This window comes from Anolis carolinensis, chromosome 1, assembly GCF_035594765.1.
Source record: "Anolis carolinensis isolate JA03-04 chromosome 1, rAnoCar3.1.pri, whole genome shotgun sequence".
Lineage (NCBI taxonomy): Eukaryota > Metazoa > Chordata > Lepidosauria > Squamata > Dactyloidae > Anolis > Anolis carolinensis.
Window position 1 is genome coordinate 118,969,836 of NC_085841.1, and position 121,896 is coordinate 119,091,731.

The window sequence follows — 121,896 nt, forward strand, 5'->3', positions numbered from 1 at the left end:
TAGTTTAACTCGCTGCACCACCGGGGGCTCCTAGTTCATGTTTTTTTCAGAGAACATATTTTTAAAAGTTTTCTTTCTCTTTACACATTTGGCTGCACCTGAACCCATACACATATGCATGCACACACGTATGTCACTTTGATAGCAAAGTATGTATCTGTTTCAAATCTTTTCGGAATTCATTCTGAACTTTCTGGGTTCATAAATTTGAGGAAAATGAGCTTCAGGAGAAAGTTTGCTTTGTACACCAGGAAGGGGGCACACAACCCAGTTACTAATGTAGATTTGACATTTATATGGCATGGAGAGGAAATGATTATTTCTTTTCTTTCATTTGCCAAGTCTCTCTGATCTTGAGGAGAAGCCTATTAAAACTAGGCTTCTCTTTTCTTTTCCCCCAAAGCGCCTGTTATCATATAGATATGAGGGTTTTGAAGGTCATTTATATACTGTACATTATCATAAATACATAAAAGGTCAAGGCTGTCTGGAAGTAGTGATAAAATATGTAAAATTCAAGAGACATAAAACATAATTTGGCTAGTCTACACAGTTCTATTCCCTTTCCTCACACACATACCATTTAAAATACAGTTACTTCTAGAAATAGAAAAGTTTCCCCTTGTCAATTACGTTATATTAGTGGCTGGAGTTTTGGAAATTTTGCCATGCATTTTCCCCAAAATGAAAAATAAAATTATGTTTTGCATGAATCATCCATGTTATGGTCTTTGTAAAATTGACATCATTACCAAAATACGTTCCAAATTGCTGTGTAAATAGCAAGATTTGAAAACACTGGCTCCAACGAATGGGATATTATGTTATGTCAGAGCAGGAGTGATTCTAATATGATGGCACAGCACAATCATGCTGTCAGCAGATGAAATGTCTGTGGTGCTATACCAACTGGAAGACATCTGAATTTGATACAGAAACAGATGTGGAAATATTGAACTTTGTATACAATATTATGTTTGCATCAATTTGTGGTAAAGCAACCTCAGACCATAAAAACAAAACAAGACAGAACTTTACAACATTTTAAAAGTCTGCATTCTAGAGTTATGGTGATACTCCTTGGTGAAGCTTTAGCAGGGCTAATGATAATCTCTTTGGCAGAGAGGAATCCACATCCAAAATGAGAGAGACTTCTTTTAGAACCTTGCGCTGCCATTTTGCACATAGAATACCCCTTTTTATAGGTAAAAGGTAGATTATAAATTTTGATCTAAACAATAAAGTTGTCATGAATCTCCTACGCAAGCATTGGTGCCTCAGTATTTTCTTATTTGCTGTTTTTCTTCTCAAATGTGTTTTCTGCCTAACAGTTCTCTCTTGCTATTTTATCCATGCTGCCCACTCAGGAAAGGTTATCAATACTTTTGAAGACCTGTGACTTCTTCTTTTTTTTACTGTATATATTTTTATTGTAAATAGTGCTATGTAAAATTATACAAGCATTCAGAACATTTTCCATTGGTAACACATGTTTACATTCTTCCCCTTTTTTCTCCTTCCCTCCCCTCCCCTCCCCGGGGAACAGTTTGCAAGTATTTATTACGATTGTTCGATCATGAGGAAAATATTGTTTATTTTCTTATATTTGCCTTTCCCCTTTATTCTGTAAATTAAGTCTTTCCATTTTGCCTCCCATGACTTTCTGATTTGGCCCATTCTATAGTAACTTTTTCTTTCGCTAATGTAGTCTTGGAGGAGGTAGTCTGCTAAATATTTATACCATGTTTTAATGTCCCATTTCATTTGGTCCTTCCAGTCTAGGGTGACTGAAGCTTTAATTGCATCCAACATATAATTTATTAATTGTTCCCATTTTTTAGTTCCCCCCTCACCTTCAATTTTCTGGAGGAAAATTTGTCTCTTGTTCCAGTCTATTTTTATCCCTAATAACTCCCCCATTTCTGTCTTAATTGTTTTATGGAACTTTTGTATTTTTTTCACAATCCCACCACATGTGGATGTATGTTCCGGTTTTCCCTCAGTTGTGCCAGCATTGCTATGGGGAAGTTCTGGTTATATGAGTTAATTGCACAAGCGTTCTAACACATTTTGTCTGGATTTTGGTTGCATTTTCTTTATCTTTAAGAAGACCTGTGACTTCTCAGTAAACCCACAAAAGATTTCTTGTTGATGAAGGAAATATATCCAACAACCTATGTACTAAATGTAAAAAGAAGAATCTCACTGCCATTGCTTGAAAGAGCTGCTTATTTTATCGTGTCAGAAGCAAACCGAGGGTAAAAGTTGTAATGCATTTGAAAACACAAAGTTAAAAAAAAACTTTGACCAGCAGCTGGCCACTTGGAGTGCCTCTGGTGTTTCTATAAGAATGCCCTCCATTGTGCATGTGGCAGGGCTCAGACTGAATTGTAGTAGGTGGTCTGTGGTTTGCTCTTCTGCACACTCGCATGTTGTGGACTCCACTTTGTGGCCCGATTTCTTAAAGTTGGCTCTGCATCTCATGGTGCCTGAGCTCAGTCTGTTCAGTGCCTTCCAAGTTGCCCAGTCTTTTGTGTGCCCAGGAGGGAGTCTCTCATCTGGTGTCAGCCACTACTGAGGTTCCGAGTTTTAACCTGCCACCTTTGGACTCTCACTTGCTGAGGTGTTCCTGCAAGTATCTCTGTAGATCTTAGAAAGCTATTTCTTGGTTCAAGGTGTTGGCATGCTGGATCATACCCGAACAGGGGATGAACCAGAGATGCCAATGCCTTGGTCCTTTCATTGCTGGCTGCTATGCCAGCTAAACAGTATAATTTCTCCAATAGTGTGGGACGTAGACATCCCATGATAATGTGGCATGTCACATTAAGAGCCACATCAACTGTTTTAATGTGGTGAGATGTATTCCACACTGGGCATGACTATTCAGCAGCAGAGTAGCAAAGCACAAGGACAAATGTCTTCACTGTGTCTGGTTGTGAACTCCAGATTGTGCCAGTCAGCTTTCGTACACTGTTGTTTCTAGCACCCTCGTTTTGATTGATAGTCAAGCAGTGCTTCTTGTAAGTCAGAGCACAGTCCAGGGTAAAGCACACTGAAAGAGCTATAAATAATGTTCTAAGCAAGGCCAATATATCCTCCAACATTACATAGATGAAAACTAGGACATACGGTGAAGCAGTATTAGAATGTAGCCAGACAGCAAATGTTATTGATGAGGGAGAACGTAACAAGCTGGGAGAGACTGCAATAGTTTGCTTTTGCCTGAGGCCGTTGGGATGGGCAAAACTCTGGCTCCGTCTTTATTTTTCCTCTTGAAGAATCGAGTACCAACTACATTTGAGTTTGTAGCAATTTAAGTAAGTTTAGGGTAAAGTGGACAAATGCGTGGAAAAAAAGGAACTGGGAAATTTTTAAAATTGGCTGAAAAAGTGTGGCGACAGCATTACTCAGAACTGACCCTGCCAATTCAGGACAGTTGAAGAATATGGCCCAACCTGCATGACAGGATCTGGCAAAAGAAGTCTGAGTAATCCTCTGTCATGGCATGCAGATAATCTACAGCTCTATGTCTGGCATTTCTATATAAACCAGATATAAATTTGGAAGCACCACTGCCAGTCAGTGTAAACAATACTGAGCTGGGCAGATGATATGTTTTGATTAAAATGTTTCTTTTTAGAATGATGAACATGCTGGCAGAAGTAAAATAGGCTATTTAAGGAATCCCAAACTGGTTTCAATGAGCACATGATGAAGCAGGACACTAATCCCATTCCCTTCATTTTCAGTTTCCATCTCACTACTCATGGGAAGAGTTTCTAAAGAGAAGAGTCTTCTTTCTTCTGGAAACTTTCCATTTAGTTTGTAGGCCTGATTCCCATCCTCGCTGTCTTTCTTTCTTGGCCCTATATCCTGATGATATACCATATATACTGGAGTATAAGCCGACCCTGATATAAGCCGAGGCACCTAATTTTACCACAAAAAACTGGGGAAACTTATTAACTCGGGTATAAGCCGAGGATGGAAAATGTAGCAGCTACTGGTAAATTTCAAAATGAAAATAGATCCCAATGAAATTATATTGAGGCATCAGTAGGTTAAAGGTTTTTGAATATTTACCGTATTTCAAAGAAAACAGTAAACTTGATCTGTAGGGTCAACAAAAACAATATAGTATTAAGCATAATTTATTATTATTATTATTATTATTATTATTATTATTATTATTATTAATATTTTGCAAGCCCTATATATTTATGTTTATATATATCTAGAAATCTGTGTGTGTGTGTGTGTATGTGCATTTCCCCTGCAATATTTGCAAGTTCTATATTCATATATATCTATCTAGACATCTCTCTATATATAGATAATTATATCTGTATAGGATTTCCAAGGACTTGCAAACATGTGAGGTGAAAATTCATATATAAAATAATGTATACACATAGATATAGATATACAGGTACATGGAAATCTCTAGCTATCTATATGTATATAGGATTTGCAAAGAAATTCATATATAAAATTAATGTATATAGATAAATACAAATATAAAGGTACATAGGGATTGCAAAGGCTTGCAGGGGGAAATGCCTATATATCTGTAGCAGAGATTAACAAATATTTCAGGGGGAAATGCTATTATAAGATTAATGAGATATATATCCTTCTTCCTGACTCACAAGGGCTTCTTTCCCTTTTCAAAACATTCCCTTGGTTAAGAGCGAGGGAGGCTTTGGAAAAGTAAACACTGATAAGGGAGGGTAAGATGAGAGAGAAATATATCATATATTGCAAGCAATGGCCTCCAGGCTCCACTGCCGGCTTGACCTTGACCCAATTATAAGCCGGGGGAGGCTTTTTCAGCTCATAAAAAGGGCTGAAAAACTCAGCTTATCTTCGAGTATATACGGTAAGTCTCCCAGAATGTCTAGTTCCAACTTTAACCAGAGATACAGGATACAGTGCACGAGGAAAGACATCATGAAAATAATAAATACTGTAGGGTCTCGCTTATCCAACCTTTGCTTATCCAATGTTCTGTATTATCCAAAGCAGTCTGCCTCCCACCCAGGTCCACATCAGTTTCTCTAGGCAGCAATGTGCAGCGGGTCAACACGCCCAACAACAACACAAGTGCAGCCACGCTCCCAAACAAGTGGCAGACCTGTTGTAAAACATGATGTTTTGGTGCTTAATTTGTAAAATCATAACATAATTTGACATTTAACAGGCTTTTCCTTAATCCCTCCTTATTATCCAACATTTTTGCTTATCCAACGTTCTGCCAGCCCAAATAGCTAGAAGGAATACAAAGATTTTTAATATAGCAGTCAAGTTAGAATAATTCTGTTTTTCAAATGCCATTGGTAATTACTTCTGCAATATAAACATAAAGGCTGGAATTCTGCATATGGTCTATAAGTATGTGTAAGCGCTGCAGTTACAGTGCTATGGTTTCAGTCACCATTTACCAGACAGTAGCCATGTTCCCTTGTCCTCATGAATCAGCTTCTGCTGTTTCTGTCCACTCCTGAAAGCTGTTTCCCTTTGTGACAGGTAGAAACAGGGTCGCTGTCACAATTTTCAACAGAGAACAGGTCCCTGTCAATTCCAGCAGCTGCTTACTTTCACAGTTTTAATGTTGGCCCTAAAATAGGTGTCGGAAATAGGTAACAGCCAAAAGTGTGTAACTCCATATTACATATTTGTAAATGCCATATTGAATACCGGCCAACATCTCTGAAGTGCCTATTGTATCATTTACTCTTTAGTACTTCTTGTGCCCCAGTCGAAGAGGTTGGGATTGACTAGATATGCATTGCTCTGGAGAGCGTGAAATGAAAATCAAGGACTCCGGAGAAAATACACACAAGGAATCCCTGCTAAACATCTACGCCACTATTAATTGTAACATTGGTTGAACAATTATATCCCTTGCTCACACTTAACAAATTAAGGGGTAATAGGTTATTATTATTTTTTGTACAAATTTTATTGTGTTATGTGAAAATAGCATACAATCTATGAAATCCAACAATCAAAATTCAAATATTATTGCCCCAGTCCCACCCACTCCCATTCCCACCGTGAATCACTACCCGTGACTTCAAACACCACACAGTATGGAACTAGTATTTAACAAAGATCTATCCTTATCATTACAATAATAGATTCCCCATGTGGCTATTTCAAAATCTATTTTTGTCTTCTTTTTTAAATACTCAAAGGCAACTCTCAATTTTATAGTGAAGTCTTCATTGTTTCCTCCCTTTATGTCATTGGAGAGCTTAGCCACTTGACTATACTCAAGTAATTTTCTTCTTCAATCCTTAATGAGTAGTCCTTTTTTCCCCTTCCAAGATTTGGCTATTGTAATTTTCTCCACCACAATGCTATATTGGCAAATTTCTACATCTTCTTTATCAATTCTCCCCTGAAACAAACCCAGCAGGCACATTTCTGGGTTTTCTCTTAACTTTTTAAAAATAATTTTATTAGTTTATTTAGTCACCTTTTTACAAAAAAAATTCTCTCCAGGTCCACCAAACTTGGAAGAAGGTACCTTTCTGCATTTTTCATCTCCAGCATTCCCCCATTGGGTTTTATCAATTTTAGCCATTAATTCAGAAGTTAGATAACTTCTATTAAACATTTTGTATATATTATCTCTAATAGACCCAACTATTAATAATTTTGATCCTTTTTTTCATAAGTATTCTCAATTTTCCAAATTCTGTATTTCCTTAAGTTGCTGGCCCAGGAAATCATTACTGTCCCTCTTGGTGATGCTTTCCCAGTAACATGGGGAAAGTGACACCCTCCCGGTGAGGCCCTGTGCTGACTCCATTGGTGCCAGCACAACATAGGAAGGCACCAGTGTGGGATCAAAAGCATCCAGCGATGCTTTCATGTGACTGTCCCTCTGTGGGCCTCTGTCCCCCAGTGAAAGCATTCTAGGATGCTGATTTCACCCCCGTCTGATGAGGTCCTTAGAGACAGCTAGCTTCATGTAATGTTGTCATTGATTTTATTAGGACATGGGGGGGGGGGGGGACACACACTGCAAAAACACAACAGGGCTGATTTACTATACAGTATTTTCAAATAAGTGAACTAAATTAAATGTCACCTTCCTAACGACTGGTTTCTTTTATCATTGTAAACTCTATGAAGGCCATCATTTAAACTTAGCTATACCATTCAACACTTCTCTTATTCTACCCTAAACAATACAGGAGGTGAATGATAGCATGGAGCTTAACTTCATCATTTCAAGCAAATGGTTAATACTTCCAACCACTCCTGCTTTTCTTTCTTTTGGCTGGACTTTATTTTTTCCTTGAATGGGGAAAAAACTGAATGCCAAGAACAGTAAATTCAGATTAAATAAAAAAGCATTTCCCCAATATTTATCATAATGTTTTTGAGGTTGTTTCTGATTGTGGTCAAGATTCCTTTTATTAAAGTTGCTGTTACATAGTCTTAAAATGTCGTCCTGATTAAACCAATTTGATCTTTGAGATAAACAGCACAATGGCAATATCTTTTGTTGACAACCAGTCCACCTCAACATGCCACAGATTTTGATGTGCACTAAAGTGGATGAGAAACAATAATTTTCTGGCCTCGTTCCAATCTTAAACAAATAGCAAGGCCCTGTGTGTGTTGAAAAGGAGATGTTTGTGTTGGATGAATGTGATGAAAAGGATGCGGGACTTTCAAACACCAGAACAAAAGTAGGCTGGGTACATGGAAACAAATACGAACAGATCAGGGGAAAGGGTTTCACCCAAAATACAGATGTGGCAAATGGAAAAACCAAGAAAGGAAAGTAAGACTCCTTGGGTTTGAGACATGACAAAAAAATTAGGAGCCAGAGCCTGGTTCCCTAGTTCAAAGATCTGCCTCCTTAAGCAAAACGAACTCATCATGTGAGTGAGGGAGAGCACACAGACATGTGCAAAACACTCCAACTATGCTTTCAAAGCCTCCTCTTCTTATCCCCTTTACGAAAGTAATGTCTGCTGTGATCTCACTATCGTCCTTCTGACAATCATATGCAGAGCTCTACTGTACAACAGAATAAATTAGGAATAGCAGAACTGTAATAGAAAAGGAGAAAACAGCTGTCTTGTCCAAGGTAAGATGTGGTGTAAGTATGAGGCTTATGGATATCAAATGCATTTAGAGATCATGGGTTTAATATGCATCAGGTTGTCCACACAGACATGCCCCCTAATGTTGAAAGTTATGTCAATCTAAATTAACAAAATAGTTCCATCAGTCTTTATCTGCTGCAGAAGAAAGTCTTTTGAAAAGTTAATTCCATTGTCAGAATTAGCCTTCACCTAAATCTGTGTTCAGGGGAAACAGGGAATTGTGATGGGAATGGGAGATATTTTTGTCATTAAAATATCTAATCATTTCTTGTCCTGATGTCTTTATGTCACTATCTTAATAGCAGGAGAGCAGAAGGAAATGTAGATTTATTTATGCATTCTCTATCATGTAAATACAATCACAGATTTGGAAGCGTGAGGCTTATTGTCCTGTGTGGGGCAAAATACCAAAAGGATGTCTGTACAATCATGGCGTATATTATCCCTAAAGCCAGCCCAGCAATATTGGGAGTTGAGGGGGGGAGGGGAATCCCAAACAAGCAACTCACTCTAGAATCATACCATTGGTTTCTCATATTGCTCTATCTGCCTTGCAGTTAAAATACATTGACTGGTATCCTGTTGTACTATTCTAAATATGTAATCTAGGGTTATACACTCATGTATGTTTTGTATTAATTATTCAAATGTAGTGTCTGATTTAAAGACCACACAGTTTCCCCAATCCCCACAAACAACCTCATCACACAAGCAAAATTGCCCATCCTACAACAGTTTCACCTCACTTCAGACAAGGAGCCCACCACATCCCATGATCTAGATCTATATCTGGTGGAGCTCCGGGCCTGAAGTGAAGTGAAACAGTCATAAGAGGCAACAGTGAGAACACAGTCCACAAAGAATTGGGGAAAGTTGGGTAGCGACGCTTCCCCCATTGGGATGAAGGAAGGGGCAATGTAAACTGTCTGGGGCACAAAATACCCAGACCCATTCTCTGAAGTAAGTTAGAATTGATGACAGAAGTTTCAGGGGGAAACATCACTTCATTCAGCTAAATAAAGTCAGAGACCTTCCATGGCCTTAACCCATTCTACCAGCTGAATGTGGTACCGAGCCATCTCCAGACCTTCAAATTTAATACATCAAGGTCTAATTGAGGGGTGGACAAGACATATGCATGCAGCCCTTATATGCTATTTCTGTGGACTGTATACCCCTCCCACAAGTCCTCCAAACCCGCCCAACCCACAATTTTGATGCAATTTTAGGGTATTTTTGGATGTAATATTCAGGTATTGCGCCCCAAATTATCATACATTCTTTAATTTGGTTTTCTTTCTTATCAAATTTCAGCAAAATACTAATAATAATAATAATAATAATAATAATAATAATAATAATAATAATAAGGGGTGTGCAATTCAGAAAAATCCTTCCCAATTTCAGTGCCATTCCACAGCACCCAGTTCCATTTTCCAGGAACTTTCCGATATTGGGAGAGGCAAAATGCCAGCAGAAACTTCTGGTTGTGATGTGGCCATTGACTGCAATGGGGTGACTTCACAGGCTCTACTTTTCATCATTGAGGTGAACAAACAAACTACAAGGGATTTTTTTTAAAAAAAAATTTTTTAAAAAAAATTGGGTTGAGGAAGGCTGTTTAACTGGTGCAGGAGTACACACAAGCCAGAAAGTACACACACATACATACAAGTCAGGTAAACTGGGGCAGCGGTGCACACAAGCCTGAAGGTAGTGCAGAAGAAGGAAATAAATGAGAGTCAATCAAAGGGGTGAATGAAAAGAAGAAATGGCTTTTTGTAATTTTTAAAAGTTTTTTTCGGGGGGAAAGAAGGTGCAGGACTCACAAACAAGAAGAGAGGCCTGGGGAGTGATGGAAAAGAGATTGATATTCTCCCTATGGGGACTCAAGGGAGTCAGGCTGAGGCTATCCCCTCCCTTCCCTAAACCACCCCACCAAAAAAGGTAAGAAATACTTAAACACAAAAAAATACCTTTTAAAATTATCATAGCCCCCACCCAAAGCATATCCACCACACCCTAGTGAAATACGGAAAAAAGAACTGAAATATATTACACTACTAAGTAAATTTAATTAAATTGCCAAAGGAAAAAGAATTGAGACAAGAAGCAATCCAAATCAGCAATGGCACTGAGAGATACAATGAGCTAAGCTAGCTAGCACATGATATCTCTCTGTCTCTCTCAACATCCAGGACGCCACAGGAAAATGAAGGAGCTCACCCTGGTAGACCAGCTTGGCTAAAAGACACATGAGAGTCTTTCTTCGTCTGATTGGCTCAGGCAGCAGGGCTCACAGGGAAACTCTGTGTGCACATTAATGCCAATCCAAATGTAGCGAAAGAAAGCCAGTACGTGTTTTGCTGAGGCTGAAAAAAATAGAGTCGCACCACCAATGCTGTTTTGGGTGATTCAGTGCCCAAAAATGCTGAATCACCCGGAGCCTGTTTTGAAAAACAGAACAGTTCCCACCCCTAATAATAATTTCATTTGTTTTCTGCCTTTCCTAATGTTAGGGATTCCTCTTCTTCAGAAGAGGAAGGGGAGCAGGAAAGTGTTCATGAGTTAGAGGAGCAGTTGGAATCTGAGGAGGAGATTTTGCAAGTACTCACATTTCAGGAAAGGCGAAAGGAAACAGAGCAAAGACGTTGTTCAGCTAGAATAGCTGCCAGAAATGCAGCTAAGTAATTGGGAACTGCCCTAGCAGCTGTGGGGGAATTCAGGGCTATAAATCAGAAGCAGGTGTAGTCAGCTTTTGCTGGTAACAAACTGACTCTAATGCCTAAGCCTTCACTCCCCTTGTGCCTGCTTCGTCTGCATCTGGGAAACTGCTCCTAAGGATTTATTGCTGTTTCTTTGTCTGAAGTAAGACTGCTATTTGATTTGGGAATTTATCAGAGACTTAAGAACTCTGTTTGCCCTAAAACTTCCTTGCTTTCTTTTGCATTATACCACTGTGTGTGCTATTCTTTATGTTTTGCTGAAGTAAAGCAGTTTTCACTTACTTACCACATTGTTTTAAGGCTGTTCTTGAAAAACAAAACAGGACACCTAATGGTTTGCGGCAGGGTAAAACAAAGTTAAAACATATCAAAATAAAATGCATACAATAAAATACATATATCAAAACACATCTTTATAAAAATACACTAAACACAGGGCCCAAAAATCAACCTATAGTGGCAATAGAATGCTGTTCCAAAACTCATGAGTCAAAGTTGATTTAATAGACCTGCTGGAAGAGCTGGCTGTTTGGTGTTTCTTAAATTCTGATCACTCATTCAGTTGTCGAATCTCTTCCGGCAGATCCTTCCACAGTCTTGGGGTGGCTGATGAAAAAATCCTCTGGGTAATAATCAGGTTCTGGGTAGTTGGAGTAAGTATCCCCCAGAAGATCTCAGTGTCCAGGGCAGATTGCGCAGGAGCAGATCCTATAGGTAACCTAGATCCAAACATGTAGGGCTTTAAAAGTCAAAACTAACACTTTGTGTCTATGCATTTTACTAATCAAATGCTCATCATCTGTACATAGATGTAACCCAAATTCAGATTTATTTTGTTCAATCATATTTTTATCTATCTTGAATCTTTCAAATATTTGTAGATATGAAAACCATTGAAAACTACATCTCTCAGAGTAATATCTCACTTGATTTAATGTTATATTCAGTCTGATGATACTCCAAAATCTTGATAATGTTAAGTGGATAATGCACTGTTAGATAGGATTGCATTGACTGTAATGCCATTGTGTAATAATGTTGGAAAGCACTGTTCTTATGGACATGTGGTCACACACCTACTGAAGGATTAAGTGGGTGGTGATGTGGAAGTGAAGGGACAGGCAAAAGAAGCTCAGTCACGACCATGTGACAGGCATGTCGAGGGTTACATCATTCACTTTTGTCCCTGGTTGATGATGAGAAGCAATGGGCAGAAAGGGAGAAGCAAGGATGAGTTCTTTCTCTTGCCATGATTCTCTTGTTCCTCGCCATACATCTGTTGCTGATATCTGTCATGAGTATATCTCAGAATATGCCATTGACTGATGGTACATCAAGGGATCCTGGTGTGTGTATAATATAGCTGTACGTAAAGCAACGTTTCAAGATTGAAAGCCTCCACTGTAAGTTTGGATGAAAAATAAGTCAAAGAATTTTCTTAAACAGTGAGTGGTACAAAGTCAAGCTGTGCAGTAAAAAATCTGCTGACAACTGATAAAGAACTCTGATACGTTTTGGTTGATTTTTAAAGCTTGCCTCTGAGACAATTAGTCTGGTACATAGGGTATTTAGGGAGAGTGTAATCATGAAGGAGAAAACTATAAATCATGCACCTATGCTGCTGTTTCCAACAGATAAGTTATCAAATTTAGTTTTTGCTGTTGCTTCCTTTCTGCAAAATGTTTCTTGTGTTAAGATCAATGAAGGCATCTCTGAATATATTCTAGTTTTATACCTATTCCAGTGTCTCAGTAAGGAATGTCTCACAAAGTGATTATTAAAAACTATATTTTAACTTTGTCATACCATAAATATCCATGTCATTCTAGCATCAAGTCACGCCCTTGTATTTCTAATATCCTTTTATTATTCGGCACAATCCATTCTTTCAGTTAAACCAAACATGCAGCAAAATACTGTTTCAAATCCAGAATACCCAACCCTCCTCTTCATTTTGCATCTTGTAAGATTTTACATTTGGCTTTATTGTTATTGTTTCCATTGCCACGTGAACCTAGACAGGTCCTACTACATACAAATCATACCGTTATTGACATTGTAATAATTAGATGTCTAATCCTCATTTTAAAATTAATCAACTTTATTTGATCACCTTTTTATTTTTTCAAATTACAAAAGCTTTTTTATCATCTAAAAATGTCAACACTTGCTTCTCATTGTGTCATAGATATTCCAAAATGTCCAGAATATTTCTGATTTTGTTACATTCTAGTTTGTTGTTTAGGTAAAAACCCACACTGCTTTCCAGGAACAAAGCTCTGGATAAAGTTATTGTGCATATCTCATAGCCATGATTCAGCAATGGTATTGGCCTATTTTTTATTGTGTCAGAAGCAACTTGAAAACATACTGCAAGTCGCTTCTGGTATTGGAGAATTGGCCGTCTACAAAGACATTGCCCAGGGAATGCCTGGATGTGTTACTATCCTGCTGGGAGGCTTCTCTCATGTCTCTGAAAGCTAGAGCTGACAGACGGGAGCTCACCCTGTCTCGCAAATTTAAATTGGCAACCTTCAGGTCAGCACCCCAATCTTCATTGTGCCACTGCAGCTCCATATACCTATGGAGTATATACCTCCATATACGCAGCTCCATTGACCTATGATTCTTTGTCAATGTGAAATCTTGACCCTCTTCCAGTATTAATACAACATTTGCTTCTTTCCATCTGTAGTGCCATACCACTTCATCCTCAAATATTATAATCAATAAAGGAAGTTGTAAAAGGCAAAATGCTGAGTCCTACTACAGATGACAGATGTAAGAGCAGCACAATGTCCCTTAGTGGTGTATTCCATTTATATTACCAACTGGTGTTCAGGAGCACCATTTGAATTTTCTGGCTCAAACAACAAGATGATTCAGGCTGCTTTGTTTATTTGGTTTAACAGAACTGGAGTAGAGTAAGGGGTAACATTCAGCTTGTGAAAATAACATAAGATGAAATCATAATACTACAAATCAGCACAAGCTGTGCTTTATGGTACGTATGACCAAAGGATAGCAAAGTACTCCAAATATTTTGCCTCTTTCACTGTTTAGAACAAGTGACTTGTCGTTTCTGTGGTTCAAAATGGCACCTTCTGACGAGCAATGCCTGAGACAGTGAGTACTGCAGACATTCTGGAAGTGATGTTTCCCCAAAGTCACTGTTTTTGTCAAAATTAAACAGGATACGCATGTTAGGAAAATGCTTTCTTAGCTTCCCTTGGGTTTAATATTCATATTAGAGCATGCTTCCATAGTGCTGTCATAAAAGCAAAACAAAATAAAATGAAAACAAGTAGTGGCATGTAATTACGACATGGAAGGGTTATGAGTTAAGTAGATGTTTATATAAAGAATTTTAATTCCAAGCTACTCATAAAGTATAGCCTGAACACTTCTTTAGCACTACCCACACCCAAAATGGGCTGTTTTGGAGAAAAAGAAACAGAAACAACTTCATTTTACTTTATTTTTTCAAGAGAAGACTCTACCAGTGACTCCAAAAGATTTAATGCTCACTGTGGTGTGGACCACAAAAACTTTTTCTGCTAGTACTTTGGTCGGAAATGTTACCAAAATAACTAGTATAAACGCATTACAATTAAGAAAAACAATCTGGAAAAATGTCATAATATCATATGCCTGCATTTTTATGTAAGTGTATATTAACTAGTGTCATGAAAGGCTTATGGGATACAGAAAGCTAGACAGAAAGCTAGACCAAAACTTTATTGTTCACTCCTCCAACAAGGACAGCTACAGGAAACCTTTGACTCCACCCAAATACCATTAAGCTCAATGGCACCTAGGAACTATAAAACACTATAAAATCATTGACTTCCTTGTGAATATCTATGGGACATCAGACCTCTAGGCATTTAGACAGAAGAATGCTAGTATACATGTTTTGATTATTTCAATTTCATTTTTTAAAATTTGATTCAAACTCAACAAAATACCTCAAAGATATTCAGTAAATAAATGTAAAAATTGAATTAACCTGGAACTTATGTCTGAGTTCTATTGGTGCTTCCAGCAAGAGTAGACCAATTGAATCAATGGCATTTGTCACATGTTATCACACCATTCAACAGTAAGTAGAGTTCATGAATCTACATCAGTGGTTCTCAAACTTTAGGTCCCCAGGTGTTTTGGCCTACAACTCTCAGAAATCCCAGCCAGTTTACCAGATGTTAGGATTTCTGGGAGTTGAAGGTCAAAACATCTGGGGACCCACAGGTTGAGAACCACTGGTCTACATGCAGGATTTAAGCTTCAGTGTGCTATGCTTCCAAGGATCTTGCTTATGCCCTTGAACAAACACAACTCAAAGCCATTCTGAAAGTATAACACATGCCAATATACATGTTAGCACTTTTCTGAACTACACATGAGTACATGCGGTCTAGTGCATGTAATCTAATGTGACACTGACAAATCTAGCAGATTCAAACCGGACACTGGTTCAAGCCCACTTGGCAGCCCAAAAGAGAGTTTGTAAGGCACCTCAGTGGTGGCACAGAATACCAAATGCCCAACCATGCTGATTTCCCGTAAGTTAGTTCAACCAAGGTAAAACCATGTTAAACTGCTTTACCCCAGATTACTTCAGATCAGCCCTGTGCAGTATGATCCTGATCACTTTTTATACTGACCTATGTTATCTGGTCAGTGTTGATGTGCCCTACATTTGCAATGCAGATGTAATCTACAGCTCAGCTAAAATGATCAATTCACTTTGATTTTGCCATGACTTAAAATGGGTTTTGATATGATCTGTGCCTAAGTTAAGGGTCATTCCACAAAGAGTGAAAAGCACAAATGCCATCTCAAAGGGACACTGCCATTTCCCCACCCAGGCATTCAAAAGACCCAGAAACAGTGCCATGGCAGATAAAGTATATGGGTCAATTAAGTACAGTATTCACATTAACCCGTGCATAAGTTGCCCTAGGTCTTTTGGATTGACTGCCTCAGTCTTCTCACAAAAAGAAAGCCAGCCTCAACCTCAGCAACATGGAGTGGATGAAGGATTAGAGGAAATAGGGAAACAAGTTCTCCAAATAGGGAAACAAGTTGTCCAGGAACACCTGGCTGCTCTAAATGAATTAAAGTCTCCAGGGCCGGATCAACTACACCCAAAAGTATTGAAGGAAGTAGTGGAAGTTATTTCGGAACCACTAGCAATCATTTTTTAGCGTTCTTGGAGAACAGGAGAAGTCCCAGCAGATTGGAGGAGGGCAAATGTGGCCCCTATCTTCAAGAAAGGAAAAAAGGACGACCCAAACAATTACCATCCGGTTAGCCTCACTTCGATACCAGGCAAGATTCTGGAGAAAATCATTAAGGAAGTGGTCTACAAACACTTAGAAACAAATGCGGTCATTGCTAATAGTCAACATGGATGTACCAAAAACAAATCATGACAGACTAATCTGATCTCTTTTTTCAATAGAATTACAAACTGGGTAGCTGCGGGGAACGCCATAGATATAGCATATCTGGATTTCAGTAAGGCCTTCAACAAGGTCCCCCATGACCTTCTAGCAAACAAGCTAATCAAATGTGGGTTAGGCAAAACTACGGTTAGGTGGGTCTGTAATTGGCTAAGCGAATGAACCCAAAGGGTGCTCACCAATGCGTCGTCTTCATCATGGAAAGAAGTGACAAGTGGAGTGCCGCAGGGCTCCGTCCTGGGCCCGGTTCTGTTCAACATCTTTATTAACAACTTAGACGAAGGGTTAGAAGGCACGATCATCAAGTTTGCAGATGACACCAAACTGGGAGGGATAGTTAACACTCCAGAAGACAGGAGTAGAATTCAAAACGATCTTAACAGATTAGAGAGATGGGCCGAAACTAACAAAATGAAGTTCAACAGGGACAAATGCAAGATACTTCACTTGGGCAGAAAAAATGAAGTGCAAAGATACAGAATGGGGGACGATGCCTGGCTCGACAGCAGTACGTGTGAAAAAGACCGTGGAGTCCTTGTGGACAAGTTTAACATGAGCCTACAATGTGATACGGCAGTGAAAAAAAGCCAATGGGATTTTGGTCTGCATAAATAGGGGTATAGCATCTAGATCCAGGGAAGTCATGCTCCCCCTCTATTCTGCCTTGGTCAGACCACACCTGGAATACTGTGTCCAATTCTGGGCACCGCAGTTGAAGGGAGATGTTGATAAGCTGGAAAGCGTCCAGAGGAGGGCGACTGAAATGACTAAGGGTCTGGAGAACAAGCCCTATGAGGAGTGGCTTAAAGAGCTGGGCATGTTTAGCCTGCAGAAGAGAAGGCTGAGAGGAGACATGATAGCCATGTACAAATATGTGAGGGGAAGTCATAGGGAGGAGGGATCAAATTTGTTTGCTGCTGCCCTGGAGACTAGGACGTGGAACAATGACTTTAAACTACAGGAAAGGAGATTCCAACTAAACATCAGGAAGAACTTCCTTACTGTGAGAGCTGTTCGGCAGTGGAACTCTCTGCCCCGGACTGTGGTGGAGGCTCCTTCTTTGGAGGCTTTTAAGCAGAGGCTGGATGGCCATCTATCGGAGGTGCTTTGAATGTGACTTTCCTGCTTCTCAGCAGGGGGTTGGACTTGATGGCCCATGAGGTCTCTTCCAACCCTACTATTCTATGATTCTATGATTCTATCTATGACTTTTTTTTATTAAAAAGGCTTATACGTACATGAGTGTATTAGAGTGTTATCCAGGTAAGCGGAAAGAGGAATGTAGATTAGATTTGGGTCCCCAGACGTTGAGAGTGGAAGGGCTGGTTAAGAATCTCCCGAAGTGTCATAGAGGAGTGGGCTTACCTGTTCATAAAATACCTGCCATCAGCAATTCTTCTACAATCCCCTCCATTTTACTTTGGCAACCTGATATTAAGAAATACATATATTCAAATCCTTGTGACCTCAAAGCTTGTTCTCTGTGGCCATTATATGTTCTCCATCATCCTGACTTACTTCACACGCCATTACAAGGCTTTAAAACCTAAACAGGCATACAAAATCTATCACAAATGTTTCTCTGTTTTGCATGAAAAGCAAAATCTTTCTTTGAAAGTGCAAAGCATTTTTAAATGTATGCCCACATAAGCAAGGTATCCAGGATATCAGAAATACTTCGTTGTCATTATGGGTATTGCTTATATTTCAGCTTGATGCTCCCCACCTGTTCAGACCATAAACCCAGTCTACAGGTATAAAGAAAAACAAATCTTTTGCTTTTTGTCACATCATAAAATGAATGATCATAGCAACACCTGGAACAAATTAGAAAGATTTATCGGCTTTGCTGCCTGGAAGACATATGGGTGCTCTTTTCTTTTCTTTTTTAAAGTTAATAACTAAATGGATGGGGAAACACAACAACAAAGAAGCAACACTTCTGAAATAGCTTTTTAAGACAGAATTCAAATGAGGACAAAATATTTACATACGTAGCGACAGCAGCAAGAATAACCTTTGCGAAATACTGGAAACAAAGAGAATTACCAACAATCCAACACTGGTTGGAGAAACTGAATGAGATATATGATATGGACAAATTAACATATTTAATGAAAATAAATAGGGGTAATACAATAAAACCGACTAATTGGGAAAAATATGAAGAATACAAAGAAAAGGCAAAGAAAAAATAAGCAAAAGAAGAATCCGAGGACACTTACAATGACTAACTCTAGTCCAATTAATGTAAAAAAGAAAGAAATGGAACAAAACCCAGCACACAAAGAATAGAAAGCGGAAGGACTATTGCATCCCCTACTTCCCCGATCCCCATCTTTCCCCCCCTCTCATTTTTTTTCTTTTCTTTTCTCTCTCCTCTTTCCCTCTTTCCAACCCCTGTGAGTTACTTTTATTACTATCTTAATGTATGTAAGTGTAAGAAAATCTGAATAAAAATTTAAAAGAAAAAAAAGACAGACCACCTTGTAGCTGAGTTTCACATAACATTGACATCAATTGGGAAAGAAATGAAGCACAATTTCTTACATTCAGTCCATTTTTTCAATTGGATAAATAGGAATGTGAAGATGGTCTGGGACCAGCAGTGTCATACAAGGAAGAGCAATCTGGCTGAACGTTCAAAATATCCTCCCACTCCCATACAAATCCAATGGATGGAACCAGGGGAATTAAAGTGAAATCACAGCTCTAAAATGGTATAGCATGGAAGTGGTCTTAAATCCCATTGGTATACTTTGGGAGCTGTTGTTTCATGGAATTGCCCAGTTTGTGTTTGCATAAATACAATTCCACAAATTTAACTATTTTCACATGCACCTAAATCCTACTGCCACACCCAAATGGAATACAACCTAAAAAAAACCAACCCAAAAACTGTTCCAAAAATCCATGGATCCATGTAAGTACTGTAACTTTTAAGATGTTCTACATAGCCACTAAAACCGAGTTAGGGAGTGGATTTAGAGGAATGGATTCCATCATAGAGCCACTATTAAAAAAGCCCAAGAACTGGTTTGAGCCTGGGACAGTGGCCACAGTATCCACTCATTGAGAATAGGAAACAGACTGGGTGGGTTTTTTCTTATCCAGTCCATTGTGATGTGCTGATGTGCATCACCTTGACAATTTGGGATCAGCACTAAACCATGGCAAGGCACAGGAAATGGAGGCAGAGGGGTGAAAGTGAGAGTTCTCCTGGGAATGCTGTGGTTTTCTCTCAATACTTCTTTACCTTCCAGCTAACCCAGTCCTGAAAGTAATCTATATTTTTCAATTCTCAGATTCTAGCCCTGCATGGGATATACTTTGATTGGCTGCAGCAGATTTGTTCCAGAATTTCTTTCATGCACTATTTGCTTCTACACACATATGGATGTACATTTTGTGGACATCACAATCTTGAGTGCCAGTGCATTTCTTTCTCCATGAATGACCTTAGACATATCTACAGGTCATATCAGAATTCATACTTTTGGCCCCAAAACCTGTCCTCAACTTATAAATGAATATATATTGTATATATGATAACCATGTTGGCTTACAATTTAACTATTAATTAAATGTATGTACTCTATCTGGGACTAAACAACTGCATTCTAGCCAGGAAATCGGACACATTCTTGTGTCATCATTGTCTTCCAGTCATTATTGTATAACCACTGTGCAGTGTGGAAGAGCACTGACCAATTTATAGTTGGCTAAAAATGTCTGCAGAAAGACAGTGTAATGCAACCAATGCATAACTTACATGAGTGTAGATTGATACAACACCAGCATGATGTAGGATCTCAGGCTGTATTGGTTAACGTTAGTGTGCCATGCTATTAACTCAGGTTTGTATTTTCTGCTGCAGTCATATGAATTACATTTATTGATTCATGGATCCTCACAACAACCCCACCCCATGCAAGTTATACCAGTAAGTTGTTTTGTGAGATATATCCTTGATTAATTGTTCTGCATCGTAAAGTGGGTGTTCCAGGAGTTTCATCACTCTAGGAAAACTATCACGACAAGAGGAAAACCAGCTTTTCACTGTTCATTTACTATAAAAGCAAACAGGGAGATTGCTTTCCCTCTCCTAGCCAGAAACAAACTTTGTCACATTTCTGTAGAATTACAGCACGTCATCTGGCCCTATCCATGAGTCAAAGTGTTTCTATCTGTAAATAGCAGGGCAAGGTGAGTTATTTGGGCTGATTCTATGTAGACTACTTTGGCTGGTTCTACACTGCTACATAATTCACTTTGAACTGCATTATATGGTCAGTGTACAACCATAGAATGTAGTTTGAACTATATTGAACTGCATTATACTGACCATATAATGCAGTTCAAACTGTATCATTTGACAATGTAGAACCAGCCTTAGTTGAGCATAGTTAATTTAAGTTACATCTACACCATAGAATTAATGCAGCACATTACTACTTTAACTATCATGGCTTAAAGCTATGGAGTTCTGGGTTTAGTAGTTTGGTGAAGCAGCAGCACTTCTGGCAGAGAAGATCACAGATCCTGTAAAACTATGACTCCTGTGGTTCTATAGCATTGAGCTATGACAGCTAAAGTGGTGTCAAACTGCATTAATTCTGCTATAATACAGATGGCCAGTTAAATTTCCAGGGCTAATTATAATTGTGGCAATTGTGTCATGATAGAAATCATGCTCCTGGTGGCGCAGCGGATTAAACCGCTGAGCTGCTGAACTTTCTGGCCAAAAGGTTGGCAGTTCGAATCCGGGGAGCAGGATGAGCTCCTGCTATTAGCCCCAGCTCCTGCCAACCTAGAAGTTAGAAAATATGCAAATGTGAGTAGATCAATAGGTGCTGGCAGGAAGGTAACAACACTCCAGTCATGCTGGCCACATTACCTTGGAGGCGTCTACGGACAACACCAGCTCTTCGGCTTAGAAATGGCGATGAGCACCACCACCCCGCCCCCCAGAGTCAGACACAACTAGACTTAACATCAGGGGAAAACCTGGAGACCCCAGTGGCACAGTGGGTTAAACTCTTATGCCAGCAGGACTGATGACTTGAAGATTTGGTTGCTGACCTGAAGGTAACCTGTTCGAATCCAACCAACCCGGAAAGAGCATGGATGAGCTCCCTCTATCAGCTCCAGCTCCATGCGGGGACATGAGAGAAGCCTCAGGCAAGGATAGTAAAAACATCAAAACATCCAGGCATCCCCTGGGCAACATCCTTGCAGACGGCCAATTCTCTCACACCAGAAGCGACTTGCAGTTTCTCAAGTTGCTTCTGACATGGAAAAAAGGGGGAAAACCTTTACCTTTTTAGAAATCATGAATATGAAAGAGGTACCTGAATCTAAGTAATGACAAATATATTTATCACCTGTTGGAGTAGTTCTGACCACCTTTGCCAATAGTCAGGGATTCTGAGGGTTAACTTCTCAAAACTTGAATGACCAAATTTAGAGGACAATTGACCTATTGTGTGTGAACTGTTTCATTTTAAAAAATGACAGCATTGGAAATATTTTAAACAAGCAAACAGGGTTTGTTTGTTTTCAAGAAGACCAAACTATATACTATGTGCAAATTGGCATTTTAAAGCTGTGCTTTTCTTGTCCTAGCATTGTTTTAAATGGAAGAAAAACTGGAGCCGAAAAGCACAGTTCAAGTTTGATTCCTGGCATGTTGGAATACAATCCCTATCATGCCTAGCTTTACTTGTTCTCCTGCTGTGGCTTTCTGACTCAAAACCCTGCCTGCCTTGGGGAATTTGCATCATTTCTGAGTACGACATATCACATTTTGTGTTGGAGTGAGTAAGAGGCTGGATAACAAGAGAAATCCTATTCTGTCCAAATTGTTTCCAATTAAAACAGCAGCAAAAGTATGTGTGAAACATACCACGAGAGGCTTATATAAAAATGTGGGAATTGTTCCCAAGATGCTAAATGTCACCTTTTAAATCATGTAGTCCTCCAGATGTTGTTGGGTCATAACTCCCATTATCTTGCACCATCAGCTCTGTTGGCTAGGGCTACTGGGTGTTGCAGTCCAACAACATCTGGAGGGCCATTTATGCCACATCTCAGCTTTACACATAGCTATGATCAAACACAATACGTTATTTGGCTTGTGTCTGATAGTCTCTCACACACTTTTCCTTCTAAGTATACCTACCAATTATTATTTCTGAATACATTTTTAAGACTCCATCTGGTTTATTTAACAGTAACCTGCTTAATTTTCCTTTGCTTTATATAAACGTTTAGTCACTTTATTACCCTTTACGTATCCCTCTGCTTATAAATGCATTCCACTGATTACTGTTTATGAGGTCACATGAAAACAGACTCCTTTCTGCTGTGCCTGTGAAGTTACTTTACGGTAGCCTACTTTTTGTGCTCGGTCCCTGAAACTACCGTGCCTACTGCCTAGTGTATATATCAAACAATTGCAAGTGTTTGTGAAATTCCTCAGAAGCAATTTCAAAACCAGCCAGGGCAGTAAAACCTTAAATATATTTATAGGCCTTTTACTGTTGTCACAGCCTAGGTTTCAAATGTAAACTTCTTTCCTGATGACATCAGCGTGCCCACTGGAGCAGCCAAAACAGATTTTCCTCACTAGACAACGGGAGTGATTTTTCCAAAGGCACTTCTCAGTGAAAGCCAGGCAAAGCACTTTGCAAGACGGCTTTGCCACACACAGCTTCCACAGCAAGAAGCTGGTTGTACCTTCCCCGTGGTGTCACAAATGCAAGGCTGCTGCTCTGTGGGATGAATGGACTCCATTAACAGACCTGAGAGTCTTTACTCAGTCATTGCGGCATAACCCGCAATCAGCCCCTGAATGCTGAAAATCTAAGTAAATGTAAGGAATTTTAAAAGGAGACGAGAGAACGGGAACAGTGCTGGATGAGTCATCTAATCCACTGCTTCTTGAACTATGGGTCCTGACCCTAAATGGGGCCCCTTAGCTCAATGCCGGAGTCATGAAAAATGTGGCAATAGTGAAAAGTTTTGAATGCCACAAATGAACACAAATCTGTTAGCAACAATATGCAGTGTTTACAGTGGACTCTGCTGACAATGCTCCATTTGTACTCCACACAAAAAGGAAAACCAGCTGATTTATTATCAATAAATGTTTGGTATATATATATATATATATATTATATACCTATATATATGAGGTCATGTGAAAATTTCTCAAGAGGAAAGGGGTCATGAGTGGAAAAAGTAAGATGCCATGATCTATTTCACTTCCTTAATATGAAATGTAGTCTTCCAAAGCAGCCTTCCTCAACCTGGCACTCTCTAAAGGTGTCAAAATACAATCCCCAGCATCCCCAGCTAGCACAACCATCAGAAGGGAAGTCTGGAGATGGTTGGAGTTATGATCCAAGACAACTGGAGGGCACCAGTCTTTGGAGTGGTTATTTTAAAAGTAAGATTGCTTGTTTATACAGGTACCAAATTAACAATAAATCTCCTTGTGAAGAAATCTAAAGATAAGCCTATTACAATATTTCTCTATTTCTTGCAACTATAATGCCCCAAAGCATTCAAGAGTTGGGGCACAGAGGTTGCCTAGTCCTCTAGAATCAAAGAATTGGAAGAGATTATTATGGCCATCCAGTCCAGTCCCATTCTGGCATGCAGAAACACAGAATCAAAGCACTCCTGTTAGATGGCCATCTGGCCTCTGTTTAAAACCCTCCAGAGAAGGGAACTCCACCACAATCCAAGGCAGCATATTCCACTATCAAACAGCACTTATGATCCGGAAATTTTTGCTAATATTAAGGTAGAATCTCATTTCTATGGATTCAAACACATATGGTTTGAATCCATTGCTCCATATCCTAGTTTCTGGAGCAGCAGAAACAAGCCTGCTCCAATACAACATCCTCTGTCTTGATTAACTTTCTTGCCAGTCCACCCCCATTGTGTGTGTCATCCTGTTTTATTGAAAGCAAGTGTGATTCCCAAAAGTATGCAATTGACACTTTGCATTCACTGCTTTGGTCTCTAGCACTTGGATTATTCATGAGTGCCACCACCCTACTGTAGCTATTTTCCTCCCACTTTGCAGAATGGAAGAGGCACTTTACTTGGGTTCCTTAGCTCATAAACACATAAGTTAAGTTTGGTCTGTCTCTATCTTTGGATCATATCACAAAGGGAAATAACCCATCTCTGACATCCCTTGCATATAAGTCCCTACGAGTATGATCACATGGCATACTGCCTGTTTCATCTGTAACCTTTAGGTATTCATATGCAAAGGCTATGGACATGTTCCAGCTTGTCAATATCCTCCTTGAATTGTGGTGCCCAGAACTGAACACAGTATTCCAGAATCAAGTGGGATTATGACTTCCCTCAATTGTAGGGGAAGACTAACTGGTTTGCTGTCTCCCCTTTATTTATTTATTGTGTCAGAAGTGAAGCGAAGGTCCAGTTGCAATGTACTTAAAAACACAAACAGAATTAAAAACTTGGCATTATACTAAATGTCCTTTGACCAGTAGCTAGCCACTTGGAAAGCCTCTGGTGTTGCTCTAAACAGGTCCTCCATTGTGCATGTGACGGGGCTCAGACTACATTGTAATAGATAGTCTGTGGTTTGCTCTTCTGCCTACTTGCATGCCGTGGACTCCACTTCATTAAGGCTGGCTCTGTGTCTCACAGTGCCAGAGTGCAGGGTGTTCAGCTCCTTCCAAGTTGCTCAGTCTTCTGTGTGCCCAGGAGGAAGTCTCTCATTTGGTATCAGCCATGGCTTGAGGTTCCAGGTTTTAGCCTGCCACTTTTGGACTGAAAAGCTGTCACCCCTGTAAGACTTGTAAGGGTTCAGGGTGGTGCTAGGAAATCTCCAGATGCTGTTTGACTCCAGAAACTCTAGTCAGCATCAGGAATGATCAAAGCTCCTGGGATTTGTACTTCAGAAGCACCTGCCCTCTCAGCCTGGTTCCTTCATTCTCCCTTCAATTCCACCTTCTTTTCTACTTCTGCAACATAATTTCCTTGCCTTTCTCTCAAAACCCCTCCTCACCACAAAGTATGTCCTACACCCTTGACACTCTGGTGTAAACATTATATCCATTGACACACAACACAGCAACTCATACAGTTCTCACTTTTCACATGTGTGTGAATGAAGTCATTTTTCATCAGTTTCATCTTTATCTTCTGCTAATAACCCTCTGGAGGTTCTTTAACCTTTAATTGGAACAAACAGTATAATGGATAAATGTGGAGAAGGTGCTCATTAGTATAAATGCTGAATGTGGGTGGGTGTTGAATGTTTAGCAAGATAATTAGACATTTCCCTTTGACTGCCTACAGAGCTTTGTTACAAAAGAAGCGCTAATTGTATAACTGGGATACCCATCAGCAAGTCCTCATTAGAATGTCTGTATCCAAAGGCAATTTGAATTAGCCAATGTAGCATGCATGCCCTGTGCAAAAATCATTTTCTTTGCAAAAGCACAAGGTTTACAACAATCATTTAGTTTTGTGAGCCAATGTTATATAGTGAAGGCAGCAGAATGGAAAAGAACATTCACTTCTATAAATGTCAATAGATATAATGAGGGCAATCACAATTCGACTTTGGTACGTTAAAGCAAACATGAGTAAGTGAGTGTGTGCACCATAAAAGAGTCAGGAAAGTCCCCCTTTGGTGGACACATCAGGCCTAGGGATATCTATGCATAAAGATATTGAAAATAAAGCATCTAACAGGGAAGCTTTACAAATGAGTTTTCAGTGGGAGATGAAAAATGAAACAGTCATAAAATCATAGGATTATAGAATTACAGAGTCAGAAGGGACTTCAAGGGCCATCTAATCCAAACCACAGCCATGCAGGAATACATATCTAAAGCACTCCTGAGAAATGACCATTTAGCTTATCTTTAATCATCTCTAAATGAGTAGGAGAACCCTAGTAGAATCTTATAGTTGGATTAGGCAACAAAAGACATTAGTGCAACCCCTTGCCATTTGCAAATACACAATAGAGCACCCTTGAAAAATTACCATCCAATCTCTGCTTAAAGAGCTTCATCAGAGAGTCCACCTCCCTCCAAAGCAGTTTACTCTGAGGCAGTTTGCTTCCTAATGCAGAAACTGTTTGCTTGTAATTTTCATCCAGTTAGTGTTGTGTACTAGGTTTAGAGCAGAGGTGAGAAAGCTTTAATCTCCATGTGAGAGCTCTTGTACCTTTAATGGAAATTTCAGCAGGTGTTCATTGTCATGCAACAACTACACAGTCATTAAAGATCAATTGTGAGTTTTCATGGATTTGGAGCCCCCGATGGCATAGTGGACTAAAGCCTCGTGACTTGAAGGTTGGGTTACTGACCTGAAAGCTGCCAGGTTCGAATCCCACCCGGGGAAAGTGTGGATGAGCTCCCTCTATCAGCTCCAGCTCCATGTGGGGACATGAGAGAAGCCTCCCACAAGGATAGTAAAAACATCAAAACATCCGGGCGTTCCCTGGGCAACGTCCTTGCAGACGGCCAATTCTCTCACTCCAGAAGCAACTCAAGTTGCTCCTGACACAAAAAAATGGATTTGATCATATGCCTATTTGATTAAGATGTTCTCTCTAGGATTCTTTAGGGGCCTCCAGTGCAACATTATTGTCCACTTTCCCCAAATTCTATGCAATTCTGTTATCAGCTTCCATTGGAAGTTGATCATAGAGCCATGCTGGAGGATATAGAGATTATGAGAGCCCTTCCACACAGCCCTATATCCCAGAATATCAAGGCAGAAAATCCCACAATATCTGCTTTGAACTGGGTTATCTGAGTCCACATTCAGATAATGTGGGATTTTCTGCCTTGATATTCTGGGATATAAGGCTGTGTGGAAGAGCCCTTAGAGAGGTGTTCTTTCAGATTTAAAAGAACAGTTGTTGTCGTTGTTGTTTTACTTTGTTCATTTTTCATTTTTGCAAAGCTCCTGTGCCCCTAATAGTGTACGTAGGAGGGTGACTGTCTACCTATTTGACTTAAGAGTGAGAAAATGAAGTAACTAAATGAAGGAGGTGAGCAGAAAACACACCAAAGCATATATTTGGAGAATGAGTATTGATAAGTCATCAAAACTGATACACTCATTCTAGTTACAGATTGAAAGAAAATGGGATTGTCTTTGTTTTGTTCACCACTGGTCCTGAAGACTATTCGCTTTTAAGATTGCTACATGGATAACATTGGATAACACTGTATATACCGGAACCTTGTCTTGAAAACATCAAAGCCCTAAAATACCCGATGAATCAGTGGAGAAGAGGAACAAAAGCAAACACATTAGCTGTCAAATAAAGAACAAACTTGCATACAGGGCCGGTTGTTACTAGGCGGCCGCTGACGCGGCCGCCTCGGGCGCTGGCTGCTAGGGGCGCTGTCGAGGCGTCGACAGCGACCCGTAGCGCCACCGACGCCTCCGGTGTTGGCGCGGGCCCGCGGGGCTTCAATCCCCGCGCCCGCGCCAAGCACCTAGGCCATTTTGCCCTTAGTAACAAACTAAGGGCAAAAATGGCCTATCTGTGCTGTGCGCATGCGCACAGCCAGATAAGCCATTTTTGCCCTTAGTTTGTTACTAAGGGCAAAATGGCCTAGCTGTGCTGTGCGCACGCGCACAGCACAGCTAGGCCATTCGGGCCTGACTTCCTGGTCGCGGCCGGCGACCGCCCGGGCGATCGCCGGCCGCGACCAGGAAGTCAGGCCCGAATGGGCTATCTGCGCTGTGCCCGTGCGCACAGCGCAGATAGCCCATTCGGGCCTGACTTCCTGGTCGCGGCCGGCGATCGCCCGGGCGGTCGCCGGCCGCGACCAGGAAGTCAGGCCCGAATGGCCTAGCTGTGCTGTGCGCGTGCGCACAGCACAGCTAGGCCATTTTGCCCTTAGTAACAAACTAAGGGCAAAAATGGCTTATCTGGCTGTGCGCATGCGCACAGCACAGATAGGCCATTTTTGCCCTTAGTTTGTTACTAAGGGCAAATGGCCTAGCTGTGCTGTGCGCACGCGCACAGCGCAGATAGCCCATTCGGGCCTGACTTCCTGGTCGCGGCCGGCGATCGCCCGGGCGGTCGCCGGCCGCGACCAGGAAGTCAGGCCCGAATGGCCTAGCTGCGCTGTGCGCGTGCGCACAGCACAGCTAGGCCATTTGCCCTTAGTAACAAACTAAGGGCAAAAATGGCTTATCTGGCTGTGCGCATGCGCACAGCCAGATAAGCCATTTTTGCCCTTAGTTTGTTACTAAGGGCAAATGGCCTAGCTGTGCTGTGCGCACGCGCACAGCGCAGCTAGGCCATTTGGGCCTGACTTCCTGGTCGCGGCCAGGGCACGCTGGGCGGGGGGCGGGGCCAACTCTGGCCCCGCCCCCCGCACTATTCGCCCTGGCCCCGCCTCCCACACAGCGTGGGAGGCGGGGCCAGGGCACGCTGGGCGGGGCCAGGGCGTCGGAGGCGGGGCCGGTGGCGGGGGCGCTTTTTAGCACCCCCGCTTAACATTTAAAAATATCTCCGGCCGGCCCTGCTTGCATACAATGGAAATTGAGAAGATGGATAGCAAAGTTTTGTTTAAGGCTCCAAGGAATTAAAAAGGAAACACTATTGCAAGATTTTTGTCTTACGGCAAACATAAAAGTAAACTATGATGGTAATGATATCCTGTTACACTCACTTTCAAAATATACAAGACATTATTTCTTTTAAAACCAACAAAAATAACAACCACAAATTCATTTATAGCAGCAGTGTCTTGTAAAACACTTCTTGAGGGGAGGGAGAGATCCACTCAATGTCAAGGCTGGATGGGCTCTAAAAGCAGGATCAAGAAACTCTAAAGATCAAACAAGGAATAGATATTGTCACGCACCAGGGCAGCGGAGCACCAAGAACCCAACACGGAGGCCAATAAAACTATCTAATATCTTTATTAAGGAAATATATAAGAAGGATAAAAACAAGTAGAGAATATAGTCCAGAAACAGACCTTCCAAAGGAGGCCTAAAATAGTCCAGAAATAGTTTGTCCAATAAATGATATTAGAGTTCAAAGGTAAAATCCAACCGAAACACACACTAATGCCAAGCAATAGTGTGGGGAATGATCCGAAGTCTTTCAAGGCACAAGGTAAATCCGCAGGGAAGCTGAGAACAAGGCTTGAATCTGGGAAACAAGGTCCGTGGTTCAAAACAAGGTAGGCAGTCCAAAACTTGATTCAAGGAGCATAATCCGTGGCTAAGAATACAGCAAGGCAATACTTGGATACTTGGATAGGCGAGGCAAGGAAACTGGAACGCGTACTTAGCAAAGTCCGCACTAGGCTGAGAACATGGAATTCACTCTCGAAGCTGAACTGTTGTCTCCGCAAAGAATCAACAGAGTTTGATACTTTTATCTGGGTCTCGTTTCCCGCCAAATGGGCGTCCTGCGTTCTCTTTCCCCAGAGAACAGGGAACGAAAACCCAGCTTGCAGGTGTAAGACTCCCTGGATTTTCCCAGGGGAAACATGGCTAATCAGTCTTGCTTGGCAGCAATTCGGGCACTCCTCCGAATTCTCTCTCTCGCTCCCCTATCCGCCGAGAAAGATTGCTTTCTAGCAAAGGGAGGTGAGCATTGATCAAGGTCAGTTTTAATTGGTTCTTGGACAAGAACTTCAGGCAGCTGGAAAAACTCTGGTTCTGGCTGTTGATCCGGAGAAAACCTCATGTTTTCATCCTCATCTGTCACAATGACACTAGGCACAGGACTACAAGGCCCATGAGGCATCAGAGATATCTAGGCAAGAACTATTTCCGAAGCAAAGATCCAAGTCAGTCCAGAGTTGAGGAGGTCCAGGAAATTAGGTTGTAGATGCGGGATTGCATGCTCACTCGAGAAAAAGATGCAATATTTTTTCCAACAACACTTCCAGTCTCAGATTACTTATTTGAGCCCCTACTCCATCCTCAGCCTTGCAAGCCAGAGTGCAACTCATTACAAGACCTTTTTTCATGGGATGTCTTCTACTCCCAGTAACTCTCTCTCTCTTTCCCTGCAAACAGGAACTCCTTATGTCCACCAGCCTTGTTGAGGGATAGATGGTTGGTTCCACACACTAGTAATAATAATATAATAAAACTTTATTTATATACCCTCCTATCTTCCCGAAGGGACTCAGGCAAAATCAACAAAATCAGCAAACATTCAATGCTGTACAACAAACAAAAGAAAATACCATCCCACCCAAATCCCAAAACAAATACACATTTATACCAAAAGTAAGTATCATCAAAATAGATGACAGCATATAAAATTTACAATCCCATAATAACCACTGAAAAACAACAAAATCAATCTGGCATAGTGAGATTTAAAATTTAGAATAAAAATTACAGGTTGATTACTGTCAGCAGCTAGGGTGACTAGTCATTTCCATTCCATGATGGAATGGAAATTGCTATTACCAGATTTTTGTCAAAAAATATTTTAGACTCATTTTAAATCACAAAAATGATTCTGGAAGGCCTCAGCCTATAGACTGCATTTTCCCCATCCCTGATCTAATAAATTGCATATTGATCTAAAATAATAATAATAATAATAATAATGATAATAATAATAATAATAATAATAATAATAATAAACTTTATTTATATACCACCCTATCTCTCCAAGAGGACTTAGGGTGGTGAACAACATAAAGCAAAACATTAAATTGCCAAAAAGGAAAACCATACAACAGAATTAAACATCATAAAACAAAAACATACAATCCTACTAAAACAACCACAAGAAATTAAAATCCAGTTTCAATTTACTCCATCAGGCAGGTTCAAAATACCAATGGCCAAAATTACAGAATGGACATAGCCAGCTATGAAGGGCTAGGCAAAGGCTAGTGCGACAAAGTGATTAAATGTGATTAAATCAAATACAGTGAAGACAGTGTCTGGTGAATTAACTGTATCTCATTATAACTACCTGGACATATTTATCCCATTTCACAGTAACACCTACACACAGAGACGACAACAACAAAATAGTGAAGGAAAGGTATTTTTGGCAGCGAAATTTGATCATAAAGGTACTCATCCTTTTAGCGCAGCACTAATTTTAATACAGTGCAATTCCTTCCTTATGTTTATGACACTTACTAGTATCACTACTTGCAGGGAAGAAATTCAGATTATTATAAACCTTTCTTCTGCCACAACACTTAAATTTATAAAGATGCTAAATAAACCATTCAGTCATCTTCCTACTACTGTCTGTGGGTTTTTTTATTTAAGTGGCCTACAGACAACAATGGTCAAGACATAAATATAGAGTCTCGCTTTTCCTTCCTGTTTACAGCCAAGCATACATTTGTAGAGATAATCCTGTCTATTGTCTGCCCTACCATTTGGAAGAAGGAAGCCGTAATGATTTGCAAGGATCATACTACTTTGAATAGAAAAGCTATGCAAGTAAGTGTCTAAAAATAAATCATACTAACCCTTTTTCATAAAGTTGACATTTTTGTAGGACACTTCTGAATACCGTTGTTGTTGCTGTTAACTGCCATCAAGTCAACTTCAACTTCTAGCAGGACTATGGAATGAGAGACTTCTAGATCAATCTGTCATCAACAGCTGAGCTCAGATCTTACATAATCAGGGTCCTGAACTTACATAATCAGGGCCAAACGGTTCTGATCCAACTTACCTGTCCAAACGTATCTCCTCCTATGAGTCTACTAGAACTTTGAGATCATCTGGAGAGGCCCTGCTCTCGGCCCCACCTGCCTCGCAAGCGTGACTGGTGGGGATGAGAGACAGGGCCTTCTCAGTGGTGGCTCCTCGGATGTGGAATTCCCTCGCCAGTGACATCCAGCAGACTCCATCCCTTCTGGGCTTTAGAAAGAAGCTAAAGACCTGGCTATACGCACAAGCGTTTAACGAATAAGCTTTTACAGCTTCAACATGGTCTGGATCAAGGATTATGCACAAGGTTTTTGGACGAATGGATTTATGCACTTTATATGTTTTAAATTTTGTATATTGTCTCGTGTGTTTTAATGCCTAATATAAATTGTTTTTTAACTACTTTATATTTTATTGTATTGTATTGTTGTTTTTATTTGCATTGAATTTTTGCAAGATCTGTAAGCCGCCTGGAGTTCCCTCGGGTGAGAAAGGTGAGATAGAAATGATGTAAATATATAAATAAATAAATAAATGATGACTTCCTTAGTTGACTATGGGCAATGTGGTTTTCCTCTTTTCCTGTAGTATCCTATTTGACAAAGCATTTTTCTCTTTTTTTTGGGGGGGGGGGGTGAGTCATGCCTTACCTTATCATTATACTTGGGAAATTCCATGCATTAGGAGCTGTGTAGATGGGTCTAGTTGTCCTCTGTTTTATCCCAGTAGTTTGTTGAGTGCCTTCCAACCTGGGAGTGTCATCTTGGATTATAAGAGTTTTCTTGGTAAAAGCCATTCAAAAGGAATTGACCATGTTTTTTTCTGCAAAGCTAAAGAACGGGTTAGCTATGGGGTCAGCGCCTATTTGATCAACAGCGTAGTGTCTTGCCTTCAAGGAGCATGCAATCCCACCGCCATTATAAATGACAGAAGAGTAAATCATTTCAGATTAACTGGCAATGGTACTGGGTAAACACAGAGCTTTTACATATTTTAATCTTTCCTGTGGGTGCTCTGACATTCAACCAGTATTTCATGTGTTAATAAGAGTGTTGGTAAAATACAATACACAAATGGAAAGGACAATATCTTCAATGAGCCAATATCCAGATGGCACAAACTTCTAAAAGTAACAAGTCAAAAGTGTAAGCTACCAACATGTTCCTACCCTGAGAAAGCTATTATTGACACCCAAGGCTGTGTAAGACATATATGTGTAAAACTGTGAGAAGTATCCCTTGAGGAAGTTTTCCATCCTGACACTCACTTCTAAAGTCTCCCCGGAAAAAAAATATGGCCTTTGAACTTCCAAGAACTGATTCAACTTCAGCATTTAAATTGTTATTGTATCTTATGTGGGTTGCTGGATTTACACTGAAGCTGAGTTTTCTTAAGATTCATTGATTCATTCTTCAAAATTTATCTATAGTGCCTTTAAAGGAAAAGTCTTCATAAGATGTGCCTAAATGGATCAAGTAACTACCCAAGCTCTTATCACTAGTATACTTTTTTTTTAGCGTTTTCTGTCTGAGCTGTTCTCTGTACACTCAGAAGTCATTTAAAAACTATTATTATATTCTGGTATATTTTGTTGTTCTTTTCTGCTGTCAGATTGACATGAACTTAAGGCAACTCTATATAATGAGAGACATTCAAGGCATCTTGTTATTTACAGTCCTGCTAAGACCCTCATACTCAGGTCTATAACTTTCTTTATTGAAGCAGCCCACCTGCAATATGCTCTTCTATTTTCCCCTGTAATGAAAGATATATTTTAATTCAATATTCTATCAATGTATGTTATTTATTATTTATTATATATCATCTTTTCCTGGAGAGGGAATCAACATGAATCAACTAAAACCTAGCAATAAAATTTCAAAAACAATTTAAAATAATCACAATAAATAGTATAAAATCATGAATTGACATACAAGTGAAAAACAAGGTATGATAGAGGTCAAGAGATTATTGGGACTGTCTAGCAAGATACGTAGGGCCACAAAGGCCCCCAACTGCCATAGAGGTTGGGATAGGAGGAAAACAGTAAGAACTTCCAGCCAGTGTGCTATTATTCCATTGTTGGGAAAATATCCTGGCACATATACTGGGATATCTCTACTTTAGGGGGTTTTCACTCAGTCTCATTCAGGCCCACCTAGAGGAGCTATGGTCACTACAGTGGATTAGCTACCTCAGGAATTGGATTGAAACACTGCAACCTTGTTGGTTCTCTTGGGTCTCTTGCTGGTTTTCAACACACTGGTTGTGGTAGGCACTCTAGAAAGACCTTGTTGGAATAGCAAGTTCAAAATATGGTGCAGGAAGATAATTTTCAGTTTTTTCTGATCTATGATATCCCTTTAGATTCCAGCTTGATTCCAATCCTTTTTTTACATTTACTCCTAAGAGTCTGGTGAGCCTAAAGATTTGGAGCTTATGACAACATATTATCTTGTTTTTACCAGTTACCAGTGGCTAACACCAGCTTTCCCCAACCAAGGTCCCTTCAGCTGCATTGGAATACAGTGCTAAAAATGAGGGGAACTTGCTGGAAATTAAGGGAAATATCACTGAAGACATCTGAACATCATCAGAATACAGAAAGCCATTGTGAACAAACCCCAAAAAATCACTGTAAAATATTGCAATGGGTCCTTGGTATCCACTGACATTTGATTCCATTACCCCCATGGATATCAAAATCTAAGGATACTGATGTCCATTATATAAAATGGTGTAGTAAAATAGTGTCACTTATATAAAATGGCAAAATCGAAATTTGCTTGCTAGGTTTTTTTGTTTTGTTTTTGTTCTATTTTGGTTTGGTTTGGGTTTTTGTTTTTCTTGTTGTTATTTTCAAGCTGTGGATGATGGAATCCATAGATATGAAGGACCAGCTGTACTTCCTATAAAATTGTATGCCTCAACTCTCTGTACACATATGTATACAGTTTAAGAAGGCTTGTTGTTATTGTTTATTCGTACAGTCACTTCCGACTCTTTGTGACCTCATGGACCAGCCCACGCCAGAGCTTCCTGTCGGCCGTCCCCCCCCCCCAGTTCCTTCAAGGTCAAGCCAGTCACTTCAAGGATACCATCCATCCATCTTGCCCTTGGTCGGTCTCCTTTCCTTTATCCTTCCCTTTTCCCCAGTATCATAATCTTTTCCAAGCTTACAATAATTAAACTTGCAATGGCTAAAATCAGAAGTCATAAAAGCAGAGCAGATAACTTTTCAGTCTTCCATAAAATTGCTTCAACCTGGCAAATTAAAAACCTGTCAAAAAATCTTTACTATCTAGAAGGTAATCTGAGAAATCATCCAACCCTAATGGAGTAAGCTGTTCTACAAACCTGGGGAGATCACTGAAGAATTTTCATCTCTTTTTGCAATGAACTGTGATTCCAACATAAAGCAAAAATGATCAACCTTACCATTCCTTCTCTTAACCTCCCACCCCACATAATCAACTAAAAACATTCTATAAAATACACATATTAAAGCATATTTCCATAAAATACATATTAAAATACACAGAACAAAAATTAAAAATAAGACACACGTTTAAAAATTATGATTAAAACTGACTGGGTAGGCCTGCCAGAAGAGATGTCCTCAAATGTGTTTTAAGTTCCAATTGCTAATTTAGCTGTCAGATCTCTTCCAGCAGGTCCTTCCAGTCTTGGGGCAGCCGATGAAAAGGTCATCTGGGTGAAGGTTGCCAGTTGGGTTCTGGCTAGTTGGAGCAGACATCCCCCAGAGGACCCCAGTGTTCAGAGCGGTTTGTACAAGCGAAGGCAATCCTGTAGGACCCAAACCATGTACAGCTTTAAAGGTCAAAACCAATATTTTGTACTTTGCCCAGGAACTAACTGGCAGCCAGTGGAGTGATTTTAGTATGGGTGCAATATGTTCCCTCCCGGATGTTCCTGTACACAATCTGGCTGCCATATTTTGAACCAACTGAGTTTACAAACCTGGTATAAAGGTAGCACAATGTAAAGGGTGTTGCAGAAGTCCAACCTTGAGATTACACCACCATCTTTAGGTCCTCGAACTCTAGGAAGAGGCACAGCTGGCATATCAGCCAAAACTGATAGTAAGCACTCCTGAGTATCTACACTTGGGCTGATATTTGAAGAGATGGATCCAGGAGCACCCCCAGCCGCAGGCACAGTCTTTCAGGGGGATAGAATGGCACCTTGTGAGATGACACATAACAGCTCCTTTCTTGAGGAGCAGCTATCCTCAAGCACTACCATCTGGAGCCTTTCTGAAAGATATGATCAGAATCATTGCAGCACAGTGCCTTCGATTCCCAAACTACAGAGGCATTCCAGAAGTTTTAATAGCAAAAAGTTGATTTTGATAGTGGATAGTACAGTATGAACCCCCATATCTGCAGGAGATATGTTCTCAGACTTAGCGTAGGTAAGTAAAACCATGGATAATAGCAAACCCTAAAGAAATTAAGGACATCTGGCCCAAGTATATCACAGAGTTGTGCTGCAGGATCTGGAAAATGCCTAGAGACTACATGTTTAATTGAATGTGAATAAATAAAACCTGCTGAACAAGTAACCGAGGTTGCTACTGGATTGGGATTTTACCATAGCAAAGGAAACCTGAACAAGCTCACCACTCCCCAAATGAACTACACCTTATCTGCATTAACCATACCTTTTGCATTCTGGGATCAAGGCGTTGAACATATTTGACAAATGAAGCTTCAAAGCTCTGTTTTTCTCATGTGAGATGCTCTGCTGAAATTTCCTGTGTCCAGAATGTCCTGTTTGTTTCCAGTCCTAATTATATGGTCCAAAATGGAAATCAAAATAGAACATTATGCACACATCTTGTCCAAAAAGAGAGAGAACACCACAACACATAACTAAAATATTAAACCCTACTATAACAACACCAGAGTTTCTACATCATACTTGTTGCATAGGTTTTTAAATTTTCAACTTGCTCTAAATTGGAAGACGGGAGGGGGAATAGGCTGTTTTTTGCATTAGGATTAGGTGTATGTTAATCCTAAAATTTCTATTTGCTGGCTACTCTTAGAAATATAAATACAAAGGCTGAACCAGAAGAAAAATGTTGCATCCCTAGGTACTCCATTTGCTGAATACTCTGTTCCATTCCCTCTTTACCTATGGTTTTTCATTCCCTGACTCAGGGTGTATTTACAATGTAGAACTAAGGGAGTTTGACACCACAGTAACCACAGATTTGCTTTGAACTGGATTATATGGCAGTGTAGACTCATATAATCCAGTTCAAAGCAGATAATGTGGATTATCTGCTTTGATAATCTGGGTTATATGGCAGTGTAGAAAGGGCCAAGATCAGAGACATAAGGAAAGAAAAAATTAGGCAGATAAAATTAAGAAAAGATAAAATTAATCACAAACAAATTGTATTTTTATATTTATATGTCAGACTCTCGCATTTTTAAAATTTAATGATTGTTTGAGCTTTAGAGAGTTTAAGGGCTTTTAAAACCAGAAGTCTGTAGTTTTCTGCCTTCTCTATTTTAATTATTTATTTATTTATTATATTTAATACATTTATATCTGTGATGAGTTATGGGCCATGTAGTCCCGTTTCTGGCACTGTAGTCCCAGATGAAGAGGAGAACTTGGGTTTTTCACCGTCTCAGTCAGAATTGGAACCTTCCCAGCCAGATTTGGGAACCTTGCACCTGCAAGAGATTTGTCTTCCAGAAATCTGTCAAACAAGCCCTGAGCCTGAATCTCCTGTGTTTTCTCGCCACGAGTTTTGTAAACATCAGAGAGCGGTTCAAGCGGCCTCTCGTAGGAGTGCTAGGATAGCTGCTAAGAATTCAGCTGATTAAGCCTGCTTTCCATGGGAAACCTTAAGGAGTCATGCATCTGGACTCAGAGATTAGCTTTCGTTTCTAGTTCCCCAGAGAACTGCTCTTTGGTGGGAAAACTAGACCCTATTTAGGTGTTTTACCCACAAAGACATCTTGCGGAGTCAATTCGTCAGCTACTGGAGTAAGTTGTGTGTGGACAGCGCACTCCGTTTCCAAGCCTCGTTCCTGTTTCAAGCCTTGTCCCTGATTTCAAGCCTTCGCTCCTGTTTCCAGCCTTGTTTACCTTCGCGGACCTTGCCTTGTTTTCCAGGACTCAGCCTCGCTTTGTTTTCCCGGATTTTACCAAGTAATTCCACGGATCTTGTTCTTGCTCCTCGTTACCTTGTTGTCTTGAATCAAGCCTTGTGTTCCAAGTATCAAGTTATTTCCTAGCCTTGCTCAAGTTCATGGACTAAAGGACCTTGTCACCTCCCCTCACTTGCTTGGCAAGTGAGTGTTTCGGTTATTGGATTACAACTTTGGACCTTAATATTTCATATTGGACATTGTTTCTTTGGACTAATTTTGACCTTTCCTGAAAGGTCTAACTCTGGACTATTTTCTACACTTGTTTTTATTAACTTTATATACTCCTTCAATAAAGATATTAGATAGATTCTGGCCTCTGTGTATGGTTATTGGTGCCCTGCAGCCTGGGTCCTGACAATATCCCGCCCTTCTCACCCCGAAGTGGACTCAGAGCAGCTTACAAATTAAATTTACATGCAATATTATATTATTAGTATAGCACAATACTGGCTATAAATTACTATATTGTACTATATCAATATATTGGAATATTATTAGTAATATTACATGTAATATATAATATATAATTAATATTATATATTATATTTATTAAATATTATATATTATATTTTGACTGGAAAATTTCTATATGTCAATTGAATAAAGTCATGTAGGTGATGAATATGGATAGACTCACATATTGGCTATCTCCAAATCAAGGTCTACCAAAGAAGGAAACCAACTGGGACCTGGTAAAGGACTATTTAAAACAAATGAAATTTGATCATACTGCTGAACAGATACAATCTTAGAGACTAATGGGGGGGAAACAAAGTTCTTCATGCTGCGTCCAGAGAAATTGAAAAAAATTAAACCAGATTCACGGATCAAGGCTACACTTAGAAACACAGTAGTGAATAACAAATATGGCTCTAAAGATTCATATAATAAAGTCTAAGATGGTCCCAAACTCCCGTTGCTATGCAACTAGGGTCTGTATTGGATACAAATACTTGAATGAGTGAGGGAACTGTGGTGTCCTCTTTTTGTGTTTAAAAAAATTAAAGCAAATCTGAGAGTCCTCTGAGAATTCTTTGTCTCACACTTTACTCAAAGTACTTCAAGATCCAGAACCCTTCCACACAGCCATATAACCCAGAATATCAAGGCATACAATTCACAATATCTGCTTTGAGCTATGTTATCTGAGTCCACACTGCCATATAATTCAGTTCAATGTGGACTTTATACAGCTGTGTGGAAGGGGCCCCAGAGAAGTACAAAACTGTTCCCAAATGCTTAGCTTCTCATTTCTCCTTCAACTTGACCTTCCTTCCACTAGACACCAAGAATCTGGTCTTGCAACAAATAGTTAAATGTTTGTTGTTACTGTAGATTGCAAATAACTTCATTAACCAAAGGTGGGGATTATGTAGCCCTTCAGCAAATCCTAAAGCTTAAGTCAATATATCATCATCATCATCATCATCATCATCATCATCATCATCCCCCCCCCTTACTGGGATCTGCACGCATCATCTGAATAATAATAATAATAATAATAATAATAATAATAATAATAATATCCTCAGCTGCTGTAAGAAAATCGCACAGACGGACTACACACAGAGGCACAACTATGCGGCCCAATTGATTCATTGGAATTTATGTCACAAGTACCACCTGCCAGTAGTAAAGAATTGGTGGGATCACAAGCCTTCAAAGGTAGTGGAAAATGAACACGCAAAAAAAAAAAAAACTGTGGGACTTTCGAATCCAGGCTGACAAAGTTTTGGAACACAACACACCAGACCTCACAGTTATGGAAAATAAAAAAGTCTGGATTACTGATGTTGCCATACCAGGTGACAGTCGAATTGACGAAAAACAAAAGGAATAACTCAGCCATTATCAGGACCTCAAAATCGAAGAGCAAAGGTTCTGGCATAAACCAGTACAGGTGGTCCCGGTGGTAATTGGCACACTGGGTGCCGTGCCAAAAGATCTCAGCCGGCATTTGGAAACAATAAACATTGACAAAATTACGATCTGTCAACTGCAAAAGGCCACCTTACTGGAATCTGCACATAACATCTGAAAATACATCACACAGTCCTAAACACTTGGAAAGTGTTCGACTTTTGATTTTGTGATACAAAATCCAGCATATATATCTTGTTTGCTGTGTCATACTATGTCTTTGTGTCAACAACAACAACAACAACAACAACAACTTTATTTTTAGACCGCCGTCTCTTCCCAGAGGGACTCAGGGCAGTTCACATACATATAAAAGGCAAACATTCAATGCCACAATTAAAACACAATATAAAAATATCCAATGTTGAGGTATGCAGGGACATCTCTAGGGCTTCACAATTCCCACCTCTGCTTTAAATCAGTATTGATCAGCAATAACAGCACTGCAACAGTAGCACAAAAGAGGATTGACAGCAGTCTAGTGGTCTGTTAAAGAGGCCAAAGGATGGCATCAATTACATTTTTTCACCACCAAATTTATTTAAAAATGGTCCAGGAGCTGAAATATATTCCTGTTTAACTCCTGTGGGTGTGCAGACAGGTGCCCTGCACAATCGTGGACATGTGTTATCACACAAGCATCAGATTAATTTAATGGCCTCAAGTTCATTCCATTTGTCTTGAAGAATAAGATCAAACACTGGCTTAAAATCTATAAAATCCAAGTAAAGCACTCCACCAACCTGGAAGCCTTAGTTTTCTGCAAGACGCTACATAATGAGACCCTGATCTATAGTTGATTATCCTGTTCTAAACCCTGCCTGCACATCCTATGAGATGTTTGCCCAATCTAATTAATTCAGTTTAAAGGATCTGCTTTTTGCTAACATTCAACAAATTGGGCATTAACTGTTATAATCAGGGAGTTCAAACCCCAATCACTTGGAGACCTAATCCAGAACTTTCTTTTTTTATCTCTTTTATTAAAAATTATATTTACAGAGACTTTTCATACAATGTCAGCACATTTTAATAGGTGAGAGCTGTTCAGCAGTGGAATATGCTGCCTTGGAGCATGGTGGAGTCTACTTCTCTGGAGGTTTTTAAGCAGAGGCCTGTCAAGAGTCCTTTGATTGTGTGTTCCTGCATGCATGCAGAAGGTTGGACTGGATGGCCCTTGTAGACTCTACCAACTCTATAATTCTATGGCCTTTTCCTTTCCTTCTTCCTTTCCTTTCCTTTCTTTGTAACCCTATTTTAAACCCCTTCTTCCTAGAAGCCTACACACTTTTTTTTTTTTGCAGGCTTGGAAAGCAGAGACAATCAGCAGCCGAGGTTGGTGTGGCTTTGCCAGATGTTGAAGTTGAAGTCTTCACATATTAGAAGCCTAAATTAGGATATTAGTGTCCTCTTGTCATTCAGTCTTGATCAGCCTTTGCCACCTTCCCTGTCTGTTATAAAGTGTTATCTAATGTCAAGAATAAGTCTGGTGCAATGTTTTGTGTTTTCTTTTTGTGGTAAGATCCAATTTCTTGGGGATGAAAAAGGTTTGTGGGTCTTTCAACCCCTTAAAGGATTTTTGGGATAAAGCATACAGAGCCTGCCCAGTTTGGGAGCAAAACAGCATGCCTCCTCTCAGGTGACAGGAAAACCACACCGTGGTGGTGCATCCAAGTGAGTTCCATAGATGTCACTCTGTGGTGGCTCAATGCGAGTCAGATCATGGGTTATTGGCTTACTGGATGACAGATATGACATTTGATCACTGAATATTTGCATCATGCCAAGCCAGTTGTATAAAACTGTTATAATAAAGTTGTGGCCTTTTAAAAGAAAAATCTCTTTGTGGTTACGTGAGTTATTTCCTTTGCCAGATTTTCATTTATTTTCCTGCTCCTGGGCATACTTTCAGTATCTCCTGGGTTCTTCTCTATTGCTTAGCCATGCCAGTGCTCGGATTAAGTACAACAGATATTTATCTGACTGTAATCAAACTGACAACCAACAATATTTTGCATGATTTTGGGGAAGCGGGGAGAGGTAATTGCAATCTGCATGTTGAAAATGTGGGCCAGCTTTCACTGAAATAAACCATTGAAATCTATGAACATCAAAGTTGGGGACATAAAAGGCAAAAAGAGTAAATTGTAGTATGATGGAATAACTGTTTAATTACATCAAATTCTATATAATTTGAGAGATTACTGTTGATCTTATGTCTAAATTCTCCCCCTCTTCTGAATAAAACACTGTTGAAAGCCATGGAACTGATGAGAGTTCTGTTTGATAATTTGGAACGTTGGAAATGAGTCACAAAGTTGTCTGTATTTTGCTGCTTCCTTGTTGCAGAGCAACGGACAGCACCATGTAAAACTGAGATACTACATACAATCTTAACCAGAAAGAGGAGAGTCAAACAAGTTTAGATAATGGAATATATGAAGCATAACCTGTCTTTGAATATTGCATACACTTACATAAAGGAGGTCCATCAATGCCATTTTTAATTGGATTGCTGTAAGTATTTCGGGCTATATGGCCATGTTCCAGAAGCATTCTTTCTTGATGTTTCACTCACACCTATGGCAGGCATCCTCAGCGGTTGCGAGGTCTGTTGGAACTAGGCAAGTTGGAACTAGGCATTTTAAATGTTGAATGAAGTAAAACCCCAAACAGCCCCTTTGTCGCTTGGCTCAATGAAGAAGAAAGGAGCAGTATGCTCTAATGGGGCCCAGAGAACAACCATCATGCAGAGGGGAAAATATCTGGAAGCTAAAGCAGAGTACTTTTTAAACGCATATTATACTTTGCCAGTTGTGGTCCAAGCAATAATAATCTCATTTTACTTAGTTATTAATTCACCGGTAATATTCAAGCTCAGCTACTGTGAAGTGTAGTAGTAGTCAGCCCACTACATTCTCCAAGATTAGGGGCACAGAATCCTTATGGAAGTGAAAAACTGCAAATAAAGAAATTGCTATTTTTATCTGAGAAAATACCATTTTGACAATCTCTGAGTCCTCCAACATGACACGATATTTAACTTCCACTGGAAGCTACATAACTATAGAATTGCAATAGAGGTCCTAAAGATTCCTTGAGAAGTGTTCTCTTTAGAAATGTCTAGGTAACTGACCAGAATTACACTGGAGAACTTAGGGCACAGGAATGTAGCCGGAGGGGGGGGGGGGGCTTGAGAGGCTTCAGCCCCCCCCCCCAAAAAAAAAAATTCTCAGGGTGGTCTGCGAGAAGGTCTTACATTTATTATTTAAACTGTTATGTTTATTCATATCATGATCTGATCACCATGCTCAATATATCCCATATGCATGGGGGTACTGGGATAACGATACAAAAGGTTTGCTAGGATAGATCCTCTCTCATTCAGACTCAGCCTCCCCCCCCCCCCCCCTGCCGAATCAAAATCCTGGCTATGGGCCTGCTAAGGCACGTGGGTCAAACTCCATGCCCACTGGCCAAATCCAGACCACCATGTCATTTTATCTGGCCCTCCAGATGCTGGACCACAACTCCTCATCCTCATTATAACTAGAACTGATGGGAGATGTGGTAACAGTAACATCTAGAAGCCTGCACTTTGTTCTATTTAGTCAAGACAACTGGGTTTGAATTAAGATACAAGACTTGTGGATATGATGTCTGGCTTTAAAATGTCCTTTAACCTTTCCCCAACTTCAGAGCCACAAGTGCTATTGGGCTGCAATTCCCATTATACCAAGTCTGCATGGTGAATCATCAAAAGTGCTGGTAGTTGTCATTCAGTAACATCTAGGGACCCAAATTTGGGGGGGGGGGGTGTAAAGAGAACTGACTACTCTACACAGATTCTCCGTCCATGGATCCAACCACCCTTTGAAGGCAACCATAAGGCTGGTATGGCCCTAAATGAAAATGAGCTGATCTAAATCATGAGTTGACCTAGGTCATGAACATGACCTAGAGAAAACATTTAAAATGGAAGCCATGAATAATCAAATCCACAAAAGTCAAAATCACAAGTGCAGAGGAACAGCTATATACCTTTAAAGATGACACTTCACTGGGTCACCAGAGTACCTGCGACCTCTTCATTGAACCATTCCCACTGTTCAGTGATGTATTTCTGAGCCCACTTTAAAGTGCAAGATATGACTTATAAAAACTTACATGGTTTGGGACAAATACTTGAAGGACAACCTTCACTGGCATCGCATTTCCCACACGTTAGGTTCAGCAGCATAGGTTCCCTTATCTTGCCTGCCATTAAAAGCAAAGCCTTATCTATGAGGGATCAATGCCCATCTTTACTGACTTTTAAGAACACCCTGTAAGATTCTTTTATTTATTTTCCTTCAATTTTGTTGTATTGAATGTTATTGGATTGCTGATGATCTTAGATACATTTATTGATTTTATTTGCGAGGTTATTTACTGCTTGTTCTGATTGATATCTGATGTTTAATGTTATTTAAATACTATCTTGGATGAGGATTCTGCACTTTTTAATGTGTACTAAAACATTTTAAACAAACAAATAGATCATGCTTCAGGACTTCATTTATCTAGGTACCTATTGTCCAGATGAAGTAAAATATTTCTAGAAACACTCAGAAGTGGAACATTTTGAACAGAAAGTTACTGGGCCAGGTTGATTCCTGGGGAAAAAAAGTGTTCTCTCTTTCAAATTAGGTAAAAATACATTAAAGCCAAATTAGCAATAAAACCTAGGACTTCGAGTTTGTGCTTTTTCAACATTATGTACAGTCTCAAACATTACGTGTTCTGAATGAGGCAGGTAGGAGGAAGAGTTGATGGAAAGGTCAATTCATCATAAAAATAAGGTGACATAAAATTTGTATATAGAACAGATGACACTGCGTTACAACAAAACCAAAAAATGTCTAGATTAAAAAGAAAATTAAAAGAAGAAATTATGTAACTATTCATTGATCAAGAATTGACAGGAAAGCCCAGCATTCCAAAATTTACATGTGATTTGAAACAAAGAAGTACCAGAATTTCTATAAATATATTCACTAAATTGAGATCCAACATTTTATATATATATATATACATACATACATACATACACACACACACATATATACACACACACCCTTTTATTCATTTGTAAGTTAATTAAAATTTTAGATTTAGTTATTCTCCCTCACTGGTCTAAATGTGCTTCTGTACAAATAAAACTAATTAATCTTTATGCTGTACCTGTGAACTGCCATTAATAAACAATGACATAAGTGCAACTGTTAGTGACACTTACCACATTTACCTTGTTATCAATTAATCTGATTCCTTCAATAATAGTCCACAAACTTTTGTCCCATGGACAGAACTGCCCCAGGACGAAGTGCCAAGAACACTGTATTCATTACATGGCAACACTGTCCAATTCAATTAGAAATCTTTGTCTAACTGGCATTATATACCATGGCTGAAGAAACGTCATGCTATTCTTCCTCAAAGACAAATAAACTGGTTTTAATGGACATTTAGACCATATTTATTTATTTATTTATTTACAACATTTCTATCCCGCCCTTCTCACCCGAAGCGACTCAGGGTGGCTTACAACAACAGGCAAAATTCAATGCCAAACAAAATCAGTAAAAAACAACACATTTAAAACCATTGACAATAATCCATAAAATACATTATTCAAGCTTAAAAACATATATTTACTTAATTCCATTCTTCCAAAAAATCTTGCACATAGACCTTAGTTCAGACCATGTCAATATAGTACTTACTCATTAAATGCTTGCGCACAAAGCCATGTCTTAACGTTCTTCCTGAAGCCCAGAAGAGTTGGGGCCTGCCGGATATTACTGGGGAGGGTGTTCCACAGCCGAGGAGCCACTACTGAGAAGGCCCTGTCCCTCGTTCCCACCAGCCACGCCTGTGAGGCAGGTGGGACCGAGAGCAGGGCCTCTCCAGACGATCTTAGCGTTCTTGATGGTTCATAGGAGGAGATACGTTCAGACAGGTAAGTTGGACCAGAACTGTTTAGGGCTTTGTAAGTCAAAACCAGCACTTTGAATTGGGCTCGGTAGCATATCAGCAGCTGGCATAACAGTGGAGTAGTATGCTCCCTGTATGCCTCCCCAGTTAACAATCTGCCTGCCACCCGTTGTACTAATTGGAGCTTCCGGGCCATCTTCAAAGGCAGCCCCACGTACAGCGCGTTGCAGTAATCCAAACGGGATGTAACCAGAGCGTGGACTACCATGGCCAAGTCAGACCTCCCAAGGAACGGGTGCAGCTGGCGCACAAGTCTTAGTTGTGCGAATGTTCCCCTGGCCACTCCCGAGACCTGGGATCCAGGCTCAGCGATGAGTCCAGGAGAACACCCAGACTGCAAACCTGTGTCTTCAGGGGGAGTGTGACCCCGTCAAACACAGGCTGCAACCCTATTCCCTGTTTAGCCTTGCGACTGAACAGGAGGACCTGTCTTGTCTGGATTCAATTTCAATTTGTTCGCCCTCATCCAGTCCGACACAGCGGCCAAGCACCGGTTCAGGATCTGAACAGCCTCCTTAGTGACAGGTGGGAAGGAGTGACAGAGATGGACATCATCTGCGTACAGATGACACCGCACCCCAAAACTCCGGATGATCTTTCCCAGCGGCTTCATGTATATGTTGAACAACATGGGGGACAGCACCAACCCCTGCGAGACCCCACAAAACAATGGTTGCGGGGCCGAGCAGGTGTCCCCCAATGACACCATCTGGGAAAGACCTCTAGAAAAGACAGGAGCCACTGCAAAACAGTACCCCCAAGCCCCATTCCGGCAAGGCGTCCCAGAAGGATACTGTGGTCAACGGTATCGAAGGCCGCAGAGAGGTCCAACAGAACCAGCAGTGACACACTCCCCCTGTCCAGTTCCCGGCGTAGATCATTGACTAAGGCGACCAAGGCTGTCTCGGTACCATGTCCCGGCCTAAAGCCAGACTGCACCGGGTCTAGAAAATCAGTGTCTACCAAGAATGCCTGGAGTTGTGCGGTCACCACACTTTCCACGACCTTGCCCAAAAAGGGAAGATTGGAAATAGGCTAATAGCTGTCCAATTGAGTGGGATCCAGTGATGGCTTTTTCAACAGTGGTTTGATCACAGGCAATTTGAGGCTCGCTGGAAATATGCCTTCCCAAAGGCATATTTCCACCATCTTCACCACCATCTTCACCCACTCGGCCAATCCCCCTCTGGCTTCTCTCACCAGCCAAGATGAGCCAAGGTCTAGGATGCATGTGGTAGTCTTCACCTCTCCAAGCACCTTGTCCACATCTTCAGGCTGAACCAATTGAAACGAATCCATCAAAACTGGACAAGCAGGTGCTCATGCTACATCCTCGGAGACTGCCTTTAATATGGTGTCAAAGCCAGAATGGATCAAAGTGACTTTGTCCGCAAAGAACCAAGCAAATGCTTCACAGTGGGCTGCCGAGTTGTCAGGGTTCCCGTCTTGGGAGACAGGATATCACAAACCTCTGACAACTTGAACAGCTCCGCCAGACGGTTCTGTGCGGATACAATATTAGCTGCAAAGAAAGAATTCTTTGCAGCGTCTACTGCCGCAGCGTATGCCCTAAGATAGGAACATAGCTGTGTTCGGTTTGACTCGCTCGGCTCTGAACGCCACACGCACTCTAGTCCCCTCTTCTTTCGCTTCATCGCTGCCAGCTCCTCAGTAAACCAAGGAGATGGTTTAGCTCGGGTACTCGAGAGGGGCCGTTCCGGGGCGATCGTGTCTATTGCCCTATTCACCTCCTTATTCCAGAGGGCAACCAGAGCATCGACAGAAACACCAGCCGAGGAGGCGGGAAACTCCCCAAGAGCCATCAGAAATCCATCCGGATCCATAAGCCTCCTGAAGCGGACCATTTTAATAGGTCCTCCACCCCTGCAGAGGTTAGGTGGCGCAGTAAGTCTAAACCTGATCAAGTGATGGTCGGTCCATGGCAACAGAGCAATGGTAAGCTCTAGGCTTGATCGATCCATGAAAAATTTGATTCTAAACTCGTTTCAAAACTAGAGGGGGCAGTTTTTCGTTTTTGTTGCTAATAACGAATTTGGCCCCCAAAATTTTTCGAAATTAACGAAAATTCGTTATTTTCAAAATTAATTCGTTAATGGCGGACGCGCATGCGCGGTGGCCCAAAAACAGCCCGAAGGGGGGGGGGACTTAGGGGGCTCTCCTGCCCTCATTTTTTGAGTGATCTTCTTCAAACTTGGTACAGTGGTAGAACACATTTAACACTGATAGCTCACCAAAATGTGGAACGTTTCCCTTATCCTCTGATTTTTGGCAAATTTTCATAGCTTTTATAATAAACCATTTTTTAATAATTGCAGAAATCTGTTCCTGGTTTGAAAGTCTTATTTCCTGTTAAATTGGGTTGTCTTTACTGTGAAAGTCATTGTTCTACTTCAGAAACTTTGTTTTTGTGGCTGAAACTTTGTTAAATTGGTGTGTGTGTGATATATATTGTGTATATATATATATATATATATATAGTCCCTGCTTGTGTGTGTGTGTGTGTGTGTGTGTGTGTGTGTGTAGGTAAAGGTATCCCTTGACGTTAAGTTCAGTCATGTCTGACTCTGGGGGTTGGTGCTCATCTCCATTTCTAAGCCCAAGAGCCAGTGTTGTCCATAGACACCTCCAAGGTCATGTGGCCGGCATGACTACATGGAGTGCCATTACCTTCCCAGAAACACCCAGAAAATGGGAATTCCAGACAGGAAACAATCAGGGCCAGCTAATACCTCCCAACAAAGGATTCCCCCAGGTAGGAAGCAGCCAGGCTTTGAAGCTGCAAGGCTATTCAATGCTAATCAAGGTGACCAATTGCAACATTCACACTTGCCTCCCACAGACAAGAGTTCTTTCTCCCACCCTGGACCTTCCACAGATATATAAACCCCACTTGCCTAGCTTCGCACAGACGTCAAAACCTCTATGTCTGCCACAGATGTGGGTGAAACGTCAGGAGAGAATGCTTCTGGCACATGGCCATAGAGCCCGGAATACATACCACAACAGTGTGATCCCGGCCATGAAAGCTTTCGACAACACAACCACAGTATCCATTCAAGTTCATGTAGCGTGGTATGGACTGGAGACCTGTATTGGGGGGAGGGAGGGTGCGAATCTGGGCCCCTGGGAGCAGCCGAGGACGGGCCTGGCCCACACCCCCTCGCATCCCGGGCCTCTTCCTCCTCACCGCCGGGCCCCTCTCGGTCTCTCCAGGCCTGAGCTGAGGCGAGGCGGCGGCGGCGGCCATTTCCCCCCTCCGTCTTCCTCCTCCTCCTCGGCCTCCTTCCCCCTCGCCCCCTCCCATTGGCTGAGCCTCCCATTGGCTGAGGGGCAAAAGGAAAGGAGTTTGGGTGATTTGCAAAAGCTTTTTTTTCTTAACGAAAAAAACGAAGAAATAAGAAAAAACGGCCTCTCGCGATTCGAAACCGCGATATCCAGACGTGTGGACAACCAAGGTTCTATATTGCTTCAAAACAAACGAAAATAACGAATTAATAACGGGTAACGGGAAAATCGAATTATTTGAGCAAGCCTAGTAAGCTCCTCTACACCGCCACATTCCTAACATCCCTGACAGAAAACCAAGTCAAGTGTGTGCCCCGCTCTGTGGGCGGGACCACATACTAGCTGGGATAGCCCCATGGTTGCCATGGTGGCCATGAAGTCCTGAGCCGCTCCAGTATATAGCATCCCAAAATTTATCTTCAATATCAATCCCAAATCTTTTACACAAAACATGTTTAGATGTCACTTGTTTGGCATAAGAGAATGCAATCAAAGGGGAATGAAGTTTGGAAGTTGTTCCTTTCATAAAATTCGTAGAATGAACAAAATCTGAAACCATGAAAATAAATATCTAATTACCTGTACTAAGGACAGTAAATAAATGACAGTAAATAAAGAACAACACTCAGAAGACAGGGGAATTCCATTAAAGAAATAATCAGGGTCAGTTAACACCTCCCAACAAAGGATTCCCCCAGGCGGGAAGAAGCCAGGCTTTGAAGTTGCAATGCTATTCAATGCTAATCAAGCTGGCCAATTGCAACATTCACATTTGCCTCAAACAGTCAAGGGTTCTTTCTCCCACCCTGGGCATTCCAGATATATAAACCTCCCTTGCCTAGTTTCCAACAGAGCTCACAACTTCAGAGGATGCCTGCCATAAATGTGGGTGGAACATCAAGAGAGAATGTTTCTGTGGCCATACAGCCCAGAAACTTCACAGCAACCCAGTGATTCTGGCTATGAAAGCCTTCAACAACACATTCTAAATAATATTTTTCAGAACTGCTCAGTGGTCATAAATGGCTTCATTCTTACACTTGGAAGTTCAAAATCCCATGGAGAGTGGGAACCCATGCTGCTTGTTGAATTTAAACAATCAAAGTATGTCTGAGAAAACCTTTTTTTGTCTACAAACAAACACAAACATAATATCATATGGTTGTTGTATGTATTCCGGGCTGTATGGCCATGTTCTAGAAGTATTCTCTCCTGACATTTTGCCCACATCTATGGCAGGCATCCTCAGAGGTTGTGAGGCAGAGGTTGTGAGGCATGCATCACAACCTCTGAGGATGCCTGCCATAGATGTGGGTGAAACGTCAGGAGAGAATAATTCTAGAACATGGCCATACAGCTCGGAATACATACAACAACCATATGATATTATGTTTGTGTTTGTTTGTAGACAAAAAAAAGGTTTTCTCAGACATATTTTGATTGTTTAAATTCAACAAGCAGCATGGGTTCCCACTCTCCATGGGATTTTGAACTTCCAAGTGTAAGAATGAAGCCATTTATGACCATCCATGGGAATACATACAACAACCCTGTGATCCCGGCCATGAAAGCCTTCGACAACATAATATCATATCTTACTATAAATACAAATCAGGCATCCAGATAGGCAATAAGTTTAAACACAGGGAACTGAAAGAAACTGAAAAACAAAAATTAATTATCCAGATTTTCAAGACTTTTTTTTTTTTTGCAATAACTCAGGCAGTATACTGGCTACTTAATTTGCAGCCAGTCCAAAGTCATAATTCTTTGAACTGGCCCCAGAAGCAGCCACACACTCCATCCCCAACCTGCAATGAGGCAGAAGTTACACAGTAGTCTGGCCAAAATCAGTTTGGTCCCGCTGGACCATCATATTTCCAAGTTTGTCGCCATCACACCTGCTGAGTGGCTACAGAGCTCTGGGAGAACTCTTACTCGTCACCATTATGCCATGCTGACATCAGGAGATGTGTCCATGTGACCAGAGACAAGGAGGGGGTAACGGCAACATGGGCCCGATTCCTGATGAGTGCAGAGAAAAGTGGACAATGGCAGTGGTGGCCTATGCAGCCAAGGATCTGTCCCCATTGGAACAGGTCATGTGATCCACACTGTACCAAAGTACATTCCTGACTTTCCTTTGCACAGGGCTAAACTGGTTGAATTGCCAGTTATCTTCAACAAGCTAGCAGGATGACATATTCTGTCCCTCTCTCCACAGACAGTCCCTTCTTTGGCCATACAAGTGACAGATTGATCTGTATTCAGGCCCAGCACTTCCACTCCAAGACTAGAAAAGCCACTGATTGGCTACTAGATACACTATGTTTCTAGCCAAACCATCTTGTTTTGCCATTACTAACCTGGCTGGCTCTGGTGTTAACATAAGCAGCACTCCAGCTGCACAACTCACTATGTCAGGTTTATACAGGATATTGGCTCGTATCTGTAATCCCTGATGATAAGTGGCCACAAACATCATGAGATCATCATCTAGACTAGTGCTTTGGAAAGATACGCAATGACTGAGGACTAGTTTCCCTGTGGAAAAGGCTAGGAAAACAACATTTAATGTGAATTCATTGATAATGTTTGCAACCATCTGAGCTCATCAGAAAAGAAAGCATAAAATCAAAACATTGAGGGAATAACTTCAACAGGAGTCTTCTTCATTCACTCAGTCGTTTCCAACTCTTCGTGACCTCATGGACCAGTCCATGCCAGAGTTCCCTGTCGGTTGTCGCCGCCCTCAGTTCCTTCAAGGTCAAGCCAGTCACTTCAAGGATACCATCCATCCATCTTGCCCTTGGTCGGCCTCTCTTCCTTTTTCCTTCCTTTCCTCCAAGTATCATGATCTTTTCCAAGCTTTCCTGTCTTCTCATGATATGGCCGAAATACTTCATCTTTGCCTCTAATATTTATTTACAGCACTTTTACCCTGCCTTTCTCACCCGAGGGGACTCAAGTATCCTTCCCTCCAGTGAGCAGCCAGAGTAACCAAAGTATTATCAAATAACTAGCAAGATCCTTTGTGTAGATGGCATGTTACCATCTGGATTGGACCACTGCAGAAAAGTCATAGTATGTGGGCCATGCCATAAGTTCAGAAATGCAGTCCCTGGGCACAAAGAAACCCAACTCAACTGTGGCTTTGTCTGAATGTGATTAAAATCCTTACTCAGCAGAGTAGACCCAGTGTAATAAACAAAACTGAAGTTAGTTGTGCCTCACTTGTCGCATTAATTTCAATGGATCTGCTATGAGTATGTTTCATCTGGATCCAATCTAATGAAATGTAAAAGTGCTATATTTAGTTTTATTATGCCTAGGGTCAGATGGTGTTCAACATTTATGTATATATTTAGTTATTGTATTTTACTTTACCTCTGTCAAGTCTGATAAAAAGTATGAAGTAGTCTGATAAAAGTAGGAAGTAGGAAAAAAGAACAATGACTATATAACTAGCAGAAGAAAATTGAAACATTTCAGCATATAAAATGAAATTAAAAGTTGTAATAAATAACAACTAAGTAACAAATAAGTAACAAAGGCAGAAAAGTAATAAAACAGTTATTTAGATGTCTGAGGATCAAACCGTTTTTCAAACTGGTCAGAAGTCAAAAAGAGGGGGGGCTTCTGTTCCAACTGTGGAAGAATGTGAAAACATCACGTATGGATTTCACAGCTACTAGGCTGCCTTCCCACACAATGTGAAAAGTCTTCATGATTAACCCCAGACTTTGAACTATTTAAGAACATAAATGATATGCCTCTCGAAGTTGGGTATCCAAACTAAGGTTTTCAAGATTCTTTGACCTTAGCTATTCTACAGCTATAATGAAACCAACTGAAACAAAAGTATTATTGTAACAATATTAAACTGACATGATCAGTGGTTCAGTGAGCTAAATCAAAATTACATTTTGTGTGGTGGTCCTGAATTGTCATCTCTGAGCAAAAACGAACAAATAACTAAATGGACATCTGATTCACTGAAATAATTTATTATTTTAAAAAGCCATTGTTTTCAACAAGTAAATCAAGAGGACTGCAGAGCAGCATAAACCAACACAAAGGGAGGAAAACAAGACCAGAAAAAAGAAACACAAAAATAGAATGACTTAATAATAAGTAATATGTTCAGTACTTACTAATCCTAGTTTATTCAAGTAAGGCACATAGAGGTAGTAAACATCAAATTTCATCAGATATTTTTGATACAGACTTCCCAGTATCAAACAGAATAACCTATTAGGTGTAAAGCAGGAATGTTTCTCCATTAAATGTTTGGAAATGATGACTACACTTTAATGAAATGTAATCAAGCACAATACATCGTCATTAGCATATGTGTATAAATACAGTCCAAACCTAGACAACAGAAAGAAAATGCCTTCAAATTAATTTTTCATGATTGGTCCCAGACTTGGGTCATTCACTGTCAATCCCTCAGAATATCTGTACACATTTTGATAAAATTATGTTTACAGAGGAAAAAAACTTATTTCAAGATAGATGACTCCTCTTGTGAATTTAAAAGCATGAACAAGCAAATTACAGTAACCGCAAAACAGGCATGTTCCAGGGCCTAGTGGAAAACACTCAATTTGATAGAAAGAAACTGCAAGTCTCAAGTCATTTTGCAATTAATTGGAACTTTAAGCTCCAATTAATTGCAATCAATTGGAACTCTAATGCTAAAAGCAGAACAAGAATGATTTACATATACATTTATTGATATTTCTTGAAACAGTCAATAAATTAAGAGATGCCAGTACAAGAAAGAAAACTTGTAAAGGTATGGAGTAAGAAACTGAACTATAACTCTACAAAGGTACTTTTACTTCCCCCATAACCAAGTGCAAGGTTCTACTAACGGCTAGTTAAAATATTCCAGGTGCATCTATTGCCTGAGGGTTTGTTTTTTTTTTAGTTTGAAACTATTGGAAATCAAGGTATAATATCAACAGCTGGCCAAATCACAACTCAAGAAGAGGAATGGAACAATGATAATGCTGCTTGGGTCACTGAATTGTATCACTGTAAATTGGTGCTGTAATATTTGGAAGCATGAGGTAAGATTCTCCACCTGGACTGCTGCTGTGAATTAGGATTTGGATCAGGGACAACACAACAAACCTGTTTTGAGAATGATTAGGTTGAGACAAAACCTACACAAAAGAAAAGTTTATTAATATGATCCAGCCGGTGTTTGTGGGTGTCTTGTGTCTTCACGTTGCCTGTTGACTTAAGGTGATCACATGAACATCATAAGATTTGCTTAGTCAAAGATGACTTTGTCTGTTCCATCCTAACCCAGGTGCTTACAGTAAAAGAAAGCATATACAGTCCTCCAGATAATAGATGCACATTTTCCTCAAAACTTATGCTACACAATTATTGTACTTTGCTTACTTTTAGGATTTGAAGGAATTCTCAGGTTTGTATTTCCTTGAGGTTAGACCTCTATTCAAGAGCTCTATCACCTCACTAAATGACAAATACCAGAATTCTGTAGGATGAAACCATGGTTGTTCAGGAGAATCAAAGCACCATAGGTGTGTATTGTGAAAGAGAACCAAGAGTATATTGTTCCCTAAACAGAGAACTTGTCTCAATGTCCACCATTCCCTAGGTTGGTGCCGCTTTCCTTTTCCCCCAAAGCAAGGGCCAAAAAGCATCAATTTCTCCCAACCTTATATATCTGAGCTGTTCATGCAAAAGCAAGTTGTAGGAACATTTGGGACAGGGCAATGCCACCTTCTCCTCTGTGACTCAGATCTCTACCAGTGGACAGATAGCCACTGACTTCCTAGCAAAATATTCCTATAGCTCATCTGCTGCCATGAATGTTTATTTTACATTTAGCTGACCCCTACCTGTTTGCACAAAAGTTTGTCTCTACTTAACTGTCTGTCTATATGACCTTTATAAGTTCTCAGGATGACTGAGTCTCTTTTTAGCTAGTGTCTTCACCCTTGCCATCTCTATTTGGAACAGTAAACACTGAGGTCCATTATCCTAAGACATGGCCCACTTGGGACTCCTCTCTTGGGAATTGTAAACAAGCCCCAACCACCCCCACTAGTTACAAATGTCAGCTCAATACAGTTATTAAAGCCAGCTTAGTAAAGTCAAAATGCCTGGTACTCTCTTGCCAAGTTATTCAAATGAAAATGATTTTGATAAAAAGTGAAGCTAAAACTACCAAACATTGACTATATTTCTTAATAAATAGGACTTTTACCTCCAATCTACTCATTCCTTCTCATAACCTTGGATCACTCTTCTAATAGCTTAGCTACTGGAATTCCACCTTGGCAATGATGGTTTGACTTTTTCTATTATTGTACATTGTGATCCTATTATCACTTCCCCATGCTCCAAAAAATCCCCCTCCCCCAAGAAGTGTGAGAGAGCTTCTTCATGTCTTCGTGTTCAATTTTATGGTATGCTTCAAGTCCAGTATTGTCAAAACATAGTCATAGAGCACATATGCATCAGCACTAGTTTTAATGTCATCAACGGTGAAATGATACAAGTGGGGTTAAATAATCATGCTATTTATAAACTGTCAGAACTCTAAAGGCTTCCATCAAGTATAGCACTTATCAACATATTCACAGGCAAAATGGAGCAACTGAATGAAGTTACCTCATGAATGGATCCATTTATACTTGTAAAAAGCTAAAGAAAATGCATTTACATACATCCAACCAATGCTAATTTCAAAATAAAAAGGGCTCGTGTATTGTTCTGTGCTATACTATTGCATGAATCATCAGTATTATATATTTTGATGTGAATGAATACCAGATGCTATAGGTGACATTTCAGAGGAAGAAACTGGTAAAGCCACCTGAGGATCTCTTGGCTTAGAAAACCCTGTGAAACCCATGGGTTGCTGTAAATTGAGACAACTTGAAAATAGGTGCACGCACACACTCATACATACAGAAAAGGTATTAAAGAGAACCAGTATGGTGCAGTGGCTTGAGTATTGCTCTAGGACCCTATAGATCAGGGTTCAAATCCACGCTCAGCCATCAAAACCCACTGAGTAACCTTAGAAAAGTCAAACTCTCTCAGGAATACAAAGGCAAACCTTTTCTGAAGAAATCTTGTCAAGAAAACCCTATGATAGATTTGCTTTAGAGTGCCATAAATTGGAAACAACCTGGACACACACAACAATGGTTTTAAACCTTCAAGCCAATAGCCATGTAACACAGTTTTAAAAATAAAAACACACACTCTTTCAAGATTAAACATCATTTATTTCATTTTAAAAATTAATCTTAAAACAAAGTTAACGATTTGCCTTAAATGTAACCTTCTAATATATTTAAAGTAAAGACATTCTAGATATATGATATTAATGAAAGCATATTTTCTTTGTAATGATTTTCCTTCCCAAAGATTTCATTGTCATATGCTAAATTTTGGTTAAAAGCATGTAAAATCTACATGTCCACAAGTATCCATTTTTGTGGGGTAAACAGATTTCAACTTTTATGAAAAAAATCTAGAAATACAGGTTGAATAGGTGTACACTGCCATCTAGGCAAGATTTTGAGATTGGCACTGAAATTAAAAATGAATTTGAGATTATCTTCTACATTACCAGCTAAAATGCAATGTTTCGGAGTGCTGACATAAAACCATTTGAAGAAAAAATCTTTAAAGAAGCATTTAATATACAAAGTACCATTGAAGTAGTGTGATCAATGCTAACATTATAATGAACATGAATAATTAACAGGATATCAGATTCACAGAAGTATTTCTATTATACTTCCAAACACTTTAGAGTAGAGGTAGGCATCTGTAGCCTTCCAGATGGCGTTGAACGTTAATTTCTGCAATCCCACACCACTGACTGTGTTAAATTGAGTTGATGGGAGTTGCAGTCCAACAATATCTGAAAAGCTACAACTGTCCATGTATTGCAAAGGGGAAAGAACAAGAAAATTCATTAGGCATTCATGTAAACACATTTTTGTAACAGATTATATTTATGCAGAATTGAAAGAAGCAGAATTATTTTTTCTCCAGAAAGCAAAATCAGTAGCATTTGAAACCCTTTGAAATGGTGACGTGTTCTGGATACATCTGCATAAAAATATGGCTCCAAAAATCATAGCTTAATGAACAAGGGTTATGTATGCACTTTTGTACAGCCCCTTTTTGCCACTTTGTCCTTCCTTTTCGAAAACAACAGAACAAGTCAGGATAAACACTTTAAACACACTTAACCACAGAGTTTTAATTTGGGTGACAAGTACTGGCTTATCTGTAAGCACTTGGCTATATTTTTAGGGTCACACATTATGGGAAGCTACAGGTAATTCTGAATGCTGTCTTGTTCATATAAAGGGAGGACTAAGCTAGGTGCCTGCTACTTCTCTATATCTATCACAGGGGTCTGCAATCATGTATCAAATTGCTTCAAGTCTATCTTTTGTTACCTGTCCTCAACAAGGATGTTCAAACAATTCTGTGGACTTTTTGACTAATATAGTATTTTTTTGGTACTGAAAAAGACATTCTGTCAAGCACACTGTTCTGAATTCTCCCAAAAATTCTATTAAGGACATAGTAAGTGCCTCAAAATATATCTCATTTATCATTATCTACCTACCTGCTGAACCTATCCTTCTGAAATGTTATGCGTTACTTAGGAGTATATCTACAACATATGTACACAAAATGCCTATAAAATAATGGGGTAGAGAAAATCCTCCTTAAGAGGCATCGTCCTATAAAACCAGTGTTAGAAGCACCTAGCAAAAAAAAAATCCTCTAAATCAGTGGTTCTCAACCTGGGTTCCCCAGATGTTTTTGGTCTACAACTCCCAGAAATCCCAGCCAGTTTACCAGCTGTTAGGATTTCTTGAAGTTGAAGGCCAAAAACATTTTGAATACCTCAGTTTGAAAACCACTGCTCTAAATGTATTCTCCTAAAACTTTCCCAAGTTTCTCCTGTAAAGGCACCTCTGTAATGTAGACCACTTGCATTCAAATTTACCCAAAGTAACATGTAGGTCATTCCCTCAGAAAAGGCCAACACACCTGTAAATTTAATCCAGTTCCCACAACAAGGAAAACTAATAGTCTTTTGTCAATGTTATCAATGATCCTCAATGGGTAATCACAAAGCTTTTAATTTCCTGACTTGATGTTCTAATCTGGACCTAAGTCAGATCACATTTCATTCAAAGTGGTCAAGGCTGAATAGGGCTAATTATCAAAACAAGGTCAGAACACTCTCAGCCTACTATATATAGCAAAAGAACTATAACAAAGGCCAGCTCCCTCTTCTTGTTCGCACATAGCAAAAAAGTATGTGTGTGTGTGTGTGTGTGTGTGTGTGTGTGTGTGTAACAATTTCTAATTGTTCAATATATTTCAAAGCATACCCATTAAGTTTGCAATTTGTGAGTGTCCTCAGCAGACACACCAGTCCAAATCAGGTTTGAATCAGCAAATTTGTCTGGAGAATCATGTTCTTTTTAATATTTTATGACACCTATAGGCTGACAGGTTCTTTGATGACTCTGTTTTTACAATAGTGGGTTTCTTTTTTATAATAACAGTTCATAACTGCTAATGTCACAATAGGATCTTAAAAGTATACAATCACTGAGAATTGTGCTAATAGATTTAAAATATCTAATTGTGAACAGTTTAATAACTTAAGGCAAAAATACAGACCAAAAGTCTATTGACTAACAGTAAATTTATTGAAAATGACTGAAGGCTTAATTTATACAGTATAATAGTAGTCTTCTTATGTACAAAAAGGAAGCCTGGTTAAGAACCAACATTTTCTAGCAGTTACCTGTTCTTCCTCGATTTTGCAGCTGGCAAGTATTTTGCAGCTTTGATGAACAGCCATGATGAATGTTGAAAATAATGCTATTGAGAAAATTATCTCAAGTAGTTCTTTTCTTCAAAAATAAAATGTGTTCTCGTTTACGGCGAACAACTGTAGACAGGAGCATCAATTTATTCTTTCCCTTCTCCCTTTTGTAAAAACAGGGGGGGGGGGGGAACCTTACAATGTTTTATTGTTTCAACATTCATCTCTCAACTCAACTCAACTCAATCTCAAGTGAGATTTTATTGCTCACTTGAACAGGATGAAGCCATATAGAAGATTTCCTGAAATGTATGAATATAGGAATGACCTGTGGGTTTTACAGTTGATAGCTATGTAGCTCAACAGCAGAACATACCATCAGTTTCTAACTGGGGCAGATTACAGGGCGCATTCAACGCCACTGTTTAAGGAGCTCCACTGGCTGCCGTTTATCTTCCGAGCCCAATTCAAGGTGCAAGTTCTTACCTACAAAGCCCTAAACGGTTTGGGACCCACCTACCTTCGAGACCGCATTTCCCTCTATGAACCCGCACGATCTCTTCGCTCATCGGGGGAGGCCCTCTTCTCGCTTCCACCACCTTCGCAGTCGCAGTTGGTGGGGACGAGAGAGAGGGCCTTCTCCGTCGTGGCCCCCCGGCTTTGAAACTTGCTCCCCAGGGAGATTAGGCAGGCCCCCACCCTCCTTTCTTTTCGAAAGAGCCTGAAAACCTGGCTCTTCCAGAAGGCCTTTGATGATTGATCCTTGTAGGATCGACTTACTTGCCTACTAAGCAATAGACCCTCAGGTATGCTTTCTCAGGATTACACTTAGCACTTTAATTACTACACCTGCGGTGTAATTACCCCTCCCTGATGACTTGACATTTTTTCTGTACCTTGGCCCAGATCTTTTGATACAACTCATGTTTTTAACATTATTTTGTATATTGATCTTTTATGACTGTTTTATCCATGTTGATATTTTTATTGTTGGTTGATTTGTTTATTGTTTTTGCTTTGATTTTGTGCTGTTGCGTCTGGGCATAGCCCCATGTAAGCCGCCCCGAGTCCCTTTGGGGAGATGGGGTGGGGTATAAGGATAAAGTTGTTGTTATTATTATTATTATTATTATTATTATTATTATTATTATTATTATCAGTTCACCCTACTCTGAACCAAGTCTCTACTTTCAGAAATACACACTCAGAACTGGAAGACTGTTCAATGAGGACATCTGGAATTAGAACCACAACCAAATTACTGCTAAACCACCTGTTCTTCCTGTAGCTCCCTCTGCACTGAGGTCAAAGCTGAAAAAATACAAATCAGCTTTGCCCAGTAATGTTGCCATAGAATCATAGAGTTGAAAGAGACCAAGAAAATTGCATTGAAATCACCCTTGACAGACGACCATCTAGCCTCTGCTTAAAAGCCTCCAAAGGAACCTCCACTACACTCTGAGGCAGAGGATTCCACTGCTGAACAGCACTCACAGTTAGATCTTCCTTGTTGAGATCTTTTTAGAAGATGATGAGGGCACTGACAGATGCCTTGCCTCTAATGTCCCACTCCTGATGAAATGTAAATACTGTTCATTCACATGGCAACCACAACAACAGCGATATGAAATTTGCCTGGTGTATAATTAGAAGAATATCCAAAAATTCCAACATAGTCACAAATTACTTTAAACAGAAAACCTTTCTAACATGGAGAACTGCTTAAAGGGCAGTTGAAAGAGAAAGCCAGTGTGATTGAATTTTTTCAGAATGCTCAAGGTTACTCAAAGCCACAATCACAGAATGTGTAGCACACATGTAAGGAAAAGTAATACAGAGACCAAGTTAACAAGCAGTGTAAAGTAAGCTAGTCAACCCATTTAGTGAATTATGGCCAATGATAAGCAAACCAATCCAAGTATACAGATTACTTGGCACCAAGAAAAGAAATGGAGTTACATATAGATGGAGCCTGAGCTGAGACTGACTGATCAAGAAAGAGGCCATGGGTTTGTGAAAGAGAGTGTGATAAAAATGTTAATCCAGTGTACATGGATAAAATGTCACTGGTTAAAGTATAATGTTTGTGTAACGGAATGGGCATACCTTGCCAGGCTGGCGTGTAGAAAAAGTTCTGGGCCTTGGGAGGAAAGGCAGAGGCAGGCAAGGGGAGGAGAGATCAGGCAGCTCCTTATATGGTAATGGAGTCTGATTGGTTGGTGGACAGAGTTAGAGAGTGTTGCCTAGCTGCAGGAGGTAGAGGGTGCCAGAGAGACAGAGAGTTATTTAGTCAGGGAGTGGTGTGTGAGGAGAAAGAAGGGAAGAGTTTGGAGCTGATAGAAAATAACCTCTGTGAGGAGAAAAGTTAAATTAGCCTTCAGGGAGAAGTGCTAGATATTGTAGAGAGCCTCAAAGGGACAGAGTGTTTAGGTTAAGAGCCTCTGGAAGGACGGTCTAAGAGGTTTTTTAAAGCCTGTTTTGTTCCCTTGTGAGGGAACGCAGTTCTGAGGAAGTCAAGTTAAAGAACCATTCTCTGTTGAAGAAAAAGTCGGTTAATCTTCTGAAACCAATACACAACCTTTTTGTTCTAGTTCTAATAAACTTCACAAATCTCTTTTTACTTCACCACAAGTATTCAGCGTGTCTTTCTATACATCAATATAAGGAGGGAGCCTGTCTGCATAATTGCCATCGATCGCTCTTTGAGTCAGAGTTTCTCTCCATTTTTGGTTGGCTCTGTGTACTGGCTCCGGTGAGCGTTGGCACATATAATAAAATTGGTGACAGCGATGGCACGTATGTTAAAGTTTGTCTCTATTAAACATTAAAAATGGAGACATGATAAGGGGTATGTAGTTCTACATGGTCTGAAGATTCATATCAGAATACAAGAATCCAATTTTATCCACCAAAGCTAAGTGTGACTATGAGTAAATAAAAGAAACCAATTCTTCACAAAAAGTATAATTAAACACTGAACTTAGCTACTGCAACATACTATAATGATAGTCATTAATCTGTTTCACTTTTTATAAGGAGGTAAATTCATGAAGGATAAGGCTATCAGTCATTACGTCAGATTTCCTATATATTACCTCCAGATCCAGAAACAGCAAAGGAATCTAAAAGAGTGAATTTAAAACATTTGCTTCTATGGTGTTCAAATGTACATTTTATATTTCTGCTGCTTTATTACATTTTATACTGCCTTTACTCATCAGAAAACCTTCCTTTGAATGTTCTCCTTGTTTTCACTATATATTTCTGTCAACAATCCTCACTCTCCACCAATCATTTGCTTTTAATTTTGATGTGGTTATGGACATTTCCTTTGTGGGTTGCGACAGTCCTACCTCTTTTCCAATCTCCCACTTTTGCCACCCTCCTCTTCCCACATGAGGAGAGTGAACAGCTGATTTCCATTCACTGTTGTGTGGGAAAGTGGGCTTTTATAAATTGGAAGATATTAATCTGCTTTGTATGTTATTTTCCAGAGCTTGCTTCCTATGGAATACCCTTTTTAATAACTACTGAAACATGGCTATATATATATAGCCACTCTGTTGTAGTGAGTAGTGCATTTCCTGTAAAAAAAAAAGGGGGGGGAGGAAATAGGGATTGTTCCTGTGTCTTTTAAAGGAGACCTCATCCTGTGCTAAAGAAATCTGCAAACAGCAAGGATTTCTAGGAGCTGGAGAGATAGGGGGATATTAGAGTTACGCAGACAAGTTTTGCTGGCTGGAATCTGAGACAAGAAAGGTGTACATGATATGTTATGGCTTTGTAGGCCATTTGTTGACCTCCTCCTGTCTTCCTCAGTGAGCCTTTTGCAATGTTTAGAAAGCCATATCTACAATTGGAAAATTGCCCACAGAAGAGCATAAGGCACATTCATAAAATCCAAGGGGGTATCGTGTTTATGTGTTATTGTTGTTATGGCAAAAAAAAGGAAAAGTATTGCCATACATTTTCAAAAATGCAATCTATGCTTTGTGCCAAACGCTAATCTGGATTTTGATTTGGTGAAACTGATGTCAAAGTTTAGTGCATGTTATGCAAACACTTGCTCCAAAGGATCTTAAACAGGGAGCTGAAATTGCTCCCTGTCTAAGACAACAACAAAAAACAAATTCATGACAAGCAGGGAAGTTTGGGAAAAAAACAGAGGGAAGGGTTGGGGAAGCTAGATATAACCTTTCATTTTTTATCAGAAAATCAGTATGCCTAGGATGGAAGTGAATTCCCTACATTGAAACACCACTACTGTTTTGCCTGGATTCCCCCAGTCAGGATGGGTCATTAACATCTTATAATCATAGGGCTGTGCCATGTCCTCCTACTATTTCTCAATTATTATGACTTTTTTCCAGAAAGTTGTAAAACCTACCTGTTTACCTTGTCAAGATGACAAAGGGAATTATGGGAAGAGTTCACAGTATGAAAATACATTCCCTCTGTTTTCACACAGTTGCTTATCATGTTGGATGTCTAGCATTCAAAATGCTCCAGACGTCCCTGATATATCTAGAAATAACTTTATCGTTTTATCCATATGAATCCAATGGCAAAATCAAGCAGTGACCCATTTCTAGCAGCCCCTCAGAAAAACCAAATTCCCTAGATTCTCACATAGGTTTCACTATATTTTGGAAACATTGTAAAATCTTTTTATTTGCAGTGCCTTTCAGAAGCCAAGAATAAGCTTTTAATACAAGAGGAGGTTGCTTATTTTGCTTGGTCTGATTTTATAGAATATTTTCTATTTATTTTAGTCTCCCAATTCCTGAAGACATGGGGGTTAAAAGCTAAATATATACTTAAAGCACAAATTACAACTGATTCCATAAAACTCTAAGTATGTCTACACCAGTCTGGTTGGCATACATAATATTTGAATACTATAGACTTCACTTTGTTGACTACAAGGATTGTAGTAAATTAAAAAAAATCAGTAACAAAGACCTGCACAGACTACACAAAGCATTGCTACAAATGGGAAAATAATTCCTTAGAATTTTCTTATTTCTATCTCGGCTCCCAACGACCAGCCCCACCATACCATTTCTGTGTGAAAATAAGGATATTTATTACATAGTACGTAGAATATTTATTTACTTGTGACCACCTTTCAGCATTGATTACTTTTTTACTATGATTTATTTTGGTTTCAAATAATACAACAGCTACTCTATATTATTTACAGCTATATATATAAGGCTCCTAGTTAAGATACAACCATAGGAATTATCAGAATGTAAGTGAATGTAGTTTCTGGTTGCCTGAGAGCTACTATTAAAAATAGGCCTAACTACCGTAATAGTATACTATATCATATGCCATACTATATCATACCATAAACTCTGTATTGGTTTGATATTAATATTGAAATATAGCGCTTAAATGCAAATAAAGATAAATTCAATTTAAGGTAACATAGTTTTACTATGTATTTTAATTTTTGTTTAAAATATTATTTCTTTGATTTTTGTCTGTTGCTTTAGAGGTCTGGTTGTTTAAGTTTCGGTTAAATACGAGTGTACTGCATTTTCATATGCAGCCAAAATGTAAATTTGTCAGATTATGAAAACAGCTCAAAAGGCTAGTTTTAAGTACTAATTCTAGACAGACTACAACTCAAACAATCATGAAAACTATGAGAAATAAGAAGCTGTGTGACAAATGCTCAAGTGATTTTATGTCCTCCAGATAAAATACCCATATGTATGATATATTGTAATCACACAAGAATTCTCATCAGAAATTGTCCAAGGAGATTCCTTTGGAAACAAATGACTTCCATGGAGCTAGAGCCTTTTTAAAGCATGTAAACACACACACACACACACACACACACACACACACACACACACACACACAAACACACACACACACACACACAAGATTGATTGCATACTTCTGTCATGTATGAACCCAGCAGAAGACTTGTCTTACAGAGAATGGTTCGAAAGTTTTTTATATGAAAATCATGTTTTTCAAACACAACATAGAGAGGTTTCGTATTTTAACCTCACCGCTCTGAAAACGTGAGGAGGAAGATGTGTTCAAAACAGCCACTTAAATTATGGAATACTTAGGTTTAGAAAGCATTCTGTAATTTTAAAAAGGGAAGGGGATATTTCTCAAGTATCTTTATGGCTACATTGAAATCTCATACAGAAAGTCAATGAAAAATAGTGGATAGCCTCAAACCACTGCTCAGAATTAAACTTGTTGGGTGGTCTTACATCCTATGTATCTTATGAGTCTTAAATTGTCCTATTTGTATTGCTGGTGGACTGCAGAACTTGTCTAGGTGGGATGCAGGGTTTTCACGATAATTATTAAGACTTTGTTATCCTTGTATTTATCTTTGTACCGTAATTGCATTATTACAGATTTCAACTATTAATGAAATTACTACTTTCTATGTCCTTAAAGTGGACAATTAATATAATATTAATATAACAAAATGTTTCTTTAAATATCTAAATGTTCTTCTAAAAAAAGAAGAGGGTCTTATTACCCAGGCTGACAGAATGAATGGCAGGGTATAAGAAAGCATAAACTGAGAAGCACTGGCTAATCTTACTTTCTAGATGTGTTTTAATATAAGAAAACCTCGTGTAAACTGTAAAGAAAGGGAAATTTGGATTCATACTGCAAGGTGCCAAAAAGAAAGGCAAGTACATGAATATTAGTGTAAGACTGTTGGAAATGACAACCATCTTTGAGCCTTCTCTAATAATATGTCTGATCGTGTTGCTTACTGTTTGTATGTATGTATGTATGTATGTATGTTCTGGTATGCAGCTTACTTTATGATTCCTGAGAAGTTGTAGGAGGAGCTGTTGACGACATGCTCTCTCTTCTTTCTCCTTTTGACTATGTGACCTTTTGATAGCTGTTTTGTTATAGAGATGCCCTGGCCTAGTGGCACAGAGAATTATCTCAAACATATTTGAAACTGGACTGATAAGTTTTGTACCTGTGTATGCTGAACACATGAGGTTGTGAGTAAACTAAATAAGTTACTTTTATCAAAGTCTACTTCATTTTTGTCTCTTGAGTGCATGATATAAAACAAGTTGTTTTATAGGATAGAGTGTGTGTGTGTGTCTGTCTATCTATCTATCTATCTATCTATCTATCTATCTATCTATCTATCTTGGGCACTAAAAACACTTCTAAAGCTCTGCTGTTGTTATGTACAGGCAAATCTCTGTTTTCCTAACAGATCAGAGATAACATTTATTTAGTTTAACAACTGAAACCATTGTCTTGCATACTTATATCTGGTTGTATACCACAAGAAAATATTCTACTCCAAAGGGTTTTGTCTTTTCTCTGAAAGATCATGCTTTTCTAAAACGTTATGATCTCCAAAAGGTGTTTTTCCGAAAGGTTATGAATGCCATTTTCCAAAAAAGACATTACTATTAAAGGTGCTTCATCTCACAAGGCAAAAATATTGTGGCAGGTTTTCAAGCTTAACAATGGTCTGGAAATAAACACATGGCATCTGTCAATATACCTTCCACTTTATATAGATTCAAAAACAAACCACTTATTGAGGATCAGAATAACTGTTAAAGTGCTTTCTCATATTTCCAACTAAGAAAAAAATAATCTGACTTTTTTTAGTACTACAACTAAATACAGTAGATGATATTTGATCTGCGCATTGGATTAGTACAAATACTAATTGTATTTGCACTGCCATACCTTATGCATACAAAAGAAAAACCAGATTCACTGAGCTATAGTTATTCTGATACTGATTTCTTTAACTATAGTAGAGTTCCGGTTAACCAACTTCCAATTATCCAACAGTCCGTATTATCCAACGTGCCGGCCGTATGGCCCAGGGTGCTTGCTGGCACAGCTTTTTCCCTCCCGGCAAGCAACGCTGCGTGTTGCTCGGCAGCAACACACAGCGGGCTTCTCTAAGCCGGTTGCTTGCTGGAGTGACGAGACTCTTCCCAACGGCAAGCACCCGGCACTTTGGAGAAGCCAGCTGCATGTTGCTAGGCAGCAACACACAACAGGCTTCTCTAAGTCTCCTCCCTCCCGGCCAAGCACCCTGCTTGGAAAAGCCCGCTGTGCGTTGCTGCCTAGAAAAACAGCTGTTTTTCTAGGCTGCAGCAAGCCTTTCCAAGCCAGTTGCTTGCCAGGAGGGAGGAGATCTTTTCCTCCTGGCAAGCACCCGGTTTCCGGGAGGGATAATAGGGCCTCCCTATTATCCAACAGTTTCGGTTATCCGACATTCGGCCCACGCGTTTGTGTCGGATAACTAGAACTTTACTGTATGTCAAAGAAAAAAATCAAACAAAGTTTGATAGAGTTGGAAGATAAAACTAATGGCAATTCCACAGCAATGCCAAGGCAAGTCTTTGAAAATTACGAAATTCTTATTGATGAGTAAGCCAATACAATACAGAATCTGCATGGCAAGGCATCACAACTTGCCCCAAGGATATTTTAAAAAGAAAACTGGTTATCAACAGAATTGTAATGTAAGGCCTCTTATGGTTTGGAAAGATACTATATGTGTGTTAACTGGAAAATCAAATGCATGAAGTCTACTGGCTGAGTTTGCAAGGACCTGGGATTAGTTTGTAACTATTGCTGCCTACTGCTGGAGAACCGATTTGAACAAGTTTCTCTGTGTGTGTCTGTGAGAGAGTCTACTGAGTACTGGCTGCAAAGAAGATGGGTCTGTACACAGAAAGGCCTGACTATTTCTGAGGCCTTGTTTGTTGCTGATAATAATAATAATAATAATAATAATAATAATAATAATAATAACAACAACAACTTTATTCTTATACCCTGCCCCATCTCCCCAAAGGGACTCGGTCGGGGCTGATCTTCACTGAAGCAGATTTATGGACTAAGAAAGGACTGCTAATGACTGCTGATTTCTGTAAGCAATCAGAGGGACTATTGTAAATACCATTGTTCTGTTGATCTCTTGGATTAAGTAAAAGTTCCTGTGTTACTTGTTCTGTAAAGCTGAGTGGTGCATCATTTTGCAGGGTGACTCTGGCTCATGGGCACATGTAAGAGCTTCTGTCTGTCATCCACAACTCCCAACAAGGCCAGCTCTTCTCAAGGTTCAGGGAAATTTTAGACTTTAATTTAAGATAGGATTTGGATATCAATTCACAATCAAAGTATGTTTCTCTTTCCTAATTCCATTTTTCTTCAGTCCTGATGAAAAGCAAAGTCATACATGTCTTTGTTTGGCACAAACAACAAATGTTGGTTCTTTCTTAATTGTTCTTTCTTAAATACTAATTCTTGTTTGGATTCAATGAAACATACATCTTTAGTGTTTAATGTTACAGTCAAGTAAAATTTGATTTTTAAAGATACTAAGAATTTACCTTAAGATCTTTAAGGCTTATTTATTTATTTATTTACAACATTTATACCCCGCCCTTCTCACCCGAGGTATATTGTTTCTCACCTCCATGATCAATAATTAATCATTTTCCGTAGAGCATCATAACATTTCCATTTATCTGGAATATAGAAGGGCTCAAAGATGTGAGGAAATGGAGTGTCATAACCACACACTCGTGAAATCGGAGCCTCTAGATTCAAAAAGCATTCCTCCTGTTAATTAAAAGAGAGAAGTGAGAAATATCAACAGGTTCCACATTCATCCTTCACATGTTGCTATAACTTAATGTATTTCTGATTACCAAATGAAAAAGGAGAGTAACAGCTGCTATCTTTCTACCAAATACATTTGAACAAGTTGTTTTTACTGAATTGTTCATTAACTGAGATTTATCCCTTTCATAATGTTTAAATTGTTTTAATATTGAATATACAATACTTGTTAATACCATGCAGAATGCATGGTAACTTCTTTTGAAGGTCCTTCACCTATGAAACAAACCAAAATGAAACAAGTGATCATACCAGATGACACTCCCAAGCTAGAAGGTACAGCAGAGGACAACTATAAGTATCGATGTGGCTAATGTCATGAAAAGCCAAAAGCATGTCGAGCTGTGAATGTGTCCAGAGATGAAACAAAAGTCCAAAGCTACATTTCGTTTTACAGAAACATGAAATGTGAGAAGCATAAATCCAGGGAAGTAGGACATATAAAACAAGAAAGGAAATGTATAAATATTGTAATATTTAGTAAGCAAAATGAACAGGAATTACATTTTCATTGCCTGAGCATCAGGCATAAAACTGGCCCCCAGCAAAGTGTCATTTTATGGCTTGCTTCCTACAACGATCATCCCAAGGTCTATCTGGAGGCAACAATTGTCACCACCACCATCCTCATTAATACCTGCCTTTCTCACAATAACGGGAGTCATAGCAGCTACCTACATATAATACAAAACCAGAATAAAAGGGTAAGATGCATCATTTAAAATCAGCTCTCATTATTTCAACCCTCATTATTTTGAAAAAGTCTGATAGCACAAAAATGCTGACTGCCAGTGGAAAGAGTGCAGGGAAGGGGTGCCATCCCAGCCTCTTTAGAAAGGAGTTCCAAGTCTGGGAGCAGCAACAAAGAAGATTGGCTTCTTTGTTTCCACCATACAAGCCTGAGAAGGTGGTGAAAGCAAAGGCCTCCCCAGATGACATTAGAGCTGTAATGGGTTCATACAGGAATATATAGTTCTCCAAATAACCCAGCCTCATACTGTTCAGAACTTTATAGGTCAAAAACAGTGTTTTGAATTGTGCCTGGAAATGGACTGGCAGCCAATACAGCTGTTGCAACAGGGTAGTTGCTTGTTCCCTGTAGCCAGACCCAGTTGACAACCTGGCTGCAACTCCTTGGGCCAACTGAAGTTTCTGAGCACCTTTCAATGGCACCCCATCTATAGCGCATGGCAGTATGCCAAACATGATCTAATCAAGGCATGCATCACTATGACCACATCTAACTTCTCTAGGAACAAGCACAATTGGGACACTGGTTTAAACTATGCAAAAGCACTCCTGATCAAAGCTCAAAACTTGGGTCACCAGGCAAGGAGCCGAATCCAGGAGTATCTAGTTTGCACTACTATATGTGCATTTCCTAATGGAGCGTAACTCCAATTAACACAGGCTGTATCCTCTGTCTTTTGGGGAGCACCTCTGTCTTATCTGGATTAAGTTTCAATGTGTTTGCCCTCATCCAGCCCATTACAGCTACCAAGCACAGCTTTAGCATGGGAACAGTTTCCTTGGAATTAAATTGAAAGAAGTAATCCAGTGCTGTGCATCATCAGTAAACAGTGACCCCCAAAACTCTGTACAACCTCTCCTAACAATTTCATTTAGGAGGAGGACAAGACCAAATGCTGAGGCTCTGCTGGCAAATTGTCAAAGTGTCAAGTAGAAATATCACAATATTGTTGTCTGGAAGCGCCTCTTCACAAAAGAACAGAAACAATGTACAGGCAGTTCACAAGTTACAAACAAGAAAAGTTCTGTAGGTTTGTTCTTAAGTTGAAAGTACATGCAAGTCAGAACAGATACATTTTTTAAGTGTAACACCAACCAAAACCCTATTTTTTTAGTTTTGGATAGCACAGGAAAGGGTTAACACACCCGTGATGTTTGTTTTGCTGTCAGTGCTTTCACCTCACTTTCTGTCTCTATGAAAATTGGATTTTGAAAAAAAAAAAGCTTGTTGTGGAAGTAAATATTGGTGATAAAAGTTTCAATGGAGACACTTCTTCTCCATGATAAATCCCTTCCTAGGGGTCGATTTCTCCCACCTCCTGTTGCCTCACCCCATTCCTAATGATGAGTCATTTGTAATCCTGATGTTTGTAACTAAGGAATGCCAGTACAAGAATACCACCAAGCCTCATGTGAGGCAATTCAGAAGGATATCACTGATGGTAGTGAAAGTTGCTGAGGCCAGCAGAAGCAACAAGGAAATATATTCAGTTCCCTGCATATGTCATCCATGAAGGCGACCAAGGCATAACTAGATCTGAAACCAAACTGGCATGAATTTAAATAATCTGCCTCATCCAGAAACCCTGGAGTTGAGACCAGTTGAGAAGCCATCAGTTGTTCTAATAACGTGCCCAAAAATGGAAGAAATATTTTATTTATTTATTTACTACATTTATATCCCGCTCTTCTCACCCTGAAGGGGACTCAGAGTGGCTTACAAATCAAATGAACATACAATATATTATTAGCATAGCACAATATAAGCATTAAATTACTATATTGTACTATATCATTATATTGTAATATTAGTAATTACATTTAATATATAATTAATATTATTATATTCTATTATTAGTATAATATTGCATTCCATTATATTATTATTATCAATATTATATGTGTATACAATATATTATATATTTATAAATTATAAAGTTTTAAGTTATCCAGGATATTAGTATCCGAAAAGAAGAGATAATACCACAACCTCCTTGAGGCATGCTGGGACCTTATCGTGTTGTAGAGAGGCGTTAACCACTCCCCTTCCCCACTCAGCCAGTCTGTTTCTGGTCCGCTTAATGAGCCAGGAAGGGGGAGGGCTCAATAAGCATGTGGTGGCTCTTGCCTCTCCAAGGATCCTGTCTACATCCTCAGGCTGCTCAATGGATCCATCAACACTAGACAAGACCAAGTTTACATCTGCCAGAGCTTCATCAATTCTGGTATCTTAAGTCCACTTTTAAAGTTTTTAATATGATGCTGACCACTTTGATACACCATCAGAAGATTAAAATGGTGTCTCCAAACAGTGCAGTGGTGATAGACTATGTCTTAACCAGAAATCAATATTAGTCAGCCATTGGTAGCTGCCTTGTGGTGCCATGCATGCATATGATATTCAGCCAAATGTTCTTATGATTAGTATGAATGTAATGCTTTAAACACAGCTTAATTTAAAATAATACTTTTACAAATTGTTTTTATCCACACTTTCCCGTTCAAACAGATAAAAGCATCTTATAATATTATGTATTAGCTGCTCCCTTTGCGGTTAATAAATCTATTCAGTAAGATTTTATCATTCTATTTAAGTTAATGTGTTGCAATAATGTGAAATCATGTCATATTATTGAAAGACAAATTTAGGCATGCAGCATTTCTAAGAAATACTTTTTTAAAAAGGAAGAAGAGTGCTCTGGGATGTATTCTCAATCTGGGAGGAGCACTGATGCTGCATTTCATTTTTGATTAATTTTCATTCCATTACACTCTATCTATCCATCCACTCATCTATCCATCCACTCACCCACTAATAATAAACACCTACACAGGCAAGAATCAGCCATGCACTGAGGCTACAAGGCCATTCAGTGCTCATCCACCTCCCCAATCCCTACATTCACACTTGGCCTCAAAAAAATTACAATAATAACAATGACAACAACAGCAACAAGAATCAACACCATCACAGGCAAGAAGCAGCCAGGCACTGAGGCTGAGAGGCCAGTCAGTGCTACACTGGGCCTCCAAAAAACAATACAGTAGCATCTAACTTATCCAATCTTCATGCCCACTACAACAACAATAATAATAAATACCTACACAGGCAAAACAAAAAAAAAAGACTATTGTACCACAATAAAAATATAAACCGCATTCAGCAGAATCAGACATCACGATTAACAACAAACCAAAGACAACAGGGATCTCAAGCAATTATCAATCAACACAAAAATTGAAGAAGGTAACAGACTTCTAATACTACTACTAATGTGAGTATAAAGAAGGATGGAGGTCACAACATAAATACAACCTAATGTAGACTGACCAACACCACCAGACTAAGCCACAGCAACGCATGGCCGGGCACAACTAGTACTTTATAAATCTATGGAATATGGACACATATACAAACATAGAGGTTATGATGAAAATCTTAAATAAAATGCTATACAATATCGGGTCCATAATATTCCGATCCTTTATTGCACAATAAGATTTCATAAATTATAGTTATGACAGTGAAAGTTCTCTGTTACTTTCATAGGATTAACCAAACATAAATTATCTTCGGAGGCTAAAGCTGCCCTATGGTGAAATCTTTTACACACATGCTGTAACAGGCTTGTCACCTTGAAACACTCCCACAGAAAGCAACAAAAAAGTTTTATGTATTTTAAAATGCATTTTAAACTCAAAAGATATGTAGGAAAATCCTGCTTTCTGGATGAACAGACGTATAACATTGTAACATGCATATTTCTTAAATGAAATGTGATACTAGCCGCTTTTTAATAGTACACCATTCAGTGCTAGCCACCCAAGGGGCCTTACAGGAATTAATTGCAGAAACTTGGGCTTGTAGATAGCTCCTTTGTGTGACAATGCTCAACAGTAACAGTTTGGCTGTATTTGGATAAGCGGCCAATCTTTAAATACTTTAGGATTCAAACATTTCAGCTTTCCAATAAAAGCACTGAGTTCTCAAATTATTTTCTTTTTTCAAAATCACCATCTGAGTTGTCCTTGGACTCTCACATATGCAAGCTGTTTCTTGTATACCTTTTGGACTACTGTATACATCAGCTGTCCTGTTGCAATGATTCATAAAAGTTTCTGCTTAAGGACTGATGTCATTTAAACAAAAATGAAACAATTAAAATAAGTATTTTAATTTATATCTGCATTTTACAGTAATATTTTAACAGATCTCACATCAACTACATGCCATCGATTTATTTACTTTGTTGGTTAAATCAATTCCTTTTTTGTCAGATGCATTTCATTTTATGAAGATGATATTTATTAACAATTTGTGTTTATTTCTATACTATACTTTATTTCTATACAATATTTACATGGTAAGAAAGTGCAAATAAAACAGAAATCTTTTTAAAAGTTATTTAAAGAAAATATGAAGACAAATTTCCTTGTACTTTAATGTCTTTAAACCAGGATGTCACTCTCTCATATTAAAAGATTAATTTATGCAAACTAGCTTTTTGTTCAATATTGTTTTCCTCAACACACTGGTTAACTTTTCATTATCTGAGCAACAATGCTTTCAAAGATTACATTACTGACTTTTCAGTAAAATAGTTTCCATTTTAAAATGTATAGTTATTTTTCTGCTAAGTCTGATCACAGTTCTCAAAGTTTTAGAAGTGGAAGAATATTTTTTAAAGTTGTAAAATAATTAGCTTACTAAAAAGTTATTTATATTGTGTTTGGATATTTGATTTAAATATGTCTAATGCATAACTAATCATGTTTATCTGATACTGCATTTAGACTTTATGATCATCAATTTAATTTAAATATGCCCAACATACCATATCTCAATCCTTATATTTTTAAAACACATTAAATTATGCGGTTGTAATATATGTGAAGCATTATCATGTGAAACCAGTTAATTACATATTTCCTATAAATAAGAAGTCGATATATCCTTCAATGAAGATTTCAGAAATTTCTCTATCATACAATTATTAAGCAATAATTAGGAAAATCTGTACAAAATAATTAACACTGAATTTCACTTCTGTTCAGCATGCTTTCTAACTCGTTAATAAAAAAATAAAATCCTAGACTGAAACTAGGCCTCATATTAGACACATTAAATCACAATATAAAGCAATTAGACTACACACGCAGAACTAAATGCCTGAATTACATCTGATCTTATCCTAATTGCCACGTGAAACGCTTTCTGAAATGTCCAAAACAATGCTTTGGACAGCATTTCCAAGGTTTTGGGAACTTTCTTTCAAAGTTGGTAAGTATTCTGAAACGACAATCTAGTTTGCCAGATAGTGCAATAAACTCCTAACAAAATCACAGAGGAAAATTAACCTATCACCCAAAGGAAATATCCGGCTAACACAGATATTTCAGATCATAACAAGTTAAAATAAAGCAAGGAAATTAAATGAACTAAGAATGGATAGTTAATCAGTGCAGCATGTAACTGTAGGACCACGATCTTACAGCTACAGAACAAGCAGAGAACTTTTGTACTATAAATAGTTCATACAACACCAATTTATGACAAAGCAGTAAATCAATAAGCAATGGCATATTAATACAACATGACACAGATCAGAGAGAACTACTTAACAACTACCCAGATGAGAGCCAAAAAGTGCCATGGATAAAGTCTAGAAAAATCACTGCCACCAAAAAGTCTGAATATGAAAAAAAAAAAATCAAAAAGTCATTCAGCAGCTAAAACGTCACTGTACAATATGCCTGCACTCAACATGACTACACATAAAATGATCATAAAAGTTTATTTCCTCAACTTGTTTCGTATTAACGCTGACCACTTTAAGCAACATGGGGCAGTCAACACTATTAGTTCACTGATATGGTTCAATGTTACCTAAATTATATATACCAGTCGGAGCGTTATTGTAAGAAAGCAAAGAAGATTTCACATCTGCAAAAGTGGTGCGAACATATTTAGAAATAACCAAGACCCAAGGGAAAAATTCTTCTTGTACAAATTTTCACTACAAAATACAATCAGTCTTTAATATTATATTCACCAAAAAGAAGGCAACAATATACATAACCAAATATAGTATTATATCATTTGATGTTAATATTAGACTGAAAACAACTGCAAAACAGATTTCTATTCTACATAGGAAAAAACATCATGCAGCAATTGCTTAACAACTAAGTGTTTAAATTAAATAATAAATAAAATAATAAATACATTTCAGAAAGCATATAAAAATAATTCAAAGTGCTAAAACAGAAAAAAAATCTGATTAAATGAATCATCTTTTTAAATGGAAGTTATATACTTAGCAAAGTATAACATTAATCATTACATACTTAATAAAAATTGTGAGACAAAAACATCACTTCAGCAATCAAGAAAAAAATGTCCATATTTCAAGTGTGGTCCCCTATAATTATGTGGAAAAAATTATTTATGTGACTGGTAGGGAGAAATAACCATAATATGTGAAACAAAATAAGTATTAAGCACAACTGCAGATATACTCTATGCTTAGTTAAATAAAAATATTTTTAAAGGAAACTGTGTACTTACTTTAGCAAGCTGTAACATTCATCATTAAAGACTAAATAAAAATTGTGAGGGAAAACCAGCACTTTAGCAACTTAGCGTAAAAAGTAGTATTTAATGTGTAGCGCTATAAGGCTCCTTGCACATGTCTGAAACAAATTATGTAAAAATGATTTATAAGATGGGGGAACTGCCATAATTTTTTTAAAAAAATTATTAAGCAGGCCTCAGATTATACCCTATATTTAGTTTAGCTTTACTGTTCCCATAAAAGGTAGCCCAACCGTTCTTTCTATGATGTAGACTTTATCTAACACAATTAACATTTCTTCATAGCATGGCTAGCTTGGTTTGGACACTGCTTCCATTTCTCCTAACACAGAATATTTATTTTGTGTTAAAAATTGAAGTATCAAGACACCAAGCATCTAAATGTATGATCTCCCAAGGGGATGCATGTGCAAAAACAAGACTGATAATGCTTCTTTGTTTCAACTTCTACACAAATATCTTAATATTTTGCAAAGCTACAGTGCTGGATAAATTTGGTTTTGCTTAAATGTTTTCAGTTCAACATGTTTTAAAATCATATTAAAATAACTAAATATATTATTTTAGGAGAACAAATTCAGTTTATAACTACCATTACAGAAATAATGGGAATAGCTAAGAGGAACAGAGGGTCATTAGTAAATTCAGGTTTCTAACTACAGGTAATCCAGACATTACAGATAAGATAGGTTCTGCAAGTTTGTTCTTAAGCTGAATTTGTACGTAAGCAGGTACATTTTTAAGTCTAACTCCAGATATATTTGTGTGTGTGTTTTGGATAGCATAGGGAAGGGAAAACACCCCTGTGGTGTATACTTTGCTGTTTGTGGCCCTATTCAGAAGATTTCACCTCACTTTCTGTCACTGTGATAATTGGATTTTGACAAATTTGGCTTGTTGTAGAAACAAGGATTGGTGTTAAAGCTTCAGTGGAGACACATTTTCCCCATAAAAATTCTTTCACGAGTGAACTTCCCTTCTGATGGGTGGATTTCTCTCATTTTCTGTTGCCTCACCCTCATTCTTAACTATGAGTCATTTCTAAGTTGGATGTTTGTAACTCAGGGACTGCCTGTAATTAATTGAAAATTATTCTGCGTAGATGCATGCTATGTCACCAGGCTAATCACCTTAGGCATTTTTAATCATGTCAGAAACGACTTGAGAACATACTGCAAGTTGCTTCTGGTGTGAGGGAATTGGCCGTCTACAGAGATGTTGCCCAGGGGATGCCCAGATGTGTCCCATCCTGCTGGGAGGCTTCTCTCATGTCCCAGCAAGCTAGAGCTGACAGACAGGAGCTCACCCTATCTCGCAGATTCAAATTGGCAACCTTCAGGTCAGCAACCCAACCTTCAGGTCAGCAGTCCAGCCACCACAAGGGTTTAACCCACTGTGCCACCGCGGCGCCATATCAGCCCTGGTGAATCTTAGGCATATCATCATTTGTTATAATCTTACACTATGGTTACTGACAAAAGGGCTCTGGGTTTTTTCTCTCCTTCCAGGAAGATGGACAATTTCCTTTGAGTAGTACTAGAGGAATGTGTTTTTCATTTAAACTATTTTCTGAAGTTAAAGTCAAAATGGAAAGTAGGTTTTCAAGCTTTTATTTACTGATGATTAACAATCTCAAATATATTTTTATGTATCATCTATGTATCATCTATGTGGATGATATGTATGATATGTATCATCTATGTATCATCTATGTATCGTTTTTGGAAAAGCTGCATATTTCTTTCTTGGTTTAATCAAAGTTGTCACTGACAGCCACAGAATCCTAAAAAGAATGCTATGGCTCAAACACCTACAATGCATTGTTTAGTTGTCTTGGAAAACGACACAACATCATTACTAGTGTCCAAACTGAAGCATCCAAGTCAAAATTAAATCATTTGCCTGAAATTGTCAATGCCCCCGTCACATTTTTACTGAGTGCGGAGTTATTAGCTTTAGCAAATGGACATCTGAAGTGTTTTTCTGTTCCCATGCTGAATGATGATCTGTCTTATGTTGCCAGGAATTCAAAGAGGATATATAATAGCTAGACATTAATTTTATGACCAATGACACTGTCAAGGCTGCTCCAACAAAGCCATCTGTACCTTCCTTCAGTGTCTATAAAAGTACCAACAGTACCAACACAAATGAGTAAGAACAAACCAAAATCTGACGTGCCAAATATTATCATTGTTAGATATAATAACTGCAAATTATGTCAGATGATAACTGTGATTAACAAAACTATATTGGGGAAACGCATGGTACTTTCAAAAGGATGACACATATAATAAAACGATGGCCACAATTCAATGTCTTCTCAGTATAGTGTAATGATCTGCATGTGGATCTCACACTATGATAATGCACAAATCATTCTCACCCCTACTTTAAAGACCCAAAGCTGCCCTACATAGGCAATGTGTGCTGCAACATGAGCAGGCAGGATCACAAAAAGTTTCAAGTGTTTCTGTAATCATCCTGCCAGGGGAGAGGGTTGTCAAGGATTTCCAGGTGCTCCTCTGATTCTTCTTGTTCACACTATAACACGGAAACCCTGTATGAAGCAGCTTTGGGGCTTTAAAGTAGGTTGGAAGTGAGGTAGGGGGAAGGTTTGGGCAGTGTGCAAAAAGGATGGGAATACCAACTTCCATAGCACTCACCAAAAAGACACCTACACATTCGAAACATTTACATGTGCAGTTACACCAATCTGAATTCTGGCAGAGTTGTGAAGATAGACCAAAAATTTAGATATCAAATGGTATGCATAAAGATATGTATGCCATTTGATACAAACAGAAGCAGATACATTGTGTCAACATATTCTTTAAAAACTGCACTGACCTCTGTTGTCATAGAATCACTGTCAATACTAAATAACATTGTTCACTTAGTTTCTAAACAAGCCAACTATACTAATTCTAATAATTTATTAAGCAGGGGAGAGAACTATGAAAAGTATTTAAATTTAATATATTTTCTGGTAATGCCAGTGTTGCAATAGCTGTACTCTTATCTAAACCAACAAGTTTGAAAGTGATATGAAATAGCTCTCGTTAACGCCTGATATTCCCAATTGCTGCACTCATCACATTGTGTGTTCATAGGTTTCCAACTACAGTAGTTATAGATGCTATCCAAGCTAAGATCAAAGTGATTTATAAAAGAAAAGGGTCCTTATTCACATTTTGGCTAGGAGGAATTAATTAGTCCTCCTGGCAATAACGAAATGACTCTTTTTCAATTAGTGAAATGCATCTTTTCCATGGATTACAAATTACAGAAATTATACCAGCCAACTTTTCCACACTCTGATATGCCATTACACATTTTGAAATCTATGAGTGTTTTTAATAAAATAATAGCTACTTTAATGTTGTATCTATATTTGCACCGCTGACATTTGGCATCTACTTTGGAACAAAGACTCTGCTGTGAGTCAAGTCCTGATATTAATCCTCCATGCACTTTTAGTTTGGTAAGATATATGTAGTGGTTTTCCTCTCAAGAATGACTGAAACCTTTTTATATATTTATGTGTGTGTGCCATAACTGAAGGATACACATAACTAAATCTATTTTAAAAAATATCTATTGGTATCTCAAAGGATCTCTGAGATTATGACAAATAAAGATAACATTTGCAAACAATATTGGTAGTACCTGATCCTCAACAGTTTTGCTTTGCATGAAATTATTAAACATTGTGATATCTCAAAAATGATGCTACATCTAAAAAAATCCATAATTATTAAAAAGGCTTTTTTCCCCAAGAATCAGTTGGACTTCCCTATGAACTCTGGGTTTTGTAAGGAAATGTGTAATTTTTCATTATGCCATATTGCCTTTCCAGACTGGCAAATTTAACAGTAATTCATTCAACTTGCTATTTAAAGCTATTCTATATTCTATTTAAATAACAGTGCCAAACAAAATATAATGCATTTAACAAGGACATAGGTTAGAACTTTTTAAGAACTTTTTTTTTCCAGCTAAGGGTCATAACAGTCAATCTTAAATTAAGAGAAATCATTCATAATAGACAGATTGACACTAATGCAACTGACAAAATTTTGCTTATTCATTTGTTTTACAAAACTGGGATTGAACTACAAGTTAAAAATGTATCAGTGTAGCATATTTTCACTACTACAAATAAAGATATACATTAAATTTACATACATAGGTTATTTTGAGGTTAAATGTTTACAATTGTTCAAAATGCTGATACCACCAAGACTGATATATTCTTGAAGATAAAAAGGAAACTATTACAGTTCATAAATTGTTAGGTTGTAATAGTAAGAGGCAGCATTTTGAACCAACATCTTCAATTTTATATCCAGGTTAAATTTATATTTAGAAGTATGCTTCCAACCAGATTGGTTTGAATTAAATTGTATTTTTGCAGCTGTAACTATGCGCTACAGAGGTATAACTCAAAACACATTTTAGAGACTGAATGTTAATGGGAGGACAAAGGCATGTGCTAAACCCACTAAAAGGAAAGTGATTTTAAAATACAGTGCAGTTTCTGCTTTGGTGGATACGTTTAGTTCTCATGAAATCACTACATATTACAACAACCTAAGTAATAAAAATAAATGTACAGTTATAACAACTGCTTTTTCTCATGCAAATCAAAATATCTATGGCAAATAAAAACAAAACACTAATCAGATGCATATTCTCAACAAATATAAATGAAATACATACAGGCAGTACTCCAAGTTACTAACAAGACAGGTTATCAGAACAAGAACATTTTGAGTATAACTCCAGCCATATATATAGCTTTGGATAACATGAGAAAGGGTTAATACAGTTAGAGCCCCGCTTATCCGTGTTCCACTTATCCGATGGCAAAGGCCCTCCCTCGCTCTCTCACCCCACCAGGTCCCGGTGCTGCCGGAACCCAGCCAGTGAGTGAGCGAAGGAGGGACGGCGGGTGAGGCCCTCCCTCCCTTGCTTGCTCTCTCACTCACTCGCCCCGCAGGGTCCCGGTGCAGCTGGGACCCAGCCGGGTGAATGAGTTAGGGACGGAGGGCGGGCGAGGGACGGAGGGCAGCAAAGGCCCTCCCTCGCTCACTCTCTTACTCACTCGCCCTGCCGGGTCCTGGTGCTGCCATCAGTGCTGCCATCACTGCTGCTGGGACCTGGCCTGGTAAATGAGCAAGGTAGGGAGGTTGAGCGAGCGAGCACCCACCCTGTTATCCATCAGTTTCGCTTATCCGACATTCTCCCCACCAGTTTATGATGGATAAGCGAGATTCTACTGTACTCCTTTGTTTTGCTGTCTGTGCCTGTTCAGAAGATTTTGCCTTACTTTCTGCCCCTGTGAGAATTGGATTTTGAAACTGTGGCTTGTTGTGGAAACATGGGTTGGTGAGAAAGCTTCAATTGAGACACCTTTTCTTTCCCATGTTAACTTTTTTCAGAAGTGAATTTCCCTTTTGATTGATAGATTTCTCTCACTTCCTGTGCTCTCAACCCCATTCTTAACTATTTGTAAGTCAGCTGTTTGTAGCTCGGGGACTGCCTATACATTGATTTTGGTCATAGAGCTTTAAACAATACACACAACATGAAGTCATAAGCAAAACCAGTCAGATTGAACAGCATGAAACAGTTTAACAAAGCAAAAAGTACTGTATTAAAATAAGATAAAATTGGACTAAGCTGCTATATTGGAATACAGTAGAGTCTCACTTATCCAACATAAACGGGCCGGCAGAATGTTGGATAAGCGAATATGTTGGATAATAAGGAGGCATTAAGGAAAAGCCTATTAAACATCAAATTAGGTTATGATTTTACAAATGAAGCACCAAAACATCATGTTAGACAGCAAATTTGGCAGAAAAAGTAGTTCAATACGCAGTAATGCTATGTAGTAATTACTGTATTTATGAATTTAGCACCAAAATATCACGATATATTGAAAACATTGACTACAAAAATGCGTTGGATAATCCAGAATGTTGGATAAGTGAGACTCTACTGTAGTTAATTGCAAAAAATATCATACTATCAAAGTAGCACTATTTTCAGAAAGAAAGAGATTTTGTAAAGGGTTACATTTTTAGCAGAGAAAAACTAGTTTGGCTTTAGGAACCCTATAAAATGTCTATGTTGAGAACACTTGAAAAGATGTTAAACTTCTTCCAAACCACAAGGGCAAAGTCTTTCATGATATGTAATCTCCATAAATCTGCATTGTATCAGTGAGAAGGAGGTATATAAAATCTGGGCCACACAGAAGTATCCCTGAATAGTATATTGAATGAAATATGTTACAAGTTTTCTGGAACTAAGAAGAGATTGCCCAAGATTTAACTGAGAACATTTGCTCTGTGCTACTATAAGGGCAATCTGTCCCTCTGTAACAGACAATTGTTGAATGACTGGTCTGGCTCCAGTAGACCCCGAAGTTAGGAGGATAGGAGAAACATGTAACTTAAATCATACCCTCTGTATGTTTCCAAGACAGGCTGTTATGATTAACATTGCTATCAGTGAGAGCAATACAGCTTAAAACAACTGATGACTGTGCAAACAAACTTGCTTGCAGCCACTTATGCAATTAACCACATTTGGAAACAGAGAGCTAATTAGGTTTTATTTTTCATGGCATATTCATTATTTTGCTGTTGCTGTTTGGTGAGTCTCGTTAAAAAAGAGGTACACCCCTCCCAACCAAACCTATATGAAGATTGTGACAGGAAACTTCCCTAGCCAAAAAGAAAAGTTGGCATATTTTCACAAATCACAATTAGCTCTTGCCAGAGATTTCTGGAGCTTACCTTAATAAATGTAAAATTTAAGGAAAATTACCTACATCCATACAGAGTACCTCAGAACAGAAACTTAATCTAATGTAGCAGGTGGCATACTTTTTCTTTTCTTTTTTTAACACCCCAATGATAAATCTATTAAGCCAAGTTACATCAAGAAGAAATTAACTATTCTGCATCTACTTCATCCTATACCTGCAGCCTCGGGAAGCAGCTATGAGAACACTATTTTTATCCCATACCATTAAATGCTGTATTTTAAAATTGTTGTTCAGTTCATTCCTTTAGGTAACCTCAATGCAAGAAAAGAAAAGAAAAGGCTCAAAGTTCAGTTTGATGACAGGATGGATAGGATAACTGGTAAAAAGCCTTGAAAGCTACCAAGTAACTAAAAGGCACTTGACAAAGTAGCAAAATCACTCTGTCAAGTGTGTTTTGGTTAGTCTATTCCGACTGGACACTTCTTTGCATGTAGTGTTACAAGATGGAGAACAAGAACATCCTTATATAATAGTCTTTGTATCATTACAGTACTCCGTTTCTCAAAGACCTCACAGTAAGGATGAAATAATGATACGGAAATGGAAATTTTCCCTCTACTCCAACTGGACTCCTCATATTTAGGTTTTATTATTTCCATGTGCAAAAAAGTAAAAGCCAGCTCTGGTCCCTGAGCTTTTTGGCATCCCCACTCCGCACTTCATCCAGCAAAAATGGATTTGGGGGGGGGGGGGGGGGGTTCATAGCACAGACATGTCAAATTCTGAAACCTGATTTTCACAGCAAAGAGAGTATGTGTAAGAAATAACAAAGCTGAGTCATTTGTATGCCTAAAACAACATTACTTTCATATTGTATAAATTACATTTTATATCTGATTATGTGTGTGTATTTTATGAAAAGTGACAGGAAAGCAAAGCTGGTTTGCAAGACAATCCTCTAGGAAGTTGCCATTTCCAACATCCCGTGAGTGTAGGTAGGATGCTTTTACCACTTGTCCTCAACACATTTTGTTCAAAGAATCTCTCTCACTGACATCAGTGGGCTGATGTAGCATATGGAACCAGATGAGAGCATATCAAAAGAATGAATGAGAGTGCTCTTCTCCTAAATGCTCTCTTCATAACCTCACCACTGTGGGAGCACTCCCCCCCCCCCCAACACCAGGATGATCTTTGCCCACATAGAAAGTCCTCTGGCCATTTTTAGAAACAAAGGAGTGTTCCCTAAAACTAATTAATATAAAGGAGCAGGAATATAAAAGCAATAATTATCTACCATAATAGTACACTAAAAAAACACATTGTAAGGGGGGGGGGTGCATTAAGTAGTAATTTTCACAATAAACTTTTTTACAAAACTATTCATACATAATGCCCAAATATAAACAATGATATTTTTTCAAACAATGCAAAGGAATGCACAGATAGTTTTATATTTAATATCATAAATTACATTTAAAACCTTCGTTCAGTTCACCTTATCATGTGTTGGAGGTGACAAAGATGCACCTCAACTTATACTCAGTCAAGACACATGTGTTTGTATAGCTATGAACCAATAGACAGATTTCTTCAGGTTGCAAGACAATCTTTTTGCCTGCTCAATGTATGTTGATCTTCAAGGTTCCTTTCAAGTTTCTCTTGATCTTGTTGTTGCTGTTGTTGCTTGCACGAAGGGGGAGGAGGAATTTTAATGTATTTTTCTTAACTTTATTTTTTTAAGAAAGTAAGTGACTGCTGAAACCCAGCATCCCTTCACTGTAGTGTAAATATGCTATAGAGGTATGTCCAGCCCTGTTACAATCCCCCACCCCCAAAATTAGCAACATTGCACAATACACATAATTTGTGGATGTTGTTATTCAACTGCAAAGTGTAGTAATGCACCACTGCAGTAATCAACTAAAGTGCACAATGAACACCAATGCTGTATGCAATCCCTCTACCACTGCTGTCAACAAAGTATATCAGTTGCACTATGGTGAAGAATTCAGCCCTCATGAACATGTTAACAATACACTATTAGCCATAGTTACAATCCAGGGAAAGCGATCCCCTTAAACAAAAAAAATCAGAAAAAATAATATTCATAAACAATAGATGTGAAAACCAGACTCTGTCAAAACCGAGAAGCAAGTCAGTTACTCAGACCACTGCAAATATTTTCTTTCTGACATCTGTTTTAAACTCTCAATTAAAGCTAAAATTAAAATTTCCCTGTTCTAATTAGGAGTGCAAAATTTGACATGTTGATGCAATGTAGAATTACTTCTGATGAAATGCATCTGTTAGTCTGCCAAAGACAAAATATTTAAAGTAACAAGAGAGACTTGGGAAAAGTTCAGGAAGTCAAGGCTCAGAAGACTGGCAATGACACTCCCTGGCCTTTAGAGTCAAATGGGGTAGTGAGCCAAGGTCACTATTTTTCATACATTGTTGTAATAAAACATACATTTTAAAAAGAGGCGTCCACCAGCAAACTGCTGCTATTATCCCTACTGGAAATTCAAAAAGGCCTTTCACTTTTTTTGTAACAAATCACAACCTATTTTTCATGTGTGTGATACCCCCTTAAAAAGGGCCTTTTGGTACTTGCTGCCATTGCCATTTTCCCCTATTGTGGCAAAGAGGGTAGAGGGTATTGGTGCTTCTTTTAGGTTCTGTGGGGATGAACTAGGATCTCACCTTTTGCTACCCAATTCGCAGGAGGGGAATGGCTTCTTATCTGAAGAATTAAAGTACAGTACTTACACTGACACATGAATAAGTCAACCCAGTTTTGGGTGATCAATGTTTTGACTATATTTTCTGGACTTATACAAGCATATAAAAAATATTTGGCGATGTGTGTAAAATGGCTATTAGTAATCCACTCCTGGGACAAGACAGATAAAGTGTTCTACACCAATTGAAACATTTTATCATCTACAAAAATATCCCCACTATAACCACAGTAAAAATGTTACGAAAGAACTTTTCATTAATAGCAGATATGAACAAAAAAAATTCTGCAACTTCAAGACCAATTGGCAAAATGGCCTCTTTCAGAAATTGGCTGTTTTTGATCCATTCAACATGAAACTTGGTATGATTTTTTTAAAACAACTATAGTTGCAACCACTAAAACTATTGTTTTGTTCAAAGGCTATGGAAAAGAATTGGCAGCCATACGGGCAAAGATTATTAATAATTACGTATTTCTGGCAGGGCTGTTTTAGCAAACATCCACTCATCAAGTTTCCACATCAGAACATAACTTCTCCATCAATTACATACCTTTTACTTCTCACAGCAACTTCCAAGCCCTGGAAGGGGTTAATGCTGTTTAGGTCTTACCAGTGGGTTAGGGAGGAAGGGAGCAGTGACTATGATCTAGCAATTTGACTTAGCAGAGAGGGGGAAGAGGAGGATGTATGTACATATGGATACATACATTCTTTTCCTTCTCCCCTATGTTCATGGTCTGAACTGCCTCTTCCTGCCTTCACCTCCCAACTGTAGGAAGCATCAGGTCATTTTGGGACTTAGGAGCTGCCAGGAGGTTTTGGGACACAAATCAGGAATAATTGGAAAATCCTCTGTGTACCATCCAAAAAGGGATATACATGAATGTAAATAGCATATGCATGTACACATGCCACTAACAGGATGCTGGCATTAACTGTTAAAGCTTGTTTTACCATCCTGAATCCCTCTTCAAAAGTTACGACAGTGAGAGATATCGAGGAAACTGAAATTCAAAATTTAAAAATGCCATTCTTGAGACAATAAATATCCTTCTAGAAAGCATTCAAAAGCATTATGGCCAGAGTCAAGTGATGTATTTCTGCTTGATTCCACAGCATTCAATGGTGAAATACATCACTGGATCTTGGCCTATGATACCATAAACCAGAGGTCCCCAAACTTTTTAAACCGGGGGCCAGTTCACTGTCCCTCAGACCGTTGGAGGGCCGGACTACAGTTTTTTTAAAAAAAAACTATGAACAAATTTATATGCACACTGCACATATCTTATGAGCCTGCTTTTGGCTAATAAGATGGTCAATGTCCAGTTCCATATTTGATCCCCCAGGCAGGAATCAGCCAGGCCTTGAAGCTGCAAGGCTTTTCAATATTAATCAAGGTGGTCAATTGAAACATTCACACTGGCCTCTAACAGAGAAGAGTTTTTTTTCTCCCACCCTGGACCTTCCACAGATATATAAACCTCCCTTGCCTAGTTTCCAACAGACCTCACAGCCTCAAAGAAATATAGCAATGTGTTTCCTTTAGGAATACTACCATATGACTACTATTACAATTACAACAACAACAACAACACTAATAATAGTATTTTAAATGTATGATAAAGCTCAACTCAGTATTTCTCTTTTTTCAGAGGCCCCTTCCACACAGCCCTATATCCCAGAATATCAAGGCAGAAAATCCCACATTATCTGAGTGTGGACTCAGATAACCCAGTTCAAAGCAGATATTGTGGGATTTTCTACTTTGATATTTTGGGATATAGGGCTCTGTTGAAGGGCCTGTAATAAGTGAAGAAAGGTGACTTAGGCCCCTTCCACACAGCTGTATAAAATCCCACATTATCTGCTTTGAACTGGGTTATATGCCAATGTGGACCCAGATAACCCAGTTCAAAGCAAATATTGTGGATTATCTGCCTTGATATTGTGGGTCACATGGCTGTGTGGAAGGGCCCTTAATGGCTAAATGCATTGCGCAAGTATAGCAGAGTGATGTCACTTTACCTGCCTTGGTTCCATCCTATGGAACCCTGGGATCTACAGTTTGGTTTATAACCATTTCCCATGTTGATCACCTTTGCCTGGACACCTCCACTGTGTCAATATACTGTATTTCCTGGATTCACTTACTAGAAGCAGCTTTGTTTAGCCCAGTCTGGGTAAGACGCCTGTGGCTTTTGTGGCTTTCCCCCCAAAAGTTTGATTTCATATTATTTTGTTTTATCCTGCTATTTTCCCTTGCAGTTTTCTATATTAATTTTCAACTTTTAATTTCCTCTTAATCTATTGCAGTGTGGGAAGAGAATTGTATAATTATGTTATACAACCAATTTTAAATTACTTTATAGCAATCTTTGACATGCTCAATGCCCCTAGTTGATGCCTGTCTGATATGGGTTGAAATTCTGTGCTTTCTTCTTGAATTGGAAGGCTTTTAGTGATTGTTAAGAAAGGTTGTTGTGAGTTTTACAGCCTCTCTGGCCATGCTCCAGAAGCATTCTCCCCTGACATTTCACCTACATCTATGGCAGGCATCCTCAGAGGCTCTGAGGATGCCTGCCATAGATGTGGGTGAAATGTCAGGACAGAATGTTTCTGGAGCATGGCCAGACAGCCCAGAAAACTCACAGCAGCCCAGTGATCCCAGCCATGAAAGCCTTCAAAAACAATGTCTTGATGACTGAAGCAGCAGGCAGGGGAGGGACTTTAGGCGCCCGCTCGCCATTCTCCTATTCCTATTCCTCTCTTGCTTTCTCTTCCAAAGCAACGGCAGAGGCTGCTTCAGAAGAGGAAGGAAGGCAAGGAAAAGGAGGAGAGCAAGCAGGTCCTAAAGTCCCTCCCCTGCTTGCCCGCTGCCAAGCCAGCAGAAGCAGCACCTCTTAAGAAGAAGCAGTAGCAGCAGCAGCCTTCCTCCTCTTTGCTGTTCCTCCCTCCCGCCCAGGACCAGTCAGCTGCTTAGGAGGAAAGGCCAGGGGCCGGATAAATGGCCTCAGGGGGCCCCATGTTGCCCGCAGGCTGTAGTTTGGGGACCCCTGCCATAAACAATATATTACCTGAACTGTAGAGCTAATTTCTGATGCAAAACCTCCTGTAACAGGGGCTTCATGACTGATCAGCAACCGTCCTGTCTTGGTTACAGACTGTAAAAAAAAACATTTTTAAAACAAAATAAGCAATCACTTTTTGTAAACAGAATATACAAATTATGCAAAATTAGGAATAAAACTAGATCACTACTGTTGAACTTTGTATCTGCAGAATATCTCATCACAAATTTGAGCTGTAATTCCAACTATCAATTACTACAAACTCAATCATATAAATGTAGAAAGATACAATTCATTAAATAAATGACCTATTATGAATCTAAAGTTCTCTGTTTTAGGAAATTATTGCAAGATGCTCTGAGGGTCTTTGTAGTTGAAGGGTGAGATATAAATACTATACATACACAAACACACACACACTTCCTTCTCCCATAAGAAAGCATATTAAATCTCTCACAATCAACCATTATCCAATTATCTTTTGAGTTTTCTCAATGATAGGCTTCAATAACTTAGTTTACTGTCTTCATTCTGGTGCAAGCTCAGAGCCAGCTACTTAGTCATAGCTCTAAATTGAAGGTTGCTTCAAGAATCTCCCTTTCCCCCTACAGAGAACATCTCAAGCAGTTATCTCAAATGACTTTCAGCCTTTGTTTCCAGTTCTCCCACAGACTTCAGCTTCTGATGTTATTTGAACTATAGCTTCTATTTTTCCCCTGTCTCCTTGACTCCATGCCCCATTACTACCCAAATACATTTCACTGAGTGAAATTTGAACTTCACACTGTCTGATCAATTATTTCACCAGTGTACAATCCTCCCAATTGATGCAAATACAGGATCAATAAAAAGTTATGTAATGTCCTCACCCAACCAGAATTTATTGCTTTTTAACACTGCAACATCTTTAGCTGCAAGTGCGGAATAAAAGAAGCAGTTTTATCTTACTCTTATTACTTGTTTCAACACAGAACTCATCAGCATATTTCACTTCTACCCTAAGGAACAATGATTTTTATGTGTGCACACAGTGCAGAAAACATTTATATACGCAACGGTCACACTCTTTAATTTTAACACCCATGCAATATTTTATCTGGAGGAAAATACCAGCAATTTGGTGGTTAAGTCAAACTTTCCAAATGATTAAAATAAGATTGTGGCTATCACAGTTGTGTATTCAACATTTTATATACGATGTTATAATTATTTCATTCAAAATGTACCGTATTTAAAGGAACACATCATTAATATAGTGCTGCAATTTAAGATCCTGGACAACAAATAGACATGACTCACTCAGAAAGCATCAACAAATCAGTAACAATACTAAACCTTTTCTGTGTAAGCAAGTAGAATATACAAAATACAGCTACTCATAATGAATTTTATATCATGGAGATTTTCACTATGTAGTTCGAAAGTCTTGCATCTTTTGTGGGGTCACAAAACTGGTAAGATGCACCAGTTACCTACTCACTCTTTCACCCGTGTACCAGAAGATTCATAGACCAAAAAACTGTGTAACTGTTTAAAAACTAATTTGGTTCATTTCTAACCAAAGCTTATTATAATCAGAAGACTCAACAAAATAAAGCTACCTCAAATGCATTTTTTGAATATGAAGGTTTATTTGACTTACTCATCATGGTGATTTGCTACATCACACAATTTAATTATACATAACATGACATGGTTCTATTTTTTCTTTAAAAAGCACTGGGGTGACCAATTGTTCCAGACCAATTTCTGAATATAGCCTGCAAACATGGCCACAAATGCAGTGATACTGCCATAGTCTCCAGGTGGCCTTCTCACTATCAAATCTTAGGATGAAAATACTATATAAAATCAAATTAGTGGATAGAAAACAACATTCTCCAACCCAGCACACTCCAGATATTTTGGGCTACAGCCTTTATTATTCCTGAAAACTGGTCATGTTGGGAAGGACTTATGTTAATTGAAATCCAAAACATCTAAAGAAGGAAGCCATGCCCTTTAAAGTACAATTAATACAGCAGAGCCAAAACTCAGTTTAATCTCCAGTGGCCTCTAGTGGTGTAGAATTATTATAATAATCACACCAAAAACGTTCAGATTATGTGATCAATCACATGACTCATTTTGCTAGTTGTTTCTGAAATCAACAGAATACGTCTAGATGTGAATCTATGTAGAATAGAAATACAATTGGTATTTTTCTCTATATAAAGTCCTATTCTTCCAACGTGTCATACCACATATATGGTCCGGGAATCTCAAATGCAAACCAGAAAAGTTCAAACATTTACAAGGTCTACCAATTTGCCAAAGCTTTTGTACAGGAGCCTGGTAGCAATCTGCATGTCTGCTGAACTAGGACCAGTCAAATTACCCTATATACTTATGTATAAATCTAGAAATTTTAGACAAAAAAAATCAACCTCAAAAACCTGGGTTGACTTATCAATGTACCTTAACTCTTATTATTTTTTAAAAAGGAACCAACTTCTTCTCTGAGTAGCATGGTGAAAGACAAGATCTATGTCTATCCTGGAAGAACCTAAAAGAAACACTGGCTCCACCACTACACCACACCCTACTCTACATTGCAGCACCACTTCAGGCCTTTTAAAAGGCCTGGGTGGGGAAATGGCAATAGCCAAGAGGAAGCTGCCCTCTGAGACAGTATTGGTGCTTTCCCCCTCTCTAAGGAATAACCCTTGACTTATCCATGGGTCATATCAAAATCCATTAATTTGAAACCCCTGAACCTGCCCTCAGGTTATACATAAAGTCAATTTATAGAAGAATATATACAGTAAGTATAGAACAGCTCACTGCTGCCTGTACTGTTGAAATCACCAGTCTTCAAAGTGATCATTCACCTTATATAAACTATAGAGAAATGAAGTGATAAGCAAAATAGTTCAAGAGTAATCCCTCGATTGTTAAAGACATATCTAAGAGGCCTATCCACTTGCCATCTTTATTTATACCTTAGAGTTCACCAAATATTAAATGTTTCCATAGTAAACTGTCTTATGCAGAGTTTTCAACCTAGTTCTGACAGGTTGAACTAATAACTAATAAACAAATACTACATAATCAAGTACGATTGCATTCTCTAATGTTACATGAACTCACCTTACATATAGTCTCTGCATCCCAAGGAATAATTGTCTTCAAATCAATTACTTCACAGGAAACACCAAGCTTCTCCTGAGCCATAACTGCTACCTCTTTGATAACATGAACCTACATATTATGGAAAATGGGACAAGCACAGTGTATTCATGTATGTCATTGTAAAAGCTTTGAATTTCATCAAATGTTGAAGAGATGCAAATCTAAATATACTGTCAGAAAAAAATATTCTCAATTGTTCTTGATACCCTTTCTGCAATTCCTAAAATACTAGAAAGATCTCCATGTTTGGTAGCTTTACTTCACCCATCTTAGCAAGCCTCTCCCAACAGCCCTCTTAACAAAAGGACGGGGAAAAGCATGATGGGATTGAGTGTACTCCTTGACAAAGCTGTAAACATCTTCAGTCAATTCTGCTTAACACATTCCCCTTTTTCCAAACTACTAGGAGATTGGCTACTTAGTGATGGTGCTATAAAAGAGCTCCAAGAACCTCCATCAGCTCATATCAACTCTCCAAAGCTTTTCCCACTGTAACTCCAATTGAATGAGGTTATGCTGCAGGCATCTACTATATGATAAGGGCATGTATAAATTAAAGCCATTAAAACATAGATATGATACTAGCTGCCCGGCCACGCGTTGCTGTGGCTGATGGGAATCATTTGTTGACCAGTTGGAATAGCAGTGAATAGCCTTGCAGTCTTAAAGTCTGGGTGTTTTCTCCTTACGTGAATCCTTGTTTGGTGAGGTGGAATATAATGGAATAGGTTTGCTGCTTGGAAGGCTGGGTACTTGCGTTGTAGGGAAATGGTTTTTTAGCCAATTTGAATGGCACTGAATAGCCTCGCTGTTTCAAAGACTGACTGCTTTCTACATAGGGGCATCCTTTCTTGGGCAGGCTGAATGAGACGAAGTAGCCTCATGGCTTGAAACCCTGAGGGTGTACTATGAAGGGGAAATCTTGCTTGAGTAGGCTGAACAGCACTGAATAGCCTTGCTGTTTGGAAGCCTGATTGTTTCCTGCCTGGGGGAATCCTTTGTTGGGAGGTGTTAGCTGGCCCTGTTGGTTTCCTGTCTGGAATTCCCATTTTCAGAGTGTTTTCTTTATGTAATGTCCTGATTTTAGAGATTATATTGTTGCTTCCTGCCTGGGGGATTCCTTTGTTGGGAAGTGTTAGCTGGCCCTGTTGGTTTCCTGTCTGGAATGCCCATTTTCAGAGTGTTTTCTTTATGTAATGTCCTGATTTTAGAGATTATATTGTTGCTTCCTGCCTGGGGGAATCCTTTGTTGGGAGGTGTTAGCTCGCCCAGTTGTTTCCTTTCTGGAATGCCCATTTTCAGAGTGTTGTTCTTTATTTAATGTCCTGATTTTAGAGATTATATTGTTGCTTCCTGCCTGGGGGAATCCTTTGTTGGGAGGTGTTAGCTGACCCTGTTGGTTTCCTTTCTGGAATTTAGAGGCCTCCATCTAAAAAAAAACTAAACCCAAACATTGCGGCCTGGGGGCCTCCCTCCTTGGGGCCAGGGCGCTTCCCAGCCTTGAGGCGTTTATCTCCAAAAGAAAAGAGTTAAAAGAAAGGAAACTTTGGTCCTTGCGGCCTCCCTCCGGCCTGGTGGGAGGCGGAGGTGGATCTTGGGGGGGAAGGTTCGGGCTCCGGCTCTCTCGTGGCCGGGGCCGCCCTGAGGCCTGCGGGGCACGGAGGAGGCTGTGATGGTCTTCGTGGGGAGGGGGGGGGGCCTTTCTGGAAGCCCCCCCCCCGCCTTCAGCTCTGCAGGCCTCCACATCTCAAAAAAAGAAAGGAAACCTTGGGGCCTCGCGGCCTCGGGAGGCTGAGGTGGGTCGGGGGGGGGGCCTCTCTCTGGCCTGTGGCACATGGAGGAGGTGGTGCTTGGGGGGGGTTGTTCCACGCCTGCTGGGGCCCCGCCACAGCCTGACAATGTTTACTCCGCGGCCTTCCAGCCAGGCTGACGGCTGGGGTTTTAAGGTCCCATGGAGGTTTTTGACGGGATTTATTATTGTATCAACCTAGAGGCGTGGATGATGGTTTGTGTTGTCCAATTTCAAGGTTGGGGGGGCGTAGTTTAGTTGTTTTGCTCGGTGCCGCGATTCCATCACTCTTTTATATATATAGATGTATGTGCACGCATGTGTGTGTGTGAACACGCACACTAATGAATTAATTAATGTTGAGGCTTCTTCTGTAGCTGAAACCCTAAACTTAGAGCAAAGTGCTACAGTGCCTACTACAATAAAATCCAAGAAATGTATATATGTGTGTCAACTTCATATTCAGTAACTGATTCAAATGGTCTACTCTACTGTTAGAAACTGGATTTAAATTGGATTATGAAAATTGTTGCCCTTATTACATAAAGGTCTAAACTATGTCAGTTACATGCAAGTTCTGCTGAAATAATGTGAAAAGGAAATAATTAGTGAAGAGTTAATTTAAGTGACACTGATTTAAATGGAAACTGAAGCTAATTTCCAGCCCTGTTTATTTTACTTTTCCAGTTTTAATCCCCATCACTGTTGTTTAAAAGAACACTACCAGGAAATATTCTTAATATTTATTTCAAAACCCACTAGTATCTCAAGTCTTACTGACCTGAGTACCCCAAGCCACTAGTGTAACATCACTTCCACTCTGAAGTACTTCTGCTTGAGAAAGCGGAATATAGTATGGTTCCACTGGAACTTGCTCCACTAAAAAAATGGAAAACAAAGTAATTTAGATTTTCTAAATGTAAAACACATAAACATACAGGTAACTAAACTCATGAAACAACACATCTTATTGACCCTTAGTAAATGGGATACAAAATTCTGGATTTTCTACATACAGCCTGATAGACCCATTCCCTCATTCTATGCATTTTTCATAGTTTTTATTTGCCATTGATGTAGGAAAACATCTGAACCCTGATTACAAACAACTAGTTTTTCCATCTTACCTGCTATGTCACTATAACAACCAATGATGCAAGTCATTTATTTCTACACTGCTCATGTCGTATGTGGCAGAATTACATTAAACTGAAAAGGTCACGAGGCGTAAGAATAGATTCATCATGAGATACTTAAACCATGATAATGTCAAGATGACTGTTTTTCCCCCGATGCTGCCCCTATGTGCTATTGACACAGCACAGCAATGCCAATTTTAAAATTATAATCAAACACCTTTATTTAAATATGCATGTTTTCGTAAAAGCAGATTTCCTTTGAATAAGTATACGGTAGCAGCATTCTATGTTTACATTATGAAAATCATAACATAAAATCGCATTGCTTATTCCCACATTCACAAGTCTCACTCTTCAACCATTACCACCCTTTGCAATTCAAGGGTATATTTTTTTACTACAGTAGAGTCTCACTTATCCAAGCTAAATGGGCCAGCAGAAGCTTGGATAAGCGAATATCTTGGATAATAAGGAGGGATTAAGGAAAAGCCTATTAAACATCAAATTAGGTTATGATTTTACAAATTAAGCACCAAAACATCATGTTATACAACAAATGTGACAGAAAAGGTAGTTCAATAGGCAGGAATGTTATGTTGTAATTACTGTATTTACTAATTTAGCACCAAAATATCACTATATATTGAAAACACTGACTACAAAAATGGCTTGGATAATCCAGAACCTTGGATAAGCGAGGGTTGGATAAGTGAGACTCTACTGTATTAGTATTAATTCTGCACATCTAAAGACTTTCAGATTGGTCCAGAATTTGTAGATGTGATTCAGATCAGTGAAAACTTAATACCTATTAATGTTAACAGATTACTGTATATACTCGAGTATAAACCTAATTTTTCAGCCCTTTTTAGGGCTGAAAAAGCTTCCCTAGGCTTATACTCAAGTGAGTGTCCTGGCCGGCTTATATTCAGGTCAGCTTATACTCGAGTAGGTAGGTAATCAGAGTTGGACAATCTTATCTTATTAAATTCTTATTATCTTAAATTACAGTTTTATGTAAATATTCAAACACAGTTAAGCTACTGATGCCTCAATTAATGTAATTTTATTAATATCTATTTTTATTATTGAAATTTACTAGTAGTTGCTGCTGCATTTCCCACCCTCGTCTTATACTCGAGTCAATACGTTTTCCCAGTTTTTGTGGTAAAAATTAGGTGCCTCAGCTTATATTCGGGTCGGCTTATACTTGAGTATATACAGTAAGCCTAGAACCAATCACTTATTTTCTTGGTACTGTTCCATTATTGAGGCGGAGGGCACTAGGGGGCATTAAAGAGTGAAGGATAATCCATTTTATGGGAGTGGAAGGTCAATTCCCCCCTGTTTTCCTGTTATTTCTCCCATCCATATGGGAAGTGGGGAAGGGGAATAAGCAGTGAAAACAGGGGAAATGGATTTCCTCCTTCAACTCCCCCCCCCCCAATAAAATGGACTATCCCTCTCTCTAGTGCCCTCTAGTAGCCTCCACCCAATAACGGAACAGTTATATTTCAGTTTCACTCCCTTAATATTAAGGTATTGTTGCTCTGCTTTTAATATTATTCATTGTAAAAATGTGGTTTTAATATGTTATATATGTCAATATGTATGAATAGTGAAAGGCAGCTTATAAATATTCTTTTATATATATGTGAAAGTATAACATCAGTGTATCGAAAAAAATCCCTTTACTAGAAACATAAAACTCTTCCACCTCTATGGCCAGTTTATCTATAAACTCTGTTTGGCCAATATTAAATCTCCCAAATAAAACAGTGAAATAATCCCCAATCTGAAATCATAGACTTGCTGGTGGCATTTTACATTCATATTTTACCAAAACAAAGTCCTACTGATTTAATTGCATTTATCATGAGCTCAGTTTAAATCCAGCTTGTCATGTATACATTGGCACACAATATCATGGTTTAACATATTTATAAAATGTCAAGTCTCAAAAGAAGGCAAGGACAAACTGGCTCTAAACAAAAACTACCATGAAACACCTGTGGTAGGTTAACTTTACTATTGCCTTAAGACAGAAATTATTTAAAGATATATGACAACAAAACATGAAGATTAGCATCTTCTATAAAGTCTTCTTAATTTTTGTCTGTCAAGCAATTTACAGTCTAACAAACTAAAACACTCCCAAATGGAGCATTAACCTAACCCAAACTGATCATCCGAAGCATCACTGAACCCAATTGATATAATTTCAAAGAAATATAGGATTACAGGGTAAATTATAAAGTCTTTAATATCAAAGCAAATGTTGGAAAACTATTTTGAAGAGTAAATGAAAACAAAAATTAGAGTATATTTTATATGTAAACATTAAATTTGTGTGGAAACATATTTTACCTGCTGCTCTGTATAGTATCTTTGGTTCAAAAAATATGCAAGGGTTTTTATCTTCTATGCATGATAATAAAAGACCTTTAGCTTCAATAGGACCTCTTGGAACAACAACCTGAAAAAAGAAAATAAATTAATGGCCAAAGCAAAAAAAATTCTCAAGCAGCACTATTTCAGCAATTTTCTTATACTTGTAACGTAAATGTTAAAAATTACCATTACTGAGGCATCAAAATTAGCACAAAAACGTGACATAGCCCACAAATCTACACTGGAGCCCATGTATTCATTTTTATAGAGAGAGAGAGAGAATTCCCAAAAATGGATGGTGGCAAACACTATATCTGTAAATATAAAAGTCAAATTGTTTATATTGGCTGGTTGGTATGTTTGATTCACAAGGGCTTGATAGATCTGGACCAAACATGGCACATATATCCTTCAAGACCAAACTTAAAATAATTGGGGGTTTTCAACTGTTTAGCCAGTATTGCATCACCTGAAATCCACCGGGAAGTAGGAGCCAGTAAAGAAAGGACTAAGGCATTGACATCTCCGGCCCATCCTTTGTTCACATATCAACCTGCATGATAAAGCCTTAAATCAAGAAACAACTTCCTAAGATCTACAGAGATACTCACAGGAACACCTCAGCAAGTGAGAGTCCAAAAGTGGCAGGCTAAAACTCGGAACCTCAATCCATGGCTGATACCAGATGAGAAACTCCCCCCTGGGCACACAGAAGACTGGGTGACTTGGAAGGCACTGAACAGACTGCACTCTGAGATCATGAGATGCAGAGCCAATCTTTGGAAATGGGGCTACAAAGTGGAGTCCATGACTTGTGAGTGTGGAGAAGAGCAAACCACAGACCACTTACTACAATGCAATCTGAGCCCTGCCATATGCACAATGGAGGACTTTCTCACGGTAACACCAGAGGCACTCAAAGTGGCCAGCTTCTGGTCAAAAGAAATCTAAGTATAATGCCAAGTTTTTAACTTTGTGTTTTTAAATACATTATAGCTGTATCCTTAATCCACTTCTGACACGATAAATCCCTCTCTCTCTCTCTCTCTCTCTGTCGCATAGTCGTTTCTGACTCTTTGTGACCTCATGGACCAGTCCAAGCCAGAGCTCCCTGTCGGCCGTCGCCGCCCCCAGTTCCTTCAAGGTCAAGCCAGTCACTTCAACGATACCATCCATCCATCTCGCCCTTGGTCAGCCTCTCTTTCTTTTTCCTTCCATTTTCCCCAGCATCATGATCTTTTCCAAGCTTTCCTGTCTTCTCATGATGTGGCCAAAATACTTCAACTTTGCCTCTAATATCCTTCCCTCCAGTGAGCAGCCAGGCATTATTTCCTGGAGGATGGACTGGTTGGATCTTCTTGCGGTCCAAGGCACTCTCAGGATTTTCCTCCAGCACCAAAGTTCAAAAGTGTCCATCTTCCTTCTCTCAGCCTTCCTTATGGTCCACTCTTGCAACTATAGGTTACTATGGGGAATACCATTGCTTTGACTATGCGGACCTTCGTTGCCAGTGTGATGTCTCTGCTCTTCACTATTTTATCAAGGTTGGCCATTGGTCTCCCTCCCAAGAAGTAAACGTCTTCTGATTTCCTGGCTGCAGTCTGCACCTGCAGTGATCTTCGCGCCTAGAAATATAAAGTCTGTCACTACCTCCATGCTTTCTCCCTCTATTTGCCAGTTATCAATAGGTATAGTTGCCATGATCTTGGTTTTCTTGATGTTTAACTGCAACCCAGCTTTTGCACTTTCTTCTTTCACTTTGGTGATAAGGCTCCTCAGCTCTTCCTCACTTTCGGCCATCAGAGTGGTATCATCTGCATACCTAAGGCTGTCAATGTTTCTTCCAGTAATTTTAACTCCGGCCTTGGAATCGTCAAGCCCTGCACGTCGCATGATGTGTTCTGCGTACAAGTTGAATAGGTAGGGTGAAAGTATGCAGCCCTGCCTTACTCCTTTCCCAATCTTGAACCAGTCTGTTGTTCCGTGATCTGTTTATACAGATTTCTCAGGAGTCAGACAAAGTGACTTGGTATCCCCATACCACCAAGAACATGCCATAGTTTATTATGATCCACACAGTCGAAGGCTTTAGAATAGTCAATAAAGCAGAAGTAGATGTTTTTCTGAAACTCCCTGGCTTCCTCCATTATCCAGTGGATATTGGCAATTTGGTCTCTCGTTCCTCTGCCTTTTGTGAACCCAGCTTGGACATCTGACAACTCTCACTCCATGTATTGCTGGAGTCTGCCTTGCAGGATCTTGAGCATTACGTTACTGGCATGGGAAATAAGTGCCACTGTACAGAAGTTTGAGCATTCTTTAGTGTTTCCCTTTTTTGGTATGGGGATATAAATTGATTTTTTCTAATCTGATGGCCATTCTTGTGTTTTCCATATTTGCTGGCATATGGCATGCATCACCTTGACAGCATCACTACCAAGATTTTAAACTACTCAGCTGGGATCCCGTCATCTCCTGCTGCCTTGTTATTAGCAATGCTTCTTAAGGCCCATTCAACCTCACTCCTCAGGATGTCTGGTTCTAATTCACTCACCACACCATCAAAGCTATCCTCTAAATTATTATCCTTCCTATACAGATCTTCTGTATATTCTCGCCACTTTTTCTTGATCTCTTCAGCTTCTGTTAGGTCCCTGTCATCTTTGTTTTTGATTATGCCCATTTTTTCCTGAAATTTGCCTCCAATGTTTCTGATTTTCTGGAAGAGGTCTCTTGTCCTTCCTATTCTATTGTCTTCTTCCACTTCCATGCATTGCTTGTTTAAAAATAGTTCTTTGTGCGTTTAGTTGGGCATATCTCCCCCTATCACTGTTTCCTTTCGCCTTCCTTCTTTCTTGGGCTACTTCCAGTGTCTCAGCAGACAACCATCATGCCTTCTTGGTTTTCTTTTTCTTTGGGACGTACTTTGTTGCTGCCTCCTGAACAATGTTGTGGTCTTCCGTCCATAGTTCTTCTGGGACTGTTTATTAAATCTAGTCCCTGAAATCTATTCTTCACCTCCACTGCATATTCACTGGGAATATTTGTGAGATCATATCTAATTGGTCTGTGTATTTTCCCCATTCTCTTTAGTCTGATTCTAAATTTTGCGATAAGAAGTTTGTGATCTGAACTACAGTCAGCTCCAGGTCTTGTTTTCACCAACTGGATGGATGTCCGCCACCTTTGGCTGCAAAGGATGTAGTCAATCTGATTTCAGTGTTGATCATCTCGTGAAGTCCATATATAAAGCCGTCTTTTAGGTTGTTGGAAGAGAGTGTTTCTTATGCACAGTGAGTTTTCCTGGAAAAATTATATCAGCCTATGTCCTGCTTCATTTGGTTGTCCCAGACCATGCTTGCCTGTGATCCCGGTTATCATTTGACTGCCCACCTTAGCATTCCAATCTCCTGTAATGAGAATAATGTCTCTTTTTGGTGTGTTATCCAGTAGGTGCTGCAGATCCTCATAGAACTGATCTAATTCTAGATAGATAGATAGATCTATACAATCTATCCTGTTTAGGAACGAGGGCCCCAAAAATTTTTTTAATGTATGGAGTGCTAGGATGCAACCAGCAGAGGGCAGCATACAGACAGAAAATATTAGCAATGGGCCTATACTTCTGTATGTATGCAGAGCTCAGATGCAAACACAAGAAGGAAGTGTTTATATAGAAAGAATTATCTATAATGCCACCTGCGAAGGATTCAACTTCTACCTCTATGTATCCCACTTTTCAATGTTGTCGCTGCCACCACCTTTGAAAGATGCTTTGCTCAAATAATAAGCAACAATTGAAGAAACAGTAACTTGTTTATTTATAGCACAAAGCTTGATGGTCGCAAGAATGTTATATCTTGAGTTGAACGATGTTACTTCTGCACAGTAAGTGTTGCAAGATTTCTCAATAGTTTCTCTGAGCTTAGTATGGTATCAGCTTTATATGACTTGTTTCTTTCAGTTAGGAATACTGTCCTTCTTGAACTTAGTTGATCTGTACCCGATCAAACTTGGACTGGGGAGTTTAACTGGTTAACCCTAGTCCTCCTTGACTTAGGGATGTAGCCTCAGCTCTTTAGTTATCCCTACTAAAGGCTCAGCAACTTTAATTTTAGCCCTTCTCCGCTAAAACTCTCTAGCTGCTCAACTTCCTCCCACAATCCCTTCTCTCGATCTCACTCCTTTCCCACTGAACAGAACCAACTGCTCTGGTCAACCGTCAAACTCCAACTGCCCAATTCCAACTGCTAAATTTGAATTCTAAGGCTTCCACCAGCAAGGTGAAGCCACGCCCCTTTTCCTGGCCATGCCTTAGAGGCTCCCAACTTCTGTATAAGAATAGCTGAAATATATAACCTTAAACAGTCAACCTAAACATAGCAATCATGAATAAAACACAATGATCATGACATCTTTACACCACCCACCCCATGAGGCCTAACATGAGGCTCTGAAGGCCACAGTCGGGATATCCACCCCACAAATATGCTTTACTTCAGTAGCTAGGGGAATTAATGTGGGAGAAAGTTTTACTGGCAAAACCATGATTTCGTTTACATAGAAACAGATCCTGAAAACCAAGCACTGAAACATATAATACTATGTTGTAACAATCATCCAAAAGCAATTAATTTAAAACTGCTTAAATTCACTCTGCAAAGTAATATTCTGCACCTAAGATGTATTCATATGTTCTGTACTGCTTGCTCCATTACTGGATGACATTACCTGAATGCTTCCATTAATTGAAATTTGATTTATGTCCCTCGTTTGACATCAGTGCTTTTGGAATGTTACCACCTTGAATTACCATAATTATTTTAAATCACGGTCAGCTAGTCTTTGATACTGCTAACTAATGGCAGTACACATGACTCTGATCTTCAGAGCACTACTATGGATTACATAGTCCAACAAAGCAACACTTTTCTTGGTGTCTTGGTTTTTAGGCCTGTTCCTGGGGTTATTTGAGGTGCCGGTTCAGAAAATTGCATTGGGTAGACCACATCAGCTCTAGTTTCTTAGATATGGTTATCATGATTTTCCATGCATGAGCACGTGATGACTGGTATATGGCATATGTTCTCTATCACAAAAACTAGAGCTGATAGGAGAAAACTGGTGCCATATCCAGATTCAGCAAATTAAATATACATGCAGTCCCCAATTTACAAACATCCGACTTACATAGTTAAGAAGAGGGGCGAGGCAACAGGAAGTGAGAGAAACGTATCCCTCGGAATGGAAATTCACTCCTGGAAGAGTTATTATCATGGGGGGAAAGGTTTCCACTGAAGCTTTAGCACCAATCCTTGTTTCCACAATAAACCAAAATTTTCAAAATCTAATGTTCACAGGGATAGAAAGTGAAATGAAATCTTCTGAACAAGGGCCACACACAGCAACAAAAAAACACAGGGGTGTCAACCCTTCCCTATACTATCCAAAGACAGAGACTTGGCTGGAGCTACACTTAAAAATGTACCTGTTCCAACTTATATACAAATGCAACTTAAGAACAAACCTACAAAACCTGTATTGTTCATAACTTGGGGACTGCCTGCACTCAGAAACGGGACTAACATTTGAGGCACCAACATGACGATTCTCCAGCAGCCTTATTTATTTATTTATTTATTTATTTATTTATTTATTACAATATTTATATCCCGCCCTTCTCACCCAATAGGGGACTCAGGGCGGCTTACAATAAAACACATATATAAAATTATACAATACACTGTGAATCAATTAAAAAGTTATTAAATTACATCAGACACTCATAAAAACACTTATAAAATACAGATGGGCATGTTCCGAGTCTAAAAGACTGGATCTTTCCATTGAGTTCCAGCATACATAATAATAATTAGTGCTGCTAATTGTTATTCGAAAGCCTGGCCCCACAACCAAGTTTTGACTTTCCTACGGAAAGATAGGAGGGAGGGAGCCTGACTGACTTCAATGGGGAGGGTGTTCCATAGGTGGGGAGCCACTACTGAAAAGGCCCTGTCTCTCGTCCCCACCAGCTGCACCTGTGAGGCTGACAGGACCGTGAGCAGGGCCTCACCTGACGATCTTAAGCTTCGAGGTGGGTCATAGCAGGGGACACATTCGGACAGATAAGCTGGGCCGGAACCTGGGCAAGAAGCTGGGCAAGAAGTTCTCAGATGAATATGCTACACTGAGGTTTGCAAATTAATTGAAAAGCTTTTCTTTGAAGAGACATATTCTAGCAGAAAATGTATCAGATCTATGCACAAGTTAATGCAGTTATGTCTTAAGTCACTATGGAAAAATATATATGAGAAAAGAAAACACACACAACAATATGGTAAAATCCTTACTGTACCTTTAGTCCTGGGCAATGAGCGAAAAAGGCTTCTGGGCTCTGGGAATGATATAAAGCACCATGCCCCACACAACCCCAAGGAGCTCTTATTGTCAGACTTCCACAATTAAAGAGATCTCCAGAACGATAACGATACTTTGCAGCCTCATTAACAATCTGTAGAAAAAATGTGTTTGCATGTAAATATGTGTGCATACAAACACACATTATATTTTATATATTTTCTCCTATATCAGGGTTTTCAGTTTCTGTTCAATAATCCAAAGTTAAGCAGAACCGAAACACTCCAAAGAGTAAGAATAAGGAGAATGTCCAGTATTAAATGAAAAAAGCCATCTGGTATATCTTTCCCATCAGAGGGGACATGACAACCATGTTTAAATATCTCAAAGAATGTCACATTGAGGAGGTAAGCTTCTTTTCTGCTGCCCGGGGGACAAGGACATGGAGCAATGGATTCAAATTACAAGCAAAATGATTCCACCTAAACATTAGGAAGAACTTTCTGACACAGTAAGAGCTGTTCAACAGTGGAATATGCTGCCTCAGAGTGCAGAGGAGTCTCCTTCTCTGGAGGTTTAAAGGTTGGATGGAAATCTGTCAGGGATGTTTTGATTGTTTTTTTCCTGCAATGCAAATGTTGAACTGGATGGCCTTTGGGGTCTCTTCCGACTCTATGATTATATGATTAATTCCTCAGAGGGTTGGGAAGCATTATATTTTTAAACTATATCTTTCACCATTCACATGTGATTAATAATTGGGTGATCTAATTCATTTTTAGCCCAATTTCACTGAGGGAATCTTCACATTCCTAGAAGTAACAAGTAAACCCAAATACAACCCTATCTTTATTTTACAATTCTTTTCATAATAAATAACAACTAACTCATACATTGATGGACATAAACCAGTGGTTCTCAACCTGTGGGTCCCCAGGTGTTTTGGCCTACAACTCCCAGAAATCCCAAACAGTTTACCAGCTGTTAGAATTTATATGAGCTGAAGGCCAAAACATCTGGGGACCCATAGGTTGAGAGCCACTTACTTATACTATTTGATTTATGAAAGTAGCATACATTATTTTTGTGTATTAGAAGCAGCAGCAACATCAGTATGCAAAATTTCCCACAGGTCTGGCAGTTTCGCATTTCCAAAGTCTGCTTCACTGCTTTATGTTTCAATTTTGTCTGTGACCACTTTCATTACTTTACAGGGAAATAACTTGAGAGCACTGATTTTTTTTCTCATCTTCCACATCCAAAAATATACACTAACCTGATCAAAGGCTGGAAAAATGTAGTCAGCAAACTGGATTTCAGCAATTGCAGTAGCACCAGCAACAGCAACTCCAATGCCAAATCCTACAATTCCTTGTTCACACAAGGGAGTATTGAAGATTCTATCTTTACCTACAAAAATTAAATATTTTAATGAACTTTTTAAAAAAAGGTTTCTATACTTTTGAATACATGGTATCAAATAAAGATAGGGGTTGCAAGGTGATAAGTGTTATATGAATTACTTCTAAGTTAGAAATAGTGAGGAAAGAGAAAAAATCTGGAAATTAAGCATTAAAGTTTAAAATATATGCACAAGTTCTCCCTTATGGTGTAATACAAGTAAAACAGGTGGGCTCAAAACACCTCCATATCCATTTTTTTCAGGTTCAGATAGATTAACATGCCAATATCTATTGTGTTCTACTTGTTTATCAGATTTAAGACTGTTTATCATTTCCAGTTCTTGTCATAGGCCCAGACTGAAACAATCTCTATTCTGCTTCAATTACTTACATCTATGACAAATTTAAAAAAATCTAAGACTGTAGCACAATAGTTTGTTTTTAAACTTCGGTTTCAGATATGAAAATGGAGCCATAATTTCATAAAGAACAACTTCTTAAAGTTTTATCATATAAGAAGGCTCAAACAGGAAAAAGGAACCTGTACAGCAATCTGATAAATTATTCATCACACATTGTAAACTCACCGTATTTGTCTCTCAAGCCAACAGTACATCTGAAGACTCCACCAAAGGACACATCTTCTCCAAATATTACTGCAGGTACACAATAAGGAATTAAATAAATACTTGCTCAAACATGGGTTAATAGACAAGGAGAATTATAATGTTTACAAAAAATAAGAGGAAGAAATGTCAAATTCAGTTTTACAGGTTTCCCATGACACAAGGCTTCCCTACTAATTTGTCAGAAGCCAAGGCAATCTTTATACTTTCCTTCTCAAAATCTAGCTATATGCTTTTGTATGTGTAAGCCGCTACAGCCTGCTTCAATGAGAAAAAAATTCTAGTACAGCAACAAGATCCAATGCAGAAAGACAATTCTCATATACAATGGTAAAATCTGTGATAAAAGCGAGAGAAAACCAGGATGCTTCACATTTAAGAGTGTGTAATCGACAAATAAAGCCTCTAAGCAAGTTATCTCCAAAGTAAAAATAATACCTGCAGTAGGATCTCTGGCTAAGGCATTATCCAAGGCACTTGTTATAGACTGGAAAAGGTTCATTTTCTGTGTCTGGCCTGTACAGGGAGAAGATGTAGATAACCCAAATGGTATGGTATATTTATTTGATAAATATCAAATACTTTCAATACTGCCACCCACCAAACCAACATGGTCCCTCTGGAAATCAACAGTAATTTTCCACATTCTTCCAAATGATTTTGGGGCTTCCTGAGACCATACTGAAAATTATCCTCTACTAGATGTTGGCTCTCACCGCTAATCAAGCAAACCATTACAACAATAGAAGGAAACCCACCAAGTATATCACAATTCTAAGCATGAAGCCACCAGTGCTTCAATATGTTCAATATGCAAATCTAATAGTTACTACTCTCAAGTATCTGAATCCTATATGCTGAAATTTTAAACAGTGAACAAAAAAACTGTCTGGGAAGTTCAAGTTCAGTATTCTTATTCAGGCACATAACACTATGTAACAAAATTTGAAAAAAAAATCTGTCCCTGGTTTGAAAGTGTTGTTTCCTGTTTAATTGTGTGGTGCCTACTTTCAAAGTACATTATTTGTGGCTTACTTAGTTTTTGTGGGTGCCAAAACTATGTTGAATTGGTTGAGACTCTATGAGATATTCACTGAAAAACTATAGCCAAATGTTCTGCAGGATGTCCCCCCCCCCCCAAAAAAAAAAAACAAAGTTTTTGTAGTTTAATAAAATTTTCCATGTTGTAAAGATAGAACCAATTAGGAAATGACATTTATAATCCACATAGGTTGTGAAACAAAAGTGAGGAGCAATAAAAATGTAGATCTGTTCAACAGCAGAATAGATGACTTTGGAGGGAGGGCTGGACTCTCCTTCTTTGGAAGTCTTTAAACTGAGGTTGGATGGGCATCTTTTAGAAGTGTTGTGATTCTGTATTCCTGCAAGGCGGGGGTTTGGACTAGATGTCCCTTGTGATCCCTTCCAACTCTACGATTCTAAGTACCACATTCTCCATCATAACCACTATAAAACTGCCCAATGTTATTTTTATTAATGCAATCATAGCCATGCTCAAATATGAACTCTGATATTAGTCCACATCTGGGGCAAATACTTCTACCTCTTCCATTACAGGCGCCAAGAAACAGTATTTTCCCCCAACAGCCCAGTATAGGGCTACAAAGCAATGTAGGTGAGAGTTCAAAGGGCCCAAATCCAGGCTATACACTCATCCAAGGCCCTTTCATATTGGTTTATTTATTAATTTAATTTATATCTCACCTTTCTCCCACCATGGTATTCAGTATATCAGTAGCTATACAATTTCCTCTTTTAACTGTCATGGCAACGTTACATGCAATGCTAGGCTTTCTGGTTTGGAGAGGAGGAAGACTAGTACACCTTTATATATATCCTCACCTAAAAATCAGACACCTACTTCAGCCTGAGGAAATTGTGTGTGATGGGTTATATTATGTTTATTTAAGTTCAATTATGTATTATTTTTATTTAGCTTTATAAGTTTACTAGCTGTGCCCGGCCACGCGTTGCTGTGGCGAAGTCTGGTGGTATGGGAAATAAAGTATTGAGGAACTGGTGGTAGTTAAGGTCAAGGGTAAAGGTTTTCTCCTGACATTAAGTCCAGTCGTGTCTTACTCTGGAGGTTGGTGCTCATCTCCATTTCTAAGCCAAAGAGCCGGCGTTATCCATAGACTCCTCCAAGGTCATGTGGGATGACTACATGGAGCGGCGTTACCTTCCCGCCGGAGCAGTACCTATTGATGCACTCACATTTGCATGTTTTCAAACTTCTGGGTTGGCAGAAGCTGGAGCTAACAGTGGGGGCTCTCTCCGCTCCCCCAATTCAAACCTGTGGCCTTTCGGTCCAGAAGTTCAGCAGCTCAGCGCTTTAACACGCTGCGCCATCAGGGGATATTATTTCCTAAAGGTTGTGAATATACAATATTTCTGATTGGTTTTTTTGTTTGTTGGAGGCAAGTATGAATGCTGCAATTAGGAAAAATGAATAGGATGTAATGGCCTTGCAGCTTTAAAGCCTGGCTGTTTCTTCCCTGAGTGAATTTTTTGTTGGGAGGTGTTGGCTGGCCCTGATTGTTTCCTGACTGGAATTCCCTTGTTTTCAGAGTGGTGTTGTTTGCGATATTTTATGTGCTTCTACTGTCTGTGGCCCTGAGAAAACAGGATTTGCCAGACTTTGATGATGGGAATACTTTGTTGGGAGGTGTTAGCTGGCTCTGATTGTTTCCTGTATGGAATTCCCCTGTTTATTTACTGTCCTGGTTTTAGAGATTATATTGTTCTGCATTATTCTATCCCAGTAATTATTTCATATTAAAGAAGAATATCACTTATCCAACATTCGCTTATACAATGTTCTGGATTATCCAACGCAGTCTGCCTTTTCATAATCAATGCTTTTGTAGTCAGTGTTTTAAATTCATTGTGATATTTTAGTGGTAAATTTGTAAATACAGTACAGTAGAGTCTCACTTATCCAACATAAACGGGCCAGCAGAACGTTGGATAAGCGAATATGTTGGATAATGAGGAATTAAGGATAACCCTATTAAACATCAAATTAAGTTATGATTTTACAAATTAAGCACCAAAACATCATGTTAGACAACAAATTTGTCAGAAAAAGTAGTTCAGTACACAGTAATGCTATATAGTAATTACTGTATTTATGAATTTAGCACCAAAATATCACGATATATTGAAAGCATTGACTACAAAAATGCGTTGGATAATCCAGAACGTTGGATAAGCGAGTGTTGGATAAGTGAGACTCTACTGTAAATACTACATAGCATTACTGCGCATGGAACTACTTTTTCTGTCAAATTTGTTGTATAATATGATGTTTTGGTGCTTAATTTGTATAACAATTACCTAATTTGATGTTTAATTGGCTTTTCCTGAATCCCTTCTTATTATCCAACATATTCACTTATCCTGCCGGCCTGTTTACGTTGGATAGGTGAGACTCTACTGTATATTTCTAATCTTATATTATCTGCTCAGAACTGGATTATCTGAGGCCCCTTCTCCACAGCTGTATAAAATGCACACTGAAGTGGATTATATGGTAGTGTGGAGTCAAGATAATCCAGTGCAAAGCAGATAATATAAGATTATAAATGGGTTATATAGCTGTGTGGAAGGGCCTTGGGTCTACACTGCCATATAATCCAGTGCAAATTAGATAATCTGTGGAAGAAGCCTAAGTGAGGCCTAAATCAGCCTGTCCCCTAACTGAAACCTGGCTGTCCCTTGGTTGCTAGGCAACCAAGTGGGCAGAGATTAGCCCTCTAAACTGGCAGCAATTGGATAAAAAAAATATTGCTCTCCCTCTAATTAGGACTTTATTTTTCTTTTCTTTTTGTTGTATCAACCTTGAGGCGTGGATGATGGGTTGTGTTGTCAAATTTTGAGGTTGGGGGGGGGCTGTACTTTTGTTGTTTTGTGAATTGCCGTGATTATTATTATTATTATTAATGTATTATTATTATTATTATCAATTGAGTCTGCATGTAGGGATTCATCCCTCCACAGTTTAAAAAATGTAACTGCCAAAATTGAAAAATCAAATGCTGATTTTGCTATTTTGTATGCAGGACACCATTGTGTATAACGAGACTTGAGCCTCCACTGATTTTTGTATACATGGGCACCAAACCATCGCAGATACAAAGGGCCCATTCTAGCCCTCCCTAAACTGCACATCTCAGGACTTCACATGTTTTTGTGGCAGTTAAAAGTGGAATCATGGTGACTTCAGAATTGTGCTGTGTGAAAGCCAACATAGGGTAGACTACATTTTAGAACAGTGGTTCTCAACTTGTGGGTCCCCAGGTGTTTTGGGCTTCAACTCCCAGAAATCCCAGTTTACCAGCTATTAGGATTACCAGTTTACCAACTCCCAGTTTACCAGCTGTTAGGATTTCTGGGAGCTGAAGGTCAACCCATCTGGGGGCCCACAGGTTGAGAACCACTGCTTTAGAATTAGTGTAGTCTGACATCATGGCTGAATGCTGTGGAATCCTGGGATTTGTAATTTAGGGAGGCACCAGCATTCTTGGCAGAGAAGGGAGAATAACTTATTTTTTTTAAAAAACTCCCTGGAGTCCATAGTATTCAGCCATGGCGGTGGAAGTGGTGTCAAACCGCATTAATTCTACAATGGAGACGCAACCATAACCTCAACTGAAGGTAAACTGAGGCTGGCTCCGTGTGCTCAGCAGGATCAGGTATTAGTAACACAGCGGAAAGGACTGTACCATTTCGGGCAATGGCGGGGGAGGGGGAAGAAATACTCAGTGTTGCTTTAAATTCAATAAAATATTCAATCTTCCCTCAAGTTAAGCGAAAGTTTCGTCATGAGCACAAGGCGGCCGCAACTAGGAGGAAAACTTTAGTGTAGTCCTTGTGAAGAAGGAGCGGTTGTCCTTCAAATGAACGACGCCCCCCGCGCCCAGAATGGTATGGTCCACTTTTCCGCCTCAAGTGTTCCAACCCCTCAGCCCGGAAGATACCATTGCACGGGAAAGGGGAAAGAGAGTGCGGTGCTTCGCCATCCCGCCCTATGACGGCAAAGAGGAGCTAGCCTATCTCACCATATTGGGAAGGTTCCGGGTCCGGCTGGAAAGTGAAATGCGCCGCGTGCCTACGGGGCGGATGAAGCGCAATGAAGCGCAGGTGAAGGGGCGAAGCAACCGCCGCTGCCCCCCGGCGCAGCGCGAGCCCGGCAACGGCCATGTCGGACCCTACACCACACGCTGTCTTGCTGGGAGGAGGACACCGGGCGCGAGAGGCTAGGGGGTTTCCCATTGGCTGGGCACGAGCATGGAAGGAGCCAATCAGAATCCTTTCCTACTGGGGTGGCAGTGTTGTGCGAAAACGGAGAGAAAGAGCCCGGCTGAGGGGGAAGGAGGCGCTGTAATACGCATGCGCGTAGTGAGAGCGCTGCTTGGTTTGGGGGGATGAACGGCACTCGTTGAGGAAAAGTTGGGAAAGTATGATGTTATCATAGACTAAAAGAATAGACTAACACTGCTAAGGTCGAAAAAGGGAGTTTCCTGGTTAATTTTTGTACTTGAATGGTAAATGCATCATTGATAGCTGTGAGTTTTCCGGGCTGTATGGCCATGTTCCAGAAGCATTCTTTCCTGACGTTTCGCCCACATTTATGGCTATCGTCCTCAGAAGTTGTGAGATCTGTTGGAAACTAAACAAGTGAGCTTTATATATCTGTGGAAGGTCCAAGGTGGGAGAAAGAACTCGTCTGCCTGAGGCAGATGTATATATTTAAATTGAACACCTTGATTAGCATTTAATGGCCTTGCAGCTTCAAGGCCTAGCTGATTCTTGCCAGGGGGGATCCTTTGTTGGAAGGTGTTAGCTGGCCCTGATTGTTTCCTGTCTGGAATTCCCCTGTTTTCAGAGTGTTCTTTATTTACTGCCCAGATTTTAGAGTTTTTTAATACTGGTAGCCAGAATTTTTTCATTTTCGTGGTTTCCTCCTTTCTGTTGAAATTGTCCACATGCTTCCACAGATATATAAACCTCCCATGCTTAATTTCCAGTATACCCCACAATCTCTGAAGATGCCTGCCATAGATTTGGGGAAAATGTCAGGAGAGAATGCTTCTGGAACATGGCCATGCAGCCCGCGAAACTCACAGCAACCCAATGATTCCAGCACTGAAAGCCTTTTGCCTCCCTTTGAGTGCATCCACACTATGGAATTAATGCAGTTTGACACCTTTTTAACTTCCCTGGAATGCTGGGAATTGTAGTCAGGTGAGGCACCAGCACTTTTTAGCAGAGAAGGCTAAAAGGCGTCGTAAAACTAGCTTCCAGGATCCAATCGCATTGAGCAGTGGCAGTAAAATTGGTACCAAAATGCACTCAGCTCCCTGGGTGTAGCCCAACCAATCAGCTTCGTGCTTTGCATTTTGAGTTAACACATTCATCAACGGATGTTTACATGCTCCAACAGTTCGTAACTTGGGAACTGCCTGTAACTGATTCAGAGAGGGATCTTGGGGGGAAAGAGGTCAATGTGAGCAACAGGATCCCAAGGGTTTAGAACTGCAGAAAGGATCCATCACGCACACCCTCTTCTCAGTTTCCCTCCATTGAGTTAACATGCATGGGCAAACTTTGGCCTTCCAGGTGTTTTGGACTTCAACTCCCACAATTCCTAACAGCTGGTAGGCTGTTAGGAATTGTGGAAGTTGAATTCCAAAACACCTGGAGGGCCAAAGTTTGCCAATGCCTGAGTTAACTGGATGCAAACATCAGCAGCAGTTTGAACTCACTTTGGAGCAAGTGAAGGATGCTGAGGCCCAAAAAAGAAGAAGAACTGGGGTGTTTTTAAAGCAGTGAAAAAATGGGATGCCAGAGAGTTAATTTGGACTCATCTTGCCAAGCGAGGAAAGTTGGAACATGTGCTGTCTTGTATATCCTTTCCCATTATATTTAATAGAATTACTGCTTTCTCTTTTGGACAAACCTGCATAGGAGTTTGCGGCACCATTGTGGCACCATCTACACTGCCATATGATTCAGTTTGAAACTGCATTAAAAGAGTGTACTTGGCCATATAATACAGTTTGAAACAGGTAGGATAGATGGGACCCAAGAAGTAATTTATACTGGGAGAAGCATATTAGGCACATTTTCTAAAAATATATTCGTGAGTTAACATTTATTTTGCTGACTTATAAAGAAAAAGAAACCATGATTTACAACTGTCATCCCCTGCCTAATGCCTTTCAGATATCTTGTCTTAAAACTGCTAGCAATCCTAGCCAGTATAGCCAGTAGTCAGGGATTAGGGAGGTGTAGATGGAAGCCCCATCTACACTGCCACATGATCCAGTTTGAAACAGCATTATATGGTTAGTATGTCTTGCTGAGCAGGAGAAGTTTAATGGCTGTCCTTGTGTACCAACACAATGCTTATTGCTCAAGGAGACACCAGAAACCACCTTGTACAATGTCTTTAAAATTACGTACTTTGGAGTAACTGAGTATCATGCCAACCTAAACCAATAATAGGATTATAGCCATAGACTTTTATAGGGAGTGGCCAGATTTTAGGGTGCTGTTGCTTAAGAAACAGGTGATAGCATCTTGAAATGCAATCACATTTTAAAGACTTCTTGAGGGGAAAAACTCCCACATAATATACAACTGAAGGCAGAAAATCTAAGCTCCATTCTATCAAAATGACAGAAAACTAAATGTATAATTGCTCACATTTCAGTTGTAACTTCTGTTTACGGTCCTTTATTTCTACATACAAACACAATAGTAATTCTTTCCATATTATTAGTATTCTAATATTTTGTCAAGTTACTTGCATTCTTGGAGTCAAATAATTTGCATTTTTCATCTGATTATATAAGGCTCTTTCTCTGATTTCAAAATGTTGACAGGCTCCTGGCTCTCGGTTGTTCCTTTTCTTTAAAATAAGGCCCACTGATCTCAAGGGAATGCACTTCCACACATGTCTTAATGGTGGGGGTATAAGTCACCATCTGTATATAATAATTTCCATTACTTAACAATAGTGACAGCTGTTGGAAATTTCTTGTAACGTTAGCTGTCATTAAAGATTTATTATGCAAGGCAAGAAATTATTATATGAAAAGCAAACAATAATGTCATGTTTGATTATCAAGATGCTGGAAAGGCTTAAGTGAACTAGGACAAGGAGTGATGCCAGCAAATGTGGTGACCAGCTTAAGATACCCTTTCCTCCTTTTCCATCAACCATTATGGAAGCATACTTAAGTGCATAATGGTACAATTCTTGTTTTGGCATTACATCAACTGGCAGGACGTATGTTTTAAAAGAAGCCTTGCTAAACTGGTTGCACACTAGAGATATAATCACCATAACAATTACAACTTCCCCAGTTTCCGCTGGGACAGAAACTGATGACCTGATAGAGAAGCATATTTTTACCAGCAGTTGAGAAAGTTGCTCAACCCCATGGCTATCCATTACATGGGAGGCACAATGGGTTAAACTAGTGGCTCTCAACCTGTGGGTCTCCGGATGTTTTGGCCTTCAACTCAGAAATCCTAACAGCTGGTAAACTGGCTGGGATTTCTGGAAGTTGTAGGCCAAAACACCTGGGGACCCACAGGTTGAGAACCACTGGGTTAAACCCTTATTCCAGCAGATCTGCTGACCTGAAGGTTGGGTTGCTGACCTGAAGGTTGCGGGTTCAAATCTGTGAGACAGGGTGAGCTTCTGTCTGTCAGCTCTAGCCTGTGGGGACATGAAAGAAGTCTCCCAGCTAACACATCTCCAGGCATCCCCTGGGCTGTTGTTTCTTACGATAGGTCTAATCATTGATAGATCTCACAATAATTCTGGGGAAACAGGATCAAAGAGTTTGATACTATTGGGCAACTCCTACTCCTCTGAATGCGCACTTTGTATAGCCAACATGTTGTGGTTTGAGTGTTGAGCTAGAACTCAAAGGGATTTTGGTCAAACCCTGCTTAGCAATGAAAAAACTGTGGGTTGATTTTGGTCAACTCCTACTCTCTCCGCCTTAGATGAAGGCAAGGCAAAAGCATCTCAGAATAAATTTTGCCCAGAAACCACTCTGATGGGATTGCCATAAATCCAGATTGATGTGAACCATATACAACCACAACAAATTGTTTTACTCTCTAAGGGTATGAGCAAGCATTGAATATAACAGCTATTTCATCAGCACAGCAGCAGCATATCTCAAGATATAGCATAATGGAACTATACAATCATTTAGAATCACAGCACATGTTTTATATTTTGAAGCATTTTGTACAATGCCTTCTGTGCATTTTTTTTTCATTGCAGTTCTCTAATGAACCATAAGATGGCATAGAAAAACAAGGAATAGTAAATATGAATCACCATTGCCTTTGATCTTCCCTGCTCGCTAAATGCCCACTAAAGCATCATGTCTGGTTGCTAGTGTGATTTCCTTGCCAGGGGCTTATGAGTGGCTTAAATTTCGATAACTTCTCAACAGATGAAAACTACAATTGTATCATGTTGTTATTTCTGCACTAGTAAAAGGCTTGACTCATCGTGCTTTTCACATTGTAGATTGCCAAAATCTAATTATAATGATGTCCCTAAATTATATCCTAAGATAAGACAAGAGGAAGCAGAGAAATTGGTTTTTAAGAGGTCCACAAATATGTCAGCCATGTAATTCTCAAAATGAGTAGATAAGCAGCAAAAATCCAATACAGTATAGATAAAATCATGGATCCCAGAAATTGGGGGGGGGGGGGGATTGAAGCTCCTTCCCCAAAACTAGGCTGAGCCCTCCCTGTAATGGAGGGTCTCCAGAGTCATAATCCAACCGTGAAACCACTGTATCATGTTGACCTCACAATTTACATGCTTCTGACATTTTATACACTATTTAAACTCACCTTTTAAAAGCTGTATTTTAATGCCTAGATGTATGTTTTATTCATGTTCTACTGGTTCTTTTAATGCTGGTCACTGAGCGAAATATAAATGTTCTGTTCTGTTCTATTCACTAATACATCCTATTGTAAGAAAGAGTCTTGTACCATTCAGTCCTATGGTGGTATCAGTGCTTGATGCACTCCAGTGCTTGATGTCGCACTATAAAATAATGATGTGGCACTATGACAGATTTCAGAAGAAAAGTCTTATTTGACATTCTAGACCATGTGTAAGTGTTTATCTTCCCCTGTCTCAACAGTACTTTCAGTATTATTTGATAGGCCATCTAATTTTTAAAATCCTATTTGCTGTAAAGTGTTTCTAGGAGTAAGTTGCTTAAACTGATGTCTCCAAAGAAGAGTTCTCCAACTGTATTTGTTTGGAAACTCCTCAAAAATCCGAGCAGTTCCATCAGCCAAGCAAGTATATCTCCCCAGATTCCTGCAGTGAATCATTGAGATGAACTCCATCAGCATTTGCTGTGCTTCCAGCTGAAGAGCCTGGATGTAGATGCAGCATTTTAGGTACTGGATGTCTGTAAAGGAATGACAGTATTTTAGATCATTGAGTTCTATAAAATTTGGCCAAGAAATATGTTTTTCTTGAATATGTTATACTGGTTCTTAAAGACAAGACATTATGCAGAAGCATGTTGGGGTTTTTAATCTATTGAATGTTTAAATTGTGGTTTTGCTAGTTTTGTACTATGTGTGTCGTGGGTTTTATAATTTAGTTTTTTATCAGATATGTTTTGGTCTGATTATTATGTTTATTTTTTTGCTATGCAATGTTTTGTTTACATGTTGTTCACCGCTTTGAGTCCCAATCTGGGAGAAAAGCGGGATAAAAATAAATAAATTAAATAAAATACCTTTGTTTGGCTATAAATATGAAAGACAAACATATCTTTGTCATCAGAAGCATTGTTCCTTTTTTTAAAAAAAATGTTAGTAATATTGTCCAATTGTTACTCCCAACTACAGTAGACTCATTGAATGTATGAAACTCGCATGAATGTTCATATCCCAACTTCCCAGTGATTCAATGAATCTACTGTAACCACTAGAACTAAAAACTAAATTCCAATCTCTTGTATCCCAGAAGAGCAAATTATAGTGTATAATTCATAAACTGTCAAATGTGAATTTAAAAATACATTTAAAACTCACACTAAAATGTGGATAGAGTATTCTTTTGTCACACAGTTTTCAGTATTTCTAGTATTACTCCAAACTATGCACTCTTGGTGTGTAGCCTGGCCAGTAGCAAAATACAAAATGAAAAGGTCTTTTGAATTTAAAAGAGCTCAGCAAAAGGAACTGGACACGCAATGGCAGCTGTTGCACTAATAGGACTTATCAGGGTGAAAAAGAACAATTCCTTTGAGGTATGCATATTCTTTGACACAAATGTTTGAATCCCAGAATTTCCCCAAGAAAAATTTTAGCTTCTGAGCTTCCATCAGTGACACTCCCAAGAGTTCATTTTGTAGTTGTTCATTATTTGTCAGAGGCTGGTTAACAAGGATCCTTTTCAACAAGCTAGGAGTTGAGATCTCTTCCAGTTCAAAATCAACCTGCTCTTGAGCTAGGCCCAATATGAAGAGAGGTGCCCAACACTGTTCTATCAGTAAGATTTGGTCTTCTGGAAGCAGCTGAAAAAATGAAGGCAGTTTCCTTATAAAAGTGATGGTTTTCAGAAGCACTTCTGAAACTCTAAGACAAATGATGTTTGGAGATTTCAGAATGACCTGTCTGTTCTCTCTGCAGGGGCAGTCAATGGATGGGAACAAAGGGAAATCCTGATGGGCCCACTGACTCCTCTTTTGCTCTTCCTTGTTAAGGACACCATAGGGGATGCTGGTGGGAGAAGAGGAGTGGCTGCAACATTTGCTGCCATTCTCAAATGGCCTTTGGAAAGTCATAGCTGTTTCCTGGAAGGAAGCTTGATCCGTAATCATTTGCAGCTCTAGGAATTGGTTGATGCAGCACTGCAACAGTAAAATACAAATTACATTTTTCTAACAGGATAAGCCGCCTGTTCATTTTATACATAGTATACTAAACAGCATGGAGGGATTTCAGGTGGTAAATCTGGCAAGAGTTCCTTGGTGTTCAGTAGGGTAACCGATTTGTTTTGGCCAGATTCTAATCTTAGTATCCACATTTTGGAAAATGGAAAGCACACTCATGAATCGTAGTATCCTAAATCCCATTGTTATTCCCAACTACAGTAGAGGAATTGAATCAACTTGATTACTTAACTCTTAACATAAATTTCATTGTTTCGGTGAACCTGTTCTAGTTGGGACTAGGATTCAAACAGCAATGTTCTATTGTTGTATCCAGGGCCGTAGCCAGAAAAAAATTTCGGGGGGGGGGGGGTTGAAAATTTCGGGGGGGGGGGGTTAACCCCTTGCACACACCCCTCCCCATTACAAACCTGTCAATATCTGCTTGAGATAGTGCCTGGAGGGACTCTTAATGTTTTGTGTCTCATAGACTTAGCATGGGGATTTGGTTAACCAGTTAAAATTCATGAGTAAACCAGGTTTTTTTTATAACCTGAAAAATTTCAGGGGGGGGGGGGTTGAACCCCTAAAACTGCCCCTTCGCTACAGGCCTGGTTGTATCCCTCCTCTCTTTTCAGAATGGTTTTATAGAAATAGGTAAAGGTTTCCCCTTGACATTAAATCCAGTCAGATCCTATTCGGGGGGGGGGGGGGTGTGCTCATCTCCATTTCTAAGCCAAAGAGCCAGCATTGTTCATAGATGCCTCCTAGGTCATCTGGCCGACATGACTGCATGGAGTACCATTACCTTCCGGTCAAAGCGGTACCTATCGATCTACTCACATTTGCATGTTTTCAAACTGCTAGGTTGGCAGACACTGGGGCTAACAACAGTACCTCACCCTGTCCCATGGATTTGAACTGCTGACCTTGTCAGTAAGTTCTGCAGCTTAGCTGTTTAGCCCGCTGTGCCACCGCAGCCTCAATTTATAGCAACAGACAAGGTAAAATATATACAAGTGATTGAAACTAACCTGATGTTGAGCTTGTCATTTTTTGAGGCCAATATGACATTCTCTGTCCCTTAGCATATTTCTCCTCCTCATTCACATTTATACTCATACACTGCCATTTTATTGAGATCTCCAGACTTACCTTTTCATAATTCCTGAACAATGGGAAGAAGCAGCCAACTGAGCAGAGGAGTGGCCACATAATTGTTACTGTCTTAAAGTGGTGTGAAATGTGTATGTGCATGGATTTGTCTGAATAACCTGGTATCATTTGTGTGTTGTAACAGCCATAAAAAACTGCATTTTCAAGTAATCCTCAATGCCACCTTTCAATATACTCATGATGCCCTGCTCTGTCAGGCATTCCACCATCCCAGCAAAACAACTCAGGTGATGGGACCAAGGCAAAGTGAGGTGAGGTAAGGGGAATAGAAGGAAGGAGGGGGGAGTAGATCTGTATGAAAACTGATGCAGGAACCCAGATCATATTGTAGTTTCATGGCTTGGATTCAGGATCATGGTCAGCAACCACACAGCCAAAATAAGAAAGGCTAATCCAAAACTGGTTTAGAGAAACTGGCAGATTTCATAGCCTGGAACAGCTTTCTCAGCTCTTTTACCCCTGAAGGAACCCTTGAAATAATTGTCAAGTCTCAATAAACCTCTGAATATGATCATTTCTATCCTGGGGTCTCCTGAGACTTGAAAATCATTTCAAGGGTTTCTCCAGTGTAGATATATTAGATATAATAAATGTATGCAGTGTTTTCCTGAGATGTTTTAAAAATCATAATAGTCTCGGGCCTCATAGTGGCCTCTTACAAAACTCTAGAGTTCTAGGGAATGTTGGTTGAGAAATTACCTGGAAATGAGTTCTTTAATTCTTAATGGCCAGGTGTTTCATTTGGCTGTCTTTGGCTGCAGCCACTGGTTTCTTCTAAAAGTATGAAGGTGATCCCCAGGGCCTCCCTGCTCACTGAAGGAGTCTATGGACCGCTCTTCAGAATCGGAGGACAATATATGTCACTGGAATACAGCAGATGGTGCCGTTTCTTAGGCAAATGGATGCCTAAGAATGTAGATGTTGAGAGAGTTTCTGTCTGTTTTCATGTATATGGAAAAGCCTTCAGTCTCTCAGGCTATGACGTGTATTAGATGGCTCTGGCACACACCAGCTTCCTCCATTTTAACAACTTGCTGGCATACCAAACAGTAATTTAATAGTCCAATAAACACAAAGATGACATCAGGAATAGAATTCTATGTGAGGCTTGCAAACAAAGTTTCCTAGAGACATTTGGGTGATATAGAAATGTAACATTAAACTGTCCTTGACTTCATAACTGGGCAAACTGTGGCTTGATTCTGTAATCACCTTTGGAAGTGCAAAGCTTTTGACACTTCCCTTGTTATACACTTTGCATATGGTGCAAGACTTGAAGGTTATGATATAAATCCCAATGTAATCCTCATTGAAGAGACATTCACATCTCCCCTGGCAGCTGTACCAATTGATCTGTCTTTAGATTTGCATGTGGTTTCTGAGTCATGTGCAGGTATTAGTTGACTTCCTTCAAGCAAATTTTCTTTTGGCATTTGCAGTGGGAGCCTCCTCCTTTTAAATGGGCATTCCGCTTTTATCTGCTACCAAGAAACACACCAGAAGGCTTGGCATGAGAGTGGGCAGTTAGTTCCCCCACCCATCCAGTCCTTTGCATGCAGATCCTTGAATGTGGGGAACATGAATAAAGTCTAAGACAAAAGAATGTCATAGGTGAACATACTTTAGACATTTGGTTGGAAACATCAGAGCATGTTATGGACTATGGGTGTAAACATAGATGGCATATCTTAATGGAAGTGAGTAGGAAATTTAATTTATGGAAGTGGGATATTGTGTGACTTAAAGTCTCAGCTGATTTATGGAAGCCATAAGGCAAACCTAGCATGGTTTTCTTTTCTTGACTATGTTTGGGGGAATTTTGCCTTTGCTATCCACTGAGGCTAAGAGAATGTAATTTGCCTAAGGTCATCAAATGGGTTTCCACAATCAAGTAGGGATTTCAATCTTAATAAATCAGAATCTTAATCCAACACTCAAACCACTACACCACACATGTTCCCACAAGTCCCATTATAAAGCTCCTTTTGGGTTCTATACCTGCATGTTTGTATATCACAGTGATTTGTGCTTTACGCCATGAATTGCACAACAAACATTGCTTTAAGCCATGAATTGCCCTCAGATCATAACTTGGATTTCCCATTTTCAATTTCTTTCAGATTTCTCTCTCTCCTGCCCTAGTGTCTAGGGCACCATCTGCACTGATGTTAAAAATCCAGATTTTCTGATTTGAATTGGATTGTATTAATCTACACTGCCATATAATCCAGTTCAAAAGAGATAATCTGGATTTTATATGGCAGTGTAGATGAGGCCTAGATAGCCACCAAGAGGAAAAAAAAGCAAAGGCAGGATTCATCCACAAATGGAGCTTCAGACCAAAAAAGATGTTATTAAACAAGCCACAATTTATAAGCCAAGTGCACTTCATGGTTTCACATTTGAAATGGCTTGGGTCAGATTTCAATACCATCCATGTATCTTGTTGTGACAAGTTTTTACAATATAATTGTTGTTATGCCTTTGCCACCTCCACCCCCAAAAGTGACACAATGCAGGCTATGTTATCACTTGTTAGTTCATTACTTCCAAGGCCACTGATGCTACCAATCTGCAGCTTATTTTTTCTTTCAGTAATATTTATTACAAACCTGAAAAGATGAATGTCAATCTCATTTGAAAATAATTACTGATGTGTCAGGAGCCAATTTAACTATGGTGGTATATTTGTGAAAAGAGTAAACCCTGTAAACTCACTTTCATACCAGGATGTTAGAGATTACAATTTATTATATTTTACTGCAATGCTTACTTGGGGCATACAGTTAGAAATCTGACAACATAAGCTATCAACCAGCAAAGAATAAACAATATTGGGTAATGACATTCCCAACTAATTTCAATTCACTTTTTAAAGAGTTCCATTTAATGATATTTATCTTGCAAATCCAAATTGTT

At 39.2% G+C, this 121,896-nt stretch overlaps 2 protein-coding genes across 9 annotated transcripts; both read right to left on the minus strand.

The window, feature by feature from the left end:
- Window positions 1-8,427: 8,427 nt before the first annotated feature.
- On the minus strand, window positions 8,428-111,119 carry bckdhb (branched chain keto acid dehydrogenase E1 subunit beta). Of its 8 annotated transcripts, none has more exons than XR_010006408.1 (13): window positions 110,914-111,117; window positions 106,271-106,348; window positions 105,794-105,862; window positions 105,080-105,213; window positions 103,802-103,957; window positions 97,423-97,531; window positions 94,698-94,795; window positions 92,086-92,196; window positions 88,963-89,049; window positions 68,804-68,952; window positions 36,698-36,822; window positions 32,664-32,843; window positions 29,262-30,446 (listed from the first exon to the last, which is right to left on the minus strand). XR_010006408.1 is itself a non-coding variant. In XM_062981385.1 (11 exons), the coding sequence occupies exons 1-10, from the start codon at window positions 111,053-111,055 to the stop codon at window positions 68,812-68,814; spliced, it is 1,125 nt and encodes a 374-aa protein (XP_062837455.1). In that variant the 5' UTR covers window positions 111,056-111,117; the 3' UTR covers window positions 8,428-11,577; window positions 68,804-68,811. The 8 variants fall into 8 exon arrangements, 4 of the variants coding, with proteins under 4 accessions (XP_062837455.1, XP_062837463.1, XP_008120105.2 ...); XR_010006406.1 differs by having other exon boundaries at window positions 32,664-36,290; XR_010006407.1 differs by lacking the exon at window positions 29,262-30,446 and adding an exon at window positions 8,428-11,577 and having other exon boundaries at window positions 32,664-36,822.
- Window positions 111,120-116,091: 4,972 nt separating this feature from the next.
- On the minus strand, window positions 116,092-117,791 carry LOC103281176 (nuclear receptor subfamily 0 group B member 2). The gene is given in 3 exon segments (XM_062957166.1): window positions 116,092-116,208; window positions 116,210-116,399; window positions 117,137-117,791. Coding segments are annotated over 3 exon segments (921 nt in total). The 5' UTR covers window positions 117,751-117,791.
- Window positions 117,792-121,896: the final 4,105 nt, after the last annotated feature.

What these genes read in the sequence shown, in the direction of transcription:
- bckdhb (XM_062981385.1), bottom strand. Translation starts at nt 111,055, where the DNA reads ATGGCCGTTGCCGGGCTCGCGCTGCGCCGGGGGGCAGCGGCGGTTGCT. An exon ending in CTCATTGCCCAGGACTAAAG is followed by an intron (nt 97,532 to 103,801) that starts GTACAGTAAGGA and finishes TTCTTTTTTCAG; the next exon opens with GTTGTTGTTCCAAGAGGTCC. An exon ending in AAATTAGCTCTACAGTTCAG is followed by an intron (nt 68,953 to 88,962) that starts GTAATATATTGT and finishes TTTAATTAACAG; the next exon opens with GAGGAATGCTTTTTGAATCT.